The sequence below is a fragment of the Colossoma macropomum genome, unplaced genomic scaffold (genome assembly GCF_904425465.1).
Source record: "Colossoma macropomum unplaced genomic scaffold, Colossoma_macropomum, whole genome shotgun sequence".
In the NCBI taxonomy this organism is placed as follows: Eukaryota; Metazoa; Chordata; class Actinopteri; order Characiformes; family Serrasalmidae; genus Colossoma; species Colossoma macropomum.
Window position 1 is genome coordinate 200 of NW_023494883.1, and position 144,179 is coordinate 144,378.

The window sequence follows — 144,179 nt, forward strand, 5'->3', positions numbered from 1 at the left end:
ATTTTTTTTTTTTGCGGGGGGGGTCGTGGCGGGGTTCAAAGTGATTTTTTGCTCTTAATTTCATAGCATAGGGCCTCATTCACCAAACGTTCTTAAAAAGAAATTTCTTTGTAAAACCCACTTACGCAGTTTTCCTGAAGATTTTCACATTCATGAACGTTTCCTCATTTGGGATTTGCTCTTAGGTAAGAAGAGAATCTACCCACACTCAAGAACACAAAGGTGTGAACAATTCTGCGTTTTAAGAACACGTCATGAATCTGACGTAGACTTTTTCTGAGAACCTTCGTGAAGAACACATTTAAGAAAACATCAGGAAGATATTGGTCAATGATGCCCTACGTATTACTTTTACAATCTGAAACTTTTATTTTGACAAAAAAACAATCGCCGAGGCCTTCCATTGCTGACGTATTTAGGAGGCGGGGGTAGAAGGACGGTTCAGTTTAACGAACCGATTCTTTCAAAACATTTACTCGGATTCTACGATTCCCTGATTCACGATGTTTTTTCGTAACTTGAAAAAATCATCTAAATTTAACTAACTGATTCTGTCGAAGTGTTTAGTCCGATTCCATGTTTCTTCGATTCACAATGTTTTTTTTTTATTAACATGAAAAACCATCCTAAATCAAACGAACCGATTCTTTCGAACTGTTTAGCCATGTTCAGCGATTCTTTGATTCGCGATTTTTTTCTTACCATGCTATAATGGCGGTGATCTGTATTAGAATTTTACCGCGTTACGTTTTGAAACCATTGATTAAAACATTAGTCACTAACCTATAACACGCGTGGATACCGCAGAAAGTTTCGATTCAGTTGGTCTTGTGAAACGGCTCGGTTAAGTGAACGGAACCGGTTCAGTAACGATTCATTTACGAGTCGGCGCGGAAAACAAAACTTGCAGCGGTTTGTTGTTACTGAGCGCAGCAACTGCTGAGCTCACTGTGTCTCCTCCTGGGTCGATTTGCACAATTTGGTTTTTGGATTTAATCGAAATATATGTTCAGTACACCCTCAGATAAATAACTAGTTTGTTTTGAACTGTCAAACCGTGAAATTTATCCTTTTAGCCGTGTAAACACCTGTTACTAACCGGCGAGAGAGAGAGAGAGGGAGTTAACCTACCTGGCTAACGCTAACTGTTTACCTATCAAGTAACAATTGCGGCTCATAGCAACGCTAAGCGATATAAATACGGCTACTTCTCAGACTTATTCGTTAATTTTTGCGCTGCTTTGCTTTTTAATGTTGAATATTTGGTCAAATTAACCTCTTGGTTTTCGAGTATTTTTATCTTTTCACTCTTAAGAGAACAAAAAAGAGAAATGAGCTGCGCTTTGGTGAGTGTTGATTAATTAGTTTGGTTAGTTAGTTAACTAGCTAACCAAGCTACAAACTTAAAAAAAAGATGGTTCTTCAAGGGTTCTTTTGTAAACGGAATGGATCTGTTCTGTTGAGAGCCATGAGTTCTAGCTATATAAAACCATTTGCATGCTTAAAAGGCTCTTTGCATCGTGAGCATAGTAAAAGGGTTCTTGAGATTGATGGAGAATGTGTTGTATAAAGTCTGCTACTGTTACGATGTCTAGCTTGAAGAGCTATCTTTTTAAAGTGTGTAGGTAGTTATAGTAACGTTAGCTTAGTAATCTCTAGAGGTGGGCGATATGGCAAAAATATAATATCGTGAAACTTCAAGAAACCTTCACGATACACAATATTTGTTTTTTCAGACATCCGATCAGTTGGAACGTAAAGAAAAGAAGCAGTAGAGCTACATTAAAAAAAAAAAAATACTATCAAAAACTGAACACAATGACTTATTCAATTTTTAGCACTAAATCCAGTTAAACGGGACAAATTTTGCTCACTTTATATTGAAACATGCAGTTGGTCAATGTCTACAAGTACTGACGATAAACACGATATGGTCAGAAAAGCATACTGTATTATATTGCGGCATAATTTATCATAATAGATATATATATATATATATAGTCACATTGCCCAGCCCTAGTAATGTCATAGCTACTTACACACTGTTGCCTCTTTTGCCAATTAAGTGCTTTTATTTTGTTTTCTCAGGATGATCCTACACTGGAAAGGCACTTCAAGGGCCACAGAGACACTATAACCAGTGTTGACTTCAACTGTAACATGAAGCAAATAGGTGTGTTACAGTTACATGTATTTATTTATTTTTTGCAAGACTTTTTATTGTTTTTAACAAATGTGTGACCAAGTGCAACGTACAAACAACAAACAAGTAAGAAAAAATGATTAAATAAAATATGGATTACAGTTCAACTATGAAGGAAAATATTCTGTATAAATTTACTCTATATAAAAAGAAAAGAAATGGCCTGTATTAAGGAGGGATCAGATAGCCCTAAAGTTAGATGTCAATGGATGTGGTCAAGGTTCTGGCCTTTTAAGGTCCATCGAACACGTTCAAGAGTAGCATTGTGAAGTGTATCCTTATTATGTCCATGAATTGGACTTAAGATTAGAGACTGCTTCTGTACGGGGTTCCAAACAATGCTGTAACTGCATTAGATTTGCATTGCACATTCAAAACCAGTTTCATCCATTTTATCTTTATTAAACAGGTGACTACAGACACCTGAACTGAATGTTATCTCATTGGCTAATCAAAGTTTTCCTTAGAAAATCAACTCTGTTCCATGAGAGCTTCTGTTTAAGACTGAAAAATGGAAAAGTTTTACTTGTAATTACTTTGGTTTTTGATTTTATGTTAATTCTAGCCACTGGCTCCATGGACTCCTGCGTAATGATCTGGAATCTGAAGCCGCAAATGAGGGCCTACAGATTTGTGGGACATAAGGACGCGGTGACGTCCGTCCAGTTCTCCCCTTCTGGTCATCTGGTGGCCTCAGCGTCCAGAGACAAGACGGTCCGTCTGTGGGTACCCAGCGTGTAAGTCTCTGTCTCTGCGCCTCTTCATTTGATTTTGATTCAGGGTGCCATGATGCGATTTTAGAAGCGATTCTTGATGAATCTTCAGTTTTTGAGTCTTAGATTTCAGAAGTAATCTAAGTGTTTAATTGTGCGTCATCAGCGTAACTATAAAAATTGATATAGTGTTTAGTGTTTTGTGATGTAGGGCTGGGCAATATGAAACTTTTTATCGTTTTTCATGTCAGTAATCTGTTTAAATAAAAGTTAACTTAATTTTACTGGTGAATGTTTGTGCTGCATAGAATTTAAAACTCTTGAGTGTCTTGCAGAAACACCTTCATTGTTTTGTGACTGGCTTATCAGCGTTTCTGAAGCTGTATTTGTTTTTCTGTATTTGTTGGGTCTTCTTGGCCACCGTAATTTCCTTCACTGAAAAGAGAGATTTTAGTGTGACTGACGCCACAAACATGAAGTAGAAAAACAGAGTGGTCCACTTTTGTTTTAAATCTGTCCCTGATTGGTCCCAGAGCTGTTTATGATTTGAAATCCTGATCTTAACCTGCATTGGAGCATCTCAACTATATAATGGATGTGGCACAGATTATTTCATTTGTTGTTTTTTGAGAAGGCTTTCTTGCATCTTAAAAAGTGCTACTCTCTGACTTATTGTCAGTTAGGGCTGAGCCTACTACATTAAATATTGCCCGATTTTAAGCCCGATTTGTCCCTTGCAACAAAATTTTCACAACCTGAAGTGATTCTCTAGGTCAGGAGCTTGATCAGAAGCGACTGACAGTGCAGATGATCTGGTTATGTGAGAGGAGAAACAAGTGAATCTTTAGCCCTCCAATTGAAATCTGAAGCGATCAGAGACTCTTATATTTATGACTCAAAATGGCCACGAGTCCTGCAGTGTGAGAAGGTCAGAGATGAACTCAGTGAGTGATTCAAACAGCCAATCAGAGAGCTAGAAGAGTGGAGAGAAAGGAGAAGAGACGTGCATGAGCAGCGGAGACAGAGGAGCTGTGTGTAAAACACAGGCAGATAAGAGCCAATATCATGTTTATAATGTTGGATCCAGATGTCATGTCACTCTCTTTACAGTTTAAGCTTTATATTACTGATGAATTAGGGGTGGGTGGTAATAAAGAATTGCTCTCTTTGAAGGCATATGATTCCCTAAATGTAACAAACAGCGGTGAGGTTGCTTAACTTTACCTTCCTCTGCTGTCACTGCAGACTGGCAAGGTCACTTACAGAGCACCACTAGTAGCCTGTTAATGAAGTAATGTTCTTTTTATTTGAGAGCTGTTCCACTTGTAGGGAAGATTTCAACCACTACCACTTCCACAGTTCAGTTCCATGGGGCAACGTGACACTCAAAAACAAGGGGTAGGGGTAAAAACAAGAAGTGGTGTCGGGCTGTAAAATTACTGTGCAAACTGCACATGCACTTTAGAATTGTGACAGCAGAGGGCAGCATATATTCATTTTTGTGACAACATTATTGCTTCAGTCATTTCCTTACGTTACTTAATTCTGAAATTAGCATATTGTCAGAGAAGACTTGCTTGTATTTTGGTTTAGTTGACAAAAAAATTAATTGTTCCTGTCAGAATGCCATGTGTGCACTCTTAATAATCCATAGTTCATTTTTAAGTCTGTACTTCGGCTATAAAATTCTCCAAATAGGACAGAAGGGTGGGCAATTAACTAGGTTTCAATGGCGTAATTGGAAAAAGCACTTGGCAGAAATCTGTAAACAGTTTTGAACACTTGTTCACTGTCACTGTTAGAGAGAGAGCTCAGGTGCGCTCTGCTGCTCTCTGGTGTTTTGGTGAAAGGGAAAAGGCTTGAGTGTAATAAATGGCAGCGGGATAGGCTGTGAATAATTTAGCACATGGAATTGAGAGAGGACTTCCACAGACAGCCCCAGCGTGTGCTGAGCACATTAATGCAGAATCAGAATGTCTGATAATGATGATGAGCTCATTAACAGTCCTATGTTGCCAGGTGATTTCATGGCATCATAATCCACAAAATTCTTGGGATTCTCGTTAGATGTTACTCTCTAGCAGTGGCAATATTCGCACTTCTCGATTTGATTCCGATTCAGGGCGCCACAATGCGACTTTGAAAGCTATTCTTGATGAATCTCCAGTTTTTGAGTCCTAATTTTCAGAAGTCATGGAAATGTTTAACGGTGTGTCATCAGCATAGCTGCAAAAATTGGTGTGCTGTTTCTTGAGGTAGGACTGGGCAGTATGACAACATTTAGCGTTATCATGTTAAAGATGTCACAATATGCTTTTCCGCGCATATAGTAGATGTGGTTTGTACTTAAAGAACAATGAAAAACTGCAAAGAGAGCGCAAAAGGTCTTGTATAATTGAATTTAATGCAGTGTGTATGAAAGTTTTAATAGTTAAAATGTGGCGCTGTTGATTTTTGTTGTTTTTGTCAGGAAAAGTAAATATTGAAACATATGTATCGTAAAAAGGTCTTAAAATATCACAATATTATTGTTTTGCCACCACTGTCCTGATGACATCACCTGAAGGTAACATAGAAAGAGAAAAACAAAGGCCCTAAAACTGAACCTTGAGGGACAATGTTAAAGGTTTTAGTGAATGATTTTCCCAAAGGAATATAGTTTATCAAAAATATTAATAATAATAACTCTAATAGTAATGAGTAATGATACAATTAAAGTGAAACATAGCTTTACTGATTCTTGTAGAATATTTGAATATTTGAGACATTTGACATAATATTACAAATGAAAAGATCTGAAATCCAGTTGCAGCCCTAACTGTATTTTCACACCAGCAGTGTCTTTTTGGCCTCAAATCACTTGGTCACTCATCGCCTGTGGGTGTTTCTGAACTTGAGCTGACCACCGATTGCAATGGTTTTGCTGATGCCAAGCTAAAACCACAACAGAATGCCGTACTTTACTAGCTGGTGGCTACAGAACGCGTACAAAATCAGTTTGACCACAGATCAGATATCATCCTGCCCAGTTCCTACCACAAATCAGAGATGTTTCTGCTGAAAATAAATCTCCTGGACAGAGATCGCTTGACTGCAACTTTAATTCCTATGTAGTGCATCAGTGTCTGCACGGTCAGTATGAGAAGTAAACAGTGTTTAGTCTTCGCGATTGCTCCTGTCTGTTTTTGGCTAAAGCACCAGCACTGTTCTTCTCCTTCATCTGTAGTAGGAACAAATATCTAGGAACCAGAAACGATACAGGCGTAACGATTCTACAAATCCACGGTTCGGTTCAGACCTCAATTTTTGAGCCACAGTTTGAGACCGTGGAGGTTTGTATTGCGGTTTTGGTCATTATTCATCATTATACTCATAGTGATGAGAACGTATGTACTACCCGGCTCTATTCCCATTGGCGATCACTACATCATTTCGCTCTTTCTTTGCATAAAATTAAACTTTGCTCAACTTTGTCAAGCTGCCAACATTGGGTGTGTTTACATGCATTTAACAATCTGATCATAATCAGATTTCTGCAGTTATCTGTTTATTAAGTGGTCATGCAAACACACACTCTGATTTCTTAGATCAGATTAAGGTCTATAAATCTGATTAAGAAATCTGATGAAGAGGCTGGATTTGAGCTCAGTAATGTTTTTTTTTCTTTTTTCAGTGCATGTAAACCTTCACTCTGATTTCTTTCATTTCTCTCAGTCTGCGCATGTGTGAAAACAGTGCTGTCCCGGAAACACAAGCAGCATTTAACACAGCACCTGTGAGACGCAGCACAACACTTATGGAGTGATGCAGAAACCGACTACATACTTGAGGAAATGAAGGATTTCAATATTCTTCATCCTCTAGATGATGTTTATTCATGTTTTCGACTAAAGTGACTCAATGTTTAGGCTCATGACGTTTGAGTTTTACGTTACGTTTACATCACATCTTATTCTGTTACTTTATTGGCTGGTTGTAAAGCAGAAATCTGATTACTGCCTGACTCATGTAGACCTGGAGTTTCCCCATTATCTGATTACCCAAGAGCATGAAAACACGCTGAACCAGTTACTGACACAATCTGATTTGCCTCAGTTATCAGATTATTAAGTGTAAACACACTGAACCAGTTACTGGTTGTTTTTCTGCAGTTATCAGATTATCAAGTGCATGTAAATGCACTGATTTGTAGTCAGTGATCGCCAGCTCTCATTGAGAGTGAGTGAATTCCAGCTGCCGGTGTGAACGCATGGTAAATAATCTATACATCTGTCGATACAGATGTGATGCCGATATCGTGTGTCCATAGATAAAATCAGAGTTGTATTGATAGCTGAAAGTTCCAGATGCACCAGTTTAAGGAAGGCTACTCCGCTCTCCCACCTTCCATCTCAGAGTGACTAACGTTCACACAGCTCTGTGTCCTCAATAGGAAAGGCGCGAGTGTGGGAGTTTAAGATGGTACATAAATAACTTACTCTTTAGAAACCACATAATCCTGTTTCTGGAGAGCTCTGAGTGAGAGGCTGTGAGCTGTTCTGTCTGTAGTTCAACCCTGATACGATACGTTTGTTCTCATGTAGCCTTGGTCTTGTTCTGATAAAGAACTTGGAAAAAGAAACACTTCAGCTCTAAATATAAGTTACTTATTGATTAAGGTGGTGATGAAAGTTCTGACCGAAAACCAAAAACTTTTTTATGTAACCGAAAACCTTTTGAATAAACATAAAAAGTACAAGATAATTAAGAACATTCACTTTTATTATTTATTATATTTGCGTTCAGTTGGACAAAACTGAGCTGACAATACAAAAACAGACTATGTAAAGTAACCATACTAAAATTATTACAGTGTGTCGCTGCAGAATGAGTCCCAAAATCCAGCATCCTCAACAGAACAACAGAGAGCGGCTGATCATCCATAACAAAGAACTCCATTATTTTGGCAGTTTTCCCTCTAATAAGCACTGTTAGGAACAGTGGCAATTACAAAAAAAAAACATATTTTTGGAAAATAGAAAATAAAAAATAAATAAGTTGTGATAGCATTAAAAAAAACAACTTTAAAGCACTCTCTTTAAAAACAATTAAAAAGTCTTTTATTGTAATGGCATTGTCATATTAAACCTTTAAAAACTCTGATGCATTATAGCAACAAGCCTTCGTCAAGGAGTCAAAATTATGTTTATTCTTCTTCAATCCAAAGAGCACTGCAAACAGACGACACTATTAAAAATGATGGTTCTTCAAGGGTTCTTTGGTAAAAAAAAATGGTTTTATATAGAACCATGAGCACTCAAGTTTTTTTCATTGTGAAATGGGTTCTATATAGCACAATAAGGGGTCTTCTGTTGTTACGTTGACAATATTGTAACAATAGAAGAACGCTTTTTGGTGCTATATAGAACCATATACAACACATTCTCCATCAATCTGAAAAACCATTTCACCATGCAGAGAACCATTTAATTGTGCAAAAGGTTCTTTGAGTGTTCATGGTTTTATATAGAAGCATTTTCTTTACTAAAGAACCCTTGAAGAACTTTTTTTTTTAACTGTGTAGATTTGAATCCAGAAAGCATTCCTATTCAAAAAAATGTTTGATTTATGATAGCATTTCTTTTCTGAATCTGTATTGAAAATGTGTCATGTGTTGATGCAAAATCGACAGTGTGTGTCGTTATACCAATACTTTTAGGTCATCTCTCTGTTTTAGAGGTCATTATACTTGCAAATGCATTGACTGCTACTCAAAATTAGTTTTATGATTGCTGACTGATGCTTCTTTGAATGGTTCTTTGAATAATACTCAGTGACAATGTCAGTAAAGGCTCCATCATAGTAACATACTTCTGTCATCTTCTTTATTCATGCAGCGCAACAGTGCACATGTCTGTATCATTCACATGCAAATAAATGAGTTGTTGAATAGTGTTCCTGTGTGTACTAGACATCTACTATACATCATGTTTACATCTAAGCAGAATGCATTTCAGTGAACATACAGGAATATGATGCCTTTTATACCAGGTCCAGAACAGACTAATAATGTTATAGCTTTTTTTGGTTAAAGCAATAAGCCATGAGAGGCCATGCGTTACTCTGATTTTACCACAGGGGAAGGGTGTTCTTAGGCAAAGAACAAAGTGGAGTAAAATCTTTTTCCCTGTGATCACTGTAATATGTGACCTCAAGTGGCTTATTGCTTTTATAAAACGGCAGCTAACAGAAAATATGATAAATACTTTTTTCAGAAAATAATTTATTATTAATAATAATCAACCCCATGACCCAGAAGGATAAGCGGCTTAGAAATGTGTGTGTATGTGTGTGTGTGTGTGTGTGTACGTGTGTAATAGTAATCGACATAAACAAGTATTCCACCAAGAAATGTAAATCCGTTAGTGTGTGGTATCGTTGCCATGCAACCATTGACCGCTGAATAAGGAGAAGAACGTTCAGTCATCCATCACGGTATGCTGCGGTCATTTCATTAACTTCTGTAACTTAAATAACTTATATAACTTTTTGTTGTATAATAATGAACATATGATAACGCAGCACTGTTTAATGCAGAATGGTTTCCTGCTCCCTACATAGTGCACTACACAGAAATACTGGATCCTGCAGCCTAACAGTGCATAATACAGATAAGAAGTAGTCATTGAAATAGTCAGACACATCCATACTTGACAAATAGTTCACTATTTGGCTGTAGAAGCTAGAATTTCACAACCTCCAAAGCTAGCGCACTATTTAGGGAGTACGGAGCCGTTTGAGACTCAGTCTGGGTTTGGTGCTACTTCTGTCTGAAACACGGACATCTGAAGTATTTAAGACATTAAGTGGACATTCTTTAGTCTTTTATACTGCCGTTTTACAGTGAATCATATTGTAAGTACTTCAAGCATGTGATATTAATGATGAAGTTATTTCCCATTACGTGCCACCACGATTACTCAGATCACAGAGTGCTGGCTTTTTAATAGTTCCCAGAATTCAGAAGGTTTCATCTGGGGGAAGAGCCTTTTCTTATAAAGCCCCCAAACTCTGGAATGATCTTCCAGAAAATGTTCAGGACTCGGACTCAGTCGCAATATTCAAATCTAGGCTGAAAACTCACTTGTTTAGTTTAGCTTTTGGTAGCTAATGTTTCCCCTTGGATAAAGGCAGCAGAACCAGGGGTCCGTGGACGCAGGGAATTATAGTAAACTGAGACTGGTCCTGTCGTCCCGCCGCTCACACGCGAACACTCAGGTTTGTGGACGGTGGAGCAGAGGGATGACAAATTGTTTCAGGGTGCTCCCGTGTCTGTGTGCCCTTTTGGTTCGCTCCTTTTAGTTAAGCTGTTATAGTCAGATCTGCCGGAGTCATTAGCCACACTCTGGAAATGTTTTACATACTACTATACATACACCCATACAGAACTAAACTAACTCCATTTCCCTACCTATCTTCCGAGAAAACGACTGCCCACCTGTCCGGCCGGACACTGCTGGATGATTGTTTGTAGAGCTCTCCGGCTACCCGCTTCAGACCAGTTACCCACAACCCAGTCACCGCCACCTGCCTTGGACTGGCTGCCCACTCTACACTGAAGTCTCCTAACTATTACTACCTCCTAACTATTACTACTACTACTACTACTATTAATATTAGTAGAATAATAATTTTGTACGTAGTTTGACCAGAGGAGGATGGGTCCCCCCATGTGAGCCTTGGTTCCTCCCAAGGTTTCTTCCTCAGCTCTGAGGGAGTTTTTCCTTGCCACTGTCGCCCCTGGCTTGCTCACCTGGAGGATTTACATTTCATGTTGAAACTTTGTTCTAAACGGATTTCTGTGAAGCTGCTTTGTGACAACATCAGTTGTAAAAAGCGCTATACAAATAAATTTGAATTTGAATTTGAAGTTGTTTAGCATGTTTGCTATCTTTTAGCCTGTTAGCTAGCTGACCAGTCTAGGTCTAGTTAAGAAGATAAGCTGTCAGCCCCTCATTTTAAACAGAACCAGATTCTTACTTCATCTGTACACTCGGTGCTCCATCTGGGCAGCATGAGGAGCAAAGATTGTTCCATTAACGGCACAAGGGTTTTTCGTGACATGCTGCGGTGATGCAGAGTACAGTCGCTGTGATGTGGTCATAGGTGTGTATATTGTGCATTTCACAACGGCTTTGAACGCGGCTCAGCCAATCAGATTTTAGGACCGGGACTATCCGTTTTATAATGCCTATTTTGTAGTAGTGGGAATCACTGCAGGCCCCACAATGCAATATCATCACGATGCTTAACCCACAATTTTATTCTATTGCAATATTAATAGAGTTTAAAGAGTTGTAGTGAATGAACTTCACACTTTATTCCTCTCGCTTCAGTGTTTTCTACTGGAGCAAAACAGAACTTTGAAGTAGACAAATCAGCATTCAAAAACTACTTTATATATTTAGCTGGTGCTTTTATCTGTGCAGTAGACCAACAATGTTTAAGTTTACATTGGCAGGTCAATGGTGCATTGCAGCAAAACTAAGTGACCGGTATTTCTTAACAGTGGTGGTGATAGGAACCAGGGGTCACCATGACTACAACTGAAATATAGACATTTTATTTACTATCCAAAACCACCAGAGAACCTACACGTGTCTTCTGAGATTTATATGGTATGTTGATGACAGGAAAATAGTAAATGGGGTAAGTTTCTCTAGAACGGACCATTTCACACCAAACGACTCTAAATGACTCTGTTGATATCTTAACCAGTTAATTATGCAGGATTTTTTTTAATTGGTGGATTTCGAATCAGTACATGTTAAACATGTAATAATTAAATACTGAAATATTGATTCTTGGGATTTATGTATCAGTGCTCTTTTTAAACAGTGTTACAGCATATTGAATTGAAATTTCATGCGAACGTAATTTTTCGTTTCTTTTGTCCTTTTAAACCAGTCTCTTGTAATTCTGTGTTTCAGGAAAGGTGAATCCACAGTGTTCAGAGCTCACACTGGAACTGTCCGCAGCGTCAACTTCTCCAGCGACGGACAGTCATTAGTGACCGCCTCCGATGATAAAACCATCAAAGTGTGGACTGTCCATCGACAGAAGTTTCTCTTCTCCCTCAGTCAGCACATCAACTGGGTCCGATGTGCAAAGTGTGTAAAGCAAAATCTTTTTTCTTTTTCAGCACTAGCACAACACACAGTGGTGATCAGAAATCATAATTTCTCTTTTTATGTATTACTTCATATATTATTTTTTTAACAGAAAAAATAATAGTAGTGGGAAAAAATACCTGGTTTAGAATTCACAGCTGAGTAACCCTTAGTCAAAAAGGAAATGAAAATTGAAAAGTACAGGAGCAGTAGAGCACTGAACTGGAACCTAAACTCTCTAAAATTATGAGGTACATAAAAAATAAAAAGATTTGGCACATTGTATATTTTATGTTTTTCCAGTATGTTAAACTTGTCAAATGATATAAACTGTGCACTTAAATTTGTATATGTGTTATTTTAATTTCACTTCAACAAAACGTCATTTGAACTGACCAGACTGACCGTCCCCAACTTTTGGATAGACAGATGAACCTGTTTACACCTTGCAGCCTCTACAGACAGCTCTCTCTACAGAGAGTTTCAAATAAAGCTGTTTAATTTAAAATAACACGAGTACTGAGCAAAGAGAAACTGAGCAGTGCTGCTGACACTGAGCGCTGAAGCTAAAAGCAGGCGGTAATGTTCATGGTAGGACAGTACGTTGTCTCTACAGCCTGTTTTACCAAGAAAATCACAGTATTAACTTTTATATCTCACTATTCTACCCGGTAACAGACTAAAGGTGGCATGTACAGACTTTGATAGCAAATGTCAACTTTTGCCTTCAGGGAATCTGTCGAAGCAGAATGTTTAAAGTGACCGACTGCTTTGTGGCCGATTGTGACGGAATTAGTAACTCTTCTCTGTGTGAGCAGATCCTCCTTCACTGTGTTTGTTCATTAGTGCATTAGGCCTACGTCACAGCCGGCATCAAAAAGTTTGGTATCTGTACATTTTTATAGGTACAAGTAAGTGAGTACAACATTGACCCGATACCAGTATCGGTATTGATGCATCCCTAATATAAATAATACTGAATAAAAAGTAAAATACTCTTTAGAGCAGGGTTTCCCAACCTGTGGGCTGCGGACCACCAGTGGACCATGAAGCACCCTCTAGAGGTCCGCGGGCCTGTGCTCAGAGGGAGGCAGTATAATATAATAAAATAGTGGGCCGGCAATGTCACTGTCAAGTCAAAAAACAAAAGTGGGAAAAAGATGAACTTAATAATTAAAAATCTGTAAATGAAACGTTTGCACAGTATAACCAATATAAATATTAATAGAGACATACATATAAAAACGTTGCAGTAGTTTTAACGATTGATTCTTTAAACTACAGACTCTCAGCATGAGCTGCTGTTAAAAACGATAGACATGAAATAATAGCGAAAAGTTGCGTTTGATTTTTAACTCATGGATCATGGAGCGTGTATTTGGCCGAGCATCAGTGACCTGAGTGGTTAACCTCAAACTGGTTAACCAATGACAAAGAAGTAGATATCAAGTAAGATTTATCATTATTATTAATTGTGACAATGCTAATTCAAAATCCTGTTGAGTGGAGTGAGGTTTATTTTAAATTAATCACAAAAACACTCAAAACTAAAGAAACATATTAAGACCAAACAGTTACTAGTAGTTAACAGTTAACAGTAGTATTTTCAGTGAAAACGCAATGGACTTCAGCTCCAAATCATTCCACATCTACATCATACATTTCTATTCTTTTTTTCTTTTCCCATTTTTTGTCACTTTTTGTCATCACTACAACCATTGTTTTTTTTTTAAAACTCGTTTTATGTTTTTTAACATACTTGCAAATTTTGCAAACCTACTGACAACTGGAATGGATGATCTGATCTTTTTCAGGCCTTAATTTTCAGGTTTTCAGTGTCAGCATTTAAGAAAAGAAAAATAAAGCTGCATTTAAAAACGATGATTTTAGTTTTTGTGGGCCACTATGCTTTGTAGTTATGCACAGGTGGGCCTTGGGGAGGAAAAGATTGAGAACCCCTGCTTTAGAGCACACATTTGTCATGTACTGGATGTTATAAATATCCCACTCACTCATCAGTCATGCATATACGCCAGAGCTGCTATCCAGAAATCTGGCACTGTCTTTAGATTAAACTCCGTATTCTGAGATCAGTTTCAATGAGGTTCTCTTATTCAGCAGTTGGTGAGTGGATTGCAGAGCTGCAGCGCTGTTCGTGTCATCCGTATCGGGGAAGTATCTGTAATTTCACGGCTGGAATGAAGTTAAGGATAAATTAAGTGTAAAATTTTTTACATACCCCCATCGTCATCAGTTAGGGAACCACTGCACTAACACATTCCCAGAAAATGTAACCTGATTTTCCGAGATGCTTGTCCTTATAAAACATCATTCTGCCTGAGTTATACAGAATGTTTAGATTTTCTGTTGAGTATATTTGGTTCCTGACCTCTGATTACTTACAGGTTTTCGCCAGATGGCCGATTAATTGTATCTGCAAGTGACGACAGAACGGTGAAGATCTGGGACAAGAACAGCAGAGAATGCATTTACTCATTCTGTGAACATGGCGGGTAGGGGATCTACAGTTCTGTACTGAACATGACGAACGTTTCCAGTACTTTAATACCTTTTCATTTCATGAACACTGTAGTGTACAGTTAGACACTAAAGTGCCTCTGTTGTCAAGCAAATTTTATGTTGGCCGTCTTCTTATCCTTTATCGCTGGTCAGTTTAGGGATAGACTTCACCCGTTTCTGTCTCACCATCAAGACTATAGGCTAATTTAGGGCTGGGAGGTGATTTAGGCTTCCTACAATTATGAAAACAGAATGATCGAGACAAAATGATTCCTTCAGTGATTCAGCTTCGCAGTGATGCTCTCAATTTGTCTTAAATTCAGTTCACCCCTTTCCTTTACGGCATGCTTTCGCCCCTCCCTAAAAGTCCAAACTCATCTCATTTGCTTTGGTCTAAGTTAGAAGTGCACTACAACATAGTTGATCTTATTTATTTTAATTATTGTTTTTATATTATTTATATTTATATGACTGCTGTCAGAAAACAAAACCTTGGAGCGCCAAAATGATGACTTTACAGTAGAAGGAAAAAACAAACTTTTAATGTAAGCCGATGTAACTAGATGTTTGTCCACGTAATTTCTTTCTGTTTTTTTTCCTCCATTCATCATGAAATTTTCACACAAAAAATGACAAAATATGTATATGTATATATTCATTTCACCTTAAATGGTGCAGCAGTTACATTCTGGTGCCTAACGCTAGCGCAGCTGTTGAAATAACCGGTGTCTGTGCAGTCAGCAAAGCTAACAGAACAAAACAGTCCTCCCTCTTCACAGATGGAGTAATACTTCTGCGATAAAAAGGGCTGTAAGGAATGATGGTACAGGATTCCTCTTGAACGTTGTACAGGTCTGATCTGCAGCTTCAGAAGCACTTGCTTGAGGTTATTGCTGCCCAAGGACGTTCGACCAGCTGTTAAATCCAAGGGTTCACTTACTTTTTCCACCAGCACTGTGAATGTTTTAGGTAGTATGCACATTAAAGACATGAAATATTATAGTTGTTTGTGTGTTATTAGCTATAGCACATTGTGTCTATATTTGTTACTTTAAGGACAGGTTACGTTTTTTGGCCATTTTAGGAAGAAAACTTTATTGTTCCAAAGGGTTCATTCTTTTTCTTGCCATTGTAGAAGTAGGTGGACAACTGAGTGTAAATAAAAGCTGTGTGTCTTTAATAAAGTGGATTGGAGCTGTTTTCATTTACAAAAACATCTGATTGTTGTCATTTTCAGATATGTGAATTATGCTGACTTCCACCCCAGTGGTACCTGCATAGCAGCTGGTAGTACAGACAATACCGTCAAAGTGTGGGATATCCGCACCAACAAACTTCTACAGCATTACCAAGGTGAGTCTGAATGGAGCTTTACCATACCTTTTTCCATCAGGGCGCTCGTGATAGAGTTGATAGGAAAGTAGGAGATGGAGGTTTTGAAGGGCTGGCAGAGAGGCCATGCAATACTGATTACCGTCAATATAACAGCCATTTCCAAATGTTTCATGGTTTCTTAGGATATAAAAGTTATCATTACTTTTGTTAATACGCTTATGTTGATAATGTTAATGAGCCCCCCTTTTAATTAAGTTAATAAGTTAACACTTAGCTAAAACTGACTACAAGTAAAGTGCTGTTTTATTGGTTATATTTTTATATATATTGTTTATTATCTGTCAAACACATTTCTAAATATATTACTGAAATTGACAAGCAAATTTACATTGTGTCAGTGTTTATAGTGTACCAGTATTGATGATGTATCGCCTGGCACTGATGAGCAGGAATCTAAAATGCCAGTAAGCGACTTTTCATGCTATATTTGTATTCATTCGATCTGTTTAATTTCATAGATTTCTCATGAAATCCGTTTCTGAGAGGAGTAGAAGGCTTTGTGTTTTGTGAAGCATCAGTAAATTCATCCGTGTATTGCAAAGGTATCATTAGTGAATTTCAGTGCAAAATGTCAAACATCCAAACCCATTGACTGACCTTACATTACCGAGGCCTCTGCTCACAGTGTTATTGCTTAGAAAGCCATTAAGCACTGCGATCAATATGATACCAAGTTGCATTCATGCCCGAATTGATATAAATGGATTAGAAATTTGAGTTGGGGGATCGAACATAAGGCCGCTTATGCAGTGTCATCAGCTTGGCATGTGTCCAAATCATGACCATTGAAAAGGTGAGGAACAAAGGGTTCTGTTAGGAGGATTGATCGGAGCAATCGGACAAAAGGCAGCCAGCCTGACTCATGCTTAGACTCTAGTGGCTGTAATTACCCTTCCAGCCGTACGGTGAGCGCACAGCTTTTGTCTTCTCTGGCTACCTGTGCAGCTCAGCGCATCAAGAACTCATACAAATAATGATCAAAGCGTCAGCCGTTTCTGGAAAGTAGTTAACATTTTAGTTCTGTCACTTGCCCTTCTGTGCTGCAGTAAAGAACAGCTAAAGTAACAGACAGTCTGATCTTTTGACAACTCAAGGGTTCACTTTTTCTTCCTACTGACTGCTTGGCATTTTAAAATTTCACTGAAAGTGGAGTGTGCGTCTTTAAAGAACTCCTGAAATCAGAATTTGAGGCCCCGAAATGAATCAGGAACATGCCTAAACATCTACGCTCTTTTTGAATATGAAGATCTATGAATGTGCTTGATTATGCAAATTGCAAATGCCTCCCTGCTGTTTCTGAGCCCACTGTAACTTTAATCATTAGAAATATTCTGCTTTTCTTTTGCTCAGTTTCACTAAGATTTGAGTCTTTATCCTCTAAACTTGCCTCAGTGCAGCGCTAGCGCGCCAGAACTGCTGCTGGTTTAGTCTTCTTGCTAAACTAGCGTTAGCTTCCAGTTCTAACGAGCTTATTAAAGCAAAAGCAGCTTATGCTAACAGCTCCACACACAAAAACGCAGACTTAATGTTACTCGCTCAGATTTGAGACTTTATTCTCTAAACCCGTCTCATTGCAGCATCAGTGAACCAGAACTGCTGTTGGTTTAGCCTTCTCGCTGTGCTAATGCTAGCTTTCAGTGCTAACGAGGACACTGAAGCACAAGTAGCTTAAACTAATGGCTTCATACCCAAAAACGCAGATTTACTCGCTCAGATTTGAGTCTTTATTCTCTACACATGCTTCAGTGTAGCATCAATGTAGAACCGCTGGTTTAGCTTTCACTAAGCTTACGTTAGCCTCTGATGCTAATGAGGACCTAAATTAAAAATAGCTGATGCCAACAGCTCCACACAAACACTAATTTACTCGCTCAGATTTGAGTCTTTCTTTAAATTTGTGTCAGTGCAGCATCAGTTAGCCAGAACCGCTGGTCTTTAGGCTTTCTCGCTAAGCTAACACTAGCTTTCAGTGCTAACAGGGATGTTGAAGCAACAGTAGCTTCAACTAACAACTCAACACCAAAAACACAGATTTACTTGCTCAGGTTTGAGTCTTTGTTCTCTTAGCTCGCCTCAGTGTAGTGTCAGTAAACCAGAACTGCTGGTGTTTTAGCCTTCTTACTAAGCTAACTCTAGCTTCCAGTTCTAACAAAAGATACTGAAGCAAACATAGCCTAAGCTACCAGCTCCACACACAGAATCGTAGATTTACTTGCTTAGATTTGAGTCTTTATTCTCTAAACATGCCCCAGTACAGCATCAGTGAGCCAGAACTGCTGCTGGTTTAGCCTTCTTGCTTTGCTAATGCTAGCTTCCCGTGCTAGGACATTGAAGCACAAGTAAACATGCCTCAGTGTAGCATCAATGTAGAACTGCTGGTTTAGCTTTCACAAAGCTTATATTAGCCTCTGATGTTAATGGCTTGACCCGCTGGTCATTTGGCCTTCTCGTTAAGCTAGCACTAGCTTCCAGTGCTAACGGAGACATTGAAGCAATAGTAGCTTAAACTAACTTAACATCTTAACACACAAAAACACAGATTTACTTGTTCACTTTTGAGACTTTATTCTCTAAAATTGCATCATTAAAGCCTCAGTGAGTTGAATGATTATGTGCTGTGGTGGTGAAGCTGTAGCATGCTAAGCTACTGCAGTAGAATCTTACCTGCTACTAGAACAGCTCTACAACATATTAACAGTTCATTAGATAAATGTGGAATATAATGTAATTATAAATACTAACATAATCTGTTTACTTACTGCGCAGTTTAAGGTTATGTTAGCTCAGGCATGTTATGTAGCTGTAAGTTTACAGATGCTACGTTGTAAACCTCTTATTAGCATATTTTAGTTAATGGTTTCAAACTCATCTGAGAATGTACAAGACTAAATTGCTGCTCAGCGCCCACTAATCACAGAAACTCTCTGTTTTAGGGGGGAAATGTGAAGCGCTATAACAACACGTTTAATACAAGTATCAGTCTGTATAACTATAGTAACCCAAATAATCAAAGTTAACCATTAAAAAACACATATTTGAGTGGTCTTCAAATAATAAACAAATGTTCGAAAAGCATTTACAGAACTTTAATGTTTGTATGTCACTTAGCAATTCAAATTGTAGCACTTATTGATCAACAAGGAACAATTACATAATTATTAACTAGCATTAACAAATCACTAGATAAAGAATATGTTGCTATTTGTAGAGGTCTGTCATTATTATAAGTTTTACCAGGAAGTAGGTTGACATGAATAAGTTATCATTAGTAAAGGGTTCTGTTGTCCTATTTTCTTCTCTTTAAATTACACCAAAGATAATCTTATGTAGTATTGTGTCATAAGAAAAAATACATTTTTTGCAATGTATGAAAATGGCAAAAAATCTGTTTCTTAAATATATCTTTGAAAAAAGCATTGATTCATTTTTGTTATTATATTTGTTAAGTTGTGTGTAGTTTAATAAAGGTTACAGATGTAACTAAACTGTTCTGACTTCTGTGATCTGCATTGTACTTTACATTAACCATGTACGTATGCAGTAAGACACTCACACACAATGTATTTCAAATAAATAAGATATCAAATCATAACTGCATTTTCATAACATAACTGAGTATCAATACTTACAACACTTGCTTTTGTCATATTAAAGGTTCATTTGCTAATACTTAAAATTAAGTTACTGGAATACAAATTCATTTCAAACAGTGAAGTGCATTAGACAGGATTTTGACTGTTTTCATACATTTTCAAATGGATTTAATAAACACCTTTACATACATTTATTTTTGTCTATGTGTAATATTGCCCCTTACATTTTAAAAACAGTGTATTTTAAAATATATTTGGTTAATATGGCAAAATATTCTGAAATACATTTTAGTGTTTGGAATGTATTTCAGCATGGACTGTACTGTATTTGAAATGAATTTCAAATGTATAAAAATACATGTCCATATGTACACACACACACACACACACATATATATATATATATATATATATATATATATATATATATATATATATATTTATTTATTTATTTTTTTTTTTTTTTTTCTTTTTTTTTTAGCTCCCAGTAAATACCACTCACTGTAGTTAAGTAGAGAACACAGAACAGAATTAAAAACTAAAAATAAAACACTTGGCAACAGGAACACTGCTGTTTTATGGATATAATATATTGCCGAACTGAAAAGCAGTGCCACAGTGTGTCTGTCAGGCAGTCAGCACTAATACATTGTTGTTTCTGTGTGGAGAACCTTGAGTGCTGTATGGGGTAGTTCATGTTTTTGGTGTGACCTTTGCAGTGCACAGCGCGGTGGTGAACTCGCTCTCCTTCCATCCTTCTGGGAACTACCTCATAACAGCCTCCAACGACTCCACGCTGAAGATCCTGGACCTGGTGGAGGGCAGGCTTCTCTACACGCTGCACGGCCATCAGGTATGTCCATCAGACCCCACCCTCTAAACCACAGGGCACACACAGGACCAGGGGCCGTATTACAGAAACTTTCTTTTGTCTTAACTTAAGATCTGACAGGTCAAGATAAGATTTTTCACAATTTCATATTACAGAAGCAAATCTGATCTTAATTTAGGAATCTTGTCTTATCTTACAGCATCTTATCTTATTTCAAGTTAAGAAATCTTAACTTACTCGATCAAAGTCGACAATCAACTGCCATATCTCTTACCTAGCAACTGACCATATGTGCAAACCATGTGTATCAAAGTAATCAAGCTAGTTAGCCGGGCAGCTACCATTACTGATGTACAAGAAAAGTGCTGAAGTGCTGGAATTAGAAAAAGATTGAGTTAGAATAAGATTTAAAGAGTTAGAATAAGATTATGAAGTTAGGAACAGTTGTTCTGAATAGCTTCTGTCCTAAATTCAGTCCTAACTAAAGTTGTCATTGTGACTAAGATAAGATTTCAGACTTAAGAAGTTTCTGTATTACAGCCGCAGGATCATATCTCAGGAATAAAAGCTGAATAAAAATCAACAGTCTTTTGCTTTGTTTGATATATAGCAAATAACTTTTGTCAGCAGCATTGAGAGTAAAGAGCAGTGAGTCAGCTTTAAATGTTTAAAAGGGAAATTTCCTAAATCAAAATTTGTGTGTATTTAAGGGTGAGATGTAAACAGAGTGATTTAGAGTGATTTGGTGTGAAATGGTTCAGATTTCTTTACAGTGGTGGTGATGGGAACCAGGGGTCGCCATGAATACAACACAAATATAGACATTTTATTTACTATCCAAAACCACCAGTGAACCTACAGGTGTCTTCTGAGCTTTTATGTGGAATGTTGATTATGGGAAAATAGTGGAAAATCTGAAATAATAAGTTTTCTTTGGGGACTATTTTGCCTCTGCATGTATCTCTTCACCATGAATGGATTTTAATTTCTCAAAACTATCATTCAGCAATATCTCAGACATCAGGCAGTGTATTCATAACCATTTCATGTAATAACTTTCTGTGAGGGAGCTTTTAGAGGTGGACATCTGGTTCGTATCACCACCACTGTGAACAGTTATGACTCAGTAAGTTTCTCTAGAATGGAGCGTTTCACACCAAGCCATTTTTTTGACCAACGTAAAGTATGACCATATCACTGAGTGTAAAACTCATCCTGGAAATGATCCATTCAAACCTCTGTGTGATCTCTGTCATGTGACTAGGCAAAGAAAAACTTTAAATTTTACTCATCATTGCTCTTTTTGGAGCATGCGGAAATGAGCCCTCTCCTAAGTGTGTTTTAAAAATGTCAAGGAAACGGCCCACCCACTTCCAGTGAGTCATGAGTATTGGGAACCTTCAGACTCCAGAGTGCCGCTGGATCGTGTGTGTGTTTGTGCGCTGGAGCAGAACGTAATGATAGCCCACTGGCATTGCTCACACTACTGACCCTGTCTGTGCGGGCGAAGTACTACTGTACAGTACATTAGCTGCTTCTTTAAACCCAGCACACAGTGTGTTTTAAAGGGCAATTCCACAGATTTTTCAAAATTTCTGCACAGTTCATGCATTTAGGTGTATAAACTATATAATGGATGCAGCACAGATTATTTAATTTATTGGTTTTTTAGAAGGCTTTAGTGCATCAGCAAAAGTGCTACTCTCTGACCAATTTCTCTATATAGGAGTGGGTGATATGGCAAAAATATTGTATCACAATACTTAAAGACTATTTTTATGATACACAACATGTATTGTGATATTTAGTTTTTCTGAGATTTAAAAAATTGGAACACACAAAATAGAGCCTGTATTATATAAAGACTGTTATAGAAGTATTAATAATAATAATAATAAAAATGTTAATAACGATAATAGAACTTTGCTTATAAGCATGTTTCATGGAACTCAGGTTCCTGCACAATTAAATGCTTAAGATGTAAACAGAGTTGTTCAGAGTGGTTTGGTGTGAAACGCTCTGTTCCAGAGAAACTTACTGAGTCAGAATTGTTTACAGTGGTGGTGATAGGAACCAGACGTCCACCTCTAAAAGCTCCCTCACAGAAAGTTATTACATGACATGGTTATGGAAAACTGTCTGATGTTTGAGACATTGTGTTATGATAGCTTTAAGAACTTTTTTGATCTAAAAGGTATTTTAACATTCCATTCAAAGTGAAGGGATAGATGCTGAGGCAAAATAGTCCCCAAAGAAAACGTATTATTTCAGATTTTCCACTATTTTCCCATAATCAACGTTCCAAAAGAAACTTCGAAGACATGTATAGGTTCACTGGTGGTTTTGGATAGTAAATAAAATGTCTGTATTCATGTGGTAATTATGGCGATCACTGGTTACTATCACCACCACTGTAAAGAAATCTGAATCATTTCACACTAAACCACTCTGAATCACTCTGTTTACACCTCACACACTCAATTATGGAGGAATTTTGAAAAATTGCTTTTATTTTAAAGTCATGTTACTGTTACTATTATGATAAAATACTGTCAGAATGATAAATAAATACATATATATAATAAATATAATATAATAAATACTTTGTCAGAATAAACTGTTGAATTACAGTACAGTTGATAACAACTATATGGGCAATATGACAATATATATCATTATTGTGATAAATGGTGTCGCAATACAATAGAATATGCTTTTCTTAACATACGGTGTATATCATCAGTACTTGTAGAAACTGTCCAACTGCATGTTTCATTATAAAGAGAGAAAAAATTACTGGATTTAGTGCCGAATACTGAATAAAAACAATGTGTTCACTGATTTCTTTCATTTTATTTTTTTAAACATAGCTCTGCTGGGGTTTTTTTTTCTCTGTTCCAACTGATCAGGTATCCAAAAAAATAAATATCGTGACACATTGTGTGTCGTTAAAATTTCTGCAAGTGTCACAATATCATATTTTCGCCATATTGCCCACCTAATCCCAGCAATATCAGTAATATTAGTAATCTCAGTACATTTATAAAGTGTAAAACTCCCAAGAGCTCTTTTTTTATTAAATGCCTAGAATTATGTAAGAAGTGCAAAAACACTGTTGATTTTAATAAAGTTTCCCAACATGATAGTCATGATGTTTCGTTTTTTAAGAGTCAGTGCTTTTCTCTGAGCTTAAGCTGCTTTTCCACTGCATGGTACCAGCTCAACTCTACTCGCCTTTTTTGGTTCTCCATTTGGCAAACCTGGTACCTAGTGCTATTTTTGGTATCACCTCTGTCGAGGTTCCAAGCTGCTACCAAAAGGCGACATGGAAAAACTGCAGACTGCTGATTGGTGGGAAAGAATCATCACTATCACCCTAAACACATATGCAAATGTTAAAGCTGCCAGGTTACCATATCCTCCTCTGTCGCCTTTGAGCAGCCAGAACGGTCTTATCGCATGAATTCTCATGTAGTTTGTCCCAAGCTTTTCTGTTTCTCGCTGTCATCAGCCTCTTCTGAACAACATTTATCTCCTTCACATCACTACAGCTTCGTGTAGCGTGACTATGATGAGCAGCTACATTGAAGAGGCTCCATAGTGAAAAACAACATAGCTGGTACCAAAAGGGAGTAGGGGAGAGTATACACTAAAAAATCATGGTTCTTCAAGGGTTCTTTAGTTTAAGAAAATGGTTCCATATAGAACTGTGATCACACAAAGAACCCTTTGCATGATTAAAGAGATCTTTGCATCATGAAAGTGTTCTTCAAATTGATGAATAATGTGCTGTAGATAGCTCTATATAGAAACACTGAAAGAATCTTTATTATGTGTGTAGAGTTGAGCCGCTACCATGCTGTGGAAAATTGACTTTGGCAATTCCTGTATTACTCATCAGAGCCTGGTGTTTAATCATCACATGAACACGCACTTGTTAATTTTCAGACCATTCAGATCATTTTTTCTGACCTCTTATTGAGGTCACTGATGATGCTGTTCTGCTATCTTCTGTTGAAATAGAGAAATACCAGCTATAAACATTCCAACTCCACAGTGAGAGTGAGAGTCCAATATGTTGCCTTAGCAGCTCCCAACTGGCATTCTAGTTTTAAAACTTTACCATCTGCATACACATATTTTATCTGTATGTGTGAATAATATACATCATCCCTGTCCAAAAAAAAAGCATCTTAATAATAATGACTTAATAGTAGAGGACAAAAACATTGTTAACCTATAATAGAAATTTATGTAAAGCGATTTTATTCTTTACTTTACATTTCATTTTGAAATTTTCACAAGATGTAAAAGATGGCTGAGATGCTCAAATGATGTTGAAAAATAAAATAAAAGTATATTTTCTGATAAATTGGTAAAAATGTTTATATATGCCAGTGCCATTGGAAAAACAGTTATCCAGCTACTGGCTCCTAAAAGAAAAACATCTGTCCCCAATAACTTTTTTAAGTACCAAGTAATAATATGCAAATCAATCAATCAATCAGTCAATCACACCTTAGATCAGCTCTTTGATTTAAGTATCTCTGGCTTGGCTTCCACTGTGCCTATTTCTTGTCATATATAATGTCATACATCTTCGACACTTCAAGTCTGAGATTTGGGAGATAAATTTGGTGAAGCGTAGTTCTTCACGTGCTGTCATGTAGGCTGTGTTGAATTTAATTCTAGCTCTTTTTTCTCAGCTGTTTTTTCATTACGAGTTTAGCTCAGCTCAGCTGCTGTCACGTTTTGTGCTCTTGCTGAAATCCCACGAGCATGCAGCCGTTTTTTGATAGGTGGACGCGTCCATGTAAGATTTTAGGTTTTAAGATGAAAAATGATAAAAGAAAATAGTAATAAATAGTTAGTTAGTTAGTTAGTCTGGAGCCCTGCAGTATCATGTTCATCAGTACTTTATTATTTATTAGTTTATTATTTGTGAATACAGTAGACATGTGCCAGTATTCAGTAATTCAGCATACTGTGATATTAGCATGCACAGCAACACTGTAGTAGACAGTTTAACACACCATCCCTGCGACTGTCAAACACGTTGCAGTTTTTTAGCAAAGCAGATCAGCTCTGCTTTCACAAACTCCGACTGCCCTCTCACAGAGAACTTTTTCTCCATCAGAAAGATGAAAACTCATGTCCCACCCAGCACAGAGAAGGAAATATATTCTTGTGAATACACGTTTATAGTCACAGACTTCATTATGTGTGGCTTTAAGCTAAAATATTTCTTGAAGGATTCCCTATAAAACTCAAACATACAGAGGAAAAAAGTTACCTGAGTGTCTATTACAAGCCTCGTTTCTCAACAGTCTGTGTGTAGATTTCAGCAGTGTAGTACCAAACTCATTGTAGGGGGAAAAAATGAACACGGCTAGCTTAAAGCTGCTACATAATGGAAAATTTCATATGTGCACTAGCATAAGTTAATATTATCGCAGATAGTGTTTATAAACAGAAGCTGCTGATAAATTAGGTTTCCTCATTAAGTGCTGTTATGTAATGATGTTCATGATGATTATGCGATACAGTGCAGTATATTCCATTTTCATGTTGACACAGAACAGGTTCTATATGTAAGTATTTGAGCATCCCAACAATAAAGATTATTGACATTTTTATTTATTCCCATGTTTATTTTACCATGTTAGGATGTTATAAACATTCAGTGTGTGTTTACGCTTCGGCAGAACTTCATAAGTGACTCAAAGCATCATGGGGTGCAGGAATAAGGTGGATGTCTCAGCTACTGGTAAAAGCCTTGATGTTCTACAGCAGGGTTCACAACTCTAGTTCTGACTGCATATAGTCCTGTATGATAATGATACACACTGAACATTATGTGGACAGTTTATTTTCATTTTGAATTACTGTTTTATCATAAATATTGCACATGCATATAGCTATTTAAAAGTGATTTTAGTACATTTGCATAAACAGTATATATGTAATAAAAAGATGTAATAATGTTGTCAACTGTAATAAAAGGCCAGGCAGATATTCTGATAACTTGTTTCACATCGGCAGATGCTTTGAACAAAACAGTACAAGTGAAAAAATTACAGTCAAAAGCACTGAATTATTCTGTCCAGTGTAATGTTTTATCATAAAATGTCGTACTACATCTTTAGAAAATCAAACACTTATGTAAAAGTAAAGAAAGATAGAATGTGCCTTCACACTTGTTTTTCATCTACATATCCCTCTTGTTTATGGCTTTAACTGCTTTGACACATCTGTGTCTGTTTTCTTTGGTAATTTGCAGGGTGTTAATTAGTGCAGTAGTCAGACTCAAGTGTGTTTGGTGCTGGAGATAAAGAGAGTTCTCTAAAGGAGACGTAGGCCAGCAGTATACTTCAAACGGAAAATCTTTTTTTAAGCAAAATTACACCTTTTTGGCCGAAACAAAGAATTATTTTGAGCTCATACCATGTGGTCACGTCGACCCCCCCCCCATTTGGGATGTGAAGTCACCCATACCTGGGGTAAGAACCTCCACCTTCCTGGTGTAAGAACCCTACCTACCTGGGGTAAGATCCTCCCTCTTCCATGGGGTGAGAACCCTCACTACCTGGTTTAAGATCCCCCTGCTACCTGGGGTAAACCCCCCCTCTATCTGGGATATAAATCCACTCATACCTGGGGTAAGAACCTCCACCTATCTGGAATATGAAGTGAACCATACTTGGGGTTGACACCAATTGTAGGTAGTTAAGTTAGCTGTTAGGCTAACTGCTTCTCTGTACGCTGCTGCACACTGATATAGTTGTTGGGTACAGGTCAGTGTGCCAATTTAGTTTTATTAAATTCCACCCACTAGTTAGGACTCCCCCAACCACACGATACCACCACGTGAAAGCTAGCACAGGCTTCCTATTAGTCCTGTGAAGCTCCACAGCATTTTTTTCCAACTGTCACCAATGCAACGCCGATGGACAGCTGAACGCACGCTGAGGAAAACGCTAACCGCCAGTTCTGTTATGTCAGCTAACAGACACCTGCGCTGACCAGAGTAATAGAGGGGACGGGGGGCCATCCTGCCCACCCAGAGAGAGCGAGGACAACTGTGCTCTCTTGGACTCCTGGCCACGGACGGCTATAGCATCACTAGGGACCAAACTCCTGATCTCTTGATGATGGAGCCAACTCTTAGATGGTTTCTTAGTCTCTGGAGCCCATTAATCACAAATATTAACATGGCAATTAATTGTCAGCCATAATTTCGTGATTGTGAGCAGCACCAGTGCTTGTTGGTCAAAACTGCTGCCTTGAATTAGAGAGCCAAACTCAGAAAAGACCACGAGCAGTTCCTGTGCCCAGCAGCCAGCAGTGAAGAGCGAGCTCAGCAGGAGCCGATGCAGCATGGCAGAAGCTGCTGCTTGTGGCTCGGTGTAGACGGTCTGTTGGGTTCATGGACTTGTGAGACAGTCTGGCTGCGAGCGGTTATTAGTCAGCGATGAAATGGAACAGTTTGTCTCTCATGTGTTGCTAGGGCCTGTCTGCTTCTTTACCGGCATATTCATCTGTGAATCCGTTGACCACAGCTTTAAAGCTCAGCCCAAGTAAGCAAGCACAGTCTCTACTCCAGCTCTATAAGCCTGTTCTCAGTAGAATATACGTCTTTGGCAGTAGAGCTTTAAATATTTGTCCGAACCTGACAGGACCTCACTGCTCATGGCAGTGTAGATGTCATTTTCACAGATTTAACAGATTTTATCTGCATTTCCCCAGTTTAGTTTTACCTCTTATTTTATTCTTGCTCCCACCTATTATTAGTTGAACACAGGTTTTGAAAATGTAAAGAGTCGTTCAGAGTGGTTTGGTGTGAAACGCTCTGTTCTAGAGAAACTTAGAGTCAGAAATGTTCTCAATGGTGGTGATAGGAACCAGACGTGCACCTTTAAAAGCATATTCACAGAAAGCTTAAACAACTAGCTTTTGGCCTACAGCATATTTTTAAAGTACATACAAGGCACATAGGTACATGCTGTGTTGTGAGGTCACATCTATTTTTTCAGATTTTTCACCATTTTACCATCATCAACATTCTATATAAAACTCAGAAGACACGTGTAGGTTTGAAATAACTTGCCGAAAAAAGTGTTTGATCTGTATGCACTGATCTAACAGACTTAGTAGCAGATATAGTGTAGGTCTGTCTGAGAGACATATTGCACGTTGTAGAAAAGCTTCTGTAGTTTAAGGTGGAGTTTGAAGTTTCCTGACATCTGAAAATGTTGTAAAGTTAAGTTTAAGCACAGAGTGTCCCAAACGCAACGGCTCAACAATCGTCCTTAAAGAGTTAAACTACCAGCCTCACAGTAATGTTTAGTTCTTAGCTTGCTAAGCTTTTTGACTGTACCTAGGCTGTTATGCTTGGGGTGCAAGGAACATCATCTGGACCATCCAGTGAAAGAATAGCCAGTTGCATTCTTGGGGATTGCCAACCTGAATCCCAGCAGTAGTGCTGTTGTACAGCATAGCAGGTCTTTCACTGTGTGTGCTGTCGCTGTGCTGATACCCTGTTTTAAACTTGTTGTAAGCTGTTATGCTTTCTGTAGTCAGAAAGGACTAATTAAATATTTTTTAGCTTGTAAAAACTAGTTTGAGCAGTGCAACCAGTTTTGATTAAAGCCTTTTTCACACTAGAAGCTGTTGCCAGGTCACATGACATGCTGTACGCAGTACTGTCCTTTTTTTAATTATTATAGGACATTATTTTTTAATTTTCCTAATAAGATTTATTTGATTTTTAATGTAATGATTTTTCTCTATTGTTTTATTGTTTTATACCAAGCCTCCTGTCATATTTAAATAAACCTTTTGTTCTTGGAGTTGATTTGACCCCAGCAGTTTAAACCTCAAGAAAATGAATATAATTAAAAATGTTGCCCGAATTTGTGTGTCAGGTACTTTGTTTCTTTGCCAAAAAAAAAGATGTCAGTCATTTATTTTGAGGTGTTAAACATTAAATGGGGTCAAATCGACTCCAAAGGTAATAGGACGAGTAAGCCTTTTTAACTTTGTCCGTCGTTATTTTGGGATTTTGAAAAGGGAAATGCGTCAGGTCGCAGTGATTTCTGAATTTAACACTGGTGTTGGCTCAATGCCTCGCCCCTCAGGGCTCATCTAACACCCTTCACTACAGCTAATACAGTAACAGAACAGCCCTTAAGATGGTGCAGGGGATTCTGCCAAAGATGAATGACAAGGCCAAGTGGACGAAGGCTTGTTAAAACCGGTATTGATAGAAATCCCTTGAGTGGATTAATGTTGTGAACCCACATGCTTCTCCCCTTTTTCATATAGCTGTACATCACATAGTGAGAAAGCTAGCAGCAAGGTTACAGCATCAAATCAGGGTTTTGTTGTTGATTTCTTTGTCACCTACCTAAAGTTTATTTAAGCAATAAATGGTTAATACAGACCTTTGTATGACATGAAAATGCAACGCATTTTCTGTGGTTCCGGATTACCATGCGTGCCATGTCGAATGTTTTTTCTAGGATTTTTTTTTTCCAGAAGTGGTGGCAGGCCATAACCCCCACCCCCGGTTCTTGGCTGTGCTCGTAGGCGAAGTTTGAGGTGGAGCAGTGAGTGCACTGCTCCCCCTACAGTATAAACTTTATAGTGTTAAAATTACAACCAGTGGAAAGAATTAAATGTGAAATAAACAGATCGTAAAATGGTAGAATGATGTGATTGTGTAGTGTAATTATTTTACCATAAAATACCATAATTAAATGTTGTATCATTGCAGTCATCGAGGAGGAGTCAGTAGTATAAAACAAAAGTACAGTGTAACATGTCTGAAAAATGGAGTAGTTGCAGCATTTATTTACACCAGTGTGCATGTAAAATACGTGCATCCACTTTTGTGCTGGATTGCCACGTGCACACATTATCAGTATTCTTAGTATTGTAGATGATAATGGTTATAGTTTGGCTATTTAAAGCAACACTATTTAGGATTTGGGGATTTGGAAACCTCTTTGGTGGAACTATGTAATTGCTCGCAATGTGTGGAAGAACATTTTGTGTCACGGTTGTTCTGCAGACCCCCACAAGTGGCTGAATCTGACTTTTGCAACTGTTTTAAAAGAGAATTCAAAGAGAAATCTGTCTAAACTTGCTGAAGGACACGACTTCTGAGGATGTGAGTGAATTATCTATTATTGTCATCATATCTTCATCAGTATAATATTGTATGGTATAATGGTATTTTAAGATCATTTGAGACCTAAACCAGACCTTGTTTTTGAGTCTGTATGTGTGATGTTAATACATAAAGATGTACGACATGGTGTGAAAAACTCGACCCCTCTGACTTTTTTAAATAATTATTTTGGGCTTTACAGGCCGAAGCAGCGCACGCTCACCATATTTTAGTGTTTTTATTCTCCTCACTCAGAAATGATACTTTCAGTTTTAACAAAAATATTACATAGTGCTGCTTTAACTGCAAATCAAGCTTTTTTTCAGGCTGTTAAACTATTAAATTTACACGCACGGCTACCAGATGTGTGTTTGATCGTATAGGCATGCCAAACGATGAAACTGACAAATAACAGAACTGAGTAAACTCTGGTGAATATGGGCAATGTCCACAAACTTTTAGGCACGTAGAGCACGTTACGCTCAACCTGTTCTTTCAGTGTTTCTTTCTGCCCTCGTCTGACCCTGCAGTGGCTGGCTATCCCTCGATGGTTGTCCGTATGTTGTGAACCGCGAGGTGTAGCTCAAGGCCAGCTGATGCTTCTGTGCTCCTCAGCGCTTCTGCCAAGTTTACATTCCTCACATTGATTACAGTCTTCAGCCTCCAATCCTCGTTCTCTGACGCCAGGCTTTAGGTGGGCTTCATTCTGCAGGTGGGATAAACAGGTCCGTGTGCAGTTCAGTTTGTTCTTTCTGCATAACCTGCAATACAGATGTGGTTCACTGTACTGAAATAAATCATGCTACCAGTTCCCACACGCAGCGTTTCAGGCCTGTTATGTAAAACGCAGTCGGTGCACAGGCATCATCAGCTAACTGGCCTGGTGTTCTTGACTCATTTAAGGTGCGACATGATTTTACTTATCTGTGCACAGATGATTTTGCTCTCTAGCTTTGTTGATTGTGCCAAAACCTTCTTATTTATCCAGCCTTTCAGTGCAGATGTCTGCTGATAATATGTATGCTGGACAGGACAGGTTTACATACAGTGCAGTGCTGTGCAGTAACTTGATTGCATTTCAGTCAACCTTTTTTTATATCACTATCAGTAACAGCACACTTCCGTCGTTCACTCCTGGCTTTTAAAGATTGTTTTTATGCAAGAAATTGTCCAGCAGTGCAGTGATGCAATACACCGTTAGAAACACTGATATCTCAGGATTCAAAACCATTTTATGATCCATTATTCACAGCAGTTACGATCGTCTCATTTGCAACATGAGCACCGAACAAGCAAACTCTAGCTAAAATATGTAAGATACGGGCTGTGCTGGGCTCAGTTGTGTCTGTAAATGAGTACTCTGTCAGTAATAATAGTTAGTAATACCGTTATTCTGACTCTGGGGGAAAACTTGAGCATGTTGCCTTTCAAAGGAGATCAAGATCATGACGGTAGCCCCGAAGTATGAGGGAACAGCGCCCCCTTTTACTTTGGTCTGCCAAAAACTTAAACAGTTAAGATGTTAACTTTAAGTAAATGCCTCTTGGTACATCTGTGTGTTAAATATAAAACTGTCGCCAATACTTACATTGTTTTCTTCATTTACCAGTTTTTTTGCTGGCCAGCAGCTTGTATCCACCACATTGACTTTTAGAGATAAAAATGCTTTTTATAGTCACATCATGTCCTGCAAAAAAATTGTTCTCGCATATGTTTTGTTGTTTGATATCCATCTCTAAATTCATGTCTGTTGCGACTTGAGAACATTTGGCCTCCCTGTTACCCACAATACTGATAAGACATTCTGCTTTTCTGTTCTTGTTTTGTTTTAATTTATTTTAATTTTAATTTATTTTCATGTAGAAAGCTTGAAGTCTTTTCTGGTTGTCTCTCTGTAAGAGCTAAAAATGTAAGCATTCCTTAAAAAAATGCTCTTCTCTTGCTCAGTGCGGCCCTACCTCTCCACCACAGTGTTTGGATTTGTTGTAAGAGGCATATGAAGGAAATCTGTCACACAACAATAAATTATGTGGAAACTCGTAATTTTGTCCCAATTTTTTTTTCCAGTTTTTGCAACAGGTTTCCATGACGAAGTACTGTGTCAGAGACCTTTCTTTTTTAGTGTCAGGTGAAAAAAGCAGAAAACAGAAAAATTACACCACAGTTAAATCTACCGTGAGCTGTTTGAATGTTGAGTGTGTCACTGTTTCCCTTTTATTCCAGCTTCCATTCTTTTCAGGAGACTCACTTTCAGTTTCTCAAAGAAATCTGCAGACACACCTCCAAAGTTCAGTCTTAGAAGTTGGTTGATCATTTTCGGAAGTAATCAAACACATTCAGTGATGTTGAGGTCTGGACTCTGGGCTGGTCAGGCCATTGTTCAGCTTCTTTGTTTGATGTGTCTGTCTCCTTTTCTCAGTGAGGCTTCTTGACAGCTACACATCCTTTCAGACCCATATCGCTGAGTTGTCTTCTCACAGTGGAAGGATGGACAGAAACACCTGTGGATGTTTTCAAATCTGAAGCAGCTTGATTTTCTCCTCTCCCTCAAAGATGAAAGCTTTAAGTGCTGTTTATCTGATGGGGGGGCAGTTTTAGTGTCTACCAGGTCTTCGTTGGGAGTCTCATTTTCTCTGTAGCTTTTAATCAGTGTTGGAACTTTTGGAAATTCCTGTTTTTTTTTTTCTCTTTGACTTGTCCTCCTTTATGCAAGTGGATTGTCTTAGTTCCAAATGAATAACTCGTATTTAATGGCTGTTGACTAGAAATTAAAATGAATAGAGGGCCTCTGACTTTTGCACGGTTCTGTATACTAAATGATACAAAGGAAATTAGACAGTGCTGCTCTGAAGATGAGCCACATTTTTACTTTGAAGACAGTATTTGTCAGATTTTAAGCCAAAAATATTTCTTTAGTGCTTATAGTCTGTGTTAGGGATGAAGTGGGTCTGACATGATGCTAGGAACATGGAGCTGATGTAGTATCGGATCGGAATAAGGCAATTCATCAAGATATACTGCACACATTCCAGATGGAGTGGTGCGTGGGCTCTCACTGTGCTTATTTTAGAGTTGGATCAGAGTGGAGCTGTGCAGTGGACAGTCATTAATGACTGACTGGCTTTGGACTGTGAAGTTTATATGAACACACATTCACCTTTTCTAGGTGGAAGGATGGTTGGGGAGGTGAATCTGAGGTTTGGCAGAAGGTGTCAGATGCGTGAGTCACTGTGAGTCATCAGGACTCCACACTCAGGGAGAGAGACGACTTAATCAGAGCCATACAGGCTCAAATAGTACACTGCTTGCAGAGTCAGGTTATGTCAGAGCGTAACATCACTCTTGGGACAAAAGTTTTTATCTTCTGTCATTTTTTTAATTATTCATCATTGTTAATATGTTTTTACATCATCTTAAAATGCTAGCTAGCCATTGCATTGTGAGAGGAATGGACCAAACTGAAATCACTGATTGGAACAAAACCACATTTGGCTTCATCTGGAAAATACTGAAAACTCAGCGGAACATGATATTGTGCGTTTTTTAAGGCTCTGTCTGTAACAGCCAGTTGTTGGATATTTGATTTTCTCTCCTCGATTTCTCTTGAAATAAACGTCCAAAAGTGATCAAACCTGCTTTTTTACCAAAAACAAATTGCAACCAAATTTATTTTAAAAACATTCTTTTCACTGAACATAATGTTTCACAGATCACAGTTTAAGGGACTGTCTAAGCCAGGGGTCGGCAACCCAAATGTTAAGAAGAGCTATTTTGTCATTTCAACAAAAAATCAAACCCCCTTGGAGCCACAACATTTTATGTCCATTTTACCCTCTCGGCTGTAAACATGTCTCAGTATGTGCTAATGTACCAGTAAAGACTAAAAAATATAATACAAACGAAAACGCAGACTTGCTTTGCTCTGCTTTAAGCTTTAGCTCAGCTATAGCTACTTTTCTCACATCATCTTGTTCAAATTTTTTCGTTCCACCTTAAATGGTGCCTGATTCGCCAGAATGTAACTGCTGCCCCATTTAAGGTGGCGCAGGAAAATTCAAACAAGAAGCTGGCGAACAAAGTCTTTAGCCTTCCACTTTATTTATTTATTTTTTTTATTTCAACAGTCCCTTAATAACTAAAGCATTTGTTTACTGTCTTTAAGGAGTGAGAAAATGTGGGTTTGATCATTATTGGATGTTTGTTTCATTAGAAATCGAGCGAATATCCAGTGAATGTCCAGTACAAAACCAACTTTACGTAACCCTGTTTAGTGGAAGGAATTAAGGATATGAAGGCACATTTTATATCATATTCAAATTTTTTTTTTGCTTTGTTTTTATTTTGAAAAACTTGAATAAAAGTATTAAAACACTGCGTTATAGTGAATAACATCACTGTGATGGTCTGCTGTTCTCACATTCAGCTCGAATCTGCACACTCTCATGTTGCTTAAATATACTGTGCTCAACACTATCCCACCTTGACTGTGACCATTGTCATTACTGATGTTACATGATTTAACTTAGTTTGCTTTCTGGTTTTCAATGCATTCTTAAAAATTACAGTTCTGTAAGGGTTCTTTAGTACAGTGGCCAAGAAGACCCAACTAAACCAGGCGGGCTGGGCTGCTGTGCTTTTATAGCTAACGTTAGCTACCAGAAAATGTGGAAAGTAACAGAATCAAACGGCACTTTTGCAACTTCGAGGTCTTACGAGGCTGAAGATTTTTCTCCACTACCATTCCCATCTCCGACGAGGGAAAGTGTTTCTGATCAGGCAGGGAGTCCTAAGCCTCACCAGTATGAGCCACTGACTCAAGCCGAAGACTTAACGTAGTGCCTGAAAATGATTAATAGCGAGTGGGAGAGGCGTCCGAACGGTAGAACATTCCCTAAAACCATGACAGCTAGCTTCTAATTATCTGTTCAGCAGGTCCATATTTGGTATAACCCGAGCCCGGACTTCTAAGTTGTACTGAATTCCGAATAAATAAAGTGGCTGTCAGCCAGGGTTTGCTGCAATAATCCTTACGTTCTGCAGTCTGTTCATGGCACTTTACTGGAAGCTAGCTGGAGTCTTGCAAGAATCCTCACTTAATCGGTCCTTCAGGTTGCCTAATCCTACTTTGAATGTTATCAATAAATGTGCTGATCATTTCTAACTTTGTGAGGTGGTGCTGTGTGTATTTAGCTCAGCGTGTGAGCATGGTTATCTCATCGCTCTAGGCTCCTGTGCTTTCATATTTATGAGTGCGGCACGAGTTGGGCGTCATCAGGGGTCGGTAACGTTGGTCAACTGATACGCATACTGTGACATGAAGACACGTCATCCGAGCCTATAGCACAGTGGAACCAGAGGGGCGCTGCAGATGTGAAACTGACCACGATAAAAAATTTTATTTTTACAGTTTGGAAAGATCACATTTTAAGCAAGGCTGGTATATTTTATTATTACAGAGCAATGCATTTCAGCTGTTAATGGAAAAAACGTTCTTAGGGTGTAGCTACTCTTTAAAATATTCACCCTGTCTTCCAGACATTATATAGAAAGCTGCACAGAGCCAAAGAACACAGTTAACCTTTATCATCTTATTTCACTTTAGTGTAATAGTTTCTCCGTAAGCTGCCTGCCAGCAGAAGCTGGAGTAGAACTGGTGCACTGACCTGCTATTTGTGCCGTGCACTGTGCCAGCTGTGTGGGTGGGGTTGTGGCTCCATGTGTTTTGGCACTGCCAGCGCGGTGTCTGTGAAAGCGTGTCTGGTTTGGCCGCTCTGTCTTTAGCACCATGTAGTGCCTAATTTTAACCCGGCGTATCTGACCAAAGTCAATATGGCGTCATGATGCTGTAATTTTCCTCCTACAAGCTGGCCAAGGCTTCTCTTCCTGCGAGGATAATTGTGTGTATTCAGGGAGAGAGAGGCTTTCTCTGCTTATTTTTGTTGAACAGTACAAGATAATTAAACTGCAGGTCCACGGACGAACATGTATTCTTAAACTTAAGCAAATTTTAAACCGCCCGAGCTAAGCACACTCGGTCACGCTGGTGTTGGTTGTTGGCACTAAAGTGTTTGAGTTGTTCTCACAAATGTGGCAAACACTGAGAACACACACTTAAAAACATAATGCCTAAAACTCAACGTTTAAATACACAAACAGCGATGCCTGCTTCAGTTAGGAGTGAGTGATATAGCCAAAAACTTATATCATGGTATAATTAAAATTTCTGGCAGTTAAGGAGTATATCACAGTATACATATGAACCACACACTTAAGATGCTTCTTCAAGGGTTCTTTAGTAAAGAAGATGGTTTCTATGTAGAACCATGTTCTTTAAGGGTTCTTTAGTAAAGAAAATGATTCTTTATAGACCCATAAACCCTTTGCATGATTAAAGGTTCTTCAGATTGATGGAGTGTGTTGTATATGGTTCTATATAGCACCAAAAAAGGGTTCTTCCGTTGTAACAAGCTTGACATCGTAGTAATGGAAGAACCCTTTTTGGTGCTATATAGAACCCTATAAAAAGGTGCTATATAGAAGCATCTACAGCACATTCTCCATCACGGAAGAAACTTGTATGATACAAAGAACCCTGTAATCATGCAAATGGCTGTATACAATCATTTTCCTTAATAAAGAACCCTTAACAAACCGTCTTTTTTTAAAAGTGCCTTTTAGATGCTTAAGTAAATCGTAATGTTGATAGGTTAACTGTGCCTTATTATTCTGGGATGTCCCTTCACTTTTAATAAGAAACATTTTTAACAATCAAAGTAAATCTGAAATATTTTTATTGTGAAAAATGATAAGAACAAATCTGATCAAAATGGAGATAAACCTGTCAATGTTGCTGTCCAACACCAGCAAAAAGGGTTTCACGTTGGCAGCTCTTTGTTTAAGTTTCCCGTTCCACCTTAAATCGAGCAACTGTTACATTCTGGCAGATTGAATTGATTTGAAATTGATTTTAGTGACATTTTCCGATGTATTTGACTAAATTCTCATTACTGCAACTCTGTGCACAGATTGCAAATCTATGTTTTTCTCCAGTTTTTTATAATCTGTGTTTTCAAACTATTTTAAAGCTCATTGTAAAATATATCTATTTAATAAAATATATTTTGTGATTTTATCTCATTACCACAACATGAGGTCTTGTTGTCTTGTTGTTTTGGTTCACATCCGTACAGTGTACAAGAAAAATGTTAGAGTTTCAACATAAATAAGTGGTACAAATTTTTTCTAAAGAAAAAAGCAAAAAAAGAAAAATATGAGAAACAATTCAGTAATGAGAGTTAGGGTAATTCTAAACATTTTTGCTGTTCCATATAAAGATCCAGCTGACCTACTATATTATATAAATATTGTTCATCTGGGTGATAATTATGATCCTCAAATATTTATAGACGTGTTGGAGGTGGTTTTGTGAGGCTGACACAGAAATACGTCTGTTGTGGCTGAGGGTAGACAAAAGCTTCATAGCAGTCACTCAGGTTTGTAGTGCATCACTGCGCTGTTGATCCTGTGCCCTGGACCACTGGTTTAAAACTGGTTTGGTACAGTAAACAAAGAGGAGAGCAGTGCAGAGCAGAAACTGTTTTTTGCTAAATAATATTTTAAAAAAATTTGCAAAATTAAGCAACATACACATCTCTGAGCAGTTCAGCTGAAAGTGGTGCGAGTTCCCATAGGTGAGGTTAAAGGGAAATTCCAATTTTTAAAATGTCTTTGAATTTTTCTTTATCACTGTTATGGTCTGGATTTTTTCAGGACTTTCTTATTCTGGAGTATATATATATATATAAACAATTGCAGAAAAATGTCTGTTTATTAAAAGGTTTGGATGTAAAAAAATGTAAACAGAGCCATGCAGAGTATTTTGGTGTGAAATGCTCCATCCTAGAGTCAGAAATGTTCGCAGTGGTGGTGATAGGATCCAGATGTCCACCTCTAAAAGCTCACAGAAAATTTTACATGAAATGACTATGAAGACACTGCCTGATGTCTGAGACATTGTTTTATGATTGTTTTGAGAAGATTTTGACCTGAAAAACTATTCGAGAGATACATGCACAGTGTTGTGACAAAATAGTCCCCAAAGAAAACCTATTTCAGATTTATTACTGTTTTCCCATCATCAACATTCCATATAAAACTCAGAATACATGTGTAGGTTCACTGGTGGTTTTGCATAGTAAATAAAATGGCCACATGTGTGTTGTAGTCTTTGCGACCCCTGGTTCCTATCACCAACGCTGTAAAGAATTCTGAACCATTTCACACCAAACCACTCTGAATCACTCTGATTACATCTCAGACATTCAGTTATGCAGAGGTTTAGAAAAATTGGTTAAAGTGCTCTATTTTCAGAATACACTGCACATTTGACTCTGTATGTATTGGAATGAATGTGGTTACCAGAATTTTTTTCTTTGTGTGCAGGGTCCTGCAACATGCGTGGCATTTTCAAGGACGGGGGATTACTTTGCTTCTGGCGGGTCTGATGAACAGGTGATTTGTACTGTATTGTCGTATTGTGCTGTATTATCAGTCAAAGGTATTACATTTTATCTGTTGGTTGAGCTGGGAGATATATGTTGTGATACTACTTTTCAGTGTCAGCAGTATTTTCAGTGACGTACACTATATGGCCAAAAAAATGTGAAAACCATGTTTAATTATTGAATTCAGATGTTTCAGCCGCACGATTGCTAACAGGTGTATAAAATCAAACATCTAGCCTTGCAGTCTCTATAGACAGACACTGGCAGTCGAATGGGTCGTACTGAACAGCTCAGTGACTTGAAACGTGGCACTGTTATAGGATACCATCTTTGCAGGTCAATTTGTGCCATGCTAAAACTCCCCCAGCCAACTGTAAGTGCTATCATTGTGAAATGGAAGCATCTGGGAGTGACAACAATTTAGCCACGAAGGCCACGCAAAATCACAGAGCGGGGCTGCTGAGTGCTGCAGTGCATAGCGCATAAAAATCACCCATCGTCTCTTGCATCACTCGTTACAAAGTTCCCAACTGACTCTGGAAGCAAGAACTTTCAGCACAAGAACTTTCCATCAGGAACCTCATGAAATGGGTTTCCATGGCTGAGCAGCTACACACAAGCCTAAGATCACTATGTGCAATGCACATAGTGTCAGCTGGAGTGGTGTAAAGCACGCTGCCACTGGACTCTGGAGCAGTAGAAACATGTTCTCTGAAGTGATGAATCTGATCTGTCAGTCTGATAGATGAGTCTGGGTTTGGTGGATGCCAGGAGAGCACTGCCTACCTGGAATGCATAGTGCCAACAGTAAAGTTTGGTGGAGGAGGGATAATGGGCTGGGGTGGTTTTTTCAGGGCCCCTTAGTTCCAGTAAACGATGATGTTAATGCTACAGCACACAAAGATATTTTACACAATTATATGCTTCCAGCTTTGTGTCAGCAGTTTAAGGAAGACCCTCTCCTGTTCCAGCGTGACTGAGCTGCTGTGCACAAAGCGAGCTCCATAAAGACATGATTTGATGAGTTTAGTGTGGAGGAACTCCAGTGTCCTGCACAGAGCCCTGACCTAACCCCACTGAACACCTTTGGGATGAGCTGGATCATCGAATGTGAGCCAGGCCTTCTCATCCAACATCAGTGTCTGACCTCGGAAACGCTCTTTTGACTGACTTGGCAAAGATTCCGACAGACACACTCCAAAATCTTGTGGAAAGCTTCCCAGAAGAGTGGAGGCTGTTTTAGCTGCAAAGATCATGATACCTGTATTCCATGGTTTTGTCATGGTCGTTTTCCAGGTGTCACTGTATTTTCAGCCATATGGAGTATCATGATATGTAATTTGGTCAGTATTGCCACACAGTACTGCGGTTTCTCATAATGCTGCCTGCCTACAGTGTAAAACTTGTAAATGACTGTTTACTGTTATGTGTGATGTCTCCATGTCAAGCATAATATCAATGTGTACAGGTGATGGTGTGGCGAACTAACTTTGACAGTGCAGATTACGGTGAAGTGCTCAGGTCGCAGCGGAAAGCCGCCAGCATGGAGCCACGCGGTTCCACCTCTCACGTCCCAGCTCAGGTAAAACATACAGACCTCATCCTCTTCATTTTGAACGTCCAGTATACTTTTTTTCCCCCAGATATTCCACCTTTGTAGAAGCTGATACGTCACCAGACTCACTTCCGAGTGTCCGATATTGACATACACTGTTAGGAATGAAGGTTTTGTGCAGGTACATTTTTCGTTTATCAAGGTACAAACAATGTTAATGTTCCCTCAAAGGTACAACAGTGGTTTTAAGGCCCAATTGTAAACCTTACATACGTTTTTCTAGGTAAAAAGTTCGTATTTGTACCTTTTCATAACCTAATGTTTTAAACCAGAACAATAAAATAAAAAGCCTGGAGATGAGACAGGGTGTATGGAGTCAATACAACTTCAGTGGATTATGGTACAGTTATGTTCTCTGACTAAAGGTACTGAGATGTACACTTGAGGGTCCCACCTCAATTAGTGTGTAAAATACGATGTTCGATAAAGCTGTTGGATATCACAATGATGATACGAGAAGTGAGGAATTATTATTAAAATACTATGCCTCTGATTGGGTGTGTAAGCAGAATTCTAACTAACCTCTCCTTTAAGCTGGGGGTAGCAACCCAGATGTTAAGAAGAGCCATTTTGTCCTTTCAACAAGAATCAAACCACCTTGGGAGCCACAACATTTTGTGTCCCTTTTATTGAAGTAATGTTTTACCATCTTGTAATAGTATAGGCTAAAAAATGCAATATAAATAAAAACGCAGACTCGCTTTGCTCTGATTTAAGCTTTAGCTCAGCTATAGCCACTTTTCTCGCATCTCTGGCAGGAAACTTTTCCACAAAAGTAGAACAGTTTCTTGTGAAATGTCTCAACATTTGATTTTTTTATGAGACTGAAGTCAACTTCACATTCACCTGCTTCTTGTTCACATTTTCTCGATCCACCTTAAATGATGCCTAAGGCACCAGAATGTAACTGCTGCACCATTTAAGATGGAATGGGAAAATTCGAACAAGAAGCTGGCGAATGAGAAACTGACTTCAGTTTCACAACTTTTTAGTGTTTGACAGTTTCTTGTTGAGGATTAAACGTATCAGGAAACCAGCTGCAGGGATTATAAATGCAAATCAGTCCATTCGTCTCCAAATTATCGATGTTTGTCTTAAATCCTTGTCTTTGCCTTTTCGTTAGCTACTAGCTAGCTGTGTTGCTATGTTGACCAGCAGTCTGCGTGCCAATCTTCAGAGTTAAAGGGTGAATTAGCAGTTATTATTAACTTCAGCATTTAAGACCATTTGTTGTTAAGACTGTGTTAGAACAATCAGCAGAGCTTTACATACTAACAGCTGCTTACATCAGGACTGGCAACACATGTTTTGTGCACCGAAAGGCTGAGGAACAGTTTGCAGCATTTCCTCTGCACCATTCTATAAAAGCTACAAAAACACTTAAATATTTAAACTGGAATGTTACAGTAAAAAAGGTCAATGCAAGTGCAAGTATAAAAATATGATATTTCGGTTAAAATATTAGTGGAACAAAATAAACCGATTAATTGATTTTAAATAAATAAAATATTATCCAACAAAAATAAGAACATTATCCACTAAATTTAAGGTTTTTTCTGGGGTTTTGTGCTGAATTTAACAGCCAATAGCTTTGATATCACATGTCTGTATATTGTCAAGCGCTTGGTGGGTTATGCAATGTGCAGATTTCAAGTCATATGACACATTTGTCGGAGGTTTTTGACTCTTCAGTTTAATCATAAATAAACTGGGAGATTCGCCATGTTGCAGATGTGCGTAACTAAAACAGATTGCGCCAAAGTGAGAAACATATGGTCTGTAAATGAGCATCAACAAATTATTTGAGTGTTGCTGTGTGACACAGACAAAGCTTTCTGTTACTGTGATTTCATGTTACAGTCTGTGCAGCTATAATATGTCAAGATTAAATCATCCTCAGATGCTTAAAAGACTCTTAAGACTTAAGATTTTAAACTTTACTCCTCAGCACTCATTTAAGTTTTTTTTCATATAAAAAAATGTAATTAAAAAAAGATCACAATAGGTTAGTTTTTCCACCAGACGTCACAGTAGGTTACACTTAACACAGTAGGTTACACTGCTCAATTTACCTGGAAGACCAGGTGTACCAAACCAGGATGCATTGGTGTGGCAGCTGTTGAACGCGTCTCACTGGCTGATCTAACGCTGTGTCCCAACCCACACACTTCTAGACTTCACCTACTACACTAATGAGTGCACTTCTAATGGGATGTTCACTATGTTTACACACTATTTAGTGAGCTAGTATGGGGTTTGGGACGCGAAAATATAACACACTGGGAAATCTGTTTAGATTATAGCTTTCGTTTGTCATCACTACAACCACACGTTAACCACACTCAAATATATTGGTTAATGTGCTTTAAAATTTAAAAAGGTTTAAAAACATGTTTTACTCACAGCTGGTGTCAGAATGTTGGCATTGGTGCATTTTTATGAGTACAAGTACATGAGCGATACCAGTATCAGTATCGATGCAGCCCTAACATTGTACAATATCCACAATATGTGCAGTTTATGCTGCCACAAGTGCGAAGGAATGCTGACATGCAGTCCTGCAATCCAGCCTTGCTTGGACCTGAGCATGCTGGCCCTGATGCTTATTGTGCAGTGCTATCTGATAAGGCTGCGGTTTTCTTGCCTCATCACTCTGTCATAAAGACGGAAGCTGAAAGCAAATTCCTGCACAATAGAAGCGTGCCCCACACTTCCAGAATCAGAACAAAAGAGTCTGCGCTCCTCCTTTTCACAGAGGCCTATCAGAGCCTGTGTGGCACTGAGAAGGTGCATAGCTTGCGATGAATAAAGGAGGAAAGGCCTGAGTGTGTAGATCGTTATCTTGCATAGCTGGATGTGACGTTCCAAGCATTCCTGACCTTTTCCCTCCTTCCCATTCCTGGGACTACTACTTAGAGATCTGGCTTTTCTTCCATTTCTCATTTCCCATTTGGGACAGAAGGAAAAAATGCATAAAGTCATATAGCATTAACAGTGGCGTTAATACTCTGGCTGATATTTGCTTATTTTGTTTAAATTAATGAAGAACTCCAGTGCCAAATTTGATTAATCATCCTGTGAGGTTAAAAACAGATTTACAAAATCGATTAAAGGGTCTGAATGCTAACAGTAAATTTGAACAGCACAGTTTATGCTGCAGTTTTCCTCTGAGCTTACATGGCTGTTCAAAGGTCTTTTATAATATTAAAACATCTGGTTTCAGACACATGTAAAATTATCTCAGTGTGATGGTAAATAAAAATTAAGAAAGGTTAAGTGTGTCCAGAATGATGAACAGAGCTATAGAAGACTGTAAAATGACTGAGAAAGCTAAAGGTTGACTTGAGCTTTGTGGTTAGCTTTGGCTTGGAGGTTAGTGTTCTCTCAGTAAGGCCCAATCCCTTTTCTTATTTTTCCCCATACCCCTTTTTTTCGAGTGTCTCCTTGCCCCTTGGAACTGAGTTACAAGTGGTTGAATTCTGAATTCTTGAATACTTCATTAACAGGCTACTAGCATGTAATTGTAGGCAACTCTGTCAGTCTGCAGTGATAGCAGAGGAGGGTAAAGTTCAGCAACCTCACTGCTGAGCTTTAGTTACATTTAGGGCATCAAATGCCTTCAAGGATGTGGGGTCCCAATTCTTCAGTGTTATGAAGCTGAAGTCAGCTGTTGGCCAGCTTCTTGTTCAAAATTTCTCCTAAAATTTTGCAGTAGGTCTAATGCCTGATGCACCAGAATGTAACTGCTGCACCGTTTAAGGTGGAACAGGAAATTCAGCTAGCTAGCAACCGAGACATCAACATACTACTAGCGATGTTTTATGCCTGTTATGAAGAAAAGGACCATAAAATATTGAAATGGCATTAAACTACGATAACACAATGGTTATTGTCATTTTTAACAGAGACAATACTCATGTTTTTGGATTTCTTTGGTCGTTTGTGCAGCCATCTTGCCGATTTTTCTTTTTTTCCTGTAACACTGTTTGGAGTGTGTCTCAGAAAAACCTCCGTTTACCCCTCTAACTCAACAAGAATCGGGACACCTTACTCCTAGACGTGAGGGGTAGGGGAGAGGGGTGAAATGGGATTGGGCCTAAGTTTCTCTTACTCGAAACACAGTTTTGTTTTGTGGACAAGCTGTGTGGACAGGACAGCCACATCAGCCTTGCGTTTATGTCCGCATGACCAAGATTAAAACATTAAACTATTGAAATAGGAAATATTTGGCAAAATACATTGGCGATTTAGCGGTCGTTGAAAAGTTATTACAAGACAAGCTTTGTGTGTATATAAGCTGTAGAGCATCAGGAATGAAGTTAGAATAAACATAATATCCAGAATGCATTTAGATAGATAAAAAATACTTATATAAATAGTAATTCCAAACTTTTGAACAGTACTGTACATCATGCTGCACTGAGATTCAGAGCCGATTAAACAGCCAGTCTCTATGCTGTAAATTGCAGTAAGCTGTTAACGCTAGTTGGCTGATTACTCTTGTAGGATTGTGTCTGTTGTGTCTTGTTGCAGCATATGTTCCTCAGTCAGTGTGAACCACATCAACACCTTTGAAAACAACGTTTCACTTGCATTTCTTGGGAAATATGCAAACAAAGTAGGAGAAGGTCTCTTAGCGATAAGTCGGCTTATTATTTCACACATGACATGGATTCATCCCAATCAGGGTCCGTATTACAGAAACTCCCTATGTTTGAGTCTTAAGTTATGATCTGACAGGTCAAGGTAAGATTCATATTACAGAAGCAAATCTGATCTTAATTTAGGAATTTTATATTATCTTACAGCATCTCATCTCCAGTTAGGAAATCTTGACCTACTCGATTGAAGTCGACAGTCAACGGTCACCATACGCACACAGCTGAAATGTAAACACATCATCAAAATAATCAGCTTAGTAAACCAGACAGCTTCTGTTACTGATGTAAAATAGCTCAAACAAAACTAAAGTGTGATAAACAGTAAGTTGTGAATACAGTGAGAGTGCCCCCTGCTGTTTATCAGAGCATCGCCGCTCCCCAGTTTCAGTCTCCATTTCCCAAACGCTTTAGTTGAGCGCGCTAACGTTATTCCTCCTAATAAACAGACACACGTTCAGCTCTGTCGCCTCGTTATTCACCACCATCACTGTAATATTTTATCATCAACATTAACACAAAGGTAATAAGAGGGGACGGTGGAGATTGTGTCTGCAGCATCTGAGATTTTTAAAACGGAGAGTTAGAAAAGAAAAACATCTCAAGTAAAAGCAGCTTTTTACAGAATAAATAAAGGTAGCATCATTATGCTAGTAGTGAACTATGCTGCCTGACACAGTTGCTTAAAAACGATAGAAACAGACACTTAAACAGAAGTTAGGACACTGTTGAGGTTTATCCTAAAGTTAGGAAAGTATTTATGAGATTAAGTCTAGTTAGGATGTTTGTGTAATACTGTTCTCACAAGTTTTTCACAAGTTAAATGCTTAATGAGTAAATTTAACGCTGTAAGTTTTGCAACTGAGAAAAACTGAAGTGCTAAAACTTGAAATCTAAAATGCATTTTTTCTCTAAAGTTCTGGGGAACACTGTAAAACATTAAAAATGTTTCTAATAAAATTGAGTTATATTAAGCATCCAGAAAAAATTGAAAGAAGTATAATTAAACATGGCTTAAAAGATCACTAATTAGACCTGTCTGAGAACCTCTGGCGTGGCCTAATATTCTAGTGAGCACTGATTGACAGCCCTCAGTCCAGCACCGCATCAGCTACTGAAGCAGAAATAAAATAATATAAAATAAATAAAGGCACATTTTATTTTTAAATTTTATGTTAAAGCAAATAAGTAGAAATTGTGAACTAAAATTGTGCGGGAAAATGCCATAGTTAAGTGTGTTCACTGAAGAGGATGTGTCAACTTATTTTTACTTCAAAAATCGACAAAGCGTAATTTGACCAGGGTGTTCGAACTTTAATATGTGAAAGAGAAATCTCACATTTTACAGCCTTTCGTTCAGTTTTAATTGAGGTTCCCTGTGTTGACGTTAACATACGCATCCCAGTGTGTACATAGTCCTTCGTTTTTCAGTTTGCCTTTGTTTGGAGAGCCAAGCTTGTTAATGAAGCCTTTCCTAATCTGCTGTGTTGCACGAATGCAAACAAGATAAGTGATGCAGCAGCTTCATTCCGAGAAAAGGAATTATCAGGCCTAAAATGCGTTAAGCAGTTAAGTAATCCAAAACTACAGAGCCAGTTCAACTGGTGTGCTAAAGCAAAGTATAAGACCTTTAGTGGCTCACTGTTCTCTGCTGAGGAAGGATTACAACAGAAAAAGCTCAGAAGTCAAGTTTTCTGCTGCTCAGAGACGTCAGAGCCTCTGCAGTCTGACATCCCTCAATAAATGAGGTTTATTATGTGTGCTGTACTGGATGTGCAGTTTGAAGTGATAAATATACACCTTATGGGAACCTATTTGACTGAGTTACGTTGGACTGCTTGCCAGATACATCACCTGATTTATATAGGATGTGTGCATAACTTACAGCACCCTTTTCTCCAGTGCTAAGGCAAGGGAGGCACTCATGTGGCACCTGTGTTTTCATTTTCTTTCATTTTCTTAATTTTGGTCTAGAATTGTTTTTTTTGTGTGTTTATTGCGTGTGATATAAAAAACCACAGTAGATATAAACATGCAACAGTGCTGCTTAGACAGTGAGGGTTCTTTCTGCAAAGATGACTAGCAGCCCTCTGAAAGTTTCCACATTAAATGAGCTTATATGGATGAAGTATGTGGGAATGAGCTTATATTTATCATTTGCAGTCATGAAATGGGAAAGTAGCTTCTGTCAAGGCACTCTGCTGAAGCATGCATCTCTGCATTACGGCTGTCAAGGTGTCACGATTGGTCAATTTGTATGACCAGGTGTTTTTTTTCGCCACCAATGTTCCCGAAATACTGTTAATGATGAAATTTACACACGATGTAAAGGGCAACAAGCATTTTCAAATTGATAAATAAAAAATATCAAAAAAGGACATACGAGGTTTTGCTCCTACAGCTGTGCAAGATTAAAGCAGACTTTCACCAATTTTTCACAGTTTCTGCAGAATTTAGTGCGTGAGATGTAAACGGAGTGACTCTGAGTGGTTTGGTGTGAAATGGTTGACTGTAGAGATTTCTTTATAGTAGTGATGATTACTGTACAATTACTGTATATTTGCTGAATTTGACACATTGGGAATGAAATAAAACATGAAGTGTGGCTTGTGCAAAATTAATTTTGTTTTTTCTAATTTCTAATCTAAGCAAATAAGTAGAAATTGTGCACTAAAAATAGCAGAAAATCATATTTAAGTGAGTTGCCTGAAGTGATTGTGTTAACTTATTTTATTCATGACCGTTTCATGTAATAACTTTCTGTGAGGGAGCTTTTAGAGGTGGACGTCTGGTTCCTTTCACCACCACTGTGAACAATTCTGACTCTGTAAGTTTCTCCAGAACACTGCATTTCACACCAAACCACTCTGACTGACTCTGTTTACACCTTAACCGTTTAATTCTGCAGGATTTAAAAAAAAAATGGTGGACGAGAATATTAAGATAAAAGTAACTTAAGCCGACAGCTTTAGACACAAAAACAGGTTTACTTGCTCAGATTTGAGTTCTTATTCTTTAAATTTAGCTCAGTACAGCGTCAGTGAGCCGGAACTGCTGCCAGATTAGCCTTCTCATTGAGCCAATGTTAGCCTCCGGTGGTAGGATCGGAATTCAAAGTACCTTAACAGCTCCACACACAAAAACGCAGATGTACTTGCTCAGGTTTGAGTCTTTTTTCTTTAAACTTGCATCAGTGCATTATCAGTGAGCCAGAACTGCTGGTAGTTTGGCCTTCTCGCTAAGCTAGTTCTGGCCTCCAGTCCTAGTGAGGATATTGACGCAAAAGTAGGTTAAGTTAACAGCTTTATACACAAAAATAGGTTTACTTGCTCAGATTTTGAGCGTTTATTCTGTGAACTCACCTTAGTGCAGCGCCGGTGAGTCAGTACTACTGCTGGATTGGCCTTCTTGCTAAGCCTCTGGTGCTAACGAGAAATTAAAAGTAGCTTAAGCTAACAGCTCCACATACAAAAACAGGCTTATTCGCTCAGATTTGAGTCTTTATTCCTTTAAGCTTCAGTAAGTCAGAATGAACCTGTGTGGTTGTTTTTAAACTCTCGTTTGAAGTCTTCTCGCCAAGCTAACGCTAGCTTCTAGAGCTAACAGTTAGCTGTGCGAGTCGAGCAATAATGTTCTCTCTTTTTCTCAGCTCTGGTGCTCATGATACCTTTAATGAGAGGCAGCTGGCACCAGTGGCATCTTGTTGGCCCTGGCAAACCCTCTCATTAGCATATTTTAGTATGTTGGACTGTGATAGGTAGCTTTTAGAGGTGGACGTCTGATTTCAGTGGAAAAATTTGAATGCTTTGGTAGCCCATATATCAATCTATGTAACAATAAGCCATCAAAGAAGAACCATTAAAGAAAAACAAAAACAATTTGAGTGTGCTTTTGCTCTCATCTCACAAAAAATGAAGAAAATGTTGTTTTTAAAGGATAGAGGAAATGCTCAGAACTCCTGTTCAGTGATCATGCCAGTGTAGCATGTTAAACAGTGATAATTCTGACTTGCTCTTGTGTTTTAAAATGCTTGCTTTAATACTGTAATATTTTTGACTGGGTTCATAATGTGAAAATGTCTGACACCTCTGCTCTGCCCACACCACAACATGAGAACGTTTGAGAACAGAAGTGCAGAAGCTAAATTCCATCTCTTTCTTGTTTATAATGAAGCAGATATGAGTTCAAAATAGTTTAAAATAAATTCTAACAGTCAGGATTTTCAGCGCTGTTTTCACTCAGGACCCTCGAGCGTATGATGTTTCAGCCTCAGCAGAGCAGAGATAGAGGAAAACACCATTAGTGGTGGTTAAATATTAAAAGCCCTCGTCAAATGTCAGTGTCGCGGAAAGGACGGCTCGAAGCGTCCGTCGCCAGTTTAGTGAGCGAAGGGGAACCACAGGTGTCAGCTTTCAGCTTTTGTCTACAGTAGCAGTGTTACTTACATCAACAAGGGCAGAACCGAGCTTCCCTCCAGCCGAGAGCGAGCGCCTGACTTTCCTCACATCGTGACCTCCGCTCCACCTGATTCTATTGTTACACGGATCAATGGCCTGGAGCTCTTAAGCGATGCCTTTTACTAGTGGTTGTAAAAGGAAACCGTCCTACGCGCTCTTTAAACGTCTCTCACCTCAGCTGCAGAGATGTCATGCAGAGGCTCTGTTGTTGCCCTAATGTTTAAAAGGTCACGTAGGCGATTGAGATTGATTTGTTTTGAGTTTTTCTAGTAATCACACAGTCGTAATGTTCAGTATGGAGCTGTGTTTGTTAATGGCAATGGCGTGGTACGAGGACGGGGCCGTTATTCATCACTCTAATATTGTATTGTAATGTTTTGAAGAAGTTATGCATTTAAAATGACAGACGAAGCAGCAGACAGAATAGAAAATCAGCCACATCAACATAGAGATAAACAGCACATATCAACTTGACCCATCTCAACCAGCCTGTTCTAAAACAGTTAGTGCAGCATTTAGCGAATACCACTAAATAAGACAACGTACGTCTAGCAGAATTACTGCTAAATACATGTTGTTGCTGTCAGAACAAATCCTCGTATCTCAAGCAAGGTAACTTTACAAGAGGAAGGAAAAATCCAAACAAGATCCAAGCGTCGCTCGACAAAAAATGTCGTAAAAGGGAAATGTGTCTGCTAGTGTTTTTCATTTTTTGATATAATGTGAAAATATCCGTTGCCCTTCACACTGTGCGTAAAATTCATTATAAATGGACTAAAAGAAACGGCATAAATTGTCTGGTTAAACTGACTTACATTAAAAGTAAAGTATGTTTTTTTTTTCTTGTAGGTTTGGTTTTGACAGCAGCAATACATACATGCATATATACATATGCATGTGTGTGTGTGTGTGTGTATACACACTATATTGCCAAAAGTATTCGCTCGTCTGCCTTCACACGCATATGAACTTGAGTGACATCCCATTCTTAATCCATAGGGTTTAATATGATGTCGGCCCACCCTTTGCAGCTATAACAGCTTCAACTCTTCTGGGAAGGCTTTCCACAGGGTTTAGGAGTGTGTTTATGGGAATTTTTGACCATTCTTCCAGAAGCGCATTTGTGAGGTCAGACACTGATGTTGGACGAGAAGGCCTGGCTCGCAGTCACCGCTCTAATTCATCCCAAAGGTGTTCTATCGGGTTGAGGTCAGGGCTCTGTTCAGGCCAGTCAAGTTCTTCCACACCAAACTCGCTCATCCATGTCTTTATGGACCTTGCTTTGTGCACTGGTGCGCAGTTATGTTGGAACAGGAAGGGGCCGCCCCCAAACTGTTCCCACAAAGTTGGGAGCATGAAATTGTCCAAAATCTCTTGGCTTGCTGAAGCGTTAAGAGGGGCCGAGCCCAACTCCTGAAAAACAACCCCACACCATAATCACCCACTCCACCAAACTTTACACTTGGCACAATGCAGTCAGACAAGTACCGTTCTCCTGGCAACCGTCAAACCCAGACTCGTCCATCGGCCTGCCAGACTGAGAAGCGTGATTTGTCACTCCAGAGAACACGTCTCCACTGCTCTAGAGTCTAGTGGCGGCGTGCTTTACACCACTGCATTTGACGCTTTGCATTGCGCTTGGTGATGTAAGGCTTGGATGTATCTGCTCGGCCGTGGGAACCCATTCCATGAAGCTCTCTACACACTGTTCTTGAGCTAATCTGAAGGCCACATGAAGTTTAGAGGTCTGTAGCGATTGACTCTGTGGAAAGTTGCCGACCTCTGCGCACTATGCGCCTCAGCATCTGCTGACCCTGCTCTGTCATTTTACGTGGCCTACCACTTCGTGGCTGACAGTTGACTGTGGAATATTTAGTAGCGAGGAAATTTCATGACTGGACTTGTTGCACAGGTGGCATCCTATCACGGTACCACGCTGGAATTCACTGAGCTCCTGAGAGTGACCCATTCTTTCGCAAATGTTTGTAGAAGGAGGCTGCATGCCTAGGTGCTTGGTTTTATACATCTGTGGCCATGGAAGTGATTGGAACACCTGAATTCAATGATTCGGGTGGGTGAGTGAACCAATTCATGATGCAAAGAAACCTTTAATCATGGAAATTGTTCTTCAAAGTGTTCATGCTCCTAGATAGAACCATTGTCTTTACTAAAGAACCCTTGAAGAACCAACTTTTTAAGAGTGTATTTTTTAACAAAGACGTTGATAAGGACATGACTGCTAAGGCAGATTTTGTGAGCTTCATTGCTGCCTTGGCTCTTTATTGCGTCTGATGTTAGTTCTGTCTAGTGGAAATACATTTTTCATGTAGAGGACAGTGACTGTTACCAGTTAGCTGTAGTTTTAGCTCATCTGAAGAGGCAGCCTCTGTTACTAATCAAACACAAAAAAGGTTATTGTTATTATTATTATTCTGTTTTTTGAATGATAAACTATGTTTTTTTTGCGGGGGAGGGATTTTTCCCCCAATTTTCTCCCCAATTTAGCTGTATCTAATTCCACCTGCTAGACAGGACTCCCCCAATCACACGATGATACCACCAGGGCTAGTAAGGCGAAGGCTATCACAGGCTTCCTCTGAGACCTGTGAAGCCTGTCACTGCATCTTTTCATATCTCTACTGCAAATCTTCATTAAAAACAGTGGTTTCAAATTTTCAGATGCTCCAGCCAGTTTCGCAGACATGCATCAACCTAAAGTATTAGGTTACGTTTCACTAATGAACATAAAGCTGATGATTAATAATGTTTCTCTATGTGGGATTAAATGTCACCTTTATGAATAGAATTAATTAATTGCAACCAAAGTCATCAGCGAGTTCCTCTCCAAAACAAATGTTTCATTAAAAAGTGTGCTTCTTTTGTCTTCCCTCTCGTAGCGAACACTTGACTATCTTGCGCCTTGAATCTTCAATGCTTTGGAAAGCACTGCTCCACATTACGGCTGCGGAAAGCTTTCCAGAGATCAGATTCCGAGAAGAGCCTGTAACTTCATGAGCTTGTGTGTTCTGTAAATGTCAGCCGGGCCCTTCAATACACTGTAATTCACAGAAATGCTTTTATCGAGGCTCTTTAATGGTCTTTAATAGGCTCATTATATTTGTCAGGTGTAATTAGAAGAACCTGAGGACTGGACCAGTGCCTTGACAAAATGCGAGTTCTGTCCCTTTGCTCTGAATCCTAAGTAGTGATAATATGTCCCTATCTGCCTGTTCTTCACTTTCTATTGAAAATAGCTTTCAAAAGCAGAGGGTCTATTCATTAGTCGAAGCCGATATTATTCTCTGTACTTTATGTAGGCTGATGTAATGCATTCCTAATCTGAAGGACTCACGCTGTGAACTTTCAAGTTTTCAGCTTGGCCGTTATGAACACTCACTTTATCCACAGATACTTTGTATCATCGTTGAATGGTTAACAGGTAATGGTAAACAACTTTCATTCAGAATCAGAACTATTTACAGTGGTGGTAATAGGAACCAGACGTCCACCTCTAAAAGCTCCCTAACAAAAAGTTACTACATGAAATGGTTATGAATACACTGCCTGATGTCTGAGACGCTGTTTTACGATAGTTTTAAGAACTTGAAATCCATTCATGGTGAAGAGATACATACACATGCAAAATAGAAAGAAAACTTATTATTTCAGATTTTCCACTATTTTCCCATCATCAACATTCCATATAAAACTCAGAAGACATGTGTAGGTTCACTGGTGGTTTTGCATAGTAAATAAAATGACTATATTTGTGTTGTATTCATGGCAACCCCGGTTCCCATCACCACCACTGTAAAGAAGTCTGAACCATTTCACACCAAACCACTCAACCTCTAAAAACTACTGAAAAATTTTTAGACCTGTAACACATTGTCTTTGCGAAGAACCACAGAGAAGACCACAATTCTAATCTTTGAAGATGTTTTCAAGCTTCATTCTAGTTCTGCCGAGAACTTTGTTCTTAATAATTGAGCCGAGGAAGCAATATCTGTCCACCGCTTCCACATCATCACCATCAGGTAAAGTTGGAGATCCTTCTTATCTGAACAGTATGACACAAAAAGTGTTAAAAGAGACAACACAAGTAAGTGTGTTATTATCACTTTTTAGAGTCTTCTCCCATCTTTTTTCTCTGTTCTTTAACTTTCCTTATAAGAGCTTTCAAGTCTTCCAGATGTTCTGCTATCATCTGCGTATCAAAGAGGGTTGATGTTTCTTCCACCAATCCTGAATCCTTAATCATCTTTCTATAGTCCTGCTTTTCTGCATACAGGTTGTACTTGTGTGGTGACCATTTAAACACACATTTTTGAGTGCAGGGGGTCTTAAATAAGCCATGTGACAAAGTTGCTGTTGAGTTGAGTTCAGGTTTCAGTTCAGAACAGAGAGGAGGAGGTGAGCGGGTTTAGGCTGAGCGCACTGGTGATGATGCGGCGCTCAGAACTGACAGGCAGATCGGTGCCCGGATCGCGCTCTCTCTCTCTCTCCTAGTAATCCCCCTTCTCCACATCTGTGTCTCTCCCCCTCTTCGACAGCCCCCCCGCTCCGCTCACACTCACGTGCACAGACAGACGAGCAGCACAGCAGGCTTTCCAGTCCACAGCAACTGGAGTGGGGGATGGGGCAGCATCAGCATCCTAATCTACACCACAGTATCACTCACAGACTGAGATCAAAACACTGTCTGGAGAATGAAGACAGCTGTGCAGTGAGCACTACTGTACCTGCATTTTCGCTGAATCTTAAGTTTAAATCAAGACTTATTTGGCTCAGAATTAAGTTCATGATTGTTTGAGTGCGTTTATACTTGTAGATCGGTTCTCTTGGGCCGGACCAAAGCACTTAAGTTCTGGTGCACTTGGCGTTCACACTGACATATTTAACAATGAACCAACAGATGTAAGCAGAAACATAAAACTGATTGGGCAGATTCATAAACTTTAATAATGTACACCAAACTTTTGGAATCATGCTGTTCTCTGTCCTGTCTGGGCCCGTTGTTTTTATTTATGTCTTGTATTATCTGTCTTGTGACATTAGATCAGGGGTCACAACCCAAATGTTAAGAAGAGCCATTTTGTCCTTTCAACAAAAATCAAACCACTTTGGGAGCCACAACATTTTATGTCCATTTAACCGTCCTGGCTGTAAATATGTTTTAGTATGTGCTAATGTACTAGTATAGGGTATAAAATATAAACGAAGGCGCAGACTTACTTTACTCTGCTTAAGCATTAGCTCAGCTATAGCCTTTTCTTGCATCTCCGGCAGGAAACTTTTCCTCAGAATTAGAATAGTTTCTTGTAAAATGTCTTTCAACATCTGATTTTTTACAAGGCTGAAGTCTGCTTCTCATTTGCCAGCTTCTTGTTCAAATTTTCCAGTTCCACCTTAAATGGTGCAACAGGCATCATTTAAGGTGGAACGGGAAAATGTGAACAGATTGTTGGCTGCCTTGCTATGCTGACCAACAGTCTGTGCACTGATCTTCAGGGTTAAAGGGTGAATTAGCAGTTGTACATTAACTCCAGCGTTTTAGACCATTTATTGTTAGAACTGTGTAAGAATGATCAGCAGAGCTTTATTTTACTGCAAAGGAAGATTATTTGATTTTTACCTAAAAGTCTAATTCTGCTGTGGAGCCACAACAGGGCAGTAAAAGAGCCGCATGCAGCTCCGGGGCCGCATGTTGCCAACCGCTGTTTTAGAGCAATAAACCACAGGACTCACTGCCTTACCGCGGTTTTGCGCGACACAGAGCTGGGTGAAATCCCTGTAGCAGCCTCTGCTTTTACAGAACAGAGAAACCTCTGTATGCACATAATAAATCACATGCGCATGTTAAAACAGCATCAGAAACTCGTCTTTTCCACAAACTCATAAAGGTTCTGCAGAGAGGAGACGATGGTTCTTTCTGTCTTTTGTCTAGATTGCAAATGAAACACACCAGAATGAACAGACAAGGATTATGTTGTAATCTATTTAAACCCAAGCCATTAATAGAGATAGTAATAAGTTAAATATATAATCAATGGTTTTGGTAGTGACAGAATAGAATGCCCAGTTAGTTGTTTTAATATAATAAACATTATTTAGGTATAGAGTCACTCAAAGCAAAAGGATTTTAGACTAAAGTCCGAATCAGTTAAAATGTGTTTCAGCTCTGACCAATTTAGGAAAAATCTGATTTGTAAAGCAGCCAAAGTAGCTATGGCTGTTGTGCGGTTGCTCCCACCCAGTTAAATGCTAAGCTCTTCACTCAGACTATTATATGTAGTTAGCTCTGCAGGGTGCAGTGAGGGCAGGTGATGACGTGTGATGGAGAGGATCGTACAGGCAGGCACTGAATAACGGGAGGCCAAATGAAGCCCCTCGACCTCCAGTGAAGAGCGAGAGGGATCTTATGAGTCATTAACAGACGTCTGTTCATCCAGTCACACTTTCTCCATTGAATGGAGAGCAAGGAAAACATCGGCAAAAGAGTTGATCTAATTTGAGCAACTTGGGGGGGCATTTTGTGTTGAAGTGAGCAACACTTACATCACTGGAACTTTGCACATAAATTTACTCTCTTAATTGATGATACTGATGTGCTGTGGTGAACTATTGAAGTGAGGTGTTCAGTTCAGGCTATAAATCTTAAAACTCACAGAAAAAAACTCAATGCTTTAATAATGCTAGTTTCTGCTAGCACCCTTAAGGAGTTTCTAATAGTATATTAGCACTAAGCTAACACTGGTGCATATGAACATTTTTTTTTTTTGCGGTTCTAGATTAAACCGGGGCATTTGAAGCTTGTAAAAGACATTCCGTATGTTTAACTTGAATGTTAACATAGATGTGAGACATTGTCAGAGGGCTGTTGCCGCTGTTTTCCATTCCTAACAACCTTGCTACCTGCTTAGACTATGACTCGTATTCACAGACTGACTGTAGAACCTCCAGAGGTACTAGAGGGGCGTTCCACCCAGGCATTTTTGGTTGCTTTAATTGGTCACTTCATAATTATGTTGATAGTTAATCTAATGTGTAAGGCCTTCAGTTCAGTTCCTGAGGTCCTAACCAATGGAAGAGCTCGCTCAGGCTTAATCTCTCTAGATGCCACAAAGAAAACAATCATGATCAAAACGTTTTCCATTGGCGGTGTCATATAGACCCCATTTACACTCCATGTGTCTAGTATCGTGTGTCCTCCATGATTATAGACACGGATCACGAACCCAGTGACAAATTGCACGGTCAAAGAGTTTCGGTTGTACTAGATGGAGTTTTCACTTGTACTGGTGGGGTTCCGGTATTCTGGGAGGAGTTTCAGTTCCACTGGGAGGAATTTTGGTAGAACTCTGAGGAGGTTTAGTTGTACTGGGAGGAGATTTGGTTGCATTGGGTGGGGTTTTGGTTGTATTAGGAGGAGGTTCAGTTGTACTGGGAGGGGTTTTGGTAGACCTGTGAGGAGGTTTATTTGTACTGGGAGGGGATTGAGCCTGCATGTAAAAGAAACGAAAGCTCAAAACTCAGATCCAGCTTTTTAACAGTGACTATGAAGTTGGTCTGGGTGTTGAATGAATTTTTCATCGTTATCAACACTTCATCTCTGTTGCGTCAACGGTATTTTTAAAACTCAAATGGGCTGCAGTCTGTGTCACACTCTCGCTCTCTCTTACCTGCTCTCAGCCAACCGTTTTTAAAAAATGATTACATATGCACTTAAATATTTCATTAGGAATGAGTAAGCACAATTACACTTGTGTAGTACACATGAAATATGTTTTAAATTTAACTCTTGGATGCACTGATAACCATATTTGATTGCTAGCTAGTTTGAGTTATATTGCAAATAAAAATGTACTACATCATGCTTTAAAAATCAAACAAATACTTTTATTCAAGCGTATCTCCTTACAGCATAATGCAGTGTAATGATAAACAATCCAAAAATTACAGAAAAGTATACTTTAGTTGTTTTTCCATAAAGTACCTGACCTAAAAAAGTGCAATTTTAATATTCTTTGTATACTTCATGTTTACTATTGATGTACTGAAGTATGACCAGGAGATACCAAACAGAAACTAACTAACACATTCATGCTACCTGTCTAAACCTGCAGCTTTTACACATTCAACAGTGAACCACCTAATTAGTTCCCTTTCATGTACGTATACACCTAATCAACACTTATTGTGTGATTATTTGTTGAATACCACTACAGTAATTAACAGTGTTTGCTTTTTCCTCTTAATTGTAACATTTATAGTCGACATTTTGTCCATAAGAATGCTTTGGAGTTTATTTGAATCATTTTCGAGAACTGTAAGAGTTTCCACACCCATGGCCTCTTCTGTGCTGCTACACCAGTGAGCCAAAACATCATGACCACTTGCCTGATATGCTGTTGGTCCTCCACATATTCTACCAAAACAGGCATGGACTATACAAGACCTCTGAAGATGCGCTGTGGTATCTGGTGAACTTGTTGTCCCAGCACATCCCACAGATGCTCGTTCAGATTAAGATTGCAATTTGGAGGCCAGGACACCACCTTGAGCTCTTCGTCATGATCCTCAAACCGTTCCGGAACAGTGTGTACAGTGTGGCAGGTCAGTATCCTGCTGAAAGAGGCCACTGCAATCTGGAACACCATCTCCATGAAGACATGTACCTGATCCACAGTGATGATTAGGTAGGTGTCAAACTGACGTCCACTTGAATGTTCGGACCAGAACATTGACCAGAGCATCACATCCCTCCCCTGGCTTGTCTTCTTTGCACAGTTCATCCTGGTGTTATGACTTCCCCAAGTAAACGCTGCCCACATACCCATCTGTTCACATTATGTAAAAGAAAACAAGACTCATCGAACAAGGTGACCTTCCGTCGCGCTAAGGTCCAGTTCTGATACTTGCGTACCCATTGTAGATGCGTTCGACAGTAGACAGAGGTCAGCATGGACACTCTGATTGGTCCGTGGCCACACAGCTCAATACGCAGCAGGGTGTGATGCAGTGACACGCTTTTCTCATAACCATCATTAAACATTTCTGTGCCTCAGTAACTCTTCTGTCAGTTTAGACAGACAGGATTGCCTTTGTCATCCCCGCTCATCGATGAGCCTTGGGTGTCTGTCACCCTGATGCTGGTTTGTGATTTGTCCCTCCTCGGACCACTGTCGGGAAGTATTCACCAGTGGTGACCGGGAGCACCCTGTAAGCCACCATTTTGGAGATCATTGGAGATCATACTCTGCCAAGATGCTCATCCTGTACGATCTGATGTTGTTCCTCATCTGCCCTGATCTGGTGCCCGCTGCTCAGCCACCTTCTGGATCGGTTTGACAACCATGGAGCTTCCTGCTGTAGAATGCTGTACAAACCTCAACTGCATGAACTGACCCTCCTGATGATGCGGCGGCATTTTTAAGCATAGACATTTAGAGTATGCTTCTCCTGCTTTTCCCCTTTTATGTATTTTATACTGATGGTCAAACCTCATTCTCTGCTGTTATTGTTTGCTGTTGGGTGTGGACAACAGGAGGATGGGTTCCCGTTTTGAGTCTTGGTTCCTCTCAAGGTTGCTTCCTCTTGCTCTTAGGGAGTTTTTCCTTGCTACTGTCGCTATTGCTGATGCTCATCAGAGCTCGGACCTGGATTTTGTCCTGTAATGCTGCTTTAAGACTTGACTAGACTGGCTCAGATCTTTAGGCTGTCCCAGTTCCTCCACGTTCAACACACAGACTGTGAGAACCGACTGTTCGCTTACCATGTAATATCTCCTGGACCTCGGCATGCATCATTATGTGATAATCAGAGTGACATTTATATAACTTGTTTTCAATGTAGCCTAGTTAGTTTCTGTTAAAAAATGAAGAGGAAAGTGCACCTTTACGAACCAAGAAAAACAGGCTCAGTATTTAAATAATATAACACTATCTTAAAGTCTCAAAGTATTTTTTAAATTTTTGCATCAAAAAAAATAATAAAAATTGGCCTCAGCAACAAACATTGATCATCCTTGTGTACAAGTGAACACGTTTTCTAAATCAACTTTTAGTATTTCAGAAATCTGAGGAAACATATTAGTAGTAAGTTATAAGTAGCGCTGTGACTTTGAGCTGATATGAACCCAGCAGCTAATGTGCTTTATGTCGATCAACATAGTGCAGAAAGTCTCACAGTCCAGCATCTACTCTGAGTAACGGCTCACAAAACACATGGAGGGGCTTTCAAATGGACATGCAGATCAATCAGAAAGGAGCTGATGAATTGAGATTGTTGTGTCCAGCTTAGCTTAGATATCAGTCTGCTGAAGCTGCACTTTATTTTGCAAGCATTTCACTGATTTACATGTTTAGTATGGAAATAATGCCAAGATTGTTGATTGAAGTTAGATTGTAAGTAAAAATTCCTGGAGGGCATGTTTTAAAAGTTTTAACTGCATGTAATGTGTTCTCCGCATGTCAGTTGGAGTTTTTGAGGGACTCTTCAGCCATGAAAGTTTACTAATAACAGGTTTGTTCAGCAAGCAGTGTCGACAAGCTCTCCAGCACTCCCTACCTTGAGCTCCACATTTGTCAGGTGTTGCACTGGTTTCTAAATTTCACTCTCCGTTTGTTTCCACACTAATAAGTCTTCGTTCCCCCACATTTGGCTCAGAATTTCTCACAGACCTCCCCACACCTTCTTGTAACTGCCCGTTCCAGACTACAGAGCAGTTTGAGGAGATTTTGCATTGTCCATTTTGTCTGCACATGTACAAGATGGTCAAATTCTCCCCACCTACATGTGCAACATAAACCCTGCACTGCGGGGCGGGTGCAGGGGCGAGTGGGAAGCTTGATGAATGGCTGCGTGTGCAGGAAGCAGGTATTGATGGCTCTGTCAGACCAGCGCGATTCAAAGTTTCACTGGGGCCCCAGGAAATTTTCCACTGTTGGTTTTTCCAGTCCAGGTGATTCATCAGGAGGGTGTTAAAGTGTGCGGGTGTGTGTGTGTGTGTGTGTTTGAGCAGCTGTTTTACTGCTGAGCTGCAAATAAGTCCTCCACTCAACAAGAGTTAATCCTGCCTGTTTGAAGCTCGTTGGCTCAGTGTGAGCCCCCTTCTGCTTTCATATGCTTTTGTGTTCATTTCAAGTCTCTGCTTCCTTTACATTCTGTCTAGTTCCAGCCACACAGCACTCCGTTGCTGCAGCCTTTAGATTACATCAGCTGTAATGGTCTGTACTCTGTAATTAATGTAAAATCAGGCCAACTTAAAGGGGAATTCCACTGGTTTTTGTGTAATGAGATGGTTAAAATGCAACGTTAGAACTGTTCACAGTGGTGGTGACAGGAACCAGACGTCCACCTCTAAAAGCTCCCTCACAGAAAGTTATTACATGAAAGGTTATTACACTGCCTGATGTCTGAGACGCTGTTTTACGGTAGTTTTGAGAAGATTTTGGCCTTAAATCTATTCATGGTGAAGGGATACATGCACATGCAAAATAGTCCCCAAAGAAAGTTTATTATTTCAGATTTTTCACTATTTTCCCATCATAAACGTTTTATATAAAACTCAGAAGGCATGTGTAGGTTCACTGGTGGTTTTTGATTAGTAAATAAAATGTCTATATTTGTGTTGTAGTCTTGGTGACCCCTGTATCACCACCACTGTAAAGAAATCTGAACCGTTTCACACCAGTCTACTCTGAAAGACTTTCTCAAAGTCGTAAGTTATGCAGAAATTTTGAACAAATCAGAGGAATTGCCCTTTTTATGGGGAGTCAACGCTACTTTATCACTTTGGCCTGTATCAGTTTTTTTCCTTCTCCAGCATTTACTCTTACTTACTTGCGCACTTGCTCATTAACTGTTACGGATATTTGAATAGCAAAATTAGTCCTCCTTTATTCGTGGACATTTAGCTCACTGTGCAAGAGAACTCTTCTTCAGCAAATATTACTTTAGCTAATATTGATCTGATAAAACAGCACAAGGAAGTATTTATCCATCGTGACAGTTCTAAGGAGTGCCCAGTACATACGGCAAGTGGGTTTAATACATTTACCTTTCTGATCAGCTGAGATGCTGATGATTAATTGCAATATTGTTGATACAGCAATGCAGTGCCTGACCTAACAGCATTCCATTGTCCAGTCCGTATGGAATCCTGTGTTAGCGTTGTGCTTTCATGCCAGGGTCCACAGGCTGGTCCAACTGGATTAAATATAGACCCAGAAAGTGCTGGGCCCAGCCACACATTATTTATATAAGGGTATACTTCTCTGTAAGTAAATATTTGAACTGGCGAGGCGACGCCATTTACCAGGCACTGCAAAAATGCACCTTGTGGCGTCCTCACCTCGTACCATTGGTGAGGGACCAATAGAAATCCAAGAAGGGTTTATTCAGAGCTGCCAAATGACTAAACGTTTGCAGCTTTTCCCATGCATTCAAGAGGATCAAGTATGATTATTAGGACAAACCCACACTCACCATCGTAATAAATGTCTTTCTAAGAACCCCAGGGGTTAGTCATCAAAGCCCAGTCGGTGATTAAAGATTTCCACTGGTTACTGTGTCACCGAGATTCATTGGCGAGCCTCAGTGGCTTTCCACGTTGGTTGGAAAGCAGCACCGCAGTTGGACAGGTGGAGTTACCACACTGGCCAAGTCTGGCATTTTTTTTCCTCATCACCTCTTAGATGTTTTCATTTTCTCTCTTTTTTTAGAGCTTACTCGCCTCATAACATTGTGCGTGTGAGCTGTTTTGGCTCTAATATAATCTGTGTACAATCTCTGATGCTTTTTTTGTACATTGCCATGAAATATGTAGACTCATGTTAAAGCACTTTTATGTTTATAATACAAAGGCCCTGCTTGTTTTTGATTAAAGGCAGAACAGCTACCCTGTTTGCCTAGAAATCACCAGGGTCGCCTGTGCAAATATTTACCTGCCTTGGACCAGCAAGAGGTACTTGAATGGCACCTGTCGGCCAGATGTTTTCGGCAGGCACTTTATGGCAGGGCAGCTGTCCTTCTAGCCTGCTGCGGTCTTTGAACTGTATATTTTTCTTGTGTCTCTAGGTTTCGAGGCATTGGATGTATGGCTGTGTGTTGTGAATATCGTAGTCAATGGCATTGACGTGCTCTTCTTTTACACCCCTATGATGGTCCATGTGTAATACATCACATTGAACTGTCGCAGTAATGTCAACATGTGAAATCTGAAATGGAAACCCAGTAGTTCATGTCGTACCAAATGAGATGCTACTCTATAAATACGATACAATACAAACAGTAATAAAGAGTGTTTGGTTATGGATTTTACAACATAGTAGGCATTCTTTCCTTGAGCAGGTCACTTAACCCTGAGCTGAGCTGCTTAAGGGAGGCTGTATCTGCAGTCTGAGTACTGAAATATTCATCGCCCCAGAGCAAATGACATCACCAAGGAAGAATGAAGGGGTGTGATGTCTTCTGAAGTACCAACACTGAATCATGGTGACGTGAGGATGAGAATGCTGGGATCAGCCAGTTATTCTCAGCTGAATGGGTACAAGCTCTGCATGGTGTCTGTAAGGAGCTTTGTGCTCCTATCAGGGAGAAATATTGTAATTTAGCAATATCACCTCTTAGAAGATGTAGTTGGCAGAACCAAGAAGATCTTTGGCAATGATTTATGATTAAGGAAGAGGGTTTAAAATTGAGCTCCATTATACAATATTTTACAAATATACTATGGTATCATGGCATCATGTAATTTTTAAATTATCATTTATAAAGTTAATGAGCTTTCTGGGTGCTGCAAATGAACAATGAAAGAGTGGCTGATAATCCTGACTGAGTTTGTTCTGATTGACTGTTTTGTTGTTTTATGAACCATCTGAAGTAAATAACACTCACTTCAGTTTAGCTGTCAGATCCTGGTGAGCACCACTAAAGAATACAGCTTAGAATTCAAAATTAAAAACAAATCCTTGGTAATTTTATTGGCAGTATATCATGATTGGCATTATATCGTTACTATTATTAGTTTCTTCATCCTTGATCTGCCCAGTGCTGATCTAAATTGTGTTTCTTGGGGTGTACGAACACTAGATGATCCGTACCGTGTCCGAGCACGTAGGACCCCCGAAGTCCAGTTCGTTTGACTAGAGTGATCACTCCATACTGTGCCCAGGCCTGAGATGGGTTCAGGCACAGTTCATTTGGACTCGGGCACAGTGCACGTCTAGTGTGATCGCAAACCACGTCCGGGCGTGGAACTTGAATGTGACGTCAGTGATGCGACTGTCCCACTTTAAGTTATTCAAGAAAATTTTGGTTAATAATGATTTCGCATCCCATCTTATTGAACAATGTGAATTGTAGTCAGCAAGTAAAGCTGCAACTACACAACATGTAGCATCGCGATGACTTTGGTGTGATCGGGCCTGAATCGTGCGAATGCAAGCCAGTGGGGGAGTGGGAAAGGAGGACAGTCGTGCTTGGACATGATACAAGACAACCACGCACAGTGTCATCAGTATTATTAGGTGCCATCAAGTCAGTTCAGACTCTTGATGACCATATGGTTAGTGGTTTTCCAGAATATCCTGTCTTGCATGAAGGTTTAGGTGACTATTCACTGTCAGTAAGTTAGCACCGTTATTTTAGCAGCTCCTAAAGAAGCAAAATTTGATCAACTGAATGTGGGGTTATTTTCACAAAGTGTTCTTTTAATTGTAGCTAGTAGCTGGTCTCACAGCCATTCTTGCATTGATTGCAAAACATTTCTACTGTAATCTTCTTTTGACGATTGCTTAAATCAGCATCTTGGAAAAATGACAGCATACCACAAATGTGAAATAATACCAAACAGAGGCTACATCTGCTAATATTTCAATTAAAATCAAATTATTAGTAAGAAATGTGATGAAGCCTTATCGTTTATTTCATGTTTTTGGGCTGAACTTGATGTTTTGACCTATCCACAGGTTCCAGAGTCCACAGACCTCTCCCATGGCAGATGCTCGGATAGAGGCCCCAGTACAAGTCAGCATAGCCACACCTCCCAGGGATCTACTGCACCGTCCTTCTCGTACCAGGAGCAGCCTCAGCGGGCAGCACCAGACGGCGGAGTCCCTGCTGCACTGGCCAGCACCCTGGAGCACATAGTGGGTCAGCTTGATATACTTACTCAGGTAAACATACATGACTCGTCTCACAGTCACTGAAACAAAATGTGTAGCTTAGCCAGATTCACTAATGGACTGTGGGTAAAATATAGTTTTATAATTGCTTGAAGATCTTCTAAAACATATTAATTTACGTGACTTACATTATGGTTTTTCATTATGCTGGTTCAAGTAAAGCCTCAGCCAGGAATTGGTGCAACGGGTGAGTCAAACCTGGAGCAGAAGTTTCACTGCACATTTAAAAACAAAGACCCGGTGATGCTACAGCCGTCCATGGCTGCGAGTCCAAGGGAGCATGGTTGCCCTTGCTCTGTCTGGGTGGGTAGGATGACCCCCTGTCTCCTCCCATCATTCAACACGAAGCCAGCTATCGCAGGAGTCTGTTAGCTGGCATAACAGAAGTGCCGGTTAGCATTCTCCTTCGAGCGTGTTCAGCTGTCCAGTAATGTTGCGTTAGCAGCAGTTTGAAAAGATGCAGTGGAGGCTAGCCTGTGCTAGCTTTCACCCTCCTAGGTAGTATTGTGTGATTGGGGGAGTCATGAATAGTGGTTTGAATCCGAAGTGCTTAAATTGGGGAGAAAATTGGGGAAAAAAAACATAAACTTAGGGCTCTACTTCTAGTCATAGTTTGTTTTTCACCTACTTGTGACATCTGGAAGCATCATTATAACCACAGTTAATGTTTTTTATTGTCTTTTTGGTGAAATAGACAGAGATTTCAGTTCTCTTCCCACCCCCGGTCGTAACCGCGTCAGTCTCGGCTCTTTTCAGTTTTTGGGCCGATCCGCTTCCTCACGTGGTACTGATTTCTCAACCAGTGCTGTTTTCCTTCTACTGACCTTTGTAAAAGTTTGATCTCTGCTACCATGCCTGCTGAGGCTGCTGCTGAATTATTCATGTCGTCTCATTTCCTCGGGGCACAGAGACCTCAGCGGGGACACTTAACTCTAAACTACAGGCTCTGCAGGGGCCGAGGCAAACGAGTTAATCTACTGTGTCCCGCTGTCTCCTGACTATAAGGTAATTCAGAACTTGTAGGGCATAACATGGCCATTTTCAGGACATTGACAATGCAAAAAATGCTGTCTTAGCAAGTGAAAACATCTTAAATCTAGTCAGTATGTCTAATATTTCTCATTATGAGATTGTTGTAAGATTTTTAAACTCGCTCTTAAAAAGACGAATAATTTTGCTTATTTTTAGGAAATAGTGCCTGAAACCATATAGAACCATCTACAGCGCATTCTGAAGAAATTCAAATCAGGCAAAATGTTCTTTAAGTGGAGCTATTCATTGTTCTTTATCATTTTCTTTACTTAAGAAGACTGGAAGAACCTTTTTTGAGAGTGTAATTTGAGACATTTTTTCCTCATTTTATCAAATGAATATGTTCCACTGTCCGATAACTTTACTTGTTTCAGGCATTATCTCCTAAAAATAAGCTAAATTATTTGCATTATTTTGTGAACAAAGGAACATTTTCTGCCAGTGGAATACTTTCTCAATTTAAAACAAGTAAAAAATGTAAAGAAATCATTTGAAACATCTTCTTACAAAAATCTCATGATGAGAAAAATGATATATACGGACTACATTTAAGATGTTTTTGCTTGTTTAGATGTCATGCACTGCGAAAAGAGCAATTTGTAGGGAACTATCTATCAGCTTAGCTTTTCTACATTATGAACAAGCTTGAACCAATCACGGTCCAGTTTACTAAAATATGCTAATGAAAGAATACACCAGACTGCCACAAGAAGCAAAGTGATGCCAGCGCCCAATCCGCATGTGCCAACAAGAGTCTTGGGAAGTGAAAGAGAGAGATGGCTATTCCTGTGTTGCCTCAGCCTTCACTTACCATGGTAACTCCACCAGAGCTAAATGTAAGCTGTGGCCTGGCACTAGCCAATAGCACTAGAAGCTAGCGTTAGCTTAGGCCTGAACAGCTTTACACGCAGCCACATGGGGTCATTTACAGAAAACTTATGTTAGCATTTTTTTTACTCAGATTTTATGTATATGATGGTTGTTTTTTTATACTGTTAGTTTTCTAGTAGTAGGTTTAAAATTGTGATGTATCGCCTTGCTTGCAGTATCGCAATATATCACAATATTGAATCGTAACCACTGTATCATGATACATATCATATTGCCAGATACTTTTCAGTACACAATGCTACACTCTTAAAAATGATTGTTTTTTTTTTAAAGGTTTTTTATTAAAGAAAGTGGTTCTATATAGAATCATGAACACTCCAAGAACCCTTTGCATGAGTAAAAGGTTATATGCATCATGATAGGGTTCTTCAGATTGATGGGAAATTCTGAAATGAAACGTCTTTCTGTGGTTGTACTTTTGCATGAAGTGCTTGAAGTGGACGGTTGTTCATACATCTTTGTGTCTTTCACTGGTTCACTGGTCCTGAATTAGACTGAGAGCAGATGACCTCTTAAGGTCTGACAGAGACGTTAAATTGTGTGAAAAAATCTGACACTTTTGCTTCGCCATTTTCTGCACGCTGACGTTCACTGGGAAAAGCTTAGCTCGCCTCATCGTCTTTATTTGTCACGTTTTGCTGCTCTGGTGGAAATCCCGTGAGCACGCAGGTGTTTTTTTTGATAGGCGGACGCATCTATGTGACGCTGTAGCCTGTCAGTTATGTTTTAAGATGAAAAATGATAAAAGAAAATACATAAAAACAAAGAAGTAATAAATACAAAAATAGTAATAAATTACCTACGAAAAATAATATTCCAAAGTTGCTACCTGTCGCCACTGGCAAGTTATTTTAATACTTGCAAAATAATAATTGTGGTCGCATTTGCGACCATTTTAGTCGCAGTCTGGAGCCCTGTATATAGAGCATTTCATGCTTAAATGGTTCTTTGCATGGTGAAATGGTCCTTCAGAGTGATGGAGAATGTGTTGTATATGATTCTGTATAGAGCTTTTTTAAAAAATGTTCTGTACAACACCAAAAAGGTTCTGCTATTGTTACAATGTCAAGCTGTTACCAATAGAAGAACCATTTTTGGTGCTGTATATAATCATATACAACACATTCTCTATCAGTCAGCACACAGATGACAGGAACCATTAAAAAGAACCATTTAAGCATGCAAAGGGCTATTTGAGTGTTCATAGTTCTATGTAGAATCATTTTCTTTACTAAAGAACCCTTGAAGAACCATAATTTTTAAGTGTGTACAGTGTTGGTGCTGCTCATCTGGCTGGTGTTGTGTGCGTCTGTGGTTGTACAGGTAAATGAGGAAGGTGTGCTCTGAGTCAGGTTAGTCCAGCTAAGCGCCGCTTTGTAGATCTTCACAAACATCGACTGAAACCAAGATGTAAACCTGCGTCAGTCATGCACTAAGAGCTCTGCTAGTGTTTACTTGTGAATGGTGCTCAACTTCAATGTGCTCTGGTTGGAAAAATGGGCATCAGTGTAGTTAAAATAAAGCTTCCTCTCATTGCCCTCTGCCTAATCATCTCGCTGACATGAATGCCATTCTCTGCCTTTGTTTTACTCCGGAAATGAGTCATTAGAAACACTCATTTTTAATTGACTGAAAAGAGAATTAAGTAGCTAGTATTCATTTTTCTGACTCACCATGAGTTTCCAGAAAGGCTTTTTCATGTGGGCTGAGCTTCAGGTATGAGCTTCAGGTATTTGTGTTTGATCTTCAGTGAGAAAAGCCAGTTGCAGTATAGATGGGCTTCTGTGCAACGTCATCACAGAGATGCACGCTCAACTAGGGAGCAGGAAGCAGCACTCTTAATGTCAGAAAGGACAAGGACAGTAAACTGCACCAAACGCAGAGAAGATGGTTGGAGAATGTTTAATATTCCGAGGATATCACATCACTTTACCAGACACAGCAGAAGTTTATGGATCCAGGCCATCAAAAGGGCAGATTGGGGTCCCGATGGTCCAAGAGACAGTGAAAGTCTGTGCGGCGCCCACTTTGTATCCGAATGTAATGTTTTATTGACAGGGTGATCAACACAGGCTGTCAACACATCCAAACCGTAGTTTTAATACTGGCAGCATTTTCTGACGCAGTGATTCCTATTCAGCAGCTTCTCGTTCAAATTGATTTTGTTCAGTAGGTCACAGCCTAACTGAACGGCCAACTAAACTATCTGTTTACATAGCTTAGGGGCATGTCAACTAGCCATAATTGTTTGTGATTTGCTAGATGTTAGCTAAACATTTATTCAGTAGCAAACTTAGTGGGCAGATTATCATAGAGAGTTGATGACTAGCCGATACTGATAGTCAACTCTTGTTAGGTAACATTTTACATGATGTTATGTTAATATACAAATGAAAGACAAACAGATTCAACTCTGGTATTTTATTATTGAGTCAACAAGAATTCACAACCTGTGTAAAATCTTTGTTGATTATAGCAGTTGACTGATGTTCCGATCTTGTGACCAGCTAACTTAGCAAAGCAGTTAATGTCTGTAAACAGGAAACACGTCTATACACCGATCAGCCATAACATTAAGTCCACCTATACACCTCCTTGTATCTACACTCATTGTCCATTTTATTAGCTCCAGTGACCATATAGGAGCACTTGTAGTTCTACACTCACAGACTGTAGTCCATTAGTTTCTCTGCATACTACCCCCACAGGACCCCCACAGAGCAGATATCATTTGGGTGGTGGGTCATTTTCAGCACTGCAGTGACACTGACGTGGTGGTGTGTTAGTGTGTGTTGCGCTGGTGTGAGTGGATCAGACACAGCAGTGCTGCTGGAGTTTTTAAACACTGTCCATTGACTGTCCACTCTGTTAGACACTCCTATCTTGTTGGACCACCTTGTAGATGTAAAGTCAGCTGCTGCTTCACAGTTTGTGTCATCCTCTGGTCTTTAATCAGTGGTCACAGAATGCTGCCCACAGGACGCTGCTGGCTGGATGTTTTTGGTTCTCAGTCCAGCAGCGACACTGAGGTGTTTAAAAACTCCAGCAGCACTGCTGTGTCTGATTCACTTCCACCAGCTCAACACACACTCATGCCGCTCGCTGTCCAGCAGTCCCTTTGTGCACTTTCTGGCTATTCCCAGTTGAAAATAAATGGCGGTGAAATTATATACAACAAATTTGTGTGCAGGGGACATCTCTTTGGAAGCCTGTTTCTATGTTTTTTTTTGTTTTGTTTTGTTTTTTGTTTTTTTTTGGTAAATAGTGTTTGTCTGACTTCAGTGATGATGCACTAATTGTAGCTCCACCCATACGTCTCGGTTCGAGACGCTTAGTAGCCTGGCAGGAACCAAATTCAGCACTCTGGCACAACAAAATGTGTGTTCCCTGTAGAAAATGTCAAATTAGCAAGCTAAAATATAATATTTTTCATTATGAGATTGTTGTAATAATATTATCTAACTTTTTCCTATACATTTTCACTTGTTTTAGGTCATTTAAATAGTGTGTTCCATTATTTTAAATAGTAAAATTAAATAGTATTTTTTGAAATGAGCTAAATTATCTGTTATTTCTTGAAACAAGCAAAATTATTTTACACTTTCACTTGAGAAAATGACTTAAAACAAGTAAAGATGTACAGAAATGCTCCGACATCTTTTTTTGCAGTGTATAGTGCTGCTAGCCAGCAGGAAATCATGTCTTAACTGCTGCATAAGTAGAATTTGTACTTAATACAACCGTGGGTCATACCTTTAAGCCAGCAGGCAGATCTAAATTTAACCGAGAGTGTGATCTTACACACCTTTATGTGAACCTCTTCTTCTGAGTCGTCTGGGCAGCTTGACAGATTTATTCAGGTCACTGCACCAGTGTAATGGGTTCATTTTAGAATAACATTCACTGAACTTGCCTGATCTTAGGGTCACTTTGGAGCCCACACGGTCAGTTCTGTCCTTTTATGTTCAGCCGCTGAGTTGCTGGTGGCACTGCCGCCCATGCAGCCTTCGTACAGCATCTGGTTTCTGTTGCTTGCATCCTGGTGCCGTTCCTTCTGCATGTGGTAAAGAGCTCTGGCCTTGATGGGGGCCGGCCGCGAGGGGCCTCTGGCTGCGTGGGATCGTTTATCGAAATTCCAGCCCACAGCCTCAACGCAAGGAATGCTAACCTTTCCCCTTTCAGCGGGCAGCCCATTTGACCTCGGCCTGTTCCCTCTTTCATCCGCCATTCTCAGCCAGGATGCAGTTTTGTTTAACTCATTAACGACCGTATCTGAAATTTTTAATTACATTTGGGTGCTTATGTTCTCTGAGCTCAAATCAGAAGAAACTATTTGAACTGCTCAAACTAGATGGCTAAAGAGTTTTTATCACTTAGTTTATCATTACATTTAGTCATAAGACTACTAGTTTCTTAACAAAACAGCAGCAAAAAGTTAGAGAAATGACATGTAATGTCTTAGATGTTTATCCATCTACCATCAATGATAGAGACTTTCGTATCTTTAGACTAACCACTAAATTTAGCTGTTGGACATGAATGAGTTAATATGTTGAGTTTAGTTGAATAAATTCTGCTAAGGTTTTTCATTTTTGAGTGTTTTTCTAAGAATGTTTATGATTGTCTGCAGAGAATATTCATTAAATCTGGGATGCACAGTGATATCAGGATCAAACTGATGTTTGACGATGTGTTTATTGAACTCCAGAAGGTTTGGCGATGCTGGGTTACAGCTCTGAAATATGTGTTTTAATCAGTTTACTTGCATAAATGAATGTCTTTGTAATTCTACACTCTTGAAAAAGATGATTCTTCAAGGGTTCTTTAGTAAAGACAGTGGTTCTGGACATGAACGATTCTGAATCGATTCACAAATGTCAAAAATAGATTTTCTAAATTTTATTTTTTAACGTAATGTTGACGGAATGCAAAAGGCAGAACTTGGAAGTGCAGAAGTGCAGCGTCCGGACAGAACACATAACAAAAACACAACTGGATGAGCGAGAAATCTGACCGGCACCGTCTGCATTAAAAGCTCGGTTAGGTCAGGAGCTGGCAACTCAAATGTTAAGAAGAGTCATTTTGTCCTTTCAGCAAAAATCAAACCACCGTGGGAGCCACAACATTTAATGTCCATTATGTCTCAGTATGTGCTGATGTCCTAGTATAGGCTAAAAATATAAACGAAAACACAGACTTAATTTGCTCTGCTTTAAGCTTTATCTATAGCCTCTTTCCTCTCATTTCCGCCAGGACACTTTTCCTCAAAAGTTGAATAGTTTCTTGTAAAATGTCTCTCAATGTTCGACTGTTTGTACGAGGCTGAAGTCGCTTCTTATTCACCAGCATCTTATTAGAATTTTCCCATTCCACCTTAATTTCTGTGAGGTGCCGAATGTAAATGCGGCACCATTTAAGGTGGAACGGGAAAATTCAAATGAGAAGCTGACTTCATCTTTGCAAACTTTTAGTGTTTGACAGTCTCTCGTTGCAGATTTAACATACCAGCTAATCAACTGCAGTGCTCATAAATGCGAATAAGTCCATTCATCTCCAAATGTTTGTCTTAAATCTTTCTCTTTGCCTTTTCGTTAGCTACTAGCTAGGCGAGACTGCGTTGTTATGTGACCTGCAGTCTGCACGCCAGTTCTCAGTCATTGAGAACCGAGGCTTTCGTGCTATGGTGCACACTTTGGAGCTGAGATACAGCGTCCCATCTCGAAGATATTTTACTGACACAGCGATCCCCAAGCTCTACACTAAATCACTAAAGAAAATGGGTAGGACAGCTGTAACATGCTGCGTGGACATCCATTGTCACTGGTTCTTATGTCACCGTAACAGCACATTTTATCACAGATGAGTGGCAGCCAGTTTCTCATGTGCTCCAAACAAGAGCAGTGAATGAGAGCCTGCTAGTTCACTTGCCACATCACTTCCATTTATTTTATTAATGAAGGATATTGGAAGTAAATTCATTGTGGATCATTACAAATACTTTGCTTTAAAAGTTCCAAGTCCTCACACAGTGAGAAAACAGAAATCATGTATAGAAAAAAGGATGCATCAAGATGCATTGATAATCGTTTTATAATCGCATTGCAGCCCTCTGAATCGTAATCGAATCATGAGGTGCCTAGAGATTCCAACTTATAGCGGAGGGTAAAGTTCAGCAACCTCGCTTCTGGTCTTTAGTTTATTTACCTTTACATTCAGGGCATCATATGCTTTCAAGGTGGGGGGTGGTAATTATTTATTATCACCCACCTCTAATTCTTCAGTGATATGAAGCTGAAGTCAGCTGTTTACCAGCTTCTTGTTTGAATTTTCCCATTTGAATTTTCCAATTTCACCTTAAATGGTGCAGCAGTTCTGATGCCTGAGGTGCCAGAATGTAACTGCTGCACCATTTAAGGTGGAATGGAAAATTTAGCTAGCTACCGAGACATCGGCATACTACTAGCGATTTTTATGCTTGTTATGAAAAAAGGACCATAAAACATTTAAACGACATTAAACTAAAATAATGCAATGGTTATCGTATTTTTTTTAACAGAGAAAAAAAACCACATTTGTGGGTTTCTTTGGTCTCTTGTGCAGCCATCTTGGCAGTTTTTTTTTCTTATAACACTCAATTTGGAGTGTGTCTCTAAAAAACCTCTGCCCTACCCCTCTATCTCAACAAAAATCGGGACACCCTACCCGTAGACGAGAACGTGCAAAACAATGGAGGAGTGAGCTAAGTAGTTGGGACGAGGGGTGAAATGAGACTGGGCCTTAGTGAGGATTAGTGAGGTCAGGTACTGATGTTGGATGGTCAGTTCTGGATCACTCCAACTCACAGTCCAGTGCTAGGGGGCTTTATACTATATAATAGTTTTGGGAAAAATCCGATTTGCATGATTTTCCAGTCATCCCAAATCCAGTCAATAAGCCAAGACAAGTTTAGTATCCAAATTGTGCTTCTTATGTTTTGATCTGAAGCTTCTAGGTTAATGTTGCTAACAAACAGTGGAAGTAAAAAGTCTCCCAAATTTTACAAATACATCCCAAAACTTCTCTCAATCTGCTCAAACCACATCCAGGTCTCAAATCAGGTTTAGCAGACACATCAATGTGGTTTAGAACACAGTTACTATGAACTATAAAAACATAACTAAAAGAAAGAGCAGCCATTCTTGATAACCTGAATCATTACTTTCCTGATCACAATTTGGTATAATTACCCGCAAGACAAAAAAGACAGGGCTTCACAACACAGCCGTCCCTTAGAGTGATGCAGCTGGAGAAGCTAAGCGAGGACTCAGAAAAGGAGTACAGTGTCCAATTACGAATTTGAGGAGCACAAATGAGCCTCAATATATAGAGATTTGAATCTGAATATACATATGAACAGTTGCATTAGTTGGATGCCAGACTCACCAGTGATTCCCTGGACCACCTCTTAGCACAAAGCTGAAGCCTCTTGTCTGAAATTTCCCTTCCACCTTAAATGGTACAACAGTTACAAAACATTGCACAGAATGTAACTGCTGTACTATTTAAGGTGGAACAGCATATTCGGAGAAGAAGCTGCTGAATAGGAAGCCAACTTCTGCCATCTTTAGCTGCATCTGGTAAGACCCTTAGATTTTTTTGTGCAGGGACGACAAGCAGCAGTAAAAATGCTCACGGCAGAATCTGTAATGGCAGTTTTTGGTGTGAGGAACACACTATTGGAGTCACTTACCTGAACGGCTGAGCGGCTTCTTTCAGTAATCACTCATTTGCCGCTGTGTGGTCACTTACAGTCTGATTTTATGTTACCGAGAGAGCAGAAGAAAATGCCGGACTCTCGGCATAATAATGGTCTTTAGCCTCGATTTAGCCTTTAGTCTAGCAGCCTGCCAGCCAGGCCTCTGTGTCCACTAGCCCTGCCTGCGGTGCGCCTGCGGTGGTCAGCTGTATCACTCAGCAGTGGGGTCGGCCCATCTCTTCAACCAAGCCAGAAAAAACACTGAAAGTCACTAATACTGACAGCGTGAATGACGGTGGTATTTACTAAACTGACGCTCCGAGACGCAGCAAGAATAAACAAGACCCAAGTAAGAGACAAATGACCTGAGAAATTTGGATGTGAAACAACATTTAGCTCAGTTTTTGAGCCAGAGAAACTGCTGTGTGCTGATGTGGAAACACCACAGGTTTATCTGTGTACTGTTCAGCTCTGTTTTTAACTGTTTTGCACAATAAAGCTATTTTACATTTACTTTAAGTTGTTAAACATGGTTTTTATTAATAATTATATAATACTAAATACTGAATATATACTGTACATAAGCAAAAACTAAGTTTCCTCAAGCATCTTATAAATAATCCTTTATAAAAATGCCATCTAGCCAGCTGAGTGTGTTTTATTCGTGACACAGAACATAGGTTTTACCAAAATAAAATATTTTACAAATGTAATTGTATAAATATCTGGACTTATAGGTGAGGTGCGTTAGATAGAGTTAGCATGAGTATCGGTACTCTGTATCAGCCATTACTTAACGATCAGGTGTCAGTATGGAAAGTTGGTATCAGTGTATCTCTACTGTTTACTGTAACTTAAGAAGCAAAACTTGGACAGTAAACATGTCTCAGCTTATTGACTGTTTGTGTACACACTTTGTGTGAACTGTACAAGATTTTGTTCTTTTCATTTGTGAAGGGTATGAAATTGGCCTAAGCTATTAAACCATCTTCCTCTAGTGTTCTCTCAGAGTTTATTACACAGTCTGGGAGAGTCCTTTCTCTAAACGTCTGCAAACTAGAACCGTAACACATTTACTTTATGAACTCTAGACTTTCTTTGTACTCATGACCCTCTCTTTGCACTGCAGCTGCACTGATTTTCATTTGCTTCTTACTCAGGATAATTTGAGTTAGTGCATGCTTGCTAAAGAGCTACGCACAGACCAACATAGCTTTAAAAAAGAAAGAAATATCCAGTAGCTGGGAGGCAGTCATGAATATTTCACATTTGAACCTGAAACTGAGGGAATGTGCTGTGTTAGCTAGTCATCACTTGCCCCTCAACCTTTATCTCTCACTGTCTCTCTCTCACTCTCACTGTTGCACGAGTTCCACCCTCATCATTCAGATCATGATCTTGATTATGAGAAACAGAACAGCAGCAAACGTTTTTAATAGCCCATGCTTATTAAAATGAGCACAAAGTCGCATGCCAGCCGCCAAATTGCCATCTCACTGGTTGGAAATACACACAGCTGCCAGCAAAACAGAACTAGAGCTGGATAGACTTTAATAATCCCATAATATGGATTTTACAGAGCAAATTAAGAAGTCGGGGGAAAATGTTAAAGCTCTCGCAAGAGCTCTGTATAAAAGCATCCATTCAGTCTTTCTTGGAGACGTTGTGTAGACCACCAACTTAAACTGTAATGTTTCTTTGTGCTTTGCCAGCAGCTTTGTTTCCCATAGTGTCATAGCCTGCTAGAGTTTCTTTTCCGTCCACTGTACAGGTTCTTTCGTTGATGCCGTATTGGAGAGCTATTCATTCAAGCACTGGCAATTAACTTCCATAAGCACTCCACTCCATAAGCGTTGAGTATTTAAGCAAAAAATAAACCAGTGAACTGAATTTTTTTTGTGATCAACTTTTTATTGCATTTAACAACAGGGGTGGGGTAAAGTAAGAGGTTAGGGAAGGTAAGACAGTGACGTACAATGTTAGGTGTACAAACAGATCAAAGTACAAAACATACAGCCCAGCAAAGAACATTGCATAATCCAATTAGAACTAGAGTTCTTGAATAGAATTATATAAATTCTCCCAATTACTAATTGTTGATTGATTTGCTTTAAGCTGTAAACTTTTATTTATAAGGAGACAAAGCTGCATATTCTTTGCCAGTTTACATTGCTTATTGTTGTAGCTACTGTTCAAGAAATTGTGAATTTCTTTCATGAAATAGCCACGCCCACTCACCCGGCCTTCATACTTTTACCGAAACAACCACACCCACTCACCCGGCCTTCATACTTTTACCTAAACAACCACACCCACTCACCCAGAATTCATACTTTCATCTAAATAACCACACCCACTCACCCAGCCTTCATACTTTCATCTAAATAACCACACCCACTCACCCAGCCTTCATACTTTCATCTAAATAACCACACCCACTCACCCAGCCTTCATACTTACACCTAAATAACCACACCCACTCACCCAGCCTTCATACTTACACCTAAATAACCACACCCACTCACCCAGCCTTCATACTTTCATCTAAATAACCACGCCTACTCACCTAGCCTTCATACTTTCACTGAATAACCACGCCCACTCACCTAGCCTTTATACTTTCACCTAAATAACCACACCCATTCACCCAGCCTTCATACTTTCACTGAATAACCACGCCCACTCACCTAGCCTTTATACTTTCATCTAAATAGCCGCGCCCACTCACCCAGCCATCACACTTTCACCTAAAAAAAACTCACGCAGCCTTTATACTTTCATCTAAATAACCACACCCACTCACCCAGCCTTCGTATTTCCACTGAAAAACCAATAAAAAATGACACATCATACAGATGCTGAATGAAAGTGGTTTATACTCCTTTTTTGTTTAATTTGTTTTATACTCTAATCAGTCGTCTTCTCACAGTGGAAGGATGGACAGAAACACCTATGGATGTTCTCAGATCTAAAGCAGCTTATTTTTCTACTCTCTCTCAAAGATAAAAGCTTTAAGTGCTGTTTATCTGATGGGGACAGTTTTAGTGTCTACCAGGCCTTCCAGGTGGTTGTGGGAGTCTCATTGACTCTGGAGCTTTCGATAATTATTTGAACTCCAGTTTTGACTTTGACTTTGTTCTTTCTTGTGTAAGTAGATTGTCTTATATCTAATGTCCTCAGAAATATCTTCTGAAAAATTTAATAACTTGTACTTAATGGCCTTTTTGAATGTAAATTAAATTAACAAAGGGCGGTTACTGACTTCTGAACACTGAATTGAAACAAAAGAAAATTTCTTTTAAACCCCATGTATCAAACACAAGGCTCGTGGGCCAAGTTAGGCCTGTGGCACAATCCTATTAGGGCCGCAAATTATTTGAATATTCTAGCAATATTAGCCTATTTCAGCCTAAGATGCACTATAGATCCTAGCATGTATTGCAGCGTAAGGTGTGCTCCCACCCCCTCCCCAACCAAGATGTGTGGGACAGCAGCACAAAAAAAAAGAGTCCAGGTGTCTAGTTCAAGCAAATGGGCAGTTTTAAAAAAACTTACTGTCCATTGAGGACATTTAAAGAGGTTTAACAGTTATCTGCAGCTATTGTAGTCTATTGTTTTATATAAAACAATTTGTTTTTGTTGAGAATTATTTTAGAATCATTTTTTTCTTTTTTGCCGTTGTAGTTTTGGCATATTTTGAACAAATAATGGTCAGTTGGGGTCTTGGCAAAATGTTAAGTAGAAATAAAGTAAAAACACGGCTGGCAGATTTATTGCGATTTGTTAATATGGTCTTATTAGTGTTTCAGTTTGACACCCCTGTTTTAAATGGTGAAGTTCAGTGTTGTGATAGGCTCACTGACTTTGTGGACATGATACCTTGCCGAGCACTTTGAGTGAAAAGTCCCAGTGCACACTCAGTAGATCGTGCCAGGTTAGCTGAGGATCACAGCTGCTCAGTTTCTCTAAGATCCTGAGGGTATGTTTAAAAAAACAGGGAATGTGAGCTTTTTTGGATGTCCTCAGTGTCACTGACTTGCTGTCCCTGGGAGGATGGAAAACAATACCAGTCCTGTGACAAGAGCTGTATAACGTATAACAGAATACGTACATCAAACATGCCCAGCATATTCAGTGCTTTAGCTTTTGAGTACATCTCTGCACCATCACGTTCTCCCACAGCACATGTTCCTGTAAGAAACAACTCTAATGATGACTTCCAGTGCAGCAAGCTATTTTTATCGTATTACCTACCGAGGAATATCTATGACCCCGAATCTGCTGCACCAGAGTCTAAAACCAGCGGTCTCAGATCAGCCCGATAGGTTCTCGCACGTATCGATCGGAAAGGCACACCAGCGCAGGAAGGAAATGTGAAACCCATTCCCTCCAGTGTGAAATAGCAGATGTTATCGAGCTGCAGCTCCTGGACCCCGAGGGCCGGCTCAGGACGCCTGTTTATAGAGGGCCGGTCCCTACACGTCTCCATCTCGCCCACACTTTGCGGCCGCATGTTCTCGGATTTTGGGCGGCGGATTCCGAGAACGGGGTCAGTTCCAGGTCGTGCCAGTCCACAAAGAACGTTCCTCAACTGTGTGCCGTGTGGTAGGAGGACTTGCTTAGCTCATAGAGGAGCCGGCCATGGGAGAACACTGGAGCACTGTGCATGGTCAAAAATATCTCACCAGTAATGAATACTATTATTGTTGTTGTTGTTGTTGTTGTCGTAAATTCATATTGGCCCTCATCCATCAAAGTTGCATAAAAGAGACAAAGAACCTGCTCTGCGTCTGATTCATGAAACCTTCGTATGTCATGGAAACGAGCGGAGATTTGATGAATCAGCTTCAGTGCGTGAAATCAAACGCCAGCCCACCAGCATTTACATACCATTTACATGTCGTTTACATAAAGCACGCCCTAATTCATGTTGATGTTCTGTTTCCAGGTGGTTGTTAGGAGTCACATTTTCTCTGTAGCTTTTAATCAGTTTTTGAATTCAGTTTTGACTTCGACTTTCTCCTTCCTTGGCCTAATCCCATTCCACCCCTCGCCCTTACCTCTTTGTCGTTTTGCGCATTCACATTTAGAGGTAGGGTGTCCTGAATTTTGTTGAGATAGGGGGTAAAACGAAGGGTTAGGGCTGCATGGCTCTCCAAACGGAGGTTTTTCAGAGTCACACTCCGAACAGAGTGTTATGAGAAAAAAAGGAAAACCGGCAAGATGGCTGCACAAGCGACCAAAGAAACTCACAAATGTGTTTTCTCTGTTAAAAATTACAGTAGCCGGGCTCCCGAGTGGCGCAACCGTCTAAGCGTTGGCCCTATCATCAGGAGATCGCGAGTTCGATCCCTGGTGATGCTACAGCCATCCGTAGCCGGGAGTCTAAGAGAGCACAATTGGCCTCGCTCTCTCTGGGTGGGAAGGATGGCCCCCCTTCTCCCCCCATCACACAACGCGATGCTAGTCAGCACAGGCGTCTGTTAGCTGATGTAACAGATCTGGCGGTTGGCGCTTTCCTCCGAGCACGTTCAGCTGTCCAATGACTGGCTGTGTGAGCGGCAGTTTGAAAAGAAGTGGTTGGCTTCACAGGTCTCGGGGGAAGCCTGTGTTAGCCTTCACCCTCCTAGCGTAGATAGTATCGTGTGATTGGGGGCGTTCTAACTAGCGGGTGGAATTGGCGACAACTAAATTGGGGAGAAAATTGGGTTCAAATCCACAATACAGTAGCCATGTTATTACCTTTGCATTAGTTTAATGCCATTTCAATGTATTATGGTCCTTTTCTTCATAACAAGCATAGAAACCGTTAGCAGTATGCTAATGTCTCGGTAGCTTGCTAAATTTACCGTTCCACCTTAAATATTCCAGCAGTACCTGAAGCTCCAGAATGTAACTGCTGCTCCATTTAAGGTGAAACGGGAAAACTCAAACAAGAAGCTGGTGAATAGCTGACTTCAGCTTCATATCACTGAAGAATTAGGGGTGGGTGATAATAAATAATTGCCCCCTCCCCCTCTTTGAAGGCATATGATTCCCTAAATGTAGTTAAAGCCCAGCAGCGAGGTTGCTGAACTTTACCCTCCTCTGCTATCACTGCAGACTGGCAGAATCACATACAGAGCAGCACTAGTGGTCTGTTAATGAAGTAATGTTCTTTTTATTTGAGGGTTGTCCTGTTTCTGAGGTGAAGATTCAACCACTACCCCTTGTGACTCAGTTCCAAGGAGCAAGAACACACTGAAAAACAAGGGGTAGGGGTAAATGTAAGAAATGGGGATTGGGCCCTTATGTAAGTAGGTTGTTTTATATCTAATCTCAGAAATATGTCCTGAAAAAATTAATAACTTGCACTTTATGGCCTTTTTGAATGTAAATTAAATTAATGTTTATGCATAGGTTCTTAGCATGATTGTTATTTTCTGTTTGCTGTTAGACATGGGTTTGATCGTACAAATACGCCAAAGATGAAACTGACCAATGACAGAACTGTTGTTGAAATTTGTGTGCGCTCGTTTTATGATCGGATTTGACTGCACGCACCTTTGGTGAATAAGGGATATTATGTACATTTTAGAAATGGTCCTCCAAAAAAACTGGGCTGCCAGAGTTCATTCAGGACTATGGATGCACCCATTATACATTTTTGTTCAGATTTCTTTATAGCACAGCTCTCAGAGTACAGAATAGCAGATTGGTTTGTTCGGCTTCATATTATGTTTACAATTTATCCGTAAATTCAGACAGCACAATTTTTTTTGCATTTTTTGCAGCTAAATGTTTTTGGTTTTTTTTAGATCTGACATTATCTGCTTCAGTCACCAGACACTGTGGCTGATTGGCCAACATAATCACTATAAAATCAACCCAGACTAAGGATGACTATGTTAAAAGCAGAAAAAGAGCTCTGCATGCAAGAGCAACCATTCAAACACAAACCTGACACAGTATGAATGCTGCACACTGAGTGCGCATGAATATAATTTAGCCATAGACCAAATGAGAATGTTTGTAAACGTAATGGTTTTGCTCAAATTACAACACGATTTAAAATAAATGCAAACATAATTGATTGAACATTGGTGATAACAGTAAAATCATGTTGTGTTTGAGGCTGATGTCAAATGTAACCAAGTATGTAATGGATTTTACTGACAATTTTTCCAGTTTTTGAGCTTTCAGAAGCAGTGAGAGCTGCTATAAGTGGTGCTAATCCCACTGAGGATCCTCTATGGGGTTGATATTGCTTATAGCAGCCCTGTCTGCTACTTGCTAACACTTTCAGGTAAAGATAACGATAATTTAGCGAATTCCTTAATCTTATTCACCAGGGTATATTTTGGTTTTTCCACCTAAATTTACGTGACCAAATCATAAGGCAAATTATTCAGTAACTGCATGAAATAAATGTACATTTTTATTTTATTTTATTTTTTTGTAAAAGCTCCACTCAAATTAACAGAAAATGTGTTTTATGATCATACACATATTGCTATGTGCTTACAATTTACCTCTGAAAGCCAAAAATCTTAGACACTCTTTGTATTTTTCTATAAAAATAGTTTTTACAGGGCAGATCACTAAAAAGACACCATCTGTTTGTAGTGTATAGCCCAGATTTGTGGAAAACTGGATCAAGTTTCAGTAGAAAAAATAAATTATGAGTTCAGTTTCTCCTATTATAAGTGTTTAAAATTACATTACTCATCTATTTGACTGTTACAGCTCTCATATGACATAAACCTTTTGAATGTAGCTTATGAAATATGAAAGTTATGAAGAATATGATAAAGTGCGTTTTGGAACCACCAGTGGTCTCAAGGAGTTGAAAAGGTTAATCTTTCAAGTGAAGTTACCAAACACTATTACATCACCACTATAAGTACACTAGAATGACATGATGGGTGTAAAATTATTACTTTGTTGAGAATTCGAGATAAGGCAGCATAAGCTATAAGAAGCTAACGCTATTAGCATTTATGCTAATGGACACAGAATGAGTGTTTTTGCTCATATTATCACACTGGACAGAAAAAAATGTAAGCGGCTCCAGCTGTCTTTCGAGCAGGTGAGAAATGAACTACACTTTTTTTTTAAAAAAGGTTTTATATAGGACCATTTATAGCACATTCATGCACACTTTCCATCAGTATGAAGAACCATCTTGTGATGTAAAGAACCCTTTAAGAACCCTCTATATAGAACCATTTTTTTACTGAAGAACCATCTTTTTTAAGTGTAGGTTTAGAACTAGAAACATAAGTTCACTTGGCTTGTGTCAGTGTTTTTTGAATATGCACAGACACTTTATTAAACCATGCAGTGAAATGTGCGACTGGTGCATGTTCACGATTTTATGACAAAAATTAACCACCCAAAGCCGTTATGTTGGTGACCTGTTAAGATCAGGTTAAAAATAAGTAGCACTTTATCTGGAATGGTCGTTTGTAGATGATTAACAAACTGTTAACAGATTATCAGTAACACATCAACGGCATATCAGTGAAGTAACAATAGTGAAGCATAACCCTCACTCTGGCCCTAATCCTAACCCCTAACCTTAACTTCAACCCAAATCCTAATCTTAACCCTCATCCTGGCCCTAATCACTAATCCTAAACCTAAACCTTAACCCTCAACCCAAAACCTATTCCTAACTCTCACCCTGGCCCTAATCCTAAACTTAACCTTAACCTCAACCCAAAACCTAATCCCAATTCTAGCCCTCACCCTGGCCCTGATCCGAACCCTAACCTTAACCTCAGCCCAGAACCTAATCTTAACCCTCATCCTGGCCCTAATCTGAAAACTAACCTTAATCTCACCCCAAAACCTAATCCCAATTCTAGCCCTCACCCTGGCCCTGATCCTGACATTAACCTTAACCTCAGCCCAGAACCTAAACTTAACCCTCATCCTGGCCCTAATCCGAAAACTAACCTTAAGTGTCACCTAAAAATGCTCTGTTTTTCTAATATCTTTCTTAAATAAGTCTCAGGATCAGTACAGAATCCTGTTGTATCCTTAAATCCAGACTTTTTTTTTCCTTTCATTTTTTGCAGCTAAATATTTACATCTGACGTAGATCTGCTTCACTCACCAGACACTGAGGCTCGTTGCCCAACACTATAGATTTTTTTCTGTGACATGGCACGAATTACATGACACATTTCATAAAAACAGGGCCTGTAATGACTAATGACTTGTCAGTCTGTGTCTCTCCCTGCTCTGTTTGGTAATTATGTATTGCTTTCCTCCTCCCACTGTGGCCGTTGAGAAGCGGCCTAATGATGGCAATCTCTTGTAGTCGTTATTAGTTTTTCAACCAGCAGCAGAGCAGTAATTTGTTATCACCCTGAGAATTTGCAGCACTGACATTTAGACTCATTAAATTTTGTGTAGGGATGAGGGGGGCACAACCCAACACATTGTTTTTTTTCCTGAATAATTTTAAAAGTATTTGTGCAAGATGAATACATATTTTTATGCAAGCAGCGTACACATCTCTATCACAAATGAAAACATAAATTTTGTTTATGGAAAATTCAGCCAAAAGTGCCAGGAGTGCAAACATCATCATCATCATCACTTTTACAACCCGACTTCCAAAAAAGTTGGGATACTGTGCAAAATGTAAATAAAAACAAAATGAAATGATGTGCAAATCATTTAAACCCTATATTTCATTGAAAATAGTACAAAGACAACATATCAAATATTGAAAGTGAGAAATTTTATTGTTTTTGAAAAATTATAAAAATTACATGCCCATTTTGAATTTGATGCCAACAACACATTCCAAAAAAGTTGGGACGGGGGCCTGTTTGCCTCTGTGTTTAATCACCTCTTCTTTTAACAACACTGTAAGCGTTTGTGAACTGAGGAGACACTGCTGTAGTTTTGAAAGTGAAATGTTTTCCCATTTTTGCTTAACATAAAATTTTAGCTGCTCAACAGTTTGGGGTCTCCTTTGTCGTATTTTTCATTTTATAATGTGCCAAATGTTTTCAATAGTGACAGGTCTGGACTGCAGGCAGGCCAGTTTAGCACCCGGACTCTTTTAATACAGAGCCATGCTGTTGTAATACATGCAGAATGTGGTTTGACATACCATCATGAATACTGGCTTTTGAACTGTGCACTGATAACAAGCTGAGTGGTGTTTAGTCCAGGGGACACGATTCCATGATTCCAATAAGAAATTCAAATGTTGATTCATCGGACCGCAGTACACTTCTCCACTTCCTCTCAGTCCATTTTAAATGAGCTCAGGCCCAGAGAAGCTGGCGGCGTTTCTGGATCCTGTTATCCTGTCCTATATGGTTTCTTCTTTGCGTTTAAGAGTTTTAATTAGCATTTGTGGATGCAGCGACAAACTGTTTTCACAGACAGTGGTGTTCAGAAGTGTTACTGAGCCCATGCAGTGATTTCCACTGCAGAATCATGTCTGTTTTTAATGCAGTGCCGCCTGAGGGCCCAAAGATCATGGTCAGCAAATACTGGTTTTTGGCCTTGTCCCTTGCACACAGAGATTTCTCCAGATTCTCTGAATCTTTTAATAGTGTCATGTACTGTAGATGAAAAAAAGCAAAAGTTCTTTGCTATTTTATGTTGAGATGTTATTTTTGAATTGTTGCACTATTTGATTGTGCAGTCTTTCACAGAGTGGTGAACCCCTCCTCATCTTTACTTCTGAAAGACTTAGCCTCTCTGAGATGATCTTTTATACTCAGTCATGTTACTGAACTGTTGCCAATTAACCACCAGGTGTTTTTTTTTTAGCATTACACAACTTTACCAGCCTTTTGTTGCCCTCGTCCCAACTTTTTTGGAACGTGTTGTTGGCATCAAATTCGAAATGGGCATATATTTTTCAAAAAACAATAACATTTCTCAGGTTCACCATTTGATATGTTGTCTTTGAAGCATTTTCAATGAAATATAGGATTTAAATGATTTGCGCATCATTGCATTTTGTTTTCATTTACATTTTTCACAGCGTCCCAACTTTTTGGGAAATGGGGTTGTATTTATATTGTGCCTTTCCCATGCTCAAGGACGCTTTACAATCAAAGAACATGAACACAAAAGGACAATACAGGTGAACATTCAAGTATAAACAGAACAACACTAACACAGTGAAAACAAGTAAGTCTTTAACAGAGATTTAAATGAAGATAGAGAGGTAGCATCCTAAATAGAGAGGGGAAGAGTACTCCAAAATTTGGGAGCTACTACAGTAAATGATCGACCACTCATAGAAGTCAATTTAAACCTTGGAACATGAAGAAGGCCTAAATTTTGCGATCTGAAAGTTAGGGGATGGACATGAAGATGCTCAGCTAAATATTGAGGAACCAGACCGTGCAGAGCTTTATATGTAATAAGGGGAACCTTGCACTGAACACGGAATGTAATGGGTCACCAGTGAAGACACTAAAGGACAGGGGTGATATGGTCAGCAGCAGCATTTTGAACATACTGTAGCCTAGTGAGGGCTTTGACAGGGCAGCCAGATAGAAGAACATTGTAGTAGTCTAGCCCTGGAGCCGTATTACAGAAACTTCTTAAGCCTGAAATCTTATCCTACCATGACAGCTTTAGTTAAGACTGAGTTTAGGACAGTGGCTATTACAGATTATACAACAGTTAGTTCCAGCCACGCAAGCTGATTGGTTGAGAGGCGTTCTAACCGTGCAGATATTTCACCATAGCATCACAGGTTTTTCACAAACACTATCACTCCGCTAAGACGATGTTGCTAATCAACGAGTTTGACAGCTGTAGGAGACGCTCAAGCCATTTGAATGTTTTTACTTCTTATTTTGCGCACAAACAAAAAATGGATACTTTTAAGATCACATTTGACCGACAGTCGATTTGATCAGACTCTGAAGATGAGACTACACTAAATTCCGAAACTGTCATTACCACTGAGCAAGCTTTTCAGTCGGCAGCTGTGACAGAAGAACACCTAAACAACCTGGAATTAGCCAGAAATGAACCGAATACCATTCGCCAAACGTGTAGTCTCATCTTCAGTGTCTGACCAAATCGGACTGAGCCATAAAACTGACGCAATAAAAAACCAAAAAGCTGCTCAGTGGTGACAGTTTCGGACAGTTTCGGAATTTAGTGTAAGGAGCTGGGGAATGAACTGCCGGCTGTGCAGCGAGTGAGCAGAATTCGTTACTGTGTTGTAGCAACAAGCTGCTTGTTAAGGAACTATAATTTGGCAGAAGGAATTGCTAACATTAAAACATATTAAATGACACGTTCACAAACCAGTTTATTAATTTCTTACTTTATTTATTTAGCTGTTGTATAAAAGCAATAGAACACTTGAGGTTGTGTGTTATCGGAAATAACATCACTGTTGCTTAAATACCAGTTCCTAACTTCATAATCTTATTATTAACTCCAGATAAGGAACAGTATTACACAAACATCCTAACTAGACTAAATCTCCTAAATACTGTCCTAACTTTAAGATAAACCCCAAGAGTGTCCTAACTTCTGTTTAAGCGTCTGTCTAGCCAGTTCGTTTTTAGCCAGCTGTGCCAGGCAGCATAGTTCACTACTAACATAATGATGCAACATTTATTTATACTGTAAAATGCTGCTTTCACTTGTGAGATGTTTTTCTTTTTTAACTCTGCGTTTTAAAAATCTGCAGACACGATCTCCACCGTCCCCTCTAATTACCTTTGTGTGTTAATGTTGATGTTCAAATATTACAGTGATGGTTGTGAATAATGAGGAGACAGAGCTGAACGTGTTCATTAGGAGGAATAACGTTAACGCGCTCGGCTAAAGCATTCAGGAAATGGAGACTGAAGCTGGAGAGTGGCGACGCTCTGATAAACAGCAGGGGGCACTCTCACAGTATTCACAACTTACAGTTTATCACACTTTAGTATTTTGTGAGCTTTTTTACATCAGTAATGGTGGCTGCCTGGTTAACTAGCTTGATTACTTTGATAACATGTTTATGTTTAAGCTGTGCGCGTATGGTTGGTTGATAGGTAACAGACATGACAGCTGATTGTCGACTTCAATCGAGTGAGTTAAGATTTCTTAACTTGAAATAAGATGCTGTAAGATCAGATAAGATTCCTAAATTAAGACCAGATTTCTGTAATACGAATTTGTGAATAATCTGATCTTGACCTCTCCGATCTTAAGTTAAGACAAAAAAATAGGAAGTTTGTGTAATACGCCACCTGATGTCACTAATGCATGTGTTTTTGCATTGGCTTGGCTGAGAAAGGGTCAGAGACGAGCAATATTAAGAAGGAAAAATACTGTTTTAACAACAGAATTGATGTGAATGTCAAAGGAGAGTGTGGGGTCAAAGATAACCCCAAGATTGCGGACACAGGGAGAAGGTGATACCAGAATCCCATCAACATTGATACCAAGGACAGATGAACTAGATATCAGTGCCTTTGAGCCAAACATTACAACTTACCCCATAGGTGGGGCTAACTAACAGACTGAGGGGCAAGTTATATCAGTTACCAATGAGTCAATGCAAACACATTTAATTCAAGATTGTTTGAACCAAATGAACTTAAATACATAATAAAAATGCATCAGAATAAATATGATTAGTGAAAAGAGGGTCAAACACTATCTATTTACTTGACATCTATAGTAATAACGCCCAAAAATGATCTGTTCTGAATGTATATGGGGAGATATGATATGGAGTTCTGTGTACTTCGAGGGTCTTAGCTGTAACGTTGTGTTAAACTAACCACCCCCCCCACCCCCCACCATGTGGAGGTTGTGCTTCAGCTTGGCTAGCTCTCACTGTGAGCTCTATATCTGTTTGAAAACGCTTCTGTACTACACACACCAAGAGGACATTAAATAATACAGGAGTGAATTCTGTATAGCTCATTAATTACAAACACTTCAAAAAACAAAATCAGAAACATCTGGCTGACCTCTGTGAACCTTCACTGATGACGTTGCTATGGGAACACAAGATGACCCAAAGTACGTTCTGCTGGAACCTGTTTAATTACATAAAATAACCGTATTATATTTTACCCTGCGTCAGTTTGTGCCGTGCTTTTGCTTACATGTGACAAGGCAAAGTTCATGTTTCACAGTTCAAAGTCATTTTTGTGTATGTTTTTTATTTCAAGCAAGATGTGACTAACATTTGCCCCCCAGACAAGGGGAATTCCACCATTCTTTCTACATTTCTGCATAAATCAGTGTGTGATTTGTAAACAGAGTGATTCAAAGTGGTTTGTTGTGAAGTGGTTCAGATTTCTTTACAGTGGTGGTGATAAGAACCAGGGGTCGCCATGACTACAACACAAATATAAACATTTTATTTACTATCCAAAACCACCAGTGAACCTACATATGTCTTCTGAGTTTTATATGGAATGTTGATGATGGGAAAATAGTGGAAAATTTGAAATAATAAGTTAAAACTGTTTTGCCTCACAGCACCCTGCATGTGTCCCTCCATCATTAATGGAGTTTAAAAATACATTTTAGGCCAAAATCCTCTCAAAGCTATCGCCAGACATGAGGCAGCGTATTAATAACCATTTCATGTAATAACTTGCTGAGAGGGAGCTTTTAGAGGTGGTGTCTGGTTCCTATCACCACCACTGTGAACAATTTGACTCGGTAAGTTTCTCTAGAACAGAGCGTTTCACACCAAACCACTCTGAATGATTCTGTTTACTTCTTAAACATAAGTTATGCAGAAATTTTAACGATCTGTTGGATTCCTCTTTAAAGTCCCACAAAATACCAAGAGCATTAGTGAGGCCAGGTACTGATGTTGAATGGTCAGTTCTGGATCACTCCAACTTATCCCAAAGATATTGGATGGAGCTCCATCACTCTGGAGAACACAGTTCCACTGCTCCACAGACCAATGCTTTTCTAAGCAGATTTTACTGTAGGTGCAAAATAACTGGTTTAAAAAGTAGCCATAAAATAAATACAATTTCGTCCTGTTTTGGAGCTCCCTCAGTTGAGCTATGCATGTTTTTTGTTCCTTATTAATGTTAATGGAATATATTTTGATGAAATTTTTTTTTTGGAATTTACAGAAGTGGAAGCTGGACTTACATCTTTGTAGATGAGCAAGCAAGTCAACATTAAGTACTGTTGTGTTTTAAATACTGTTTGTTTATTGTGTTAGTTGTACAAGATTGATTATAAAGAAAGCTTTAGGTGTCTGTTTTATCTTGGCACAGCTGTCTCATCATACACAGATACAAAGCTTAAGTCAGCTTCTTATTCACCAGCTTCTCATTTGAATTAAGTGTTCCACTTTAAATGGAGCTGCACTGAGGCGCCTTAAACATAGGAAGGATTACAAAAGTTGGCAAATACGAAGCAACATCAACTCACCTCAATAAATGTGTTAATTCATCTCAATAAAAGCTCCTTAATCGACAAACACCTCAAACTTCCTCTTGGAGGTGTTTAATGAGCAACTAACAAGCAGCAGAGCTATCACAGTTATCACTACAGCAACAAATAAAAAAGAAATCAAGGCAATACACTCAAATATATCAGTTAATACCCTTTAAAATTGAGATTTAAAAGTGATCCAAAAGAAAACCGTGTTTTACTGCCTTTGCTGGATCAGTTATGGCTTTATCTCATTACAGACACAGCACTTGAAGTTGATGTCGCTACCAAAATGGTGGTAGCGCGACTGTGACGTCATTGGAATACTATCAATATCTTTTCTTCCCTTGAACTATCATATACTCTTAAAAAGATTGTTCTTCAGGGGTTCTTCAGTAAAGAAAATGGTTCTGTATAGAACTATGAACACTCAAAGAATGGTTTGCTTGTTTAAAGGGTTCTTTGCATGGTGAAGTTGTTCTTCAGATTGGAAGATGGAAATCAAAAAGGGTTCTATTGTTAAAAGCTTGACATCGTAACAATAGCAGAACTTTTTGGTGCTGTGTAGAACCCCTTAATGCAAGAACCTTTTAATCATACAAAGGGTTCTTTAAGTGTTTATGGTTCTATATAGACCCATTTGCTTTAATAAAGAACCTTTGAAGAACCATCATTTTTAAGAATGTAAAGGAAATAGCAGTTAAGGAACTTTATGCAATGCTTGAGGGATGTTTAAGGGGGAGTGTAAGGCTCAGTCCCTTTTCTTATTTTTACCCCTACCCCTTGTTTTCAAGTGTTGCCCCTTGGAAATGACTTACAGGGTAGTGGTTGAAATCTTCCCTACGAAATGGGAACCTCCAATAAAAAGAACATTACTCCATTAACAGGCTACTAGCGCTGCTCTGTAGGCGACCCTGCCAGTCTGCAGTGATAGCAGAGGAGGGTAAAGTTCAGCAACCTCACTGTTGGGCTTTAGTTACCTTTAGGGCATCATATGCCTTCAAAGAGGGGTCCATATTTACTATCACCCACCACTAATTCTTCCTAATTAAGCCAGCTGTTCGCGTTTTCCCGTTCCACCTTAAATGGAGCAGCAGTTACATTTTGGCATTTCAGGCGTCAGTACTGCTGGTGTTAAGCGCCAGGGGGTTCTCCCTGAGTGAGACTCGAACTCACGACTCTTATGTTCGTGTTGGGAGCACTAAAGGACAAACCACCTGGTGGACAAAGGAGGACAGGCTCAAGCGCAGAGCAGCTAAGGGTCCAGGAAACAAATGAACTTCAAAAGGAGACAAAAGGCTAAGAACAGGGGTGAACGAGTTGAACGAGGAAACCTCTTATCTCTGTAATCCCAGACTTCACGTTACGCACCGTGCCACCGAAGGGGTGATGGCTGTGCCAACTCAAATGGCTCCCCAATGGTGAGAGAGCACACAAAAGTCTTAATTACTCAGGCCTAGCAGGTTGCCTGGACGTTACAGCTGGACAGTTTAAGGTGGAACGGGAAATTTAGCTAGCTAGCTAGTGAGACATTAGCATACTATTAGTGATTTATATGCTTGTTATGAAGAAAAGGATCATAATACACTAAAATGACATTAATCTAAGATAATACAATGGTTATTGTAATTTTTAACAGAGAAAATTCTCACATTGGTGTTTCCTTGGTCGCTTGTGCAGCCATCTTGCAGATTTTTGTTTTTTTCTCCTAACACTTAGTTTGGAGTGTATCTGAAAAACTTCTGTTTGGAGGGCCATGTAGCCCAAACACTTCGCCCTACCCCTCTATCTCAACAAAAATGGGGACACCCCACCCCTAGATGTGAATACACAAAACAGAGGGGTAGGGCTGAGTGGTAGGGGCGAGGGGTGAAATGGAATTGGGCTTAAGAGTCTGTGACAGTTTCACTTTAGGAAGCTCTTCAGTAAAAGGATTTCTGTGCAACACACTTAACCTGAGAAAATTCTTAAGGGTGAACTTAATAGAAAATTCATCTTCAGTTTGTTTTATGCAGCTGCTGGTGCTTAAAGGTCAGCGCGGTTGTGGTGCCGCCTGCTCCCTGATGACGGTTCTCAGAGGCCGGCCCACCAAGCCATGCCGGCCCTGGCACAAGCCCTTTAACCCCCGCCCCCCCTACATCTCCTCATTGCGCTGCTGAGAAAGGGGGGCTTCTCTGAGGGGGACTGCTGTGTTTCCGCCCCACATAGAGGCCGTGGTGTTCGGTTTCTGCCTCATGTGGCGAGCGCAGGGGGCTCGTATCCCCCTTCTATAATCAGCCGGATTGTGCGCGAGGAGAACAGCACATCTGTTTGGGGGGCGAAAATAGACGCATTCATACATTCTTCTGACGCCGGACTATGACCCCCCCCCACAACACTCCATCAATAAACCCCGCCTTGTTCTCTCTCCTCTCTCTATCTCTCTCTCTCCCTTCCCTCTCTCTCTCTCTCTACCTCTATTTATCTTGTTTTTCTCTACCTCTCTCTCTTGCTCTGTTACTCGTTTTCTTCCTCTGTCTCATATTGTTTTTCCCTTTTCTTTTCATTTAATTTCTCTCTGTTGCTCATGCTCTTTTTCTCCACTTTATATCTGTCTGCAACTGTTTTCTCTTTCTCTATATGATTCTTATTCTCTTTTTCTCTCATTGCACTCTGTTTTGTCTGTTTCTTTTTCTGCCTCTGTGCTTTTGTCTTGTTGTTTCTGTCTTTCTCTCCTTCTGTCTCTATCATTCTTTTTCTTTCTCTTTCTTTATCTATCTCATTGTCTTTCTATTCCATTCTCTCTCTGTTTCTCTATCTCTCTGTCTCCCGTTCTGTTTGTCTCTTTGTGTATCGTTTTCTTTCTCCTTTCTTTCTCTCTGTTGTACTCTTTTCTTCTTTCTCTCTCACTCTCTCTCTCTCTGTCTGTCTCTCTGTTCTATTTTCTCTTTCTCTCTCCCTCTCTCTCTCTTTCCCTTTCTCTTTCCTTCTCTCTCCCTCCCCTCCTCTCTCTCTCTCTCTCTCTCTCTCTCTCTCTCTCTCTCTCTCTGATTCTAGACGGTGTCTGTGTTGGAGCAGAGGCTGACTCTGACGGAGAACAGGCTGAAGGACTGTATTGATAACCAGCGTGAGATCAGCGTTCGGCTCTGCCACTCAACTGATCCAGAGAGCACAGCGTCTCACTGAGGGCTTGACCGGCCAGTGCTGCGCTCCTCTTTTCTTTTTCTTTTCTTTTTTGCCCTCCCTCCCTCTCTGTTCCTTCCAGCCTCATATTTATCATCTGTATGAACTGACCCGACTCTCCGCTGGAGCTGCAGCTACTTCTCACATTCACTTCCTCAGACAGGAGCCAGAGCCTTGCCTCAGATAGCACTACGGAGCCACAGCCAAATACTCACAATACTCACATACTCAGAAGCACTGTTTATTTGTTAATAACAGCAATATTTCTGCCCCTTAATGTACAAAAACTGCTGAAATATTTTATCTGAACTCCACTCTGTTTTCAGGGCAGCAGACAAAAAGAAAGGCCGCTCTTTTGGGCTTAGACTACACTCTTAAAAAAGATGGTTCTTCAAGGGTTCTTTAGTAAAGACAGTGGGTCTGTGTAGCACCACTCAAATACTCAAAGAACCCTTTGTATGATTAAAGGTGGAAAGGGTTCTCCAGATTGATAGAGAATGTTGTAGATGGTTCTGAATAAAACCTTTTTGAAAATGGTTCTTAATAGCACCAGAAAGGGTTCTGCTATAGTTACGATGTCAAGCTTGTAAAATTAAAGAAAGCCAAATTTGGCTTCTTATTTAAATGTCCTGCTCCGCCTTAAATGTTGCACTGTTAGATTCAGGTGCCTATACAGCTGCTAGAGTGTAACTGCTGCTCTATTTAAGGTAGAACGGAAAATTCAGACAAAAAGCTGCTGAATAAAAAAGCCAACTTCAGCCTCGAGAAGATTCAGATGTAAACATTGTGTTTTTGAATATGCTTCTTATTTAAAATGTAGGGACATCCCAGAATAATAAGGAACTGCTAACGTACATGCTTATAAAGCATGGTTCTCAAGGGTTCTTTAGTAAAGAAAATTGTTCTATATAGAACCATGAACACTCAAAGAACCCTTTGCATGATTAAATGCTTTTTTGAACCATATACAACACATTCTCCATATACAACACATTTTCCAATCTGAAGAACAATCTAACAATGCAAGGAACCGTTTGATCATGCAAATGTTTCTTTGCGTGTTTAAGCTTCTATATAGAACCATTTTTTTCCACTAAAGATCATACGGGACGCAAAGATCAGACAAACAACTCGAGAAATTCAAGAAAGCTGAAGATGGCTTCTAATTTAGTTTCCTGTTTGCTGAAAATGGTTGTATATAGCACTAAAAAGTGTTCTGCTATTGTTATGATGTCAAGCTTGTTACAATGGAAGAACCCTTTTTGGTGCTATGTAAAACCATATTCAACGATGCATAGGACCCTTTAGTCATGCAGAGGGTTATTTGAGTGTTCATGGTTTTATACAGAACCATTTTCTTCCCTAAAGAACCCTTAAATAACCCAAAAATATGTTAAATATCTAAATTGTTTTATTTGGATAAAATTTATGTACCGAAATTTAATTGTACTGTGATATACATTTTTGCCCATACGGCCAACTTGGACTGCTTGGATGAACATCTAACAGCACACACTGTTCTGATTACACGTCGTTTTTATACTTCTACTCACAATCAAATTTTGATTTTCTGTTGTTTTATTAAAAGTCAGTGACCAAAAGATCTAACATGATGTGACAGAAGGTCATATTTGAGTCACACAGTTTGATTGAGTCTGGAGATGTGTTCATATTTGTGCTCAGGCAATGTCAACATATAGACCAGAATAAATTTAACATTTCAGACGTGGACATTCATGGCTTGATGTTGGGTTTTTTTTTCCCTTGCTTATTTGTATAAATAAGAACAACTGTGAAGACAGAGCGGTGCTGAACTTTTATTCTGCTAAATAAGAGTGTACATATGTCATTTCACTGGAAGTCTGTTTAGTTCCTGTGTACGTTATAAGCTAAATTGCAACAAGAGTAGAACAGTTGAAGGAGAAATCCACCATTTTTTCATATTTCTGTATACGTAAATGGTTAAAAATTAAACAAAAGTCATTCTGAGTGGTCTACAACATAAACTCATGGTGGAGGGAAACATGCAGGATATTGTCAGGCAAAATAGTCCCCAAAGAAAACGTATTATTTGAGATTTTCCACTATTTTCCCCATCATCAGCATTCCATATAAAACTCAGAAGACATGTGTAGGTTCACTGGTGGTTTTGGATAGTAAATAAAATGTCTATATTTGTGTTGTAGTCATGGCGAACCCTGGTTCCTATCACCACCACTGTGAAGACATCTGAACAGTTTCACACCAAACCACTCTGAATCACTCTGTTTACATCTCGCACACTCAATTATGCAGAAATTAGATGTATAGAATTCCCTTCAAGAACTTGTTTTTGGTTGTCTGTACAGATGGTTCTTCAAGCGTTCTTTAGTGAAGACAGTGGTTCTTTATAGAACCATGAGCATTCAACGAACCATTTGCATGCTTAGATGGTTCTTCTGATCGTGAATGATGGAGGATGTGTTCTGTAGAACCCTCCTGTATAGGGTTCTGTGTAGCACCAAAAGAGTTCTTCTGTTGTTACGATGTTGAGCTCGTCACAGTAGAACAACCATATACAACACGTTCTCCATCAATCTGAAGAACCATTGCAGCATGTGAAGAACCTTTTAAACATGCAAATGGTTCTTTAGGTGTTTATGGTTCTATGTAGAAACATTGTCTTTACTAAAGAACCATCTTTTCTGAGAGTGTACAATTTGATCTGATCTAAAACCATATTTCATGTCTTATGATCATTCATTTTGTGTTTGTTGTTTTTCTGGAAGGCTGTGATATGAACTGACCAGTTTTTATGTGTGTGTTAATGAGTCTGTTCTTTTGTGTGTTTTTAAATAAACTTTTGTATAAGGAGAATCAGTGAAGCAAACATCATTGTGTTCTACGTTCTCTTTGTAGTTTATTGAAACGAGGATAAATTGTGTGGAAAGTGCAGATTCTAAACTATTCTAAATTCATTTCACATTTGCCTTTGTAAGTAGAAGAGAAGATATTTTATGATTTACAATAGAGCTTGGCGATACGAATAAAATAGTATAAATAATATTGCAATGCTTCAAGAATTTTTCACAATACACGATATGTCACTATACTTATTTTTTCAGACATCTGATTAGTTGGAACAGAGAAAAAAAGCAAGTAGAGCTACATTTTAAACAATACCATCAAAAGCTGTGAACACAGTGATTTTAATTGAATATTTGTCACTAAATCCAGTTAAACTGGGACTAATTTTTTTCTCTTTATGATAAAAAACATGCAGTTCAGTGTCTACGAGATCTGACGATATACACCATATGTTCAGAATAGCAGATTGTATTGAATTGTGAAATAATTTATCATGATAACAATATATGTTGTCATATTGCCCAGCCCTACTTTAAAGTTATTGTTGTGTTGAAATTGTTTTGCAGAAAGAAAAAGTCCTTAATATTTTTTGTTTGTTTTTGTTGTTGCTTGACAACAAACATAGAGGTGTCAGACTGTTGTTACAGAGCGTTAATCTAATTCATTAGCACTGTATTGATTCATGCACTCAAAAGGACAGTTCTTCAGGGATTCTTTAGTAAAGACTATATAGAACCATGAACACTCAAAACAACCATTTGCATGCTTAAATGGTTGTTTGCATGGTGAAAGCGTTCTTCGCATTGATGGAGAATGTGTTGTATGTTGTTTGAGTGATGGTGTATGTGTTAGTAGAAAACATCTTGAAGTAATGAGAAATTTTCTCATAATTGATGTTTTCAAGTCAAGTCAAGAGGCTTTTATTGTCACTCCATCTGTGTACAAGTACACAGTGGAGCGAAATTACATTCCTCCAGGACCTGGTGAAACATGGAACAAAATAGACAGTGCAGACAGTGCAAGTGTGCAGACGTAGTGAAACATTAAACTGGAAACAATGCAATTAATATGATAAATCAAAACAGATGGACACAGTAAACATACAGGACAGTGCAGGACAGTACACATGCTTTTTCAGAAATACGACAGCACGTCTCATAATAACGACAAACTGAAGGGTTTATTTTTTATTCTGCTTGGCAGCGAAATGCCACCAAAATGTAACCACGCCACGACACATGTAGGTTCACTGGTGGTTTAGAATAGTAAATAAAATGTCTATATTTGTGTTGTAGTCATGGTGACCCCTGGTTCCTATCACCACCACTGTAAAGAAATGAGACTCCTTTTTAGTGGCTATGTGACTTAGTAGTTTATTAACCCTCATTGTTTGCTGGTGCGCTCATTCACTCATTCATTCACAGTTAAGTATTCATATTCACTTATATGTGTACTAGTATTATAAAGTGTTACTGAACTATCAATTGCAACACTAACAACGTTGTAGAAGACAGCCGTCCATTAAGACTCAGTGGATGAATTTTGCAGAAATGGTGGAGTTCCCCTTTAAGTAAACAACTTGATCTGAACTTGAGATGGTTATGAATACGCTACCTGATGTCTGAGACCTTGTTTTATATGGAGCCCCGCTGGTGACATCCTGTATAAATAAAAATAATGCATGGCCATGACTTAGTAAGGCGTGGGAACAAGATAAATAAGTTGTAGCCATGACTTAGTTAGGCGTGGAAGCGAATCCTAATGCGTGTCCACTACTTAGTAAGGCATGATCTTGTTCCTATGCCTTACTAAGTCGTGGTCACTACTTAATTATCTCATTCCCACTCCTTGCTAAGTTGTGGTCACGCATTAGGATCTTGTTCCCATGCGTTAATAAGGCATGGCCACACATTATTTTTATTTCTCTGTAGTTTTGAGAACTTAAAATCCATTCATGGTGGAGGGATACATAATATACAGGGTGTCGTGAGGCAAAATAGTCCCCAACTACGTATTATTTAAGATTTTCCTCTGTTTTGTACGGTGGTGTATTACTGCCAAGCAGAATGAGCAATAAACCCTTCAGCCTTTCATAAAAATGAGATGTTATGTCGTAATTTTGAGAAAACATCTTGTTATTACAAGAAAGTTCTCAGTATTATGAGATGCCAAATATCTAATTTTGTGTATGTGCTTATATGTGTACTAGTGTTATGAAGTGTTACTGAACTATCAAGGGAAACACTAACAACGGTGTAGAAGACAGCCATCCATTAAGACTCAGTGGATGAATTTTGCAGAAATGATGGAGTTTCCCTTCAGGTAAACAACTTGCGCTAAAAATTGCTCAGAAAATGTAAACTTGTAATGCCAGAAAAATTGGACTCCGTGAGCACAAAGAGGTACAAACCTGATGAATTTACAAACTAATGACACTAAAGCGCATCTAAAAATTTTTTCAGTTACATTTAATTGTGAGGTGAATCTGAGCCATTTTGGAAGTACAGAATAGAGCAAAGTCTGTCCACTGTGGCCCCAAACCTTCAGACAGGTTTCTATCACCACCACTCCAAAGAAATCTGAACCATTTCACACCAAACCGCTCTGAATCACTCTGGTTACATCTCACACACTGAATCATACAGAACATTTTGAAACATTGGTGGAATTAAGGTAGTGTTCATGCTTGTAGTACTGAAGTTAGAATGAAGTCAAACTGATCAACTAACGCGAGCAGCTTTCCTCACAGCCTGTATGATGGCCTAATGATGGAGTGAAACCAGGACGGTGTCTTTGTCTCATTTTCGCTCAGTGATCTGTTCTTTTTGTCACTGATTTTAATAGTGATCTGTTCTTTTTGTCACTGATTTTAATAACCAAGGCCTTTTAAACTCAGTAACCAGGGCTTCTCCCCCAGAGTCTGACTGAGTGAGAGGGAGCGAGCGCTACTTTGGGGTTTGTTGTCATGTTGGCTGCCAGATGCATGACCTCACTGCAGATTCGGCGCGAGAGCTCTGGCGTGTTGTGTTTGATCCCTCGGGGGGGTTGTGCATGCCTGCAAGCCACAGAATGTGCGCTGTGCCTGGACCTGTGAGTGTGCGCAGAACTTCATGCTCATGGAAAATAAAGGGGGAGGAAAATAAAAAACTCTTTTCCTTCCTGTCTGAAGGTTTGGGGCCACAGTGGACAGCCTCTGCTCTACTTGGTACTTCGAAAATGGGTCAGATTCACCTCGCAATCAAATGTAATTTGAAATTCATTTTAGATGTGATTTAGTGTCGTATGACTATAAATTTAACAAGTTTGTACCCCTTTGTACGCTGAGAGTCTTTGGGTGTGAAGTCCAATATTTCTGGCAATATGCATTTACATTTACTGAAACTAAAGTCTTTAGAGCAAGTTGTTTACATGAAGGGGAACTCCACCATTTCTGCAAAATTCACTCACTAAGTCTTAATGGACGGCTGTCTTCTACACTGTTGTTAGTGTTTCACTTGATAGTTCAGTAACATTTTATAATACTAGTACACATATAAGTGGATATGAGTACTCAACTGTGAATGAATGATTGAATGAGTGTGAATGAATGATTGAATGAGTGCACCAGGAAACAATGAGGGTTGATAGGAACCAGGGGTCGCCATGACTACAACACAAATATAGACATTTTATTTACTATCCAAAACCACCAGTGAACCTACATGTGTCTTCTGAGCTTTATATGGAATGTTATATGGAAAATAGTGTAATATCTGAAATAATAAGTGTTCTTTGAGGACTATTTTGCCTCACAGTGCCCTGCATATTATATATGCCTCCACCATGAATGGAGTTCAAGGCCAAAATGTTCTCACAACTGTCATAAAACAATGTCTCAGTCATCAGGCAGTGTATTCATAACCATTTCATGTAATGACTTTTTGTGAGGAAGCTTTCAGAGGTGGATGTCTGGTTCCTATGACTCTGTAAAAGTTTCTCTAGAATAGAGCATTTCACACCAAACCACTCTGAATGACTGTTTACATCTAAAACATTTAATTATGCAGAAATAATAATAAAAAAAAAAAAAATCAACTGCCTTTTTGTGCCTTCTGTTTTTACACACGAGACATTTCAAAGTAACTGGTTCAGTAACAGCGCTCTTATTTATTGATCACAGGGCTCCTCAGTGCGAGGCAGAAAACCTAGAGAAAGAAGTTCAACACAATATTGTGCCTAATGCTGCACATATGTGGCCCACGAGGCTGAGCTGAGAGAAGAATTAGCCCCCCACCCCACCTTCCCCCCACTTGGCCTCTTATGGAGATAACATCTGGATGCATTTTTCCCCCCGAACTCCACTCTGTGCCACTGCCTTTGTTTCTGAGGAGCAGTTAGTCAGAGTTCAGCCTCGCGCTGCAGTGAGCGGAGAGCTTTGTTCTGTCTGTTTTGTTAGCCACTAATTTGCCTGCTCATTATTTATTTTCAGAAGATTTGGAGGGGGGGATGGAAACCAGCTTTCTTTCTGTTGTGCTGGAGGACATGGAAGTCTGTACGACCGGTCTGGCGTGTCGTTTTGCGGTTGTGCCAGCAGGTGTCCGCACTCTGAGCTGGCAGGAATGGACATGGCTGGCATGACCACTTTGTTCCATTTGTGCTGTGGAGCAGTTTACTCACTGCACTCTAACAAACTAGAAGTGGAGTCAGAAATTGTAGCGTAAAATATGATGTGCGATAAAATTGGTGGATATTGTGACGGGAACGTGATGAACTTCCATGCAACTTTAGTTGCTCAGAACTGTGTGTTATTTCCACAGGTCGCCCAGTAAACCGTCCTCTGGTTTATTTTCTCATCCACTGATCTGGTTTGGAAGTTCAAACGTGACGTGAGCCCAGCTGTTGATGGCTTGTTTAATGAAATTGCGGTTTCAAGTTTCGAGTTTCAAGTGAGATGCAGGATGCTTTACATTATGCAACTCAAGCGCAACCTAGTTTCATATAGGTTTCAAGGAAGTTGCAGAGAAATGCCACTGAAACAGTTATTCTTCATCAGCCCTACACTGTTAGAAATAAAGGTTCTGTGCAGGTACATTTTTCATTCATCAAGGTACAAATAATGTAAATGTTCCCTCAAAGGTCCAACAGTGGTTTTAAGGTCCAACTGTGTACCTTAAGTTATTCTCAGGTGAAAAGTAGGTATTTGTACCTTTTCATAACCGAATGTTTTAAAACAGAACTATAAAATAAAAAGCCTGGAGACGAGACGGGGTGTGTGGAGTCAATACAACTTAGGAAATATAATTTCAATGGATTATGGTACAGTTATGTTCCCTGACTAAAGGTACTGAGATGTAACCTTGAGGGTCTCACCCCAGTGACAGTTTACTACATTTATTTCTAAGAGTGACCTGACTCTACTGAAACGTAGCCTCAGCTCAGTCCTATCAGAAATGCCCTTGTTGGCGAAGGGGTCGGCTGAACGGGGAGCCACGACTGGCTGTTTCGTGTACTGTTTGACCCGCAGCGTTTCTCCTGAGCGCTCGGGCTTGGCTGGGCAGAGCATTGCTTCATTTCCCGTTTCCTCTCCCTCAGCGAGTATTGGGTTTGTGTTTGTCTGGGAATCCAGGCCTTGCCTTTCCCCGTGTGGGCCCTCTGCACAAAGCAGCCCACGCATGTGCTGCACAAACGATGTTTCCACTCGCTTCTCTCAGCCTCTTCCAGTTTCAACTCACCGTCCCCCCGCCCGGCCAAAAAAGAGGGGGAAAGAAGAGTGCCCCTTTAATGATTGGGGGAGCATTTTAAAGGAGAAGTATTAACAAAAAGTGAACTTTAATAATCACCTTAGAGAAGAACAGCTAATAAACCTTTGTTCAGATACAGCGTTAAGCCTTTAATAAACCACTATTTGGTGTCTGTTTCCACCAGTTTGTTTAAAAAATCAAAATCAGCATTTGAGATGTGGTTTGGTGTGAAAGCACACCAGGAAGCTACACTGTAAGAAATGGCTCATCAGATCAACCTAAAAATACGTTACGTAGTAACAAGCAATTGAACTAGTTTTATTCCGCTCAAAAAATTACGTTGATTGGAAGAATCGTTCATTCAAAGTATTTTTTAGGGTGAATATAATTACTTGTTGGCACATGAAGTAATTTTTTAGGCCAAATTAACAAGCCATTTTTAGAATGATTGATGGTCAATAGACAACAAAGTCATATATGAATAGCCATTAAAAGCAAATTACACCAGTTTTTTTTTTTAATGTCTGAAATAATTCATGTGAAGTGGTTGATTGTAGAGACTTAGATTCCATTACAGCGGTGGTGATAGGAACCAGGGGTCACCATGACTATAACACAAATACAGACATTTTGTTTACTACCAAAACCACCAGTGAACCTACATACGTCTTCTGAGTTTTGTATGGAATGTTGATGATGGGAAAATAGTGGAAAATCTGAAATAAGTTTTCTTTGGGGACTATTTTGCACATGCATGTATCCCTCCACCATGAATAGATTTCAAGGACAAAATCTTCTCAAACGTTTCGTAAAACAATGTCTCAGACATCAGGCAGTGTATTCATAACCATTTCATGTAATAACTTTCTGTGAGGGAGCTTTTAGAGGGGGATGTCTGGTTCCTATCACCACCACTGTGAACAATTCTGACTAGGTAAGTTTCTCTAGAACAGAGCATTTCACACCAAACCACTCTGAACGCTCTGCTTACATCTTAATTGTTTAATTATGAATAAATTTCAAAATTATCAGTGGAATTCCCCTTCATAACATAATCAACATTTACAAGCATTTTGATATGTAAAGAACAGTGTTCAAGTTCCCAGTTCCCAGTTTACTCATTACTGTTCTCAAACTGCAACATCAATTCTGTGCAATATGACAGTTAGTTGCATGCAACACATTTGTTTTGCTATTTTTAAACTCGGTTTTCTTCCCAATTTAGTCTTTTGCAGTTCCCCCTGTTAGCCAGGTCTCCCCATCACAGTGCTGATCAGACGCATGAAGCTCCACCACATGTTCAGACTGCCGCTAACGTCATTGATCCTGAACATGGCACCACAAAAGAGTCCACTTTTAACTCCCTGAAGAACCTTTTAATGGATGGTTCTTTAAATATCCTACATTTTTCTTGTACAATCGTGTGATAAATAGACAGTGAACACACTTAAATGTGACATTTTTCTGCTAATTTTACTGCATAATTTCTATTTATTTGAGCTTAACATATTGGAAAACGTTTCACATTTTATGTTTTTATTAGCTTTATTAATTATAGCATTAATTGCATTATTGCTTAATTATTAATGTTATGAATCATAACCAATTCACTTTGTTAATGCTAACTTATTAACTTTATGCTCACTTGTTTACTTTATTAATGCTAACTTTTGAACTTTATGCTAACTTATTAACTTTACTACTGCTCCCATTCACTTAACTAATATTAATGTATTAACTTTTCTAATGCTAACATATTAACTTTATGCTGATGTATTAACCTTACTAATGCTCACTTATTCACTTTAGTAATGCTAATGTAGAAAGTGCACCAATACTAACGTATTCACTTACTTATGCTAAATTATTAACTTTATGCTAACTTATTAACTATGTTAATGCTAACGTATTAGCTTTACTGATGCTAACTGTTTTGTCGGTGTGGCTAATATTATCAGCTCTGTGTTTTAAGGGGTACGTTTTGCTTTGTTTGCTGTATTTGGACGATTGTGAATTAGTGATGAAGCTGAATTAGCTGGCCTTGTTTTGTTGGTAGATGATGGATTCTCACATTAATGGATTTTCCAGACGCGGCTGTGAGGATCTCAGGCCGGTTGAAATACTGGAGGAAATGCCAGGCGAGGCGTGGGAGGCGATGCTGTGAAGGTGGATTAGCATTCGAGTGGGCTGTATGGAAACTACACCGGGCCGGAGTCATTCAAACGCAGCTGAGTTACGCTTCAGAGCTCACCTTCACAAATGACATTAACATTGCAGAGTGTCTCTAATGGCCTGAGCTGTGGGAGGCAGAGAGGCACTTTGTTTGAGTAGCTGCAGCAGCAGTGCTTTACTTTGTCTGCTCGCAGTCGTGTGCCTCGCGCTGACGGCGTGTAGGTGACTGTAGGTGTTTTTGTGCTCTTGTGAAAGAAGGCCAAGTTCACCACCGAGGAACTGTATGTACTCTTGACCAGCGCAGGTACATTACAGCTCACCCTAACGCGGAGGATTCGAGGACGTTCAGTGCTGTTCCTCAGGATGATGATGATGTTCACCCTTCGTAGTGATTGGCCAGAATTCCAAAAATACCAAAAAGAAGGGGAATCCAACAGATTTTTCAAAATTAGTTAGTGGTTGAAATGTAAACAAAAATGCAGGCCAAAAGCTTATCGTAAAACTGTGTCTCAGACATGAGGCAGTGTATTCATAACCATTTCATGTAATAACTTTCTGCGGGGGAGCTTTTAGAGGTGGACGTCTAGTTCCTATCACCACCACTGTGAACAATTCTGACTCGGTAAGTTTCTCTAGAACCGAGCATTTCACACCAAACCACTCTGAACGACTCTGTTTACATCTTAAACATTTAATTATGCAGTCCAGAAAAATTCTGTCTTTAAGACGACTGTGCCTTTTGTGCCTTCTGTTTTTAAACACGAGACATTTTAAAGTAACTGGTTCAGTGAGAGCGCTCTTATTTATTGATCACAGGGCTCCTCAGTGCAAGGCAGAAAACCTAGAGAAACAAATTCAACACAATATTGTGTCTAAACACACACATATGTGGCCCACGAGGCTGAGCTGAGAGAAGAATGACCCCCCATCCCCCCACCTTCCCCCCACCTTTGGCCTCTTATGGAGATAACATCTGGATGCATCACCACCATTGTGTACAATTCCGACTCGGTAAGTTTCTCTAGAACATAACGTTTCACACCAAACCACTCTGAACGACTCTGTTTACATCTCAAACATTTAATTTTACAGAAATTTTGAAAGATCAGTGGAGTTCCCCTATGCCAAGTTCTACCAACCATACCTCCAAGCTGAGAACAACATAGGAACATCTGTATTTCTGTAAGTCTGGAGAAGCCATGAGCTGTTGCTTTACTTTTCTGGATTGTTATCTTGACATCACAAGATAATTAAATCGTGATCTCAAGATAACAATCCAGAAAATTATAACTACCTCATGGTTTTTCCAGACTTCCGTATTTCTAGATGAACAGGAAATTAACTTTTAGTCTTCTTAACCGAAGCTCATCTTTATATACACTCTTAGCAAAAAGGTTTTTTTTTGGCTTCTAATGATAGTGGAACCCTTTTTGGTGCTATATAGAACCATTTTCAGAAAGGTTCCATCTACAGCACATTCTCCATCACTCTGAAGAACCCTTTACAATGCAAAGAACCCTTTGAGTGTTCATGGTTCTATCAAGAACCGTTTTCTTTACTAAAGAAGTCTTGAAGAACCATCTTTTTTGAGTGTACATAGCTGTTTTCTTTAATCTGAAAATACGGCATCCATTCAGTATCTGAGAAGTTAAAGGGCCCATGTTATGGAAAACCACCTCTTCAGTTTACAGCAGTTCAGCTCCGTCCACTCACACTGAAGTTATAAAGTGTGTTTCAGCCCTGCTTTTAGAGTGAGGCACAATATGGGACAGCCAATCAGAACAGAGCTCATCTACATATACCGGGCACGGTAACAGAAACAGTCTCATTAATTCTAAGGGATAAAGGGTGGTTGGAAAATTTTCATGTGGAAATGATTCATTTATGTGTTCAGGGGTAGTTTCCATTTATAAACAGTATCTAAAGAACCTTGAAATGTTAAAAGGCACCATAAAATTATTTACATTAAAAAATACAATATTTACATATATGACTAACATGTGAAAAGTAACCCATCATGCACAAAATGCACATCTAGCAACATACAGAAAACCAATGTACATAAAATACACAGCACACACAAAGTTCACTCCATAATCCACACAGTCATTACATGGAAACTAGGCTGTCTGATTTGCATTCATTGTTTTTGAACAATGAACAATGAAAACAGTGCATTTACAGATATCTGCATATTCAGTTTACAGCAGTTTAGCCCTGCCCACTCATACTGAAATTATAAGGTGTGTTTCATCCCTGCTGTTCAAATGAGGCGCAACACAGGACCACCAATCAGAACAGGACTCATTTACATATATATCAATCTTATATATATATATATATATATCAATCTTAAAGGCACAGTAACAGAAGCAGTCTGTTTAATTCTATGGGATAAGGAGAGGTTGAAAACATTACAACCGGGATTACGCACACATTGCAAGGCACACTGACACAGTGACAGTCATTCTTGAATCAGTTTATCGCCTAAATATATGCATTTGAGGTACATAAACCTCACGTTAAAAGTGGAGCTCAAGATAAGAAAAAAGTTAGGATATGGGCTCTTTAAAGACCACAGCTCCTGTGGTCGCTGGGAGTTAGCATGTGCTTTCCCAGCAGGAGTTTTGGTGGAATCAAGTGCGATTATGAATATTAATGACTCAGAATATTTCTTCTGCCACTGAAATAATGGTTTGACCTTCATACAGCTACACGTACTGACAACATACCTTAACATACCTGTTAAAATGTTAAAGGAATGGCTCAAATGTACACAATTTTCCACTCACCCCAGATGTAGTTGATCAGCTCAGACGTGTGTGGTGTTAAAATTTTGCTTCTTCTCTTTAGAACTGGAGCTGCTAACACTTGAAGTCAATAGTCACACAAATCTTTTTCTGTAAATACATCCCTAAACGTCTCTCAGCCTGCACAAATCCCCACCAGCTATTTGTTAAGGTGGTGCAGACTTGTAGATGTGATTTAGGACACAGAGCGACTTGCTGTGAAATATAAATATGAACAAAACAAACCGGGCGCCGAATTCTGACTTGCTTTATTGTGCACACATGTCACACAGGCATCGATCAAGTTCTAAATGAGTTAATGTTTTTCATGAAATGGTAAAATATCTCACTGATATGTATTCTATGTTCTATTGTGAATAAAATAAGGGTCTATGAGATTTGCAAATCATTGCATTCTGTTTTTATTTACATTAATTTACATTTTACACAGCGTCCCAACTTTTTTGGAACTGAGGTTGTAATAAACCTAGAATAGAAGGATTTTGTGCATCAGCACTGAGCCTGAGGTCATTCACAACACGAACCAATGCTGTCCCAATACTTGACATGTCATAATTTTGAAGTACTGTCATAATTTTTAAATGCAATCATATAATTTATTCGCATTGTACAGCCCAAAACCTAGCCACTACTTTTGTCTTCTTTAAAAGCTGTGTTCTGTTTTTACAGTGTGTTTAGGATCATTGTCGTGTTGGGGCATTCCTTTCTTGCCAAGTGTCTTGAGTGTGGGAATCATGTATTTTGGTGCGTTTATGATGCCATCTATAAAGTCTATAAAAGTCTCCTACAACTGATGGACTCATACAGCCCCATATTAACATTACCTCCACCATGTCTCACAGCCGGCACTCTGCAGTCACCGTGATGGTCTTGATCAGGTTCACGACAAACGTACACTACGTAAATAAATGTGTAGTTACATTTGAATATTATAGCAAAATGAAAGCAGGAACACTAAACATCATATCATGTGTCAGTCACTTAAATACCTTCTTTGAGTTTTAATCAAGGCCAAAGCTGATTTCGGGTGGATGCTGAAGAAGCTCCATTCTCAGTGACAGACCCGTCACTAACTGGGATAAGAGGATGGAAACACAAGGACTGACAGTTTGGAGTATCTGTAAGTCATCCGGATGCATAAAAGGCCATTGTGTGCGGCCTGGGCGCCCTGCTCGTCCTGCCGTGCAGCTGTGGTGAAATCAGAAGTTCCTCCTTTTTTTCACATTCGTGGCTTCTTCTTTCACAGTATGTCCATTGGTACAATGTGTGGTTCCTCACAGACAACACAGTAGCAGACTTACGATGATACAGACAAAATATATCACGATACTTGAGATTTTCACAATACCCGGGTTTTCTGAGGTTTTGCAGTCGGAACAGGATTAACTAACTCTTTTTATTCACTTTATGAAGATATGTATTTAATGGCAATGAAAGGGCTGATAATAAAAGGGGAGTTTGGATAAAGCAGTAAAAAGCTTTTTCTTGGTCTCCCATTGGGCTTTTTTTCTTTTCAGCAATCCAAATGTGATTTATATTTGTTAAAATTGAAAATCACAGTTATTTTTAAACAGTTAGATCATACAAATTATTCTTTGTCTTTAGAAATTGCTTAAATAAGTTTGTTGTCTAGAAGCAACATTGTGGGACAGTGCAATGGACTTGCATGGAGCAAATGAAATGTCACTTATGTACCCACTTAAGAGAAAACTGTAATTATCATTTATTTCTTTTTATTTAGAATTCTGTTTTATTTAGAATAGTTTTGTGATTTTGCTTATTTCACCCTAAAATAAAATCTAACATATTTAGAATTTAATGCATATACAATATTAGTTAATAATCTGTCATGTCATGTCAGAACACAGCATGTATATTTTGTAGCAGTCAAAATAAAAGAAAGCCAATTCTAATTCTTTGAAAATTATGTTCTAGCACTGTTTTAACATTTAATTATTTTAAATGTTTGTGTTGTGTGCAAGGTATCAAAATTTTGCACTTTACAATGTTGCATAATGGCAACATGGTTGAGTATAAAAAGAACTAGATTTTTTACAGTTTTAATATTTCAACCTCAAGCTGTAAAGTTACTCAGTTTTACTTTTAGTCCAAAAGTTTATATTAAGTCCTGTTTTATAAGACATTTGTTTAATTTCTTTCAGTTGTTGCACACTGTTGCCTCTAGGCAACACCCCAGAAATGGCCTCTGGACATCATTTTTTTGAAAATTGGTTTTAATTTTTATAATTAGGTCCATTTTATGCAAGAAAACTGACTCATTTTTTAAACACTGCTCTTATAATGTGTGCAACAGAGCGTTAAAACTGAGTTTATTTCATTCTGTTGTGTTGGTTCAGCTCCTGTTCTACTTTACTGTTCTCACTTTGGAGATTCAGCATTTTTAGTCCAAAAAGAGAACCAAAACTTGGAAGAAGAGTCCAGTTTCAACCTTGTTGTTTCTAGGCTGAAAGATGCTGGATGTTCTTAGAAGTTCCACTGCTGTTCTCTGTAGAACTTTGTGAGTACTTGAGGGGTTTTGGATCTGATACTTCCTGTTTCTTGGCACCAAGTTTACTTCTTGCCTGAGTCATTACTTCACAGAAGTGACTTCTGCATAATTCAGTGGATGAGATGTAAACAGTGTTTGGCAGTGGATGTTTTAGTTTTGATTTCATTTTTGTGTTTTTTTTTTTTTTTAATACAGTTAACGAGAGGAGAGGATTCCAGAAACTTCTTAACTCTGAGCTCTGATGTGTTTAGTCTCCATGACGACTTCAGTACGGACTGAATTTAGGACAGTAACTATTAAAGAATAACAGAATAACAGCTAGTTCCTAACTTCAGATAAGAGAGAACACACACACAAACACCATCTAAACCGCTCATCCTTCTGGGTCGCGGTGGGGTGCCGGAGCCTATCCCAGCTATCATCGGGCGGAAGGCAGGAAACACCCTGGACAGGTCGCCAGTCCATTGCAGAGCAGACATAGCATCACACCTAGCAGCAATTTAGCATGTCCAGTTCACCTGATTGCATGGGCATGCTTTGGACTGTGGGAGTAAACCGGAGTACCCAGAGGAAACCCACGCTGGTTGCCCGGCTGGGAATCGAAACCAGCCTGTTCTTGCTGTGAGGCGACAGCGCTACCCACTGCGCCACCATGCCGCCGTGAGATAAGAGAACAGTATTACACAAACATCCTAACCAGACTAAGTCTCCTAAATACTGTCCTAACTTTAGGATAAACCCCAACAGTGTCCAAACTTCTGTTTAAGTGTCTGTTGTGAAATGTTTTTCCTCTTTAACTCTGTGTTTTAAAAATCTCAGACACTGCAGACACGATCTCCACCGTCCCCTCTAATTACCTTCGTGTGGTAACGTTGATAATATATTACTGTGATGGTGGTGAATAATGAGGAGACAGAGCTGAACGTGTCTGTTTATTAGGGGGAATAACGTGGGTGTACTCAGCTAAAGTGTTTAGGAAATGGAGACTGAAACTGGGGAGCGGCGACACTCTGATAAACAGCAGGGGGCACTCTCACTGTATTCACAGCTTTTTTACATCAGTAACAGCAGCTGTAACTTACATTTTAACATTATTTTGATAACGTGGTTATGTTTCAGCTGTGTGTGTGTATGGTCAGTTGCTAAGAAACAGACATAACAGCTGATTGTCAACTTCGATCAAGTAGGTTAGAGTTGCTGTAAGATAAGATAAAATTCCTAAATTAAGATCAGATTTGCTTCTGTGATATGAATTTGTGAAAAATCATACCTGGATCTGTCAGATCTTAATTTAGGACTAAAGATAGGAAGTTTGACTTCTCATTTTTAACAGTATGGGCCCTTTAAACTACCTAGCAATTAACTCCTCCCACTCCTCATCCTTCTGTGACCGAACTCCACACACAAACCCCTTTTTTTAGTTACAGCCTGTCCGCTTTTAGGTTCTGGGAGGGATTTTGGTTGTACTGAGAGGGTTTTCATTGTACTAGGAGGGGTTCTGTTTGTACTGGGAGGGGTTTCGGTTGTACGGGGAGTTTTGTTTGTACTGGGAGGAGTTTCTGTTGTACTGGTAGGGGTTTTGGTTGTACTGGGTGGAGTTTCGGTTGTACTAGGAGGGGGTTCTGTTGTAACGGGAGAAGTTTTTGCTGTATAGGGAGGGGTTTCGGTTGTACTGTGAGGAGTTTTGATAGTACTGGGAGGAGTTTCTGTTGTGCTGGGAGGAGTTTTTTATTGTACTGGGAGGGGTTTTGGTTGTACTGGGAAGAGTTTCGGTTGTACTGGGAGGGGTTTTGTTTGTATTGGGAAGGGTTTTAATTGTCGAATGTCTCTTAGAGAGACGGATGTTTTTACGCTGCTATAACATTGTGGCTCAAATGTGTCTCAGTCCACCTCCTGAAGTGGTTTGAGTGATCAGATCTGTATCTTTTTTAAATGCGTCTTACGTGTGTTAACTTGCATTTTTATGTGGCTGGGCCTCCAAATATAATCCTAAAACTTATAACACATGAAGCTTTATCACATGTCTGTAAAGCACTTTGAGCTGCCCCTGGTGCTATAAATAAAAATAGAATTAATATTATTATTGTTGTTAATATTATTCATTATAGGTCATAAACATGACATCTCAATGGTTGAATTATACAGGGATTCAGATCCCCTTTAGGTTGAGCTTAATGAGACTTCTCATCTTTTTAGCAGTATTGGCCCTTTAAACCACCCATCGCCTGACCCCTCCCCCTCCCATGGCCCCTCCCGTTGCTCCTCCTTCTTCTCCCCCTCTCGTGCCCTAAACTCCGCGCACAAACCTCTCTTCTTTTTATTACAGCCTGTCAAAAGCGCGAGCTGAAGATGACAAGCAGGACGGCACCGCCATAATGCTCGCGCTGGGACCATAACAAACCCCCCCTCTCTCAACGCCCCCCGCCACCTCTAAACAACACAGCACTACACTACACTACGCGCGTGCCACGGGCGCCCTTTTTTTTTTTTAGGGGGGGGCCCAGCGGATTCTCAGATTTTCAGATGGACGGCGTTGCCCCATTCCAGCGGAGCGCACGAGCGGAGCCGTGACCGCGCGCGAGCTCATCAGCCTGAAGGAGGAGAAGCGGAGAAGCGGATGGCTGCGCCAGTGTGATTTTTTTGTTGCTGTTTTTTATTTTTATTCCTTTTTTCGCCAGCTCTTCTTTTTCTCCCCTTTCGCTTCTTTCTTTACCCCCCCTCCCTCGCCGTTTCGCCGCGCGCGCACAGCCCCTCGTCCTCCTTTTTCCCCCATGAAAAACAACCTTTGGAGCGCGCCTCCTCCTCCTCCTCCTCCTGCGATGATCATGGCGAGCAAAAGCGCGGAGTGGCTGCAGGAGGAGCTCGAGGCCGGCGCGCGCTCCCTGCTCCTGCTCGACTGCCGGGCGCACGAGCTCTACGAGTCGTCGCACATCGAGTCGGCCATCAACCTGGCCATCCCGGGCCTGATGCTGCGCCGCCTGAAGAAGGGCAACCTGCCCATCCGCTCCATCATCCCCAACAACGAGGACAAGGAGCGCTTCGCCAAGCGCTGCAGGACGGACACCGTGCTGCTCTACGACGAGGCCACCGCAGACTGGCCCGAGAGCGGCGCGGGGGGATCCGTGCTCGGCTTGCTCATGCAGAAGCTGCGGGACGACGGCTGCAAGGCGTATTACCTGGAAGGTAAATCTCGGGGGGGCTTTTATTTTTCACTAAACCTGCGTCTAGAACCACGTACCACCTCACTAAATAGTACACCACTTGTAGTAGTGCATTCAACAATGTAGTTTGGTAGTATGGTATTTTTTTTGGTTTTGGGACGCAGCCTAAAGGCGAAACTTTGTGGGCTCCGTCTCAATATCGGTCCCTTGCTCCCTAAGTAGTGCGCCCGAAAGACCCGTATGACGCTCACATGGCTCTTTTAGTTTGGGAACGGTGGTAGGGAGCAAGGGACAATTTGAGACGTAGCCCTTTTATTTATTTATTTATTTTATTTTTATTTGAAAGGGAAAAAGTTTCAAGTACTTTCAAACGAGCGTGCAAGTGCTTGCACTCGTTTAAGCTGATGAGGCAGCTTTTTGTTAAAAGTTAGCTGATCGAATTCAGTCCCTTTTAAGGGGGTTAATGTCGTTTTCTTGTGTTGGTTCAACTTCTGTTCTCCTTTGACGTTGATCAGTCGCCTCACTTTGGAGCTTTAGTAGCTTATTTTGGACCAAAAAGAGAAGAATGTATCCCTACTTTACTTTCTCCCCCTCGGATTTTCCCGTTCCACCTTAAATGGTGCAGTAACTGCAGCACCATTTAAGGTGGACCGGGCAATTCGAACTAAGAAGGCGAAGTTGTACATTTTCTCCACGTCAAATCGTTAATCATAGACTGCGAATTGATTTAGAAGAATTGGGATAACAGTATTAATCGTTTTAGTCATTAAAACTGCAAATGCTAAAGTATAGCATAGTTTACAGTCGAAAATTACGGCTGAGAAGCCCGAACCCACAGCTCACTCCTCACAAACTTGTGAATTAATATCTTTTTAAAGCGAAAATGTCCAAAATCTTCCGCACAGCGTCTGCTTCTGGAGTTTTAAACGTGCTAGCCGTCGCACAGAGATGTTTTCAATTAGTTTCCTGAAATGGCTCCGCCATGTTGTCTTCGTTCAAGAGGGAGCTCGCATTTCATGAATGAAAAGGGAAGAGAAAGTAAAAACAGCCTGCTAGCAGCTTCGTTGTTTGCTTGTTTGTTTTTGATACATTTTTGATTCCTCAACGAAACAAACGTACACAATATATACATTAAAACAGGCTGTGAACGGTTATGGATGTGTTCAAAGCGGATATGTGGCCACCATTCACAAAACAGTCCACTGAGAGGTCATGAGCAGCATTAAAGGGCCCATATCAGGGTGTATATACACATTGTGTATGTGTTTTAAACAAACTTATACAAGCTTATATGACCGTTGTTCAAGTTTGAGAAGTCAGCAGTCCATATATTTAAAAATAGAGCCCATTTTCAGTTGTTTTTGTGATGTCATGGACATGTATTTGCATGTAGTGGCATGAGGAATGGACCAATAGGAATGCTACTCAAAAATGACTTAAAATGAAATCTACACATATGAATTTTGCATTAAGAATTAAGAATGTTACGGTGATGAGCCAGACAGAAAAGAGGCCATTCACAGAAATTAGTCCTAAAAGCATTTTGAGGGATAAAAGTGGTCATGCAAAAACAATTATGAATTATATGAATTAAAATGAATGATGGCCCTTTTTGGTACATAAAACCACACAGATGTTATAAGCACGCCTAGAGAAATTAAAATAGCTAAAATGCAGTAATATATTAATATATACACCCTTTAAGCATTCACTGTGTTATTAAGCCTATATTAAGCGTACTCTATGTGCAAATAAGCATATGTCATTGTTTATTTCTGTTTCTAGGAGGATTTAACAAGTTTCAGACGGAGTATCCGGAGCACTGCGAGACCAACCTGGACTGTTCCTGCCCAAGCAGCTCCCCGCCCGCTTCTGTTTTGGGCCTGGGAGGACTACGGATCAGTTCGGACTGTTCTGACGGAGAATCGGACAGGGAGCCAAGCAGCGCCACCGAGTCAGAAGGCAGCCCCTTACCCAACAACCAGCCACCTTTCCCCGTCCAAATCCTCCCATACCTTTACTTGGGCTGTGCCAAAGACTCCACCAACCTGGACGTTTTGGGCAAGTACAACATCAAGTACATCCTTAACGTGACTCCCAACCTGCCCAACATGTTCGAGCACGACGGGGAATTCAAGTACAAACAGATTCCCATCTCGGATCACTGGAGCCAAAACCTGTCACAGTTTTTCCCCGAGGCCATTTCTTTCATAGGTAAGTGGACGCGGTTTTGCTCTCTACAGCAAATTGTTGTGGTTCTGTTCTATTCTGATCTGTTCATTCATTCATTCATTCATTCCTTCATTTGAAAACATCAGCAGCCCAGCAGTGTGAACCTTTCATGATGAGTGGACTAAAAGAAATGGTTCCAAATAATGTAAATATAATCTCCTTATGTCATACACTTGTTCATATACATAAATATACAATTGTGTGCAAAAGTGTGTGCACCCCTGGTCAAACCGAATTGATTCTTTAAGCAAAAATAAGTGAACACGTCCTTTATAGAGAACGCATTTTAATTCACAGCTACATTTTATTTGCTGAGTTTAACATATTTGAGGGTGATGATAAAACATAAAATGTGTCCTGTGCAACAGGAACAGCACATTTTATATTTTATATTTTTTCCAATATGTTAAAATCAGCATATATAAAAGCTGTTTATCTGGGCAGTAAGCATTTATTTGCTTAAAAAAATTATGTGTGTGTAAAAACGTATATAAAAAAAGCAACAGTTAGTAAAAGTGGTGATCAAATCTTATCATGATAACTTTTAAAGGATTTACTGTAAATATATAATTAGAGTATATTATCATGTCAACTTCCTCCATCTGGTTTTGTGTTTAACGTTTAATACTTCAGTCAACACTGTATAAGTTCACATGTCATTTAATAAGACAGTAAATAGCAGTTATTAATATGTGATTTCACACTGTTAAACAGTCTTCTAAGTGACATGTACAGTAAAGTTTTAGGCATGTGATAATAAAATTTATTTAAAAAGCTGTTTATCTGGGCAAAAAACAAATATTTGGATAAACACAAATAATATGAATACAAGAAGGAATGGTATAATTGTTTGCAGACCTTCTCTTCTTCTCTTCTAGATAGGCCAGTATTAACTGTAGTTATCATCTAATATATATATATATATTATCTATCTATCTATCTATATATATATATATATATATATATATATATATATATATATATATATATATATATATATACACATATTATTGTTACTTGCCATAAACAGTGTTCTTTCATGGAAACTCAGCCTCTCAAGCTCATTCTGAAAGCGACTGCACTCGTTGAACTGTGAAACACTGGCGTCCGTCTTTCAGCTTAACGAGCAGCAGCACACAGGAAGTGGAGTTATTGATTAACGCGTAGTCGTCATCAGCGCGGATCACTGGGCTGCTGCTCAGGCAGCTTCTCTCAGGATCAGCTCGACTTTACTCGTCCAGAGCGGACGGTGTCTGACTGATTTACATACAGGAGCAAGAGCAGGTTGTAGAGGTGTGGTGTCATTAATGTGAATGAGACAGTGTGAGCATGAATGAATGACTCCGCTGAGACAAAAAACTCAGCTTTAAATCACGTTTACGCATAAATTACATTGACCTCGAAATACTGAACCAGGTCAGTCAGCTTAGTCTCATTTTATATCTTCATTATAACTCATAAACCTTTTCTCCAGTGACACCACACACTAAAAAAGAGCATTTCGTTTAAGGTGGACAGGTTCAGTAATGTATTTCTGTTGTCTACATTTGAGAATTGAAGGGCAATTCCACCATTTTTTTTTATTTCTGCATAATTCTAACTCTGAAGTGTAAGACTGATTCAGAGTGGTTTGGTGTGAAATGGTTCATTGTAGAAACTCACAGTGGTGGTGATAGGAACCAGGGGTTGCCATATATTCTATGATTTTAACACAAATATTCTATTTAGTACCCAAAACCACCAAATAAAGCATAAGATGCGCTGAAACTTTGGCTCATGCCACATTTTATGTTTTATTCACTGCAAATAAACAGCAAATGTGCAATAAAATGTGTTCTTTGTAGAGGATGTGCTAATTTAGCTTCAATTGAACACAGTGGAATTTCACCTGGGACACCCAAACCTTTGCATACAACTGTAATCGTTTCAGAGGTGGATGTTTGGTTCATGTCATCACCACTGTGAGCAATTCTGACATGAACAGAACAGAACGTTTCACACCAAACCACCCTGAATGAAATTTTCAACCACTTAATTATGCAGAAATTCTGAAAAGCAGGTGAAATCGTCCTTTAAAGCAGCTCTAGCAGTGAGGGCATTGACATTGCTGTGTTAGAGCGAAGAGTTTTCAGGAAATGCCACCCCTGCTGTCTGTGGCTGTAGAGTGGCCAGCTTCAAAGTCATTTCCGCAGCACTTCCTGTCCGTGGCCTCGTTTTTGTTTATTGTTTAATTCAGTAAAAAAATGCACAATGATTTATATTTACCACTCACAGGAGCCTAAACACATCCAGCGTCGGTCAGCATAAGATCCACGAGGCTGAAAGTGGCTACTTTTTTTAATTTTAATGGTCCACCTTAAATAGTGTAGCTGTAACAGCTTCCCCATTTAAGGTGGAGCAGAAGAATTCAAATAAAAGTGAATATCAGCTACATTCTTCTCTTTTTGGTCTGAAATAAAAGGAAAAGTGAGAGCAGTAATTCAGCATTAAAGCAGAACTGGAGCTGAACCAACACAACAGAACAAAGTTAAACCCAAAAACAGAATTAGGGACTGAACACTAATGACTGAAATGGAGTTGGACTTTTTCACCAATATACATGAGTGGAAGTCAAAGTATTAGCATTAGCATTTTATACTTCACGCCTCTAATAAACTTAAAACCATGACATTAACATTGTCATAGTGTTGTACTGCTGTTTTAGTGATGGATATGATAGACGTACAGTAGTAAGTGGTTAAGTTAATAATATTACATCATTATTATTATTATATTTTGAAATGCCAAATCAGTAACTGTATTAATGCTAACCTATTTGCTGTTTTAATGCTAACCTTAGGTTATTAATGCTAACTTAAGTTTATTAATGCTAATGCTAACTTAAGTTTATTAATGCTAATTTGTCAATATTTTTAGTGCTAACATTCACTTAATTAATGCTAGCTTATGTACTTTATTAATGCTAATTTGTCAATATTTTTAGTGCTAACTTATTCACTTTATTAATGCTAACTCTAGTTTGTTAATGCAGTTTAGCAGCATTTTTAGTGCTAACTTATTCACTTATTAGCATTTTTTAGTGCTTATTAACTTCAGAACTTACTAACTTCATTAATACTGACTTTTTAAATGCTAACTTAAGTTCATTTATGCTAATTTAAGTTTATTAATGCTAACTTGTTCTTTTTTTAATGATGACCTGTTCATTTTTTTAATGCTTAACTTTATCAATGCTGACTTATTAACTTTATTAAGGCTAATTTATCTTTTTAAACACTAACTTTACTGTTGCTAGCTTATCTTTATTAATGCTAACTTATTAATTTAATGACTTACTGACTTATTAACTTTATTGATGCTGATTTATCTTTTAAATTCTAACTTAACTTTATCAATGTTAGTTTAGCTTCATTAATTCTAACTTATTCACTTAAATAAGTGTGTCGTTCGGCCCTGTTTGAGGTTTGTGTGTGTGAGTCGCGTGCGGTGTAGCGAGCAGCATCTGTCTGAGGAGTTCTGAGCCGAGTTTTAGCTGCTGTGGTGAAACGCAGTGGACAGAGAGGTCAGATCAGGAGGAGGAACCGCTGGTCTCCATTGAGAGTGGCTGTTTCTGCTCCAGCACAGAGACGAGAGAAGATTTCTGATGCGTTAGTCTGGATCCGTCTTGCCATTTGGATTAATTTTTAAACGTTAAACTGGTGGATATTTTTTCAGTTATGATTTATGTTCAAAAGTTTGGAATCACTTTCTAATTAATACAGAAACAGAGTTTTGAGGAGTCATGCATATCATCATTACAGGAACAGGACACTAATACTGAGTGATAACCAGAGTGATAAACAGCTGTGGGAGATTTTAAAACGACTGAGAACATCAAGAATGAAATTCTAAAAGAATCAATATCCAGAATTCATCATGTTTGAAAAGTGGTGATCAAATCTCAAGATAACTTACAGTAAACAGATGATTATGGTATAATATCACTTAAATACTTTTTCCATTCGGTATTGTTTATAACATATAATATTTTAGTCAATTTATCATTGAATAAAATAGCAGCGGTTATTAATAAACAGTCTACTGAATGACACATGCAGTGAAGTTTTAGGCACCGGATAATAAAATCAGATTTATGAGTCTGTTTATCAGGTCAAAGAGAGTTTGTTTGCTCAGAAAAACTCGTATTAGAATAAATACGAATAATATTAATACAGTAATTCATTTTTTTTATCTGGGACAGTGTGTTTGTTTATATATTTCCTGCATTGTCTTTGAGGAAGTCCAGTATTTCTATATAACATCCAATGCCTGCTTTGTCTAATCAATACTTCATTAAATCAAATGATCAAATTAAGGATTGAATGATTATTGAGCATAAAGAGAATAATGCTAACTTATTAACTTTGTTATTGCTAACTTTATTAAGTATAACATCTTTAATAATGCTAACTTAACTTTATTAGTGCTATTTTATTATTTTTACTAGTGCTATATTAACTTTATTAATGCTATCTCACCCGTATTAATGCTATCTCACCCTTATTAATGCGATATTAACTTTATTAATGTTCTTTTTATCTTTATTAATACTCTTATTAAATTTATTAATGCTATCTTTTATCTTTGTTAATGCTATATTATCTTTATTAATGCTAACTTAGTAATTTAATGCTAACTTATTAACTTTATGAACACTGTTTATTATAGCTCTTATCTTTTCTAATGCTATCTTAACCTTATTAATGCTTTTATTAACTTTATTAACGCTGATTTTTTATCTTAATGCTGACTTATTAGCTTTATTAATGCCATCTTGATTTTATTAATGCTATTTTAACTTCATCACTACTATCTTATCATCTTAATGCTGATGTATCTCAGGTCTCAGCTGCTATTGAACATTATTGATTGTTGAGAATTTAGATTTCAGCTGAATGGATCGACTGAATTCTCAGCATTCTGTGATCTTCACACGCGAGTAAACAACAAACAGGAAGTGAGGGGCAGTTTCGCTTGTCACACGCGCAGCCTCCTGCGGTCGTATTGTTGATCAGCGAGCCTGCCACAGTGTCTGGGCAAGGGGAGGAAAACTGGTGCACGCCGCGCCATCATAACATCCTGTGGACACTGTTACCCAGCCGAGCGCAGTTTCACTTTTAAAGACAACATGACACAGTTTAATTGATGTCTGTGCACTTTTACACCGTTCACATGCACAGTGCACCATTCTGGATTATTAATAACCTCAGACTCAGCTGTTTTCAGTAGATGGACTATTAGCAGATTTGATACACCGTGATTTCATTTTTAACCATTTTAAACTGTTCTTTCAAAATGATATAAAGGACCAAATGATGTGTTACCTTTAACTGTCAGGTTCTGGATGTGTAAAGTGCACAAAATAATGGGGGCACTGCCGTTTTTTGGATATCGTACCTACCAGATATGGTGCTACAACATAGTTAAAATGGTTAAGCCACCATTTTTCTCAAAATTTCCCCATAATTCAGTGGTTAAAGCAAAGTAAAACATTTTAAAAGTACTTTTCAGATCAAAACCTTCTTAAAACTATCATAAAAGATCTCAGACATCTGGCAGTGTATTCATAACCATTTCCTGTATCTGTGAGGGAGCTTTTAGAGATGGACGTTCCATTGACTACAGCGATTCTGACTTTAGAGCAGAGCATTTCTCACCATAATGACTGTGTTCACGTCGTAATGGTTTAATCATGCAGAAATTATGAAATATCAGTGGAATTCCCCTTTATATTATTGCTTCGCTTCAAGCTCATTGCACTTTGGTCTTTGGGTGCTAGGATCTTATTTGGCTGCTGGATATTTTTGTACATTGTAATCAGTGAGAATTTGTGTATTTCATGATTTTTATTGGTGAAGTTTAGTGAAATTAATTTTGCTTGTACAGGAAAATGAACATTAAGGCAAAGTCTTGAGGAGCTAAAGGGTAATTCCACCAATTTTTAAAACTTTTTCCCTATGTTTGAGTGTTTGAGATGTAAACAGAGTGATTCAGAGAGGTTTGGTGTGAAATGGTTCAGATTTCTTTACAGTGGTGGTGATAGGAACCAGGGGTCACCATGACTACAAAACAGATATAAACATTTTATTTACTATTACATTTCATGTTAGAACTTTCTGTGAGGGAGCTTTTAGAGGTGGACGTCTGGTTTCTATCACTACTACTGTGAACACTTCTGACTTGGTAAGTTTCTGTAGAACGAACCACTCTGAATGACTCTGTTTACATCTTAACAAATGAATTGTTCTGAAATTTTGAAAAATCGGTGGAGTCGCCCTTTAAAGAGTATAGCCGGGTTGAAAATGTGCTGTTTCCATCCATCATTAGAGAGAAAGCAGAAGAAAAAGGCACTAATGGCTCTGCAGAGTGTTACATTCTGCAAAGCCAGATGCATCCAGGTCATCAATAATGTATAATCACCCCATCTCCTCCCACCACCACCACTACCACTCACGAGCCCACACGAGGTCAGTCGGAGCTGCAGAGGCATTTCTGAATGTTCACCATCTCTGAGTCTTCACAGTGAGACCACGCTGAGACATTTTAGTGCTCCATTCAGCGATTCAGACGCCTGTGCAGACACAGCCGCAGCGCCGCAGCTTCACCCTCGAGTGTGCTGAAGTGCTTCTCTTTTTGAGGGGCTTTGTTTAAACTTGAATGAACGGGAGGAAGATTTGTAATGAGGTTCTTGTGAATAAGAGGCTACACAGAGCCCTACTGTACTCATCTAGGAACCAGTTTCTCTGTATTCTTGTTATCATAAAGGGGAATTCCACTGAATTTTCCATATTTCTGCTTAATTAAATGGTTAAGCTTTGAACAAAGTCGTTCAGAGCGTTTTGGTGTGAAACGCTCTGTTCTAGAGATACTTACCAAGTCAGAGGTGTTCACAGGAGTAGTGATAGAAACCAGATGTCCACCTCTAAAAGCTCCTTCACAGAAAGTTATTACATGAAATAATCTGATAACTGCAGAAAATCAGATTGTGTCAGTAACTGGTTCAGTGTGTTTTCATGCTTCTGGGTAGTCAGATAATGAAAGAAATCAGAGTAAGGGTTTACATGCACTGCAAAGCCTCATTACTGAGCTCAAATCCAGCCTCTTTATCAGATTTATAGGCCTTAATCTGATCTTAGAAATCAGTGTACTGTTTACACGATCACTTAATAATCAGATAACTGCAGAAGTCTGGATTATTGTTGTGCACGTAAACGCACTCAGTATTCGAACATGGTTTCTTGTCTAACAACGTGAAGGCTTTTGTTTTAAGATGCATTAAAGGTGACTTTTTTTGTCATGATACATTGTTGTCACTTTACACACCATTACACATCAGTTCTACATTGTGATCACCTTTATCAGAGAAATAAAAGTGTTTTCTGTTCTTCCTCTCCTCAGATGAAGCTCGTTCCAAAAAGTGCGGTATACTGGTGCACTGCCTGGCCGGCATCAGCCGCTCGGTCACGGTGACGGTGGCCTACCTGATGCAGAAGCTCAACCTGTCGCTGAACGATGCCTATGACTTCGTCAAGCGCAAGAAGTCCAACATCTCACCCAACTTCAACTTCATGGGGCAGCTTTTGGACTTTGAGAGGACGCTGGGACTCAACAGCCCCTGCGACAACCGCTCGCCCAACGACCAGCTCTTCTTCACCACGCCGACCAATCACAACGTGTTCCAACTGGATACGCTGGAGTCCACATGAGGGTGGGCTGGGCGGGCTTCGGCGGTGGGGAGCACCCACCCCTTCGTCTTTTTTGCGACGTTCGCCTCCCGACATGCGGGGAAGCGCCGACAAGCCGGTGAGGCGAGGAGAGGGACGCAGGGCGGTGAAGACCCCCTGGGATAGCTGACCGCACGGAGGCTGACCTGAGGAGAGCCCTGCTGCCATACTGGTGGTTTTTGATGCAGCTTCTTCTTGCCTTTCTGGAAAAGACTGTTGTTTATGTTTTTCTTTTTTTGTCTCGGAACCACGTACAAAGACACCCCCCCCCCCAGCGTTTTTATCCAAACCTCCTGTCTTGACGGGTGCCAATCTGGAGGGGCAAAGGAGGTGGTCTCGCTCTACGTGAATGTAGGGTTTGCACAGTCTGTTCGTGTATGTACATCAGGTTGTATATTTGTAAGCACTCACAAACCAAGTGGTTCTAGATTGTATCCGACCAACAGAGAAACGAACATTGTTCTTAATAGGAACATTATTTTTCTTCTTTTCGTTTGTAATGACCTAATGCGGTTTGCACAGTGGTGAAGCCTTTCACTTCTTGGCACTTAAAAAAAAGAAACAACAAACAAAACTGGTACTCCAACACAACAAATAAAGAGACATTCAGAGGTCGTCCGGCCTGTTCGAGGCTGCAGCTGCGCGGGGCGTCTCGGGCTGGACCGGCTGGAGCGCTCTTACTCGAAACTGGGTTTTTTTGTAATCCTCGAGTCCCCGCTTCCTTAACGAAAGTGTTTTTTCTTGGGTCGACTCACCCTCAGGCCTTGGTGATAAGTACAGAATGAGTATGAGCATATTCTATTACATTTTAAATAAGTATAACTTCACCGTATGTATTTGAGCATGGAGTCCTGGTTCTTAACCTGGCGGGTTTTATGGGAAACCGAATGTTTAGAACTGTTTTTTTAACTCGTATCGCTGCCCTCAGGTCACCTGGGGGGGCGTACAGTGCGCAGGGGGAGCTTCTGGCAACAGAAGCGTTCGATTTGGAATTGAACGGACACGCGCTCGAGTTCGCAGGGTTGCTTTAAGCTGGCCTTATATAACCTTTTTAATCCTTTTCCTATTCTGACTGTTCAGTACTATTTGTATCTCACTTTAGAAATCGTTGTATGAAATTTAAGATAAAGGACGTCCGTTCGTTCGTTCGTTTTTAAACAAAATCGATATGTAGTAATAATGGACAACTAATGGTCTTTAACGGGTCAGTCGAGGTTGTATTTGTTACTCTCTGCAATATATATATATATATATACATACATATATATATGAACACCCTTTGCAGTATTTTCTAGGAAAACTATACAAAAACAAAAAAATGAAAAAAAAAGGCCTTGGGTTTTTAATTCCTCTACTTTTTCTACTCGTATTCCACGGAAATACAGCTTGCTTTGGAACTGAGGTAGCTTTTCACCTGGGGTGTCCATTTATATGCTACATGATAACTTTCTGTTCCAGCAGACCATCCGGTTCTGGTTCTGGTTCTGGTTCTGTTCTGTTAACCCCACACGTGCTATTCCTGTGGCCTTTCAATGTATTTCAATACTTATATATATACATATATATAATATTTGAGAAGATATGCAACAGTCTCCTCCAGAATATTATCACAGAGGATGACCATTTTCTCGTGCTTGAAAATTGACTTCGTCTGTTAGATGTCTGGTCACAAGGAAGAAAAAAGAAGAGAGAAATAAAAGCACCCTAGGATTGAAATGTATTTCAGTGCGGAGCTTTTCGTTTTTCGTTTGTTTTTATAAATTTAAATGTAAATCCTTGATTTCAAGCTGCTTCTCGTGGAGGAATGTTTGTGTTCTCTGTAACGACGGGGGAAATGTTTCTTTCTCTGTCTGTTTATCGCCAGAACACAGGAAGAGTGCTTTCTGTGGAAAAAAAACTTTTCTTGTAGCTACACCTTGGTAAGAGGCAGCGTTTAAAGAAAGTGAGAGAGAGAGCGAGCATGCAAGGGAGTGAGAGAGAGAGAGAGAGAGAGAGAGAGAATGAATAACAAAAATGTATATCTTACCTCACTGAGGAATTTTTCAGGGATTTTTTGACAATGCATCTGCATCGTGTTACAGCTTCGAATACATGACGAATAGCTGTTTTATATGTGCTGTATACATTTTTTTAAAAGATGCAATCTATATATGTGTATAAAACTGGGCTTGGTAACAGGGCAGTTCAATTTTCTGATTTATGAAGGATATAAAATTGTCCGTATGTATTGTATAGTCTATGGAAAGAACACACAACAAGACATGTTTATACTGCAAATAAATATTGAATTATTTTTTTGGTTAACTAGTTTGGTTTGCTTGTGGTTTCTTTTAATCCTTTATAACGTGAGCTGAAAGCATTACGCTAAGAAGTTTGGCTTTTTTGAATGATACGATCTGGGCTGTCAGAGTTACTGAGGTACTTTATTAACAACACATATTTTAACATCATTAGAGTCTGTAGCAGTGCAGACTGAAGCCCAGCTGCAGCGCTGTATGTTGCTCTGACAGAATCTGTGATTGTAGCTCTGTTGTTCAAATACAGCTTTTAAAAAACTTTATGAACAAATATGAGATTTTTTTTAAAAGAGTGCATTCAGCTATGGCTATCAGTGGACAAGATTGTAATCATTTGACAGCCCTGTATACAGTGTGATATGATGAATCGTGCTTAATATGACCAGAAACATGAACTAACATGCTAGAATTTTGTCTTTTAAATGATACGATTTAGGCTGTCAAAGTTAACGAGATACATTAATTAACAGCACAAATTTTAACACCATTAATGTCTTTAGTAGTGCTACAAGCATGGAGGAGCTGAACCACTGACTGCATATATGACATATATTCTCAGTGACTGTAAAAATTATATATATATATATATATATATATATATATATATATATATATGATATAGACACTCATGAACTGTATATATGATGTATATGATATATACACTCAATAACTGTATATATGATACACACTCATCGACCATATGCAACATATGATACATATGCTCATTGACTATATATAATATACACAATCATTAATTGTGTATATGATGTATACACTCATTAACTGTATATATGATATATATGATACACACTCATTGACTGTATATGATATATACACTCATTGAGAGTATGTATGATATATGCACTCATTGGCTGTATATGTGATACATATGGTCATTGACTATATATGATATAGACACCCATTGACTGTATATATGATATATACGCTTATTAACTGTGTGGATGATATATATGATATATACACTCGTTGATTGTATATATAATTTATATGATACACTCATTGTATATATGATATATATGATATACATACTCCTTGGCTATCCTTGGACATGATGCCATTGGATATTGGTGATGAAAACTGTGTTTACTGGAAAATAATGTTTTTAAATTATTGAAAGTAATAAATACGTTCTAATAATGCTTATTTTGTCCACTCATACAGTTGTAACACAATGCACTGCTGTTCAGCTGAAAAAAATATTTCATTAGAGACAAACTTGAGCGATTTGGTGGATTATGTGTAGTTTATCTCAATCATGATTAATTGCTCAAATTTGACCTTAAAAAACTCTATTCGGTTTCAAAAATGTGCATTGAATTAGAGCTATATGAGTGGACAAAATAAGAAAAACTATTATAATCATTTAACAGCCCAATATATGATATAATATGACCGGGCACATGAACTGACAAGACATAATATTGTCTTTAGGCTGTCAAAGTTAACGCCACATATTTTAGCACCATTAATGTCTGTAGTAGTGATGGCATTTTAATTAAAAAAAAATTCTTTAGGGACAAATTAGACTCATTAACCATGATTAATCGCATCATTTGGTGTAGTTAACAGAAATAAGCTTTCTTTAGGGTCAAATTTGAGCGATTAATCATGATTAATCACATCATCACATCAGATCCTACATAAAGCTTTTTTCTGAGTGCATTCTATTATATACATGAGTGAACAAAATAAGCAACACTTTTTTATTCGTTTGGCAGCCTCATACACAATATTATACAACGAATCATGTTTAATATGACCAGGCGCATGAACTAACAAGACATAATGTTGTCTTTTAAATGATACAATTAAGGCTGTCAAAGTTAACGGCACATATTTTAGCACCATTAATATTTGTAGTAGTGATGGCTTAAGCACTTTAATAAAAAATGAGCTGCATTTTCATTAAAACAAAGTTCTTTAGAGACAAATTTGACCGATTAATCATGATTAATCACATCATTTTGTGCACTTAACAGAAATAAGCTTTCTTTAGGGTCAAGTTTGAGCGATTAATCATGACTAATCGCATCATTTTGATTGATTTGATCCTTAAGATAGCTTTTTTTCTGTTTATAAAGGAGTGCATTCTGTTATATCTATGAGTGAACAAAATAAACAACACCATTTTAATCATTTGGCAGCCTTATACACGATATTATATGATGAATCGTGCTTAATATGACCAGGAACATGAACTAACAAGACATAATGTTGTCTTTTAAATGATACAATTAGGGCTGTCAAAGTTAACGGCACATATTTTAGCACCATTAATGTCTGTAGTAGTGCTTGCCTAAGCACTTATATAAAAAATGAGCTGCATTTTAATTAAAAAAAAGTTCTTTAGAGACAAATTTTACTGATTAATCATGATTAATCATCATTTGGTGCAGATAACAAAAATAAGCTTTCTTTGGGGTTAAATTTAAGCAATTGATCATGATTATTTGCATCATTTTGTGCACTTAACAGAAATAAGCTTTCTTTAGGGTCAAATTTTGAGCGATTAATCATGGTTAATCACATCATTTTGTGTAGTTAACAGAAATAACCTTTCTTTGGGGTCAAATTTGAGCGAATAATCATGAGTAATTGCATCATTTTGATTCATTTGACTCTAAAGAAAGCTTTTTTTCTGTTTATAAAGGAGTGCATTCTGTTATATGTATGAGTGAACAAAATAAACACCACCATTTTAATCATTTGACAGCCTTATACACGATATTATATGATGAATTGTGCTTAATATGACCAGGAACATGAACTTGCAAGCTAAAAAAAGGTATTGATTTTAGGTTCAGAGTCAGTTCTTCTCAGTTCACTCACTTCTCAGTTCTTCCTGGTTTTTTTCTCTTCTGTGAGCACTTTGTGCTTTCTGTGAATATAATGAACCTGGACTGCTGCAAACTCACTTCCCACATCTCTCTCCGCGAGCGTGCTATAAAAAGACGTCCAGGGCTCTGTTTGAAATACCTCGCGTGGTTTGAAGAGTCCTCGTCGCTGACCTACAATGAAAGGCAGGGCCCTGATAGAACTGGCCCCCGAGCTGATGAGCCGGGCCGTTCTCACTTTATTCTCACCCATAAAGCCTCAGCTTAGCGCCGGGTCAGGAGAAACCTGCCCTAAGCTGATACTCCGCTCAACATCTCAGCTCTGTATTACGCGACACTTCTTCTTTCTCACCGCTCTGGTGGAGCCTGGTTTCCTGTTGCCTTGTGGTTAATTTCAGATACAGATGGTTTCTGAAGCATGTGATGACACCACATCCGATTGCTCAAACTACAACAGATCTGCTTCCTTCTTCTCACCCACGTTCTCTCTCTTGTGGAGACTGAGGCAAAGATTCGATACGCACTGTATGTAGTCACATATAATGAGGTAAGGTGAGCGTTATCGTCGAAAGTGGCTATCAGGCCTGAATCAGAACAAAGTGTTCTGCATTCTCATCCGTGTTCTCATCTGTGTTCCTGTTACCTTCAGCTGAGAAATAAGGAGGAACTTTCGTAAGAACTGACTTACAAACGAAGAATCTGCCGTTGGTGCTCTGCACCAGAATAATTCAGGACTGTACTGTAGTTGCTCGAGAGAATAAGAGTTGGTTTTATACCATTTTTCGATACAATGCGATACAAAGTTATAAAAGAATTGCTTGATTTTCCATTTTTTCCACTACACTTATTGTCCACTTTATCAGTTCCACTGACTTGAAGTTCTACAGTTACAGACTGTAGTCCATCTGTTTCTCTGCATACTTTGTTACCCTGTTCTTCAATGGTCAGGACCCCCACAGAGCAGGCATTACTTGGGTGACGGTGTCATTCTCAGCACTGCAGTGACACTGACGTGGTGGTGGTGTGTTAGTGTGTGTTGTACTGGTGCGAGTGGATCAGACACAGCAGTGCTGCTGGAGTTTTTAAACACCTCAGTGTTGCTGCTGAACTGAGAACCAAAAACATCCAGCCAACAGCGTCCTGTGGACAGCGTTCTGTGACCACTGATGAAGGACTAGAGGATGACCAACACAAAGTGCACAGCAGCAGATGAGCTATCGTCTCTGACTTTACATCTACAAGGTGGATCAACAAGGTAGGAGTCTAATAGAGTGGACAGTGAGTGGACATAGTGTTTACAACTCCAGCAGCACTGCTGTGTCTGATCCACTCGTACCAGCGCAGCACACACTAACACACCACTACTATGCCAGTGTTACTGCAGTGCTGAGAATGATCCACCATCCAAGTAATACCTGCTCTGTGGGGGTCCTGTGGTGGCCCTGACCTTTGAAGAACAGGGTAACAAAGTATGCAGAGAAACAGATGGACTACAGTCTGTAACTGTAGAACTACAAAGTGCTCCTATATGGTAAATGATAAAATGGACAGTGACTGTAGAGACAAGGAGGTGAACTGTCCATATAGTGGGTTAATTCTTTATGATAAAGTTACTTAAAACAAGTAAAAATTACTTATAATTTTTTATAATTTAAATAATCTTATAAACAGCTTCTCAATCCCAACATGAGAAATATCTGATATATATCGACTAGATTTTAAATGATTTTACTTGCCAAGAAAACAATAACAATAAAATAGCAATAAAATACAAAGTCTAGAGTCAAAACAAGGCATGTGGAGTCAATTAAACTGTAAAGAAAAAGTTTGCAATGGAATACGATACTATCGTGTTCCCTAACTAAAGGTACCAAAGACATACCTGTATGGGTTCCACCCCAGTCGCAGTCTATTCCATGCTGCTGTTCTATATAAAATCTATTCTATGATACTGACGTCAAGCTGGCAACAATAGCAGAACCCTTTTTGGGGCTATACAGATCCATGTACAACACATTCTGAAGAACCATTTCACCACGCAAAGAACCCTTTAATCATGCAAATGGTTTTTTGAGTGTTCATGATTCAAAATAGTACCATTGTGTTTACTAAAAACCCTTGAAGAACCATCTTTTTTTAAGAGTGCACTAAATTAAAATCTTGCGCAAATAAGTCCTTATTTCAACCTAATGAGCCAGAATCTGAGGACACAAACACAGTTCTAAAATGTGCACTTCTTGAAATCGCTTCTAAGGTGCTGCACTATGTGGTTTAGGACGCAACCGCCTCCCATACTAAAGCGCATGGTTATATTTGAAAGTATATATTATATTACGAAGTTGCGGCCTGTCTTCATTTGCACAGAAGTTTTTAGTAGATAAGCTGCTAAACTGGCCACGCCCACCGGTAGACTGCGGGTAATCTGCGCCTCTCTTAGTAAATCTGCCCCTTTGTCTTTATGAGTGTAGTAGTGAAGAGGTTCGTCCTACCGCAGGGATCCGGGTTTGAATCCTAGCAGTGCCATGTGCTGTCAGTGGGTGTCAAAGACAGCGGGGTCTCTTTTCCCCCTCATCTCTTTGCGGTGTACCAGCTGGGTGGGCATCTGTGCAGACGTGTGGCACCTGCCGCTCTCCTTTAAGTGCACTGATGAAGCTGCTGTGAGTAATTACACCAGGATGTGTTAAAATATAGGTCAATGTACTTTTATTGGGTTTCACTGTAAATACGACGTTAATGTTAATATTCATTTTTACGCATTATATGAGAGAACTTTTTACGTTTCTAAACACTGTCCACTCACTGTCCACTCTGTTAGACACTTCTACCTTGTTGGTCCACCTTGTAGATGTAAAGTCAGAGACGATAGCTCATCTGCTGCTGTGCACTTTGTGTTGGTCATCCTCTAGTCCTTCATCAGTGGTCACAGAACGCTGTCCACAGGACGCTGTTGGCTGGATATTTTTGGTTCTCAGTCCAGCAGTGACACTGAGGTGTTTAAAAACTCCATCAGCACTGCAGTGTCTGATCCACTTGCACCAGCGCAACACACTAACACACCACCACCACGTCAGTGTCACGGCAGTGCTGAGAATGACCACCACCCAAATAACACTTGCTCTGTGGGGGTCCTGTGGGGGTCCTGACCATTGAAGAACAGGGTTACAAAGTATGCAGAGAAACAGATGGACTACAGTCTGTAACTGTAGAACTACAAAGTGCTCCTATATGGTCAGTGGATCAGATAAAGTGGACAGTGAGTGTTATTTTTTTTTTTTTAAGTCAAATAATCTCACTATAACGGCAGATAGTTTTGTTTGTTTTAAAAAATGTGCTTGAATAAAGTAAAATCATCTGTCCATATAGTGGGATAATTCTACTGGATAAAGTTACTTAAAACAAGTAAAAAATGACATAATTTATTATAATTTAAATAACAGCTTATAACAATGTCAACATGAGAAATAAAAAGAAAAATAAAAAGAAATAAAAAGAAAAAGAAATAATAAGACATATCAACTTGATCGTCAATTTCCAAAAATTGTAACTTTTACAGGGAAAGACAAAATAGATCTTAATTTTTAAGAGTAATTTTTTTTATTTAGGTTTTCTACTTTTGTTCCTGTTCCAGAAAAATAAGTGACATGAACTGAGAGTCTGTTTTGACTGGAAATTAAATAAATGAAGGGTGGTCTCTGGGTGGTCTCACCATGTAAGAGTGCAGGCACTGCTGTGTATCGAGCGTTTTGATCAACATTGGAAACGGACCAATATTAACGAGCATTATTACGCTTGTGCTTCTCCTCTCTAATCAGGATGTCTGTATTTGGGAGAATGTCAGAACCGAGTTGAGGCGCCATACCCGTCTGTTTCTGTTGATCGAAGTAGTTCTTCCTCCTGCGAGCTCAAACAGAACAGATCCCACACAAGCTGGAGTTCAGCCAGAATGGTTTGGCCTGGCTCAGCGTGTGGGATGCTGGAGTGGAGGCATAAGGAGCCCATATACTGGATGAGTCATGATACAGTATATGAGCTCCACTGATCTAAGACATGTCAATAGTGCATATGAGGAGATGATATACCTGCCTCAAAAAAGACTCTTTTCTCAGAATTTGAATAGGTTAAAGATTCGTTTCTTTGCATTGCTGTTGAAATTACGTCCAGAAACTGCCCTGAAGAACAAATTTCACCGTTTACCCAGCTACATTGTCATCATTTTGAAATAATAAGCTGTACGAAAATTGAAAATTCACTTATCATCCACACAGGAAGCATGTAATTCCTTTAATTAGGCCTTTTAGATGGCAATACGTCTAGACAGGCATGACAGTACATACGCCCTGAGCTCTATTAAGTTGAAAAGTTTGCAAGATTGTAGAGCTTAAAGCCAAATAGTTTGCTTGTGCTTTTTTTAACTTCGGTTTTCATAGAGCGTTCATTCAAATACGAATAGACCCATAGGAAATAAATAGCGTAATGGTAAGAAAGCTTGGTAAGCAACTTAGCAATCACCTGTAATAGCATAGCAACAATCTAGCAGCACCTTAGCAACCACCTGGAATAGCATAGCAACAATCCAGCAATACCTTAGCACCCACCTGGAATAGCACAGCAACAATCTAGCAACACTTTAGCAACCACCTGGGATACAATAGCAGTTGCCTAACAACACCATAGCAACCGCTTAGGATACATGAGCAATGGCCTAACAACACCTTAGCAACCACTTGGGATACAAGAGCAATGGCCTAGCAACATGTTAGCAACCACCTGGGATTCCATAGTAACAGCCTAACAACACCTCAGCAACCACCTAGGACACAATAGCAATGGGCTAACAATACCTCAGCAACCACATTAAATAAAACAGTACTGACATAGCAACATCTTAGCAACCACATAAAATACAACACTAATGACATAGCAACACCTTAGCAACCACATTAAATAAAACAGTAATGACCTAGCAACACTTTAGCAACAACATTGAATAAAACAGTAATGACTTAGCAACACCTTAGCAAACCACCTAGGATACAATAGCACTGGCCTAACCACACTTCAACAACCACATATGACACAATAGCAATGGCCTAACAACACCTTAGCAACCATGTAGAATACAACAATAATGACATAGCAACACATTAGCAACCGCCTAGGATACAATAGCAATGACATAGCAACATTTTAACAACCACCTGGGATACCATAGCAACACCTTAGTAATCACCTAATAACCAGCAAGCAATGCCCTAACAACAAGCTGCAGTACCAACCTCGTACCTACACCATAGCAACTACCTGGAATGATTATATTAACCCAATGAAGTTAGCAAAAACAACCAACCGCGTTCTCCATCTGCTTTAACTTCTGAAGCGTTATTATTTGTGGAGCCGTCTGACAGTTCATTCATGAACTTTTCCTTTCCAGTTTTTATGCTCTCAAATGCCTCATATGTTGTATGAATGTAAAGGCAGGCCTGTGTTTGTGCTCTGATCATGTGCTTTACGTGTGCAGTGCTGGGAGAGTAGAGAAGCTGTGAGAGGAGAGCGTTACTGTGAGGGAGGGAATAGCCTGCGCCACACAGAGGAAGTGAGGGGCTATAAATAGCTCTCTAGTGTCTTCTTCAGTGCACTGAGAGACTCTCCGCTCTGTCCGCTGCACCATTAAGATTTGGGCTGGCAGCAGCAAACCCAGCCAGGGGCCATCCATGTGTTAATTGGCAATTATAGGGCTATTTTTAGAAGGCTTGACCAACAGCCAAAGCTTTCATAGTAGCCCCCCACCATGTGAACCAAAAAAGACACTAAACCCTGAATGACTTGAGCCTGAGGCCTGAGGCATGACCCCCCCCCCATACTGTTCTATGGAGATGTTTACCAGTGCTGCATGATATGAACAGAATACCGGATTGCGATTGTATTGCTAACAGAATGTGGTGGCGATATGCCTCACCACATATTAGCAACTACCTGTATACAATAGCAAAGGCCTGACATCACTTTAGCAACCACTTTAGCATATAATAGCAATGGCCTAATATCGCTTTAGCAACCACTTCAGCGTACAATAGCATGGGTCTAACATCACTTTAGCAACCGCTTTAGCATACAATAGCAATGGCTAAACATCACTTTAGCAACCACTTTAGCATACATTAGCAATGGCCTAACATCGCTTTTGCAACCACTTTAGCATATAATAGCAAAGGCCTAACATCACTTTAGCAACCACTTTAGCATACGATAGCAATGGCCTAATATCGCTTTAGCAACCACTTCAGTGTAGAATAGCATGGGTCTAACATCACTTTAGCAACCACTTTAGCATACAATAGCAATGGCTGAACATCACTTTAGCAAGCACCTGTGGTAAGCTGGTAACACCTTAGCAACCATCTGGGAGACCATATCACTGATCTAATAACACCTGGGATGAAATAGCAATGATCTAACAAGTAAAGTGCAATAAAGTTTTTTGTTCAATATCTATAAAAGAGGAGACATTGTTCAAATATAAAGAAATATATTTCTCTAATAAACATACTGGCACATCACCCACTAAAGAAAAAAATAAGCTTAATAAAATGAGAAATAAACAAAACATCTTATTGTTTTTAATATGGTAAACTGATGCGAGTGTGATTATTTTCTTAAAACAACATATTTAAGTATTGTTTTATGGCAGTGTATGACATTAGCTGTGTTTTTTTATTGTTTATTTTATAGTCCACCGCGACCCAGAAGGATAAGTGGTTTAGATGATGTGTGTGTGTGTGTGTGTGTGGGCGGAGTCAGTAGTAAAAAGAAAGGACAGTGTAATATGTCTTTAAATGGAACATGGAACAGTTGCAGCATTTGTTTATATCAATGTGCATGTAAAATAGGTACATCCATGTTTGTACTGGTGCTCCAATTGTTAGTTTCTTTCTATTTGTATTCTTATTATTGGTGTTATAGATGGTATTTATCATAAGTTTGGTTAGCTCTTTGTGCTGGTGGAGAATGTGCTGTAGATGGTTCTATATAGAACCTTTTTGAAACCTGAATAACCCTTTTACCATGCAAAGAACCCTTTAACCATGCAAAGCATTCTTTGAGTGTATGGTTCAATACAGAACCGTTTTCTTAACTAAAGAACGCTTGAAGAACCATCTTTCGACCAAGTGTGTAGTTTAAAATGTGGTGCTACTTTGAATGTTCTGACTTATCAGATGTCAAAAACAATATTGTGTCACATCGAGTATCATAAAAAAATATCGTGAAGTATCGTGATATCACATTTTGCCATATCACCCACCTTTAGCAGCCTGGATGTTTCACTATGTAAAGCCAGCGTAATATGGGCCCTTTAAAAAATTGTAAAAATGTTAAAAACTGCATTATTTTGACAAAAAATAGTTACCACTGTTGGATCATGTGGATGTGTGATGTGTTAGTGTCAGCACTGCCAAAGCCAGGGCTGCTCTAATGTTTATTAGACAATGTATATGGTGCAGCTTGTGGTTGCATTAAAGGCCTGAGATGCACCACACCAGCACAGCGAAGCACCTCCAAAGCTTCAGCGCGTCTGACTCACATTTACACGCTGCGTTTGCTGGCAGTGGCACCATGTTTTCATGTGACACCAGTGTCTATTTCCAGCCGTGGAAATGAGCCAGTCCCGAGATGTTTGCTGGTGTCCATCGACAGGCGTGGGAATGTGAATTCACAATTGTACGGCCACAAACGGAGCGAGAGCTGAGAAACAGGGCTGAGCTGGTGGTTTTCAGAGCGCTGTGTGTGGGTGAGAATCGTGTTTGGGAGAAAGAGGCTAGCGCGCTACTTAAAGGGCACCACACAAGGCCTTTATGCTGCATATGAATGGCATATTATAGAGTCACATGTTTGTGTAGGCCTGCTAATAATTAATAACTTGGCCAACATTCATGAGCTCTCGTGGAGTCTTGATTTTATGCTGACGCTGTGCAGGCGTCTGTATTTGTTTCAGGCTTTATGTATGTCATCCTCTTAACTCTTTCTCCTGACTTTAACTGAGTTGCTACACCAGCCTGCTTTGAATCCAGTGCTTTTGTGATGTCACAAAAACCAGTGCATTTACTTACTGTTCATCCGTCCCTTCGCCCTACAGCACACCCATTCACACTGAGTTATAAGGAGTGGTTTTTGAATGAGGCACAGCCAATCAAAACAGAGCTCATTTACATACATCAGTCTTAAAGGCATAGTGACAAAACAGGCTGTTTAATTGTTAGGGATAAATAGAGGCTGTAAAAATGAATTCTGCCTGTTTTTGGTGCATAAAAATACATAAGTAGAGTTCAGGTGGTAAAATAAAATCTAAAAATGTAAGATATTGATGTCACATTGTTAAAAATCAACATTATATTGACCGAAATAATTATATTGACCAAAATTAATTAACTAAAATAATTAATGGGTTATTTCATTCACCAACACACCCAAGGAAGCTCATCTGGAACATCTGACATTATAAAATGATGTTTGTTGAAATGTGTTAAACACACTTATATTTCCATTTATTTGCAAATTCTAGTGCTTAACTCCTGTCGATTTGCTAATTTTATCATATTGGAAAACAGTAAAACATGAAATATAAAATGTGCCATAACTTTTGCATATTTTAAGCTTTATTTCCCCCCCAAATACACTAAATTCAGCAAAAAACAGTAATTCTAAACTTATTTTCACTTAGAAAATCAGCAACAACATGGAATTTGACCCCAAACTTTCATGACTGTATTACCTGTTTAGTTACATCTACATTTTGAAGCCTTTTAAAAAGTGCTCTTTGAGCAATGCCATGGAAAAACTACTTGTGGTTACCTAAAGAACTATGTTTGAGAACCTTTTAAAGAATTCACATAACATAAAGGTTCTATACCAATTTAAGGTTTCTTCCCTGAAAGTTTATGTTATTTGGCGGTTCCTCAAACTTTTAAAATGTTCTTCACACTCACACTTCACAATTACAAAAAATAGGTCTCTGAAGAACCATCCGCTGAAAGATTATTAGAGAACCAAAATAGGTTCTTTTAGACTTTTAAATTTGATTAACCTCTGACTTGATACATTTCTCTAGAATGGACCATAAACAACTTTAAAGGGGAATTCCACCCCTTTTTCAAATTTCCTCCATAATTGAATGTGTGAGATGTGAACAGAGTGATTCAGAGTGGCTTGGTGTGAAATGGTTCAGATTTCTTTACAGTGGTGATGATAGGAACCAGGGGTCACAGTGACTACAACACAAATATAGAAATTTTATTTTACTATCCAAAAGCACCAGTGAACCTGCACGTGTCTTCTGAGTTTTATATAAAATGCTGATGATGGGAAAATGGTGGAAAATCTGAAATAGTAAGTTTTCTTTGGGAACTATTTTGGCCAAATAAGGCCAAAATCTTTCTAAAACTATCATAAAACAGTGTCTCAGGCATCAGACAGTGTATTCATAACCATTTCATGTAATAACTTTCTGTGAGGGAGCTTTTAGAGGTGGACGTCTTTTTCCTATTACCTATCATGAACAATTCTGATTCTGTAAGTTTCTCTAGAATAGAGCGTTTCACACCAAACCACTCTGAACGACTCTGCTTACATCTTAACCATTTAATTATGCTGAAATTTAAAATTTCTCTGTCTATTCAATGAGCAGATACTCTGGACCTTGAAACTCTTCTGAACTTTATCTCTAAAACCAAAACGAGAGGCGAGAGGCATGTTTATGTGAGGACATGCGCTCCTTCACTATTTTTATCTTCGTTCCCCAGAGGCAAACGCTCCAAATAAAGCTCGTGAAAATAAGTGGAGGTTATATTTGACCACTATTCACTGTGCTTTGAGTATTCAGAGAGATCATTCAAGTCTTCAAGGGCCTCAGGGCAAACATCTAAGCGAGTCTCTGTTCTGCTGTGTAAGCCCCACCCTCTTTTTAAAAGCTGGTTCTGGGTCACAGCAACAAGCCTGGATATGCTTAACAGTGTGGAACCATGTGGGGACTGTGGGAACTGTGCATCAGCTGCTATATTTCTATATATATTTAAAGTGAGTGAACCACATTAGACAAACGCAGTCAGGTTCATTTCTTACGTTCACTGCACTTAGTGAGAGAAAACATCTTTAATCTAATTAATATATTTAACATTTCTCATAATGAGATAGCTCTAAGAATAATAATAAATCATAAGATCAACTTATTAATACACTTTTTTACTTATTTTAACAATAATCTTTATTTATGTAGCAGCTTACATTCAGAATGCAGCTAAAAGTGCTTTACAGTACAAAGTAAAATGTTAAATGTAAAACAGAGAAAGAAGAGAAAAAAGTAATAAAAGCATAAAATAAACAACAAAAAAAAACTTACAGAAAAGAGGATATATTTATAACATTAAAAATGAAAATGAAAATGCACAAGATAAAAATATAAATAAAAATCCAGTACAACTAACAAGAAAGTAAAAGTAATCCATCCATCCATCATCTAAACCGCTTATCCTTCTGGGTCGCGGTGGGGTGCTGGAGCCTATCCCAGCTGTCATTGGGCGGAAGGCAGGATACACCCTGGACAGGTCGCCAGTCCATCGCAGGGCAGACAGACAGACATACACAGTCACACACACATCACTCACACCTAGGGGCAATTTTAGCACGTCCAATTAGCCTGACTGCATGTTTTTGGACCGTGGGAGGAAACCGGAGTATCCGGAGGAAACCCACGCAGACACGGGGAGAACATGCAAACTCCACACAGAAATGACTCTGGTCACCCGGCCGGGAATCGAACCCAGGCCATTCTTGCTACCCACTGTGCCACCGTGCCGCCCTTAGTAAAAGTAATATTCCAATAAAAACTAGTTAAATGCTGAAGTAAAGAAATATATTTGTTATGTAGTGAAGTTGGCAGATGATTTTCTTGTTTCAAACATTATCTCTTGAACACTTTGACTAGAAAAAATAATTTAAAGCAAGCAAAAAAGGGTTCTAAATAAGTCAAACAATCTTATAATAGTCAATATCCTTTAATAGACAATAGTCTCATCATGAGAAATATTACATATTTTGACTACATTTCAGATGTTTTCACTCACTTTTCTGCAGTGTTTAATGCACAAATATCAATCAGACCTACAGATTATTAGATTACTAGACTAATTAATCACACAATCGGAGACTGTTTGACTAAGCTTTGGTAGAGCGGGGAATTTACCTTTTAGCAGATTTTATTTGTTCAGCTGTATTGAGTTGAGCCCTGAATCAGGGTTAGTCATGAAGCAGAGCGCTATGGTACATTCAGGAGGAGATGAGGGGTTGGGTTGCTTTCTGCAAGCATGTTTAAACATGCTGGACGCTGCAAAGAATGAAGGGAAAGCTGCGAAAAGCGCTTCATAAAGCGTCCCAGAGCGTAGCATATTCACAAGAATGCAAACTTCAGTGGATAGAATGACCAAAAGCAAATAGGTTAGATGGTGAAGCTCTACTAGTGTGGAGAAACAAGTTTTCAGGCACTTTTGTTTTTGCTATTTAATATTGACAACTTGTTATCCTCAAGATGTTGACTTAGAAGGTCAAAATAATGAGTGAGTACTCATCAGGAAGTTTCTGTTTCAACATAATAAATCACTATTTTAAGAAAATAAGACATTAATTTATCAAAATGCTTCAGAAATTTAAGAAAAAAAATGACTTTTGGTTTCTACCTTTTAACTCTTTAATGTCTAAATGCAGTTGATGTTAAAAATGTTGGTAAATCAGCTCCATAATGTCTTTTGACTTTGTGCTTTTAAGTATAAGCAAAAATATTCAGACACCACAAATTAATAACTACTTTGTTGCAAAGCTCTTGTTGCAGATTACAGCTTTGAGATGTCTATGTTAAGAAGAGATCAGCATTTCGCAGCACTGTGACCCATTTCTCCTGATAAACCGTCTTCAGTTATGAGATTATGAGGGTCCCTTTGAAAAACAATTATAAAATCATAAAATCATTTTCTGTGGGAAAATCAGGCCATGCAAACACTTTCACCTTCCTTTTTAGAAACCGGTCTTGAGTTATTTTGGCTGTATATTTGGGGTTCTCTAAATTCTCCTCTAATATCTCCTGGTACATGTTTCCTTTGATGGTGTGTTACACTCCAGTAGCGTTTCTAGAGAAGCAGCTCCAGATCATAAAGCTCCCACCACCATGCTTCACTGTGGGAGTTCATACGCTCAATTCTTCTTCCTCCAGACACGATGAGCTGATTTGTTGCCAAATATGTTTAATCCGGAATGGCCAAATGTTCATGTGAATCGCTGTTAGCTTAGCACTTATACACTAATGGAACCCCATAACAGAAATTAACATTATTGTTGAGGTAAGACTGTATACTGATAAAACCTCCTTCAAATAAGTAATATTACCTAACCTAACCAAATGGGATGGAAAGAGGAGGTGGCATTTTTACAAATGGGATGATTTTGGTCATTTTTTTGGACTGGGGGTGCTGGCATCTCCCAACAATGCCTCTCAAATCAAGCCTGAGACAAAAGCAGAATAACAATACTACTGTAATTACAGAAGTGCTAAGATCATTGCAGACTACTTTTTGTCAATAAAGACTCATGCTATTGGCACTGCTGTTCTGCCAAAGGCAGCAAATTTCAAGTTTTTGGATTGGTGACAGGAAATAGCCAACTGTGGGGAGCAACTTTGTTTGATAGACCTCCAGAATGATCTCATTCCCTCTGCATGTTTCTGTTAACAGCTCTGGCTCCTAATGTTTCACTCCTGAGGGATCAGTGAGTCTTATGTAACGCTAGCGTTCATACACTCCGCTTAAATCATTAGATGTCTTAACGAATGGTCAGAAATATCTGAACATGGCCAGGGCTGGCTTGTTTTCAGACCAGGAGTTACATGATGCAGACCAGCCCACCTTAAACTCTACACACACTATTGTCTTTGCGCAAAATAATAATTTCTTGCTAGTGACCAAATGAAAACAGGTGTATGTTTTTGTCTTAAAGGTGCAGTGTGCGAGGTTTTGGATGATCTATTATCAGAATTGGATTATAGTAACGAAACCATATGTTCATTAGTGTATAATCACCTGTTACTATGAATCGTTATGCTTTTGATAGCCTAGATTGAGTCCTTCATATCCACATAGGGAGCGGCTCCTCTTCAGCAGAGGCCGCCATGTTGCGCCGCCATGTTTCTACAGTAGCCCAGGGGCACCTTTCGCAATTTATGCTGAAGCGGGCAGCTTGAATTTGGTGGCGCTGTAGCTCCGGTTGGAAGACAGAGAAAGAGGAAGTGGTTGCTGCTGGTGCTGGATAACCGTTCTGTGCTGTGAGTTTGAGAACCCAAATTTTTACAAAAGGAGGATCAGACTTATTATTTAGCACAAGAAAAAGTGAGGGAACTGGATCCCCAACTGGATATTTTGGTCAAATGTGACTTGTAGAGCCGTTCTAGCAGCAGGTAACATTCTGCTGCATTAGCTTAGCTACATGCAACAGCTTCACCACCACAGCACAGACTCATTCAGCACACAGTTGCTTCATTGACACAGGTTTAGAGAATACAGACTCAAATCTGAGTGAGTAAACTTGTTTTTGTAAGTGGAGCTGTTAGCTTGCTTCAGTGTCTTTGTTAGCACTGGAAGCTAGTGATAGCTTAGCGAGAAGGCCCAAACCACTTTAAGCACAACCATGCAGGTTCATTCTAGCTCACTGAAGCATAACTGAGGTGAGTTCAGAAAATAAAGACTAAAATCTGGGTGAGTAAATCTACATGTGTGACGCTGTTAGCTTAGGCTACTTATAATTCCTATCCTAGCACCAGAGGCTAGCATTAGCTTAGCAGGAAAGCTGAACCACCAGCAGTTTTAGTCCAGAGAATCCCATTCTATTGGTTGATGCTTCTCTCTGGAGATTATACCTTTAGGCAGCTGAATTCACTTGTTAGAAAGGCTGAGGTGCAGTGCATATCTAACTTTTGCTTCCTCTTTGTGCGGTTCAGATGTTACGGTAAGGTGGGTGGGTTTCTTGTTAGGGTGACTCGTATTTTGAGAGGCTTGGTTTCTTGGAATGGAGCGCTGTGATGCATTTGTGGAAAGATATTTTTACTCAGTCTGCAAATTCAGCAAAGAAGATGTATTATTTGTCAGTATTTGTTCTCAGAAATATATGAACCAGCCCATTTATAGCCACTTACGGTCGTCGTGGTCATATACCAAACCTGCTTTTCAAAATCTGTCTATTTCTGTAAACAGAAAATCCATCGAAGACATGATAAGATTATCTCATTTGTGCTCTTTCCCATTTTCCTTGTGCCTGTAGGACGTCATGGTTTACTCTTAACCAAATGGATCTTCCACACTGTTGTTGGTGTTTCAACACTTGATAGTTCAGTAACACTTAAATTAGTACACAAATTAAGCATATATGAATATTCAGCTTATGTGAATGAATCCATAGCGCATTGGGGAACAATGCAGCATTTAATTACTAACCAAGTCATAAATCAATAGCCATTAAAGGAGAATTTCTGCATAACTGATTGGGTGGTTCTTTGTCAAGTAACTTACTGACTCAGATTTCTTTACAGTGGTGGTGATAAGAATCAGGGGTCACCATGACTACAACACAAATATCAAATGTTGGTGATGGTGAAATAGTGCTAAATCTGAAAATAGTAGGTTTTCTTTGGGGTCTATTTTGTCTCATAATGCCCTGCATGTATCCATCCCCCATTACCATCAACCATTGTTCCTATCACCACTACTGTGAACAATTCTGACTCTGTAAGTTTCTCTAGAACGGAGCATTTCACACTAAACCACTCTGAACAACTCTGTTCACATCTTTAACATTTAATTATGAAGAAATTTTGAAAAATCAGGGGAGTTCTGGGGAAGTTCAGGGGAAGTGGCTGACAAGTTCCTAGACATAAAAAATCTCATAATAGACTTAAGTGTATTATATACATATACATGTACTGGTGCATGGTGTTTGTATGTATGTGCAAAAAACTTACTGAACCAATTCAGATATGGTTCTAGGTGGTAGACAGAGACAGAGATCTCTACCCCCATTGAACTGCCTGGAACCAGATTTTTCTGATTTCCTTTGATGTTTAAACGTGAGAGTGAAATTTTGTGTGAATATGTACTTACTTCCAAATAATTATATGATTACTAGATAATTTAGTATGTTCTTTATCAGTTTAGCTAGAACCTATTGGGTGTTTCAGTGCAATTACGTTAGACTGTCTGATCACTATCATTTTACGCAAACTAATTTGTGGTTTGTCCCTCACATTAACCCAGTTATTAACTAGAACTTATAGGACTGTAAAAGGGAGCAATGCTGTAATATTATGGGTTTGACATGGGAAAAAAGGGGCTCTATTGGTGTCTTATTGGCTATAAGTCTATAACTTGAATCAGTCCACATCACTCCTTATTATACATTATTATTATGACCTAATTAATGTATGTCATTATATTAACTGACAGAATGTCAGTTGATGGCTATACATTTATATCTCACCTGGTTAATGTATGTGCTTGATTATTAATTTTGAATCTGATTTAAAGTATTATTTTTACTCAAAGTCTGTTGACTATTTGATTGTCCAGGAGGTATTTATATATCATGGTACTGTAACACTAATAACTGATAGTACTTTTACTAAAACAGTGAGCACTGTGTGGTGTAAAGCTGCTTGGCCTAATTCGAGTGTTTCTTTGTGTAATGTTGACGCTGCTCTGTTCTGTAACTCCTGCCTGTTGACTCATTTATCACCAACGCTTTGTCATCACTGCAGTGTTTGTTCTAATTACTAATTATAAACACTAAACCCCCTCAGTTTTAGTGGTTTTCGTTGAAGATAAACACTCTGACATTAATAATAGTGTCATATCTTGGTACAACCTGTTCTCCATGATTTTAGTGAACTCTGGGCAGAAGACTGTTAAGCTTAGCAAATGTTAGCTGACTGGTCTTTCAGAGTGAACTTGGAAAATTATCTCATGGTGAGAGGGTTTCAGGATTCAGGTGTTATGTCAGTGACTCTAGCTCTTGAAATGTCACCCAGCTATTATGTAACATCTTCTATATGCATATAATTGGGTCAATGACTTTTATGGTTTTCAAAATGACAATTTTTAAAAAATCTTATTAAAATGACATGATGTGCATTGCTCTATATATTTGCCTTTGTATCTGTGTGCATTTTATATCTTCAATATATTGAGTGTTATCAGTGCTTCAATTACCTGTTTCAGGTAGTAAACTGTGCTGGTCTGGTTGCCCCTTCTGACTGGCTGGTTGCATCACCTGACTTTTCAGACTAATTTCAAATTAAACAGGTACTTCGGATCTTCTTTTACGGTGCAATACCTGGCCACTCTTTCATAAAAGCATGCCACAATAAAAGTCCTTTGTTTTCAGTCTTAGAAGTTGGTTAATCATTTTCTGAAGTAATCCAAACACATTCAGTGATGTTAAGGTCTGGACTCTGGGGTGTCTCCTTTTCTCAGTGAGGCTTCTTGACAGCTACACATCCTTTCAGACCCACAGCACTGAGTT

The 144,179-nt window shown here is 39.1% G+C and overlaps 2 protein-coding genes across 2 annotated transcripts; both read left to right on the forward strand.

Moving 5' to 3' along the window:
• The first annotated feature begins 696 nt into the window (after positions 1–696).
• On the forward strand, positions 697–93,946 carry poc1a (POC1 centriolar protein A). Its single transcript, XM_036560606.1, has 11 exons — positions 697–1,346; positions 2,089–2,173; positions 2,769–2,940; positions 11,886–12,065; positions 14,471–14,578; positions 15,823–15,938; positions 20,293–20,426; positions 39,019–39,087; positions 40,549–40,662; positions 64,783–64,989; positions 93,086–93,946. The coding sequence occupies exons 1-11, from the start codon at positions 1,332–1,334 to the stop codon at positions 93,212–93,214; spliced, it is 1,329 nt and encodes a 442-aa protein (XP_036416499.1). The 5' UTR covers positions 697–1,331; the 3' UTR covers positions 93,215–93,946.
• Positions 93,947–111,585: 17,639 nt separating this feature from the next.
• On the forward strand, positions 111,586–124,732 carry dusp7 (dual specificity phosphatase 7). Its single transcript, XM_036560604.1, has 3 exons — positions 111,586–112,452; positions 114,216–114,644; positions 122,100–124,732. The coding sequence occupies exons 1-3, from the start codon at positions 112,041–112,043 to the stop codon at positions 122,405–122,407; spliced, it is 1,149 nt and encodes a 382-aa protein (XP_036416497.1). The 5' UTR covers positions 111,586–112,040; the 3' UTR covers positions 122,408–124,732.
• Positions 124,733–144,179: the final 19,447 nt, after the last annotated feature.

Coding starts and splice junctions, on each gene's coding strand:
- poc1a (XM_036560606.1), top strand. Junction 2,174..2,768: donor CTGTAACATGAAGCAAATAG/GTGTGTTACAGT, acceptor TGTTAATTCTAG/CCACTGGCTCCATGGACTCC. Junction 39,088..40,548: donor CTGGCGGGTCTGATGAACAG/GTGATTTGTACT, acceptor CAATGTGTACAG/GTGATGGTGTGGCGAACTAA.
- dusp7 (XM_036560604.1), top strand. CDS start 112,041: ATGAAAAACAACCTTTGGAGCGCGCCTCCTCCTCCTCCTCCTCCTGCG. Junction 112,453..114,215: donor CAAGGCGTATTACCTGGAAG/GTAAATCTCGGG, acceptor TTCTGTTTCTAG/GAGGATTTAACAAGTTTCAG. Junction 114,645..122,099: donor CGAGGCCATTTCTTTCATAG/GTAAGTGGACGC, acceptor TCCTCTCCTCAG/ATGAAGCTCGTTCCAAAAAG.